The sequence below is a fragment of the Peromyscus leucopus genome, chromosome X (genome assembly GCF_004664715.2).
Source record: "Peromyscus leucopus breed LL Stock chromosome X, UCI_PerLeu_2.1, whole genome shotgun sequence".
Classification (NCBI taxonomy): domain Eukaryota; kingdom Metazoa; phylum Chordata; class Mammalia; order Rodentia; family Cricetidae; genus Peromyscus; species Peromyscus leucopus.
This window is the reverse complement of record NC_051083.1, coordinates 53851315-53995493: the sequence shown is the minus strand read 5'-3', so window position 1 is coordinate 53995493 and position 144179 is coordinate 53851315. Positions and strand designations below refer to the sequence as shown.

At 41.9% G+C, this 144179-nt stretch overlaps 2 protein-coding genes across 3 annotated transcripts; both read left to right on the top strand.

Moving 5' to 3' along the window:
- The first annotated feature begins 30171 nt into the window (after nt 1-30171).
- Nucleotides 30172-31080, top strand: LOC114701543 (mRNA turnover protein 4 homolog). Its single transcript, XM_028881651.2, has 2 exons — nt 30172-30467; nt 30660-31080. Exons 1-2 carry the CDS (start codon nt 30172-30174, stop codon nt 31078-31080), a joined length of 717 nt encoding a protein of 238 aa, XP_028737484.1.
- A 52664-nt stretch (nt 31081-83744) lies between these two features.
- Pdk3 (pyruvate dehydrogenase kinase 3) lies at nt 83745-143832 on the top strand. 2 transcript variants are annotated; one of them, XM_028881675.2, is made up of 13 exons: nt 83745-84077; nt 101609-101750; nt 105987-106058; nt 112156-112340; nt 113818-113907; nt 123668-123745; nt 128518-128594; nt 130051-130152; nt 130691-130801; nt 134856-134969; nt 137122-137261; nt 139280-139313; nt 143152-143832. In XM_028881675.2, the coding sequence occupies exons 1-13, from the start codon at nt 83972-83974 to the stop codon at nt 143167-143169; spliced, it is 1269 nt and encodes a 422-aa protein (XP_028737508.1). In that variant the 5' UTR covers nt 83745-83971; the 3' UTR covers nt 143170-143832. The 2 variants fall into 2 exon arrangements, with proteins under 2 accessions (XP_028737508.1, XP_028737509.1); XM_028881676.2 differs by lacking the exon at nt 139280-139313 and having other exon boundaries at nt 83746-84077.
- The last annotated feature ends 347 nt before the right edge of the window (nt 143833-144179 follow it).

The window sequence follows — 144179 nt, the reverse complement described above, 5'->3', positions numbered from 1 at the left end:
AAATGTCTTTTGGGTGTGGGTAATATTAAAATTGTTATATGTTGTTCTGCTATCTTGAAAAGCTGGCTCTGGAGTTGGGTTGTGGCTCTTCATTCTCTAGAGCCAAGCTTGCATATTTAAAAGTTTCCTCATTGCCCCATGCTAGGTGATCCACCTGATTTTGTGACAGAGAAAAAGATAGCAAAGCAAATCAGCAAAAAATAAAATTAGACTATTGGTTTCATTTAACTGCCCAAAACTGTTGCTAAGTTATAAATCTTATTAATCAAATTTTATTAGTCTGGTATGTGAGCTTTCTGTACCTCAATATTTGTAAGTTTAAGTAAAAATTTGTAAAACCTGTATCAAAACAGTTAACTGAAAACTTGTAACATGGAGTTGATAGTTAAAAATCTATACATAGGTATTCTTAAAGGAAGCATGCTACATGATGGCATCTTGGGATGTAAGCAACATGTGGCTTGCCACCATCTTAGCTGATGGAGGCAAACATTTAGCTGGCAGCCATCTTTACTAAGGTTAGAGAGGATAAATGCCATGGGACTTGACCACCATCTTGATTAAAGGTGACTATGTGGTATAAACCAACCAAAGATGTTGTTGGTTATTTTTTCTCTTTGGACTCTTTACTCTTTTAGGGGCCCACTCAAAATCACACATGGAGGCTTATTATTTCTTATAAATGCCTGGCCTTAGCTTGGCTTGTTTCTAGCCAGCTTTTCTTAAATTATCCTGTCTACCTTTTGCCTCTGTGCTTTTTCCTTCCTTTTCTTACTTCTGTAATCTTACTTTCACTCTTACTCCGTGGCTGGCTGTGTGGCTGTGTGGCTGGCCCCTTCTTTTCTCACTCCTTGATCTCTCTTGCTTCTTCTTGCCTCGAATGTTCTTCTCCTTCTATTTATTCTCTCTGCCTGCCAGCCCTGCCTATTTCTCTCTCCTGCCTTGAATTGGCCATTCAACTCTCCATTAGACAATCAGGTGTTTTAGACAGGCACAGTAATACAGCTTCACAGAGTTAAACAAATGCAACATAAAAGACTGCAACACATCTTTGCACATTAAACAAATATTCCACAGCACAAACAAATGTAACACATCTTAAAATAATATTGCACAACACAAGGAGGCAATAACAGGTCTCCAAGATATTTTGGGTAAGGATGGATTTTTATATGATAATTCTTTTCCTAAAAACAAAGTCCTAAAAACAAGGCTTGTTTAATAAGATATTAAAGCTGTACCTACATGCATTTATATACAAGGATGTACCTCATGCTGGCAGCCAAACTTGGTAATGTAAGAGTCACCCAGGTAGTATTGGTTTTAGAGTCATGAAGGGGTCATGGAGAGCAGCTGAGGCTTGGCGTTGTGTGGCAGGGCTAGAATTCCTAAAGAGAGCTCAGGAGAGGGACCTCAGCAGTTTTTTTTTTTTTTTTTTTTTTTTTTTAAGATTCCAGTGCCATGAATAGCCACCAGAAATAACAGCCACAATGAAATGGAGCCAGCTGGAGCCTAGAAAACAGGTTATATGTGCTTTCGAGGTTGGAGCTGGAGAGATGAACCAGGCCCCTTTGGGGAGACTAGAGGATGGTGAATGGAGTCCAGATGTTGAGCATCAAATTTGCACTGTTGGAGTTTGATTTTTGCCTTGTCTAGGTTGTCTTTCCTCCCTGTTTCTTCCCTCTTGAAATAAAAAACTGTACTCAATTTCTTTTTTGATATTGTAGAAGGCCACAATTAGGAGATTTTTAAACTTTTTTAAAAGAAAATTTTGGAAACCCAGCAATAAATATTTTTATTTTATAATTAACTTAATTTCACATATCTGCCATGGATTCCCCTGTCCTCCCTCCTTCCACCCACCAGCCTTCCCCCTCAATCCACCCCCCACTCCCACCTCCTCCAAGGCAAGGTCTCCCCTGGGGAGTCAGCCCAGCCTGGTAGACTCAGCCAAGGCAGGTCCAGTCCCCCCTCCCTACACCAAGGCTGAGCAAAGTGTCCCAGCATAGGCCCCAGCTTCCAAAAAGCCAGCCCATGCATCAAGGACAGGTCCCGGTTCCACTGCCTGGGGGCCTCCTAAACAGTTCAAGCTAATCAATTGTCTCAGTTATCCAGAGGGCCTGATCCAGTTCCAAGGGGGCTCCTCAGCCATTGGTTCACAGTTCATGTGTTTCCACTAGTTTGGCTATTTGTCCCTGCATACTTTTTAAGAAACAACTTAAAAATATTTGAATTTATAAGGCTATGGGACATTTTAAGTTTATAAAATGCCTTATATTATGATGTCTTTGTTAATATGTAATCTTAGAAAGTCAATAAATAAAAGCCTAAAGAGTTAGGGCCACAGCTATGAGCACCAAACACTAAACACTAGAAACTGGAATATTCCTATCTTATGATGCAGCAGGACAATAACATAAGCAGTCTGGAAAAGAGCCTATAGGATATCTCTCCTTACCAAAGGACTGACTTAAGAATATATATCTAGCCTCCTTGTCTTTGCTAACTTTGTTAGGCTTTAGCTACTTTGATAACTAAGTCATACAGGAAACTGATATTTTTTAATGGTGCACTAAGTAAGTACTAGGAAAGTAAGGTTTCTAGTCTCTCTATGGATGGTATTGTTTAAAGTTTTATTTTGGTGATAAAAGAGCTTCACCAATTGTCTTTTTTTAAGGCTAAACCTAGCAGGGATAAAAATCTAAATCTTATAAAAGCTACTATCTTGTTATAAACTGTTAGTTATTAAGACATGCAAGTTAATAGTCCCCTTACAAACAATTAAATTCTTTAATGTGATCTCATGCTAAGTACTAATGAAATTTATTTACAGGAATTAGCTTTATTGAGCCTCTTGTATATGTTTTCAAGGTTAAGCCTAAAGCAGATAGCTAAAAGCAAATAAAGTTTATTTAAAAATCAAGTATACTTAATAGGTGGTCTTCAAAACTTTTTAGAGATCTGCTGAGTATGGTATTTAAAATGTTTAATGGAAGAAGCTTCCTGTGGTAGACAGACATGACAGCTCCTGAAGGCGACCCTAAGGTCTTCAAAGAAGAGAAGTGGGGCAGGCACAGACCTGGATTGTGGTGGTGCTAACTAACAACTTGGAAAACCTGTTCCATGCCTCCCCTGCTGTCAGGGCCTGAACAAACTGTGGACACGGTTGCGTTGACTACCCTATTCTGCCTCTTCAGAGTAAGGTCAGTTTTTCCATGTTTCTCATCCACAGGAAAATCTCTCAGACCTTCTAGGTCTGGTAGCCAAAGGCCTATGCTGTCTTATGTAACAACTGAAGATATAATGTTGTCCTGTACAATAGTCAAAGACCTATGACCTCTGCCCCCCCAAAGAAGCCATCAAGACCACAGGAGCCTACAAGGTAACTGCCCTGGTAGCTGGTAAGTCTCTATCATTTTAATCAATACAGAGGCCATTTGGTTTATACTTCCTGCTATAATTGATCTTTCTCAGGTCTCTGATGATGTTGATGGCTAACTGTAGCTTGTCAGGTTGGCAGCAGCAGGCACCTAACTCCTTCCCCAAGGCTGCTGCTACCTTAGTAGTCCGTTTCATCTGTAAAAACCAGGCCTTTCTTCTTCTAGAGCTACTAGGTCTCCTGCAGGGTTTAGATGTAACATTTTACTATTCCTTTAGTTTAAAGAACGTGCTTTGCAATGACTGCTCTCAGTAATAGCTATTTCTGTCTAGTGGTAAATAATTGGATTTAAAATGTTTAAATTTTATATAAATTGTAAAAGTCTAAAAAGGTTAAGGTATATAAATGCAAATTGTAAACATCTGAGGATGTGAAAGCTTAAGAAAATGATTTAAGACATGTAAATACAAGTTATAAAGGTATAAGAAAATCATCTAGAATGAAAAATGTTTCAGATTTCTTTTCCTCTCTATGCTATTGTTATACTAAGATTTCAAAAATTCAGAGTTTTAACATTGATCAATAGAGTTCTGATAAGCTTGTAAAGCACTGTCTATTATCAATCACAAGCTCAAGATTTTAAATTTCCTTTGGTTGTCATCTAAGTATAGACTTAAAGGTGCTTCTCTTAGAGCTAAAAACATTTTTTGTCCAATATATATTATATATATCCCACCTTCTTGTTGCCAGAGTCTTCCTGCCTTGTCCACAGTCAGGACAAATCCTTGTCACCCGCCAGTCCCACAGCTGCTCAGACCCAACCAAGCAAACACAGAGACTTATATTGCATACAAACTGTATGGCCGTGGCAGGCTTCTTACTAACTTTTCTTATATCTTAAAGTAACCCATTTCTATAAATCTATACCTTGCCACGTGGCTCGTGGCTTACCAGCATCTTCACATGCTTCTTATGCTGGTGGCATCTGGCCGTCAGTCCTTCTGCCTTCCTGTCCTTTTATTTCTCCTCTCTGTTAGTCCCGCCTATCCTTCCTGCCTAGCCACAGCTGATCAGGTTTTATTTATTGATCAATCAGAACAACTTGACATACAGACCATCCCCCAGCACAGCCAAGTGCAGACCATCTCAAACACCTGCACTCAGGCCCATGGTCTAATCATCCTCTATGCGGACCTGCTGGGTAACGCCACAAAGAACCCAAGAAGGGCTCCCACAGGACATACAGAACATCCCACAGCACTTCCCCTTTTCTTTTTTTCTTTTTTCTTTTTTTTATTTTTATTTTTATTTTTTTTTGGTTTTTCGAGACAGGGTTTCTCTGTGTAGCTTTGCGCCTTTCCTGGAACTCACTTGGTAGCCCAGGCTGGCCTCGAACTCACAGAGATCCGCCCGGCTCTGCCTCCCGAGTGCTGGGATTAAAGGCGTGCGCCACCACCGCCCGGCCCCTTTTCTTTTTTTAAAAAGGAAGGTTTTAACTTTTACACATCTTTAAAGTCAGCTTAGTATATTTGGGAATTTGGGCGTAGCTTCTCTTACTACTTCCTGCTGGAGGGGAGCGCAGCATCTCATGGGGACACAAAGAAAATTTCAGGTTCATGGAGTAGTCCGTGAGACTGTATTGTCTGAGCCAGTTGCCTTGAAACGATTCTGGATGTTGGATCATCTGGGCCATGGTGTCATCGGAGACCTTTCAGGGGGTCTTGGCTGCTCAAACCTGATGTATCTTAATCTGGAACAAATCCATAGCCTCTGACTTTCTGTGAAAACAAAATTAGAGTCTCCTTTCCAAAGCAACACATCCTTAGACATAAATTTCAAAATTGAAATACCTTTGAAATATACACATTGATTTAACTGAGCAGTCTTTACAATCACATGTCTTTCTGCAGTTAAAAATCCCAAAGACAATATAATCCAGACTCTCTGTGTGATATCCATCTTTACATGGCTTATTTTTTATATTACTTTTACTTTCTCTTTAAAGACTTTATTTTTTAAACTTTCTATTTCTTTATATAACTGTCTATGTTCCTTTTCCTCTCTCTTCCAAGCCTATGTACATTTTTACACACATTGTAAAGCATTTAAAGTCTTGTTCCATGTGAATCTGTCTTATTGTGAATCTATTGCTTTAAACTGCAGCATTTGTAAGCTGAAACGGTGCTATGGCTGCTGACTCCGCCCACCTCAGCTTCCCAACATGGCGGTGGTCCGTTTACCACCAGCTCTGGGAGCCATCGTGGGTCTGTGCTTTTATCCAAGCACCGTGTAGCCCAGAAACCCTTTTTGCCTTGTACTAGCAAAGGCCAAATCCACCATGCAACTTAATGTGCCATTTGCAGAGGCCTCATTCCCGCCATACAGCACACTAGGAACACACCAGTAGTTCAAACCGGCAAGCTGCCGCCCATTTGAGAGAGATAATTAGGAAGCTGTTTTTAGCTCCGTTTCAGAATCTTTTTTTCAGGTTTTAGGTGGAAACTCTTGCCAACACGTTGGGCGCCATTTGTTGCCAGAGTCTTCCTGCCTTGTCCACAGTCAGGACAAATCCTTGTCACCTGCCAGTCCCACAGCCGCTCAGACCCAACCAAGCAAACACAGAGACTTATATTGCATACAAACTGTATGGCTGTGGCAGGCTTCTTACTAACTTTTCTTATATCTTAAAGTAACCCATTTCTATAAATCTATACCTTGCCATGTGGCTCGTGGCTTACCAGCATCTTCACATGCTTCTTATGCTGGCAGCATCTGGCCGTCAGTCCTTCTGCCTTCCTTTTTTTTTTTTTTAATGCAAAAGAGAAAGCCGAGAGGTCAGAGCTCAGAGCTAAAATCTCACCCTTCCGCCTGCGGTGTCCCAGCTTCCCGAATGAGAGCTCTATCTCCTGTCTGTTCGTCTATTTAAAGTATTTTGTTCTGCCTTCTCATTGGTTGTAAACCCAAACACGTGACTGCCTCATCACTGTCTGAATGTACAGCCCCCTAGGTCTTAAAGGCATATGTCTCCAATGCTGGCTATATCCCTGAACACACAGATATCTATGGGATTAAAGGCATGTGCCACCACCGCCACACTCTTGCTATGGCTCTAATAGCTCTGACCCCCGGGCAACTTTATTTATTAACATACAATCAAAATCACATTTCAGTTCAATTAGATTACCATCACACCTTCTGGACAGAGAAAAGTATGTTCATGCTGTAAAACCCAAAATCATAGCTTGTGCTATGACTCAAAGGTGTGAGTCTACTCCAGCTGTTTTACAGATATTTGTTAGATGCTGTTTCTACAATGTAGATTTCAGTACAGATTATAGTGGTAATGCTAAATTTCTAAAAAATTTTATCTTTTTGTAAACTTAAAAATTCATGTAAGCTTCAGGGAGTCAAGGGAGTTGTAAGATTTGGCTCCACCTCTCATAGGTCAAACAGACTCCTGTAAAGTTTCCCTACCTGCCTATTCCTGAGGGTAGGATCTCTCTCTCTCTCTCTCTCTCTCTCTCTCTCTCTCTCTCTCTCTCTCTCTCTCTCTCTCTCTCCCCTGGTCTTGGGAATCCCCTCCCTCAACTGCTAGAACCATTGGCCTGGAAGTTCCAAATGTAAGATTTTCCTCTAAGTTCCTAAACTTTAACTTTTGTCCCTACTCTATATCTGTCCTGGTAGATTTCCTTTTAGCTGGTAGATAGCATCCAGAAATCAGTTGTCGGCTATAAAGTACTCCAAAGGTGATCTACATCATGCCAGTCCCAGGTAGTCCTACAAAACCAGAGAGCCCTGGAAAACTGATGTGAACCAGTCCAGCCAGTGTGATTGCTCCCTGTCTCTTCATCTGGTTCAATGACCATGTGGTTCTGATAAATGCCCCATTGCTTGAATCCCCTCTCGGCCTTTGACTGACATTCCAGTCTTCCTAGGCCCTGACAACAATGTTCTAGTTTCAGCAGGAAGTAGTTACAGAAGAGAATACATCATCCCTTATTCTCAATAAAAGTCTGCAATGTTAGATCAGAAGGAAGCTCCCTCACAAAGGGAACAAAATGGTGACCTATAGTGCCTATTGGCATACTAGGAAAGGTACCTGTTAAAACCAAATAGATCCAGATCTATCAACAGGTAGATTCCCTAGCTGAAATAGTTCTACAATATGATGGGGCAGTCGACCTACTCTATGTAAAATAATGAGGTTATTTTGTGGCTTTAAGAGAAAATTGTTTTTATGCAAACTGCTCAGGAACCATTAGAGATAGTTTGGCCATACTAAAAAAGGCGCGGGGGGGGGGGGGGGGGAGGGGGGCGGGGGGACGGGACCTGAGATGAAATAATTGACTGGTTCCCTATTCATTTTGAGTCTCTTCCTAGATAGTAACTCTGATGCTAATTACTGTTGGCCCTTGCATCATGAATACCTTAACTAGATACATAAATTTCTGTCTGTGTGCCATTAGGCTGGTGGTCATTAGATCCCAGTATAAACAGGTACCCACCATAGAGTCAAGGATTTGACTCAGGATACAACTCAAAGGGGGTATGTGATGGTTAACATTGTTTTAAGTTTAGATTACTGTGCTTAAGAGATCTATAAAACAAAAATACTAACCTGTAAGTTCTGCTTTCCCAAGAACAGGAACTTCTTGGAATGTTGGGGGCTATTGTTCATGTAAGATTAACAAGCCATGTGTTTTTACTTTTGCAAACAAGCTTGGTTGCCCCAGTGTCACAAGATGTGTGCTTGATCACACCTAGGCAGGAGGTATGTAGGCTAGAAGTACGTCAGTATGGATGCTTGCCTCTGATTGGACACTGGTGAGAAATATGTAGCATTATGGGTTTTGTCTTTATAAGCCTCGGACTAATGTAATTTTGGGTCATATTCTGAGCATGGGTTTTGGGTATGGACCTGGCCAGTATCCATGGTCCTGGCCAGTATTTAATAAAGCTTTCTTCAAATTTGGTTCAAAAATTGTGGTAGTGATCTTATTCTCACCCAGTGGGATTAACAGTTAGATATTATATGAGACTTTAGTCTGCCTCCCAGGTCCCACCACCTAAGAGCAGTAAACAACCAATAAGATAAAAAAAAGAAAAAGCCCAAACAATACAAAGTGAGACAAAAATCTACAAAAATACCATTGTGTTCATTTTGTGTTGGTCATCTACAGCTGGGCATGGGATCTGGTCTTATGTGTGGTTAATGTAGTCAATAAGATGCCACTGGGAAAAAAAACCTATTTTTCCTTTTCAAATGGGTGTCACTTGCAGATAGCTTCATGGTTAGGAGTGGAAACCTGTGGGCACTTCCGCCTCTCAGCACTGGGACCTCATCTGGCTTGAACCTGTAAAGGCCCTGTGTGTGCTGCCACATTTTCCATGAGTTCATATGTGCCTCAGTTCTGTTGTGTCTGGAAGACACTGTTTCCTTGGTGTTTTAAAGGATAGTATCATTGTGGGGGAACAAAGGAGTTTTTTAGGTGGACTTTAGAAGGGGAGTTTTTTTCTTTTTCCTCAAAGGATGGAATATTCAGGTAGCAGAAGTCATCCAGGTAGATTTGAAAATTAGCATCTCCATCAAGTCTCAGATGTTGGTTTTGCTCTGATGCTGTTACTGGATGAGAGAACACCCATACACAGGCTGGGTGCCAGGCACAGGGGAGCCCCTTCCAGGGGAAGTGTTGTGTTTCTAAGTTAAACAAATTATTCTAGGAGTCCATTCACATGCATGCGTGCGTGCGTGCGTGCGTGCGTGCGTGCGTGCGTGTGTGCAGCATTCTCAGTTGTCTTCCAGACCCAATTTTGCTTCTCCTTAGCAAAGTGGTAGAAAAGAGAGGGGGAGCAGGAGTGACAATAAACTCTTGCTGCAGACCCATTGGTTGCTAAGTCATCCGCTCTCCAAAGCTAAATATATATATTTGTGAGTATTTTAGGAAATTGAGAAAATGGGAAATTTTCAAAGGTGATGGTCTAGACACAATGTTATTAAGATTTATTTTAAAAATCTGCTGGCTGTTTGTTTTACTGCAACTTTTCTTTGAAAAAAAAAACCCACAAACTATTATTCCAAAATGTAACAATTCTCAGGAACAAGAGGGTCTAGAACCATCTGCCTCCTAGTACATTATTTGTTTTTTTTTTAAACATGCTTGTTTTTCTCTGCTGTTCCTGGGGAGGGCCAATTTCAAAATACCTTTCTCTAGTTAAAAATGGTCTTGTTACGGCTGAAGAGATGGCTCAGCTGTTAAGAGCACTATTTACTCTTCCAGAGGATCCAGGTTCAGTTCCCAGCACCCACATGGCAGCTCACAACCATGTGTAACTCCAGTTCTAGGGAATCTGACACTGTCTTCTGGCATCTACAGGCACCAGACATGCACATGGGATACAACTATACATGCAGGCAAAACACCCATACACATAAAATCAAAACGAGTAAGTCTTTTTAAAAATGGTGGTTTCAAAGGTGAATGTGGTGGTGGCACGTGCTTGTAAACCCAGCCTGAGAAGGCTGAGGCAGGAGAAACTTGAATCTGAGCAACATATTGAGTTCCAGGCCAGCCTGGGATATATAATGAGACATTGTCTAAAAATAAAATAAAAAGAAAGAAAAGCAAAACCACACATGCACATGAGCACAAAACAATGTTATTAGGTATCCACTTAATATGCAGTTGTAAAATAATACCTTCTTTATTATATCAATGATGAGTTCGGAGGCACCAAGAACTGGTTTCTTTTCTGTCCTCAAAGAAGAGAGAGTTATGGCACCTCTATTTGATCACAGCTGGAAATTATAGGGTTGTCAAAAACCATTATTAAGCCTTCTGGAGAACTAGCAATATTCTTCTAGTTGCCATATGTTTTTGGTTTTGTTTTTGAAGCAAAGCAAAAGCCATAAGTACAGTCATAATAAATGAATCTGGGTCTTTTTTTTTTAAGTCTCACAATGACTTTACTATGGTAATCAGCCATCGAGGTGACTATGGGATTGAGCGGGGCAGGAGGGAAGGTCTGCCTGACAATCAGTAGTATGCATGGCCCACAGATAGCATGCACAGTACCTAGGAATATACTCCAAGCCCAGAATCATCTTGGATGCAATTAGCTTCTTAGGCACTGCCTCCCATTTTCTGTCACAATGTGTCTGCAGAGGATGGAGTCAGTGGTTGAGAAATAAGTATAACTACACGATGCCACATGAATACCTTTTTTAGATATGCCCTCTATCCTTGGATCACATCTCCAATCAAATTTGTCTTTTTGCTCATTGCTTATATTAATTTTCTCAGCCATTATTCCTCTAAAAATTGTCTTCCAGCCGGTTGTGGTGGCACACGCCGGTAGGATTTGCTGAAGGAGGCGGAGGCAGGAGGATCACGAGTTCGAGGCCAGCCTGGGCTACACATTAAAAAAAAATGTCTTCCAAAGAGAACAACCAGTCTCATACCTTTATCTGGCCAAAATGAACTCAGATCTGTTTTCTTTGGTTATGTACACAGAGCCTTCTTTCTTTTGAGATGGGGATGAAAGGGAAAATTGTGGGGATATGGAGAAGGAAGCTGTTGCCCAGGAGTCTGGTTGAAGCCTCTCATCACCTGAGAATCAAGAATTTTGACACAGTTAACATTTCCTTAAGGCCTCTCTCCCTTCCCAGTTATAAAGCTACAATTTTTTAGTCATCTCTCCAGAAGCCCCCTACACATTAAGAGACATGTCCTAAATGCCCTGTGCAACCATAACGGCTCCTGGCTTTCCCTTATTAGATTACAGTTTCATCCAAGGCACCGCTGCAACTGTCCTATAATCACACGTACCCAGAGCAGAGAGAAAAGGCAGAAAGTTCTTTAACAACTCTTTGAGATATAACTCGATAACTACCAACATGATACATATAACTCATGCTAAGACGTTTAATTGCATTCGCCATTGAGAAGCGCACACTCGTAGTTAGGTACATTGTAATCTTTCTCTAAGCATCTCTCTCTTAACTGCCATGCTTCATTCAGCTCTAATTTTTGACATGGACTGGGAAGATGGCTCAGTCAGTAAACTGCTTCTCATGAATACATGAAGAGCTGAGTTCAGTCCCCTAGAACTCATAACCCCCCCCCCCCGCAGGCATGAAGCTAGCCACCCAGTCTACCTCAATCAGCAAGCTCTAGGCTCAGTGAGAGATCCTATCTCAAATAATAAAGTGGAAAGTGACTGAAGAAGACAGCTAACATCAGCTTCTGGCCTCTACACGCACATGCACACGTGCATACACATGCATACTTGTGCATACATATGCACACATGCATGTAGGTGCGCACAGAATATCTTTAAATAAAGCAAACTCTTCCTTGAGAAACCCACACCCATGCTTTCACTTGCACTCTGTTCTTTCCCCCAAATCATGTCTATTTGAATAAACTCCAGCTCTGTTTCACACTAACTTGTCTGAAAATTCTTTTCTGTCCCAAAGCCAAGGATCCAGTCTCACCTGAGTAGAAGTCCCTAAAAAACTAAGGGGACTCCTCAGGCTGCTGAGAGTAACAGTGTGGAGCTGTGCCTCTTGTCCTTGTGGCTGATGACAAGCCCTCTTTTCTCCCTTTCTCCGTGCCCCTCCTCTCTTCCTCTTCCTCCTCCTTGTTGACTTCTAGCCTCACTGTGTGGATTGTATTGGCCTCAGACTCAGAGTGATACTTGTGCTTCTGCTGGGATTACAGGTATGCACCACCATACCGAACCAGAGAACCTTTCAATCAAACTTCCCTCCCAGGAGACAGGCCAGGGTTACTCATTCTCTCTAACTAGGGCAGCCAGATTTAGTAAATAACAATCGAAGTTGCTCAATACATTTGAATGTTGGACAGTTTTTCTTAGCATATAGTAAGTATATAAAGTAATGGTCTTCATTATGACCTTGTCATACATGTATATAGCATTCTTTGATGCAAACAGTAACTTTCAGTGTAACTGACCTGTGTGGCTATCAAATTTAAATTAGTTAAGATTATGAGATTTTAAACCCATCTCTTCAGTTTAGATAGTCATACTATTAAGTGCTTCTTGTGATGATTGGCTCACATATTGAGTGGCATGGATTGATGTGCAGGTTATAAAATATTTTCATCATTATAGAATGTTCCACTGGACAGGGCTGCTTAGAACATACTAGGAAGGTGTTCCTAGAGCCAGAGCCCCAGGCACACAGTCAAAGCCACCAGGCTTTTAAGAAGCCATCCCTTCGCCCTTCACAAAGAATGTATGAGATCCCAAGAGCCTACAAGTAGATAGATAGATAGATAGATAGATAGATAGATAGATAGATAGATAGATAGATAGATAGATGGATGGATAGATGGATAGATTGATTCATGGAATTCACAAAGACCACAAGAAAAGTCCAACCCTGTACTGATTCATAAGGCAGATTGATCAGTGTCATGCAGAAACATCTGTTAAATTCATCAGCGTTTCTCTTGAGAAAAATCCTTCAGGTTTGCATGTGGCTTTGCCCATAACAGACCATTTCTAAGTGCACACAGGATTTTACCCTCACAATAACCCTGGGTCTCCACAAGCCTATGAAAAAAAGGAGAACAAGGGTGTGAAATTTATTCCAAAAATAATTCCTCACGCCATGGTGCCAGTTCTGGCACTCAAGTGTGCATCAGAATTTGCTGGGGGTCTGTGGGTTTTTAAATTAAGATCTCTATGTCTGAAAAGATTTTTCTTTTGCTTTCATATTTGATGAATGTCTTAGGCTTAGAATTTTAGGTTCTAGCTGAGTGTGGTGGGGGTGTGTCTGTAATCCCAGTACTCAGTAGACAGAGAAAGTAGGATTAGGAGTTCAAGGCTGGCCTGAGCTATATAACAAGAACCCCCCCCCACAGAGAGAGAGAGAGAGAGAGAGAGAGAGAGAGAGAGAGAGAAGAAGAAGAAGAAGAAGAAGAAGAAGAAGAAGAAGAGAAGAGAAGAGAATTTTAAGTTCTAACAATTTTCTCCACCATCTTTGAAGATATTGCTTCAATATCATTTAGCACTTGGTGATGGAAAAAAATCAGAATCAATTAGATTCTGGATACTCTGGGAATGCCATAGATTTTCATGAACCTCATCAGGGTTTCTTAAAATGCAAATTGCTGCACCACAGTCCCAAAGTTTTTGATTCCTCAGGCCTGAGCTGAGGTTCAATAATTCATATTTCTAGAAATATTCACGTCATAATATGGGTCTGGGGAACCACACTTGGAAATCTCTAGTATACCTGCCTCAGCCTAATGATGTTATGAAAATGAGGCTTTTGTTTCTGACAGGTGAACCCTCCTTCTGTTAGGGCCGCTTTGATGAGCTGCATCTGTTCCCTCATTTGGATCATTATCACTTTTTATCCTTCGCACAGCTTTCACCCATCTGCTGGTTTGATAATACACTGAAGTGAAAATAACCAAAGCCAAGTCCAAGGTGACATTCTCTCCATTTTGCGTCTGATGGTGATGTGCCCACACTTTGGCCTGGCCAAGCTCACCGGGTAAATCACTTTAATTCCTCATTCATATATAAACAAACAGTGTTAGCAAAAGAGAAGGGAAATAAGAGGTTGCTGACAGTCACAGAGCCAGGAGCCAGGATATGAGCTCAAAATGTTCAACTTCAGTTTTAGTATGAAGAGTATCTAGTTCATTAAAGTGTAAAATTCGTGATTTTTACAAAATAATTGTAGAACATCATCTAATTCCAACTGTTGTGATGGTTAAAATGGACTGTAAACTTGTCAGACTCTCCCAGGAGATAAACCTCTAGCCATGTCCTTGAGGAAGTTCCTTGACTGGGTTGAGGTAGGAAGACGCTCCCTAGATGTGGGCAACGGCACTCCATGAGCTGCCGTCCCGGCTGGACGGAGGAACGTTTATGTCTTTCCGTTTGTTGGGTGTGGATGTAATGCAGCCAGCTGCCTCAGCCTCTGGCCACCCCAGCTTCCCCACCATCGCGATGACAGTACCCTCAAAGGATGAGCCCAGGTAAACTGTTCCTTAAATTACTTTGGCCAAGTATTTTGCCACAGCAATGAGGAAAGTAACTACAACAACCATAAATGTCTCCAGATGTTGATGAGGTTTGGGGGGGCATTCTCTCTTCCACTCGCTTGCTAGCTCACTGGGCGGTTGTGCCTGTGGTGGGGGTCATGACCCTTTTATAGCTTTCAATTATTTTTATTCAGTTGTCTGATTTATTCTCAAGTGGATAACTTGGGAAAGAGAGACAGCATCAATGATACTGACTTAAAATAGAACGAGTTACTGAATTGTTCCTTTAAGATGATTCAGATGGATACAAAACCGAGAGTTTCAGGTTTTTGACCTCAGACTTATAAGCACCTCTTAGTACATCATGAGAGCTCGAGTTCTTCAAAACACATGTTAAAAGGGGAAAATTTTATTCAATTTGGTGTTTCCTTTATTGGAAATAAAATGATCCAACCCCACAGTGTGTTATTTCTGGAGAGTACTTGCAAATAGCAGCCAGAAAGTGCTCACGTCTCCTTTTTTAGAAACAAAACATGAAAATTATAATAATAAAGTAATTGATTTTTTTAAAGAGAGAAATTCAAGAATTCCAAATATCAGGTCATGGAAGCAGTTTGGAGGGCTCCAACTCATAGTTAAATTTCAATCTACATATTAATACACATTTGGTCCCCAAACACAAAATTAAAATGTCATTTTGAATTTGTAGATAAGCCATACTCTTTCGTGCATACTTAATTTGAAATAAATTAAGCAGCATGCATCACTTGTTAAATGGAAGAAAGTCAAACCTTGTCCTTATATATTATGAATATTATTAAAGAATAGATTAAAGTGAAAATTATAACATGATCTTTAATAATATACTGATCTAAATTCATTTTTTTAAACATAAAGTTTCTTGGTGTCATATACCACACTAAAATAGCACACTGACTTATTTCTATGGGAGTTGGGGAGATGACAGCTTTCCACGAATGACCTTCGTGAGAGTGGAGAGCAGAAAAGAGTGGGGGCGGGAAGAGAGGGGTGTGCGATTGCAGTAGGAAGGGGGGGTAGGCTGGGTTAGCCAAAGCTTTTGTGCTATACCGTTTCTGGAGCGGTTAGCAGAAATCCGCATCGATGGAGTTTAAGGAAGTGGGGATTTATTGACTCAGGAAATCGGCAAGATCAGAGACAGAACTTATTTCGGGGATTCTATCAAATGACACCATAAAGGCTCTCTGTCACAGATCTGTCTTCTTGGCACTGCTTCTCTTAACATGTTGGTCTCTTTGTCACCGGGCTATTCTGCCACATGGTGGGGGCAGAGGGCAACGTTTATGGCATTCCAGCTTAGTTGATCTTGGAGAAAAGAAAATGGAAGCAAAACAAGCAAGGACAGGAAAAAAAAAATTCCAGGGGCAGATCTATTTATCTCCACTTTGCTTTAGAACTCCAGTGACTGGGGAAATGGCGTGTTATGGTGGGCCAGGCTTTAATGTCACGCCACCCTCGCCACTGGGGTCTAAAGAACTACACACAGGAGGAACAGGCTGGCAAAGCACGACAAAGAGCTTCTGTTAGCAAAAGAAGGTAGGTTGAGGTGTCACAATGGCCCTGTTGAGTGTACATGTCTTCGGGGAATCCAGAAACCTCCAGTGCCCAGTGAAAGATAGTTTGAGCCTCTCAGCTGGCTATTTTCTATTTGCCTTTCAGGGTCCAGTCTGGGAAGTGGGTGATCATGTCTGGGTCCAGCCAAAGAGGGACACTAACAGAGCTCTGAGTCAGGAACACAGAGAGCTGGAGATTATTATTCCTCCAGCCCCTCCCTTCCAAGCTGGGTGGGACAGTGACTGTTTTCCCAGAAGAGCATAGCTACCAGGCAGCCCTGGCCCCGAGCTGCAGTGCCCACCAGTTTGGGCACTCCATCCTCCACTTGCCCTTCAGATGATTTCCGTGTTGCTCCCTCTGGGGTGTTTCACCATTTCTCAGAGATTTCCATGAGTTCTTTAATCATTTATGTGTGGCTTTTTTTTTTTGTGGTGGTGGTGGTGGTATATGTGGAGAGAGACACACAGAGAGAGACAGAGAGAGAGTCAGTCCATGCTTACCTCAAATTCACTATGTAATTGGGCATGACCTTGATCTCTCATATCTCTGTCTCTGTCTTTGTCTCTGTCTCCCTGTGTGTGTTTGTGGTATAGACATGTATATATATATATATATATATATATATATATATATATGGCGAGGCTAGAAGTTCATTCTGGGTGTCTTCCTCTATTGTCCTCCACTTTATTCTTTGACACAGGGTCTCTCACTGAACCTGAAACTCACTGATTTAGCTAGACTGGCTGAGCAGCGAGCCGCCAGGATCTGTCCCTGCGGTGTCTCCAAGGCTAGGGTTACAGACATGTGCTGCTGCACCTGGCTTTTCCGCGAGTGCTTGGCATCTGCAAGCACATCCTCATGCTTGCACAGCAAGCGTTTCCCCTTGAGCCGTCTCCTCAGCACCAACCTCGAACTCTTGATCCTCCTGCCTCCACCTCCAAGGGCCAGGATTACAGGCATGCACTTTTGATCATGCTCAGATTTGTATATGGTCTATTTATTGAATTCTTCCAAGTTTCTCTTTTAGTGTGCCGTCTGTTTCCTGCAAGGCCCTCCCTGATAACACCGCCTCATTCTGTCCACCACTGCTATTATGGTCCTCTTGGATTCCCCCTCTATATTCTACTGTCCTGTTTTTCAGTGTCCAGTCTAGACTATAAAGTATAGTCTATGGTTATGAGACACCTTCAGGACGCGTTTCCAGAGTTCTTCAGAACATTGTCATCATGCAAAACTGAAAACTATTTAAGCCAACTTAGCACTTCCCATTTCTCTCTTCCCTCTGGCAGCCACTCTTCTACTTTCTGTCTCTAGGAATCTGAACACTTTAGCTACTCAGTGTTGTCACAGGCCCCAGCCCTTACGCCCTGAGACAACTGACTCCATGATGAAAGGACCATTCAGGCTGTAAAACTCAGCACGTAGACAGTACCACTTGCCCAAACTAAAACAAAGAGCTAACCCGCCAAAGTCCATAGTTCTGGGAAAGTCTCTAAATGTACTAACTTTGTTTTTTGGCTTCTGTAGTTCCACTTCTGGCTAACTTTTCTTGTTAGCTGAAGTATGTCAACCCAGGACATGGTTTAAAAGCTCAAAAAAGCTCACCCCGAGAAAGACCTGGGGCTACACTGAGATCCTAAACTCCCAATGTAGTTGCCAGCCGGCTGATAAAGACTTCCCATTGACTTAACACCATGTCCAAGAGCAGTTTTCTCTGGTGGATTTCTCATGACACTGTAAGTGGAATTGTGTAGCATCTGTCTTTTTGTAGCTGGCTTGTCTCACTTAGCATTGTTCATCAATGCTGTAACAAATGCCAGCCTCCTGTTCTTTGTAAAGGATGCTTACCATTTCTTTGTAGACACACACTGTCAAGATCAGGCTAGGCTCTACTCCAGGCTACCCCATGTTTTTTCTTTTTCTTTTTTTTTAACTTTTATTTTATAAAACAGTTTCAGGCTGTGAATTGACCTGGTTTACAAGCAGCTTTTGACTTTATTTTGAGGGAGGAAGAAGGATGACGTTGACCCTTGGACGGACCCATAAAAGGCATCGTCTGTCAAGCTGCACCTATCCAGCACAGATTGATAAAATTCCTGGGAATAGAAAGGGAGCCACCCTATACCTTTATTAGGGAGAACTGAAACTGGGGGAGTATGTGGGCATATTAAAATCATATCAGAAAAGCTAGGCCCAAGGACTTGTCAGACATGTCACATGAAGGAAAAGAGGGATGACTCTCTTGCCTGGACCCTGGAGTCATGGACACAAAACACTGCCAGGCCACAGCCCCAAGCCATTCTATTATCTGATACGTGCTGTGTGCATCAAGGAGCGAGGACTCCCCGGCTTGCCTCCACCCATACACCTACCTTGATGGAGCCTACTGGACTGCCTGCCTGTCCATCTGTTTCTAGTCTGGACCTGGACCTGACCTACTGATTCCGGCTTCTGACACAGTTTGGTCTTTTTTCTTTCCTTGAAGAGTAATTGTGCAGCTTCATGTGCAAACCCGACTACAGCAGCTCCCTCCCAGCATTGATCTGGTTTATTGTCTATACAGACTCTTTCTCAGCAGGCTTCTGAAACCTCTTCAACTCTATTGCAGCCTCTTCACCTTGTATTCATTCTGTAACACACACACACACACACACACACACACACGCACACGCACACGCACACGCACACGCACCCACGCACGCGCGCGCACACACGTGCTCAGATGCACACACAGATTTACTATGTGTGGTGTGGTGTGTGATATAAGAAATAACATTAGTGCTGGGTGATGATGGTGCACACCTTTAATCCCAGCACTTGGGAGGCAGAGGCAAGTGGATCTCTGTCAGTTTGAGGCCAGCCTGATCTATGGAACAAGCTACAGGACAGCTAGAGCTACACAAAAGATACCTTGTCTCAAAAAAAAAAAAAAAAAAGAAAGAACATTAGTAATTAAGATTGGAATAAAGTACTTGCATTCACCAAACTACCAAAGTAGGCAGGCTTTGTGACAAATTATTGTCTTTAAAGCCAATAAACCTTGTGACTATTCTCATTCAATACATTTTGACATTGTGGAAAGACATAGCATGTTTGTCTGTGTGTCAGGAATAGTGTGCTCATGACACACACTGCATGCTGTTTATTCACAGTCATGTACTGGAGGGTATTTATGCTGCTCTTGGCTATTGTGAACAATACTAGTATAAAAACAAAATCTGCTTCCAGCTCTTTGTGATGTTCTCTCTCTCTCTCTCTCTCTCTCTCTCTCTCTCTCTCTCTCTCTCTCTCTCTCTCTCTCTTCCTTTCTCTTCCTTCCTCTTCCTATCCCCTTCTCCCTCCTTCCTCTCCAAAGTGAAATTGCTAATAGCTTCATTTTAATTTCCGAAGAAAACTCATGCTGCTTTTTATAATGGGGCTCTATTTTGCATTTATTTTTTGAGACAAGGTCTTACTATGTAGCCTAGGCTGACTTTTTTTTTTTTATTTTACAATACTATTCAGTTCTACATAATAGCCAGATTCCCTTGTTCTCTCCCTTCCTGTCCACCTCCCCTTCCCCCCAGCCCACCCCCATTCCCACCTCCTCCAGATCAAGGTCTCCACCCAGGACTGGGATCGACCTGATAGACTCAGTCCAGGCAGGTCCAGTCCCCTCCTCCCAGATTGAGCCAAGCGTCCCTGCATAAGTCCCAGGTTTCAAACAGCTAACTCATGCAACGAGCCCAGGACCTGGTACCACTGCCTAGATGCCTCCCAAACAGATCAAGCCAATCGACTGTCTCACCTATTCAGAGGGCCTGATCCAGTTGGGGGCCCCTCAGCCTTTGGTTCATAGTTCACGTGTTTCCATTCGCTTGATTATCTGACTTCTAACTTGCAATCCTCCTGTCTCAGTCTTCTGAATGCGTGATTATAGGTGTGTGCCACCATATCTGGCTGGCCTCATTTTTCTTTTCAACCAACACTATATAAGGGTTTCAATTTCTTTACATTTTTGCCAATGTGGTTGTTTTCTGTTTTGTTCTTTCTTTTATATTGGCTACCCTACTACTAGATGTGAGGGTGGTTTGTTTTGTTTTGGTTAGGTGTGTGTGTGTGTGTGTGTGTGTGTGTGTGTGTGTGTGTGTGTGTGTGTTGGAAAGTTTTACATCAACTTGACACAACATTAAGTCATCTGAGAGGAGGGAACCTCATTTAAGAAAATGTCTCCATGATACTGGGCTGTAGTCAAGCCCATAAGGCATTTTCTTTTAGCAACTGATGTGGCAGGGCCCAGCCCATTGTGGGTGGTGCCATCCCTGCGCTGGTGGTCCTGGGTTCTATAAGAAAGCAGGCTGAGCAAGCCATGGAGAGCAGGCCAGTAAGCAGCACTCCTCCATAGCCTCTGCATCAGCTCCTGTCTCCAGGATCCTGCCCTGCTTGAGTTCCTGTCCTGACTTCCCTCAGTGAACCCTTTCCTCCACAACTTGCTTTTCAGTCATAGTGTTTGATCACAGCAATAAAAACCCTAAGACTGTATGTATGTATGCATATATGTATGTATGCATGCATGTATGTATGTATGTATGTATGTAGGTAGGTAGGTAGATATTATAGTCTTACTATGCACCCCAGGCCAGGAAATGAGAAATCTGCTTGCCTCTGTTTCCCAAGTGCTGGGACTAAGAGAAAATGCCATTGTGTTCAACCTTGTTATGGTTTTGGTTTTCATTTTTCTGATAATTCATGATTTGGGAAATGTCTTTTTAAGTCCTTTGGATATTTTTTTGATTAGCTTGTTTGATTTTTTTTAATGGTTGAGCTGCTTTATTTTGATTTTAACTAGTGAGAGCAACACCAAGAGAGAAAACCTCCATCATTTAGTTTTGTAGCAAAATCTAGCATAATTCCCATGTCCTTTAAGGACTGGGGACTCTGGGAGAGCATGTGTGCTAGTAAATGAGGGAGCATGTTTAATGTTCTAGAACAGTGACCCTCAACCTGTATGTTAAGACCCCTCTGGAGCCTACCTAAGACCATCAGAAAACACAGATATTTATATTATGATTCATAACAGTAGCAAATTTACAGTTATGACGTAGCAATGAAAATAATTTTATGGTTGTGGATCACAACATGAAGAACTGTATTAAAGGGTCGCAGCATTAGGAAGGTTGAGAACCAATGCTCTAGAAAGTTTCCAAAAATGAAGAAACAGGGCTGCAGCTGACAGAACTCCAACATCCTCTGGGACTGCTGGGGTGGGGAAAGGGATTACCTTCAATCATCCCCCATCTACATCCCAAGTCACATATTAGCATCCTTGTATAGGAAGGAGGACAGGAATGAGACCCTTATCTAGGAGGGAGGACATGGATGTGACTTTAGTGGTAATGGGTAGAAGTCCATGGAAACTGGAAAGAAATAATTTCATCCAGTCTTCAAGAGAAAAATAGGCTGTGGCTGGCCCCTGAAATAGCACTAAGAGGACTCTGCATGGTGGAAGTGTTCTATTCTGTTTTCTGCAGTATCTATTAGCCATGTGTAGCTACTGTGTACTTGAAATACGGTCAGTGTGGCTGAAGGACTGAATTTTAAGTTAACGGAAACATTAAATAGCCACATGTTGTTGGTAGCTACCAAACTGGAAAACACAGTAAAGTATGCAAAACATGTATTGACTTGGGTCTGAAGATTAGAGGATTTATATAGGCTTAATTTTTACTACTATTCGTGAATTTTGCTACCCATGTGTCTTAGTTTGTGTTTTATTACTGTGAAGAGATACAATGACCATGGCAACTCATATAAAGGAAGACATTTAATTGGGGCTGGCTTACAGTTCAGAGGTTTAGTCCATTATCATGGTGGGAAGCATGGTGGCATGCAGGCAGACACGGTGCTGAAGAAGGAGCTAAGGGTTCTACATCCAGATCGGCAGGCAGGAAGAGAGAATGACACACTGGGCCTGGCTTGAACATCTGAGACCTCAAAGCTGCCCCCCAGTGACACACTTCCCCAACAAAGCCACACCTACTCCAACAAAGTCACATCTCGTATTAGTGCCACTCCCTATGGGCCTATGTGGGCACATATTTTCTTTCAAATGTACCATGTACAACTTGGCTGTATAGTATCTAAAATTTTACCCAATCTATGGTCATGGCATGGGATAGTGATGAACAAGAAGGAATAGGAGGATGTCTGGACCTGTAACTAGAGGAGGTTATTGAAGGAAGAGCAACAAAGGCCAGTAGGAGGAAATTGAAGGGGAATCGATAAATAGGCATTCAAGTACATTAAAGGATACATCTTGCCCCCAGAGAAGCTATAGATAGAGTGGGATCTGCCATCGAAGGTCTTACTGTCTTTGGGGTGAGACAAAAGAACCATATAAAATGCATGGTACACAAGACAGGGCACAATGTCAAAGTTATGCCAAGTAAGTAAATGCACTGTGGCTCCCAGAAGGGAGTGATCCATGTCAACCTCAACTATAAGAACCAAATCACCTATCTTAACTGCCGATTCTATCAAACACTAGTTATATGAACTTGAACAAGTCTATTTCTGTGTATTCAGCTTTCTTATCACAAAAGGACACAATAAAAGTGCCATTGCTAAGCCAGGCAGTGGTGGCACATGTCTTTAATCCCAGCACTTGGGAGGCAGAGGCAGGCAGATCTCTGTGAGTTCGAGGCCAGCTTGGTCTACAGAGAGAGTTCCAGGAGAGCCAGGGCTACACAGAGAAACCCTGTGTCAAAAGAAAGAAAGAAAAAGAAAGAAAGAAAGAAAGAAAGAAAGAAAGAAAGAAAGAAAGAAAGAAAGAAAGAGAAAGGTGTCAATGCCATAGAGTTTTAAAGTTTAAAAGACACACATAGGACCTAGGATACTAAATGCTAAATATCAGTGCTTACTAAATATTAGCTATTATGGAAAGAAAGGAGGAATGATAGAGTATGGAAAAGAATGTGAGCTCTGATGACCTATATATTCCTTCAACATGACGGCCGCTCCTCCTCCTCTTCTCTGTACTGGGGACTGAATCAGAGCCTCTGTAGATGGTAGGCAAGCACTGAGCTACATCACCAGCTCTCGCTCTTTGTGAACAATTTGATACTGAATTGTTATTTCAGTGTAACGAACTACTTTCAAGTTAGCAAACGTCAAGAAAAATGAAACAAAATAGATGGTTGGATGAATGTTCCCAGAAGCAGACCCTGAGATGAGGACCACCATGCAAATGGTTTATTAAGGATGTGTTCTCAGAAGAGGCAAGAGAGGGAATGGAGATCCAGGACAGAGAAGGAGAGGAAGCCAGGAAGCCAGGCAAACTCCCTTCCTCAGGTTGATCCTGCAGGGGCCTTTGTTCGTTTGTGAGACCAGATCTCATATAACCCAAGGTGACCTAGAACTCACTATGGAGTCCAGGCTGGCCTTGAACTCCTGATCTTACTGCTTACATCTCCCAAGTGCTAGGAGCTCCTCTTGAGGGTCAGTCCCATTCCAGACAAGGAAGCTGTACCTTTAGATGCTCATACCTGTCTCTCATGGGCTAAATTCCATTCCTAATCCATTGGAGCTCTCTGTACAGTTAAAGATATCAGTGTCCGAAGTTGGAGAGGACAGGAGAATCCCCCAAACTAAAGGAGGACAACATAGAAACAAGAAAAGGGAGCCACTGGAAAAACACCCACAACACTGAATTCTGTGAATCTGACTGAATATATCTGGGCAGATAGCTAATGGGCTGAAATGATGCTGCTGGTTGCCGACTGTCCAAATTTCTGACCAGTGCATCGCAAATGTCAGGCTGAGTAAGATCCCCTGAAAAATTGTTTAAAATATCTATTCTCATGTCCAGCATGCCCAGGGTTTGACTCCCAGCATCGACAGTAAAATAAAATAAAAATTTGCATCCCATGGCTTCTTTTCTGGAACTTCAGGTCCAGTTGGCAAGACTGAAGTGATCTTATTTTCAACACACACCACAGGTAACTTGGAATGTCATGACCCTTAGATCATATCCTGAGAACCAATGCTTGGGGAGCTCGTGGAAGCTGGCAGGGAGGTGATGGGAATGAGAAGTCAGGGTGCCTTGTAGGTAGGGTCCTACAAATGCTTTGTGCAGTCAGGAGTTTATTCCTGAGCCAATGGAGAAAAATGGAAAGTCTTCATGCTTGCCCTCCTGGGGAGGTACAAAATGAGCCAGCTAGTCAGTTTGGGGTAGAGTACAGAGTGACAGCTTCCCTGGAGTGGTCACTGTACCCATCTTCCAGGGAAGAACGATCAAGGAATGAAATCTGAAGAGTTAGAGTCACAAGAGTGTTTTCCACGGAGCTGCCTTCGGCATCTACCCACAGCCCTGAGAGTAGCCTGGAGTGCAAGCAGATTATCAGTGGTCATGCACAGAGCAAGCACGGGTGCAGGGGAGGCAGGATCGGGCCAGGCTGTCAACCAATGCACAGTGCTGCTGGCATCTGTGAACGGTGCTGTTGGCAGCTGTGAGTGGCTTAGCACAGGAGGCAACAGGGGCCCAGTCCTGATGAGCTCCTTTGGGAGAATACAGAGCACATATCTCCAAGTTGTTCCACTTGGGGCTATTTTGACATCAAATCACTTTCCCTTACGGCCTCGGGCTGCTTTTCTACCCTGGGCACACAGCAAGTCCTAGGCAGAGCTGCAGTTGTTTGCAATCAACAGCGGTCAGCGCTGTGGGGCTGGTAAAGTGCTGAGCACCTGCGGCCAGGACATCAGCGGTGCTTGCCAGGTGAGTGGAAATTGTTCATTTGGCAAACAAGGACAGTGGCTGATGACTACAGGGCTTATGTTAGGTGAGGCTTGTTGGCTGCGGCTCTGCTCAGGCCTTCAGCTGATGCCTTCAGTTTATATGTTCAGCCTGCTCCATTTCCTGAATAGTCATGGCCAAGGAATTGTACGAAGTCCAGTCTATGAAGTCCCAGAAGACACGTGCTGGCCCAGGAATGAGTATACACAAGGAAAGAACCAGACAAGACTTTCCGCCCATTGTTACCTCATAGGTTTCTGTTCACTCTATTGGACTTGGCCTGAGCCCAAGACAAAAATTATGAACCCCAGTCAGACCTCCTGGGGTTCTTTCTGCATCTGCTTCCCGACTTTCTCTCTAGCTTTCATCTCTGGCTTTACACTTGTCGCTGTGTCTTTTGTTTATCTCTCATTACCTCACGATGTTGTTAAAACCCAGAGGACAGCTGATAGACCAAGCCTAATTATCATCCACGAGGTGACAGGCAGGGGTGGTGAGAAATGACAAGCATGATTGGACATGACTGAGAAAAGGATCCCCAGGAATGTGTGTCGGGTTTAGGAAAGACGATTTCAAAACATGCGCACACACACACACACACACACACACACACACACACACACACACACACACACAAATACCGGCAAGACCCATGGAATCCAAAAGGTAGATATGAGCAAAAGAAAATGGTGGCTTTGAGAGGAAGCTGGAGAAGAGAGGAGACGGGGGGGGGGGGGGGGCTAAAGCGCCACAAAGCTCTTCACTAGCTCGGCTTTCAAAGGGCTGCATGCAAAAACCAGAAACCCGGCTTTGTCAGTAGAGGCTAGACACAAAGCGTGCCCCACACTTACCAGAATGGAAGGCAAAAGGCTAGAAAAGGCTTGGGTTGGAGGCAAACTCAATTTAGCAACCCGAAATGAAGGAGGAATAGGTGTGCTGGAGATAAGCAAAGTGACGTGGACAGAGGGGAACAAAACCTATACAGCTCCGATTTTGCTTGCTCCCTTATCTTATTGTTGTTGGTTGTTGCTCTTTAAACTGGAAACATTGAGAGGCTGAGTTAAACTGGAGGGAGAGGCAGACATGTGTCTGTGTGTTTTGAACAAGTTCAAGTGAGGCAATCTGTAGGTGGAAGGGGCTGTCATTGGGGAAAGTGTATTTGGTTTTGTATGTCAGGTTTTCAAAGAAGCATTGTCTCAAAGGGGTGTGTGTGTGAGAGAGAGAGAGGGGAACCGGGAACCAAGGCTCTAAACACTATGGCAAATGAAAGCTGGAGGAGCCAGATAAGCGCGTGCTGGCCAAGGGGTGGTGTGGAAGAAGGGCCTGGGGGCTAGTGTGGAACACATGCAAGGGAGCCCCGTGGAAGGAGACAAGTCATGGCGTGCTGGGGGAAGGTAGACATTCTGGAGAAGTGCAGTCCAATTCAGCCTGAACTTCTGGATGCTTAGAAACAATTATACTGAAAAACTGCTTCAGTGTAGTGGGCGCCCTCACTAAATTTAGAAAAGGCAAACTCAGAGTAACTGAATCTGCCAAGGCTATTGGAGACAGAATTTTTGTACGGGAAATGAAGTTAGGCTAGGATTTTCTGCATAGGAAATACCTGTATTGGTATGTAAAATAGTGTTGGCACACTATTGTATTTTTATTACTGTGTATGTGTGTGTGTGTGGCACGAGCGCGCATGCAGATTCTAAGTCTGTTCTCTAGAAGTTGTACTTTCGGGATTCTTTTCTTGTAGTCCTTTGTAAATCTTTTCATGGCTTGATACAGGAAAAAAATGAATAAAAAGAAAAAGACCTGGATATGTTACTTCATAAAACCAGCCAAGTGTTCAAGCCAACCTAAAAAGACTGGTTTCCCAATGTGTGATTTCTGCCTTGCAGATTCATCTTAACATTTTAACCATCTCTTGATAGCTGTGTGTTTGACACTCAGCATACACCATTCCAACGCTAAGTCCCAAAGGTTCATGAAGACACTTGACCCCAGACTTGCTTTTGTTTTGTTTTGAAATCTTCAGCAGGTTCAAGCTACAATGTAATACACAAAAGTACCACAAGGTGACACCCTTGGGAAAGTCTTGCTTCTGAGAGTTGGTTTCCGAGCTCTGACGTCTTTTCTAAACATAGCCTTGTAAACTGCTTGTGGAAGAGAGAAGAGGATCTATTATGGGGGAGGAGAAACGGCAGTAACAATACAACCCTGGCTCTTTCCTGTGCTTTGGTACACAGAGTGAGGCCTTGATTGCTTTCTTCCACTTCTTAATTATCGGCTTTTGGAGGCAGACGCATAGCTTTGCATAATACGTCAGCACATTTTTCATATACGCACATCCATTTTTTGCCTTTGCTGATGCTCCGTGTGATTTCGAAGCTGCTCCTGATTTGGAGGAGGAGCCTGTTCTTTTGGGCTGTGAACCTGCACACTCATTCTTGCATTGCTTTGGTCCCTTCACTTCATACTGGGTTTGTAGGGACACACACACACACACACACACACCACACACACACGCACACGCACACGCACACGCACACGCACATACAACTGGACACATATCGCAAAACGCCTTTCTAGAAAGGGAAGAGTTTGACTGGCCCAGCGCTCCTGCCGTGAACCTCAGGCCAACTGGAAAGAAGATCAAAGGGAAACGGGGGACGGTAGAGTAGCTAGGCTGAAAGCCGGGTTAGCCACCAAAATGGATATGTCTGGTCAATCTTCTCTCTTGCTCCCTCCACTTTTCGTTTTCCTTAAAAACACGCTTTAGAAATGGGCATTCCATGTGACAATAAGCTCCACGTTTCCATTTTTCACTGTACTTCACTTGGCTATCACTTGGTATGCTTCCTTGAGAGAGAGAGAGGAACTTGTGTCAATTAGAGTACTGTTATGTGTGTTGAGAAAGAATCCTCCATTGGCTTGTGGTTTTTGGCAGGCAGCTAGCAAAAATAATAAGCTGCGAACAGATGCCACATTTCCATGGGGCGCAGCTCTGGCCAGCCCTCTTCATTTTTGTACCTGTGAGTGGAAAAATCACTGCTTTAATGAGCCATGTACCCCGTGGTAAAAAAAAAATGTTTGAAGTTGCTGAATGGATGAAAGCAGCCATTAAAACAACAACAAAAACCAAAATAACAAAAACCTGAGAAGAGTCTCACCAAACTCCACTGAGCAGTTCTTGTCTCCTTGTGTTTAGTTCAAGGGTGGTTCTGCTAGAAACGGGCATTTGTGAGCAGAGAGCTTTGAAGTGGAGTCACAAACCGCTTACAACTGCTGCAAGCGAGGCCCATAGGCGCCCAGAGCATCCGGCGTGGGCTGGCTTAGTGCTGTTGCTTCCTGACGATGCCCAAATAGGAACGAAGGTTTCTCTCCTCGGCGAACTTGCAATGTAGTGGGAAAGACATACCGCAGAGAGCGGAGACCTAGTGCCGTGCCTGGAATTACGGTTGAGTACTAAGCACACAATGAAAATCCAAGTCTAACCCTGCTCAGCTGCTCATGGCCGCAATAATCCAAAATGTGTTCAAATGCTGCTTTGAGCAAAGTCAAATTATCTTTTGTACTGGAAATGAAGTAACTGGCTGGATGTCGGTTTTTTTTTTTTTTTAATAGACTCTTTTTTTTTTTTGTAAAAATTTTGTAAAATTTCTAAAATAAGCATGTTTAGGGTTGTTTTTTTTTTTTTTTTGGCCTCATTATAAAAGCAAGTGGGAGTCTGAAGAGAAAAATGTATACTTTTTTTGGCAACAAAAACAAACATTTCTGTAGTGGTTACTATGGTGCCAGGTACTGCTCTAAGGGTGTTTTTAAAGACAGGGTAGACCAGGCTGGCCTCGAAGTCACAGAGATCCACCTGCCTCTGCCTCCCGAGTGCTGGGATTAAAGTCATGTGCCACCATGTCCAGCACGGCCATTGCTATTGTAGTATGTAACCGCACTGAAGACACAGATCCTTGAGCCTCGTGTCTCAGAGCGAGCTTTCCCAGAAGGCTATGCTGTGCCTGGTGATGTGTCAGAGCAGTTTCTTCTTTATTTCATTGTTGTTCAGCTAGTTTCTTGTTTGGCCATTTTTTTCTGCCCATTTTCTCTGCCACACACACCTGGCATCCATTTTTCTCCTGCTATGGATGCCACCATGTCCACTCTGAGGGACAAAGGAGAAAGCAGAAAGTTCCAGGCATTGGATGATCAGGGTACAGTGAGGACAAATTTAGCAGCTAATCTGATCTGGACTGAAAATCCCAACTTCTTATGAACCATGTGCGTTTGCAGAAAATCCTCTAATGATATTCCCTCATTCACAATGTGTCGATCACTCACCATATTTCAAACAGTACCGTGTGGCTTAATTGACCAAGGTTTGTGATAGCTAGTTTTTTTTTTTTTGTGTGTGTGTGTGGCTTTTTTTTTTTTTTTATCAACTTGACACAAACCTGGAGTCATTCAGGAGGAAGGGCCCTTAGTTGAAAAAAATCTCACCACAAAAATGGCCTGTGGGAAAACCTGTAGGGCATTTTCTTTTCTTTCTTTCTTTCTTTTTTTTTTTTTTTTTTTTTTTTTTTTGAGCTGAGGATCAAACCCAGGGCTTGTGCTTGCTAGGCAAGCGCTCTACCACTGAGCTAAATCCCCAACCCTTGATTTACTCTTTTTTTTTTTTTTTTTTTGGTTTTTCGAGACAAGGTTTCTCTGTGTAGCTTTGCACCTTTCCTGGAACTCACTCTGTAGTCCACGCTGGCCTCGAACTCACAGAGATCTGCCTGGCTCTGCCTCCCAAGTGCTGGGATTAAAGGCATGCACCACCACCGCCCGGCTTGGACATTTTCTTAATTAGAGATTGATATGGGAGGGCCCAGCCTATTGTGGGTGGTACCATCCCTGGACTTGTGGTCCTGGGTTCTATAAGAAAGCAGGCTGACAATTATTGGGCCTGAGAAATCCTGAAGAGAGAGAGAGAAAGGATTGTACCAGCCAGGGGGGTCAAGGTCATCACAGGGGAACCCACAGAAACAACTAACCTGGGCTCATAGGAGCTCACAGACTCTGGACCAACAGCCAGGGAGCCCTTGTGGGACCAACCTAGGCCCTCTACATATATGTGACAGTTATGTAGCTTGGTCTATTTGTGTGACTTCTAGCAGAGGGAGCAAGGGATGTCCCTAATGCTTTGGCTGACTTTTGGGAACCTATTCTTCATACTGGGTTGCCTTGCCCAGACTTAATACAAGGGGAGGAGCTTAGTCCTACCTCAACTTGATATGCCATGCTTTGTTGATACCCATGGGAGGAAGAAAAGAGGGAGGGAAAACCAGTCAGGATGTAAAATAAATGAATAAATTTAATTAATTAAAAAAGAAAGCAGAAGGGCCGTCCGGTCTTGGTCTTCCACTGCACGTGTCTTTAGCGAGATGCCCAAATCCAAGCGAGACAAGAAAGTTTCCTTAAAAACTGCTAAGAAAGGCTTGGAACTGAAACAGAACCTGATAGGAGAGCTTCGGAAATGTGTGGACACCTATAAGTACCTCTTCATCTTCTCTGTGGCCAACATGAGGAACAGCAAGCTGAAGGACATCCGGAATGCCTGGAAGCACAGCCAGATGTTCTTTGGCAAAAACAAGGTGATGATGGTGGCCTTGGGTCGAAGCCCATCTGATGAATACAAAGACAACCTGCATCAGGTCAGCAAGAAGTTGCGAGGTGAAGTCGGCCTCCTCTTTTTTTTTTTTTTTTTTTTTTTTTTTTTTTTTTTTTTTTTTGAGACACAGGGTTTCTCTGTGTAGCTTTGCGCCTTTCCTGGAACTCACTCTGTAGACTAGGCTGGCCTCAAACTCACAGAGATCCGCCTGGCTCTGCCTCCCAAGTGCTGGGATTAAAGGCGTGCGCCACCACCGCTCGGTGGCCTCCTCTTTACCAACTGCACCAAGGAAAAGGTGAACGAGTGGTTCACAAAGTATACAGAAATGGATTTTGCTCGAGCTGGGAACAAAGCAACTTTAACAGTGAGCCCGGATCCAGGGCCCCTGCAGCAGTTCCCTCATTCCCTGGAGCCCCAGCTGAGGCAGCTGGGCCTGCCCACTGCACTCAAGAAAGGTGTGGTGACCCTGCTATCTGACTATGAAGTATGCAAGGAGGGCGATGTGCTGACTCCAGAGCAGGCCCGTGTCTTGAAGCTTTTTGGGTCTGAGATGGCTGAATTCAAAGTGACCACCAAATACATGTGGGATGCCCATTCGGGAAGATTCCAGCAGATGGACGATGACCTGCCTGAGAGCGCATCTGAGTCTGAGGGAGAGTCAGAGGAAGAGGATGACAGCTGATTCTAGGATGCGGGACTAAGGCCTTCTAGCAAGTTCTTCATATCTATTGGACCACCAGGACTGCTGTCGCCCCTCTGCGGGGAGCAGCTATCTATTTTGCTGTGGATAAAGACAAGGGAGGGTGCTGGGGCAGGACTTTGTTTCTACAAAGAATAAAATTTTGTCCACGGGGTTTTCCCTGTGGACAGCAAGAGACTTTTCCTAGGGGAAAAAAAAGAAAGCAGGCTGAGCATGCCATGAAGTGCAAGTCAGCAAGCAGCAAGGTCTCTGCATCAGCTCCTGCCTCCAGGTTTCGGCCATGTTTGAGTTCCTGTCCTGACTTCCTTCAAAAGTGATGTGGAGCAGTGACTCAAATAAACCCTTTCCACTCCAAGTTGCTTTGGTCATGCTATGGTCGAGTTTCATCTCAGCAATAGAACCCTAGCTAAGACAAGGTTGTTAAAGCTTGATGTCATGCTGAACGCGTAGAATATATTCAATAGATATTTTTAGTTGGAAGGCAGTGTAATGACATAATATCTTACCTTGGATGGGATTTAGACTATTACTTTGAAATCAGAAAAGATGTGTTCAATTTTAAGCTGGTTGAAGGTAATTATTTTTTTTCCAGGAAGGTACAAGGCACTCGTCAACATCAGTTGAATCACCCTGTAGAAATATCCAAACTAGGTCCTCTGCATCTGGAGCTACCTGTATCACTCCACAGCTAACCTGGCTCTCAGCTTCTGCTAGGTGTTTTGTTTTTTTTTTTTAATTGTTTTTGAGACATGGTCTCGTGAAGCCCAGGCTGGCCTCAAACTTGATATGTTGATGAGGATGACCTTGAACTCCTTTTTCTTCTTTGCCTACCTCCTGAGATCTGGGATTATATAGACACATGGCACCACACTTTGTTTATGTGATGCTGGGGATCAAACCCAGGGCTTTGTGTACCCTCAGCTCAAACTTCTGTATCTTTCTTCCTGCCCATTATTATGTCATTATGTACACACACACACACACACACACACACACACACACACACACACACACACACGCATTCTAGATGACCACATCTCCAAAATGGAGCACATACCCTACCAAAGCCCAGTCAAGGAGTTAATAGTTTTTGTGTGTGTGGTGTGTGTGTGTGTTTAGAGACTTTTAAGGCTTAGAGTGACTACTTACTAGTGAATCTGTAGTAAACCCACCTTTCACTGTCTGAAAGAGTTAATTGTGTCTTATTAAAAGGTGTTGCTAGTTGGTCTGAAGCCCAGAGAGTGGGCATGTTTGAAATAACCCTTGTCTCTACTTTCCTGCAGTACAAGTCAATGAACACTTAACAGGAAGTCTTCATAGACCAAGTTGGGGATCCAAGGAGAAAGAGCAGGGATGAGACGGGTCAGAGCGCTGAAGCAAGGTCCTGGGTTTGCAGAGGCAGTAACCCACTGGCTCTAAGGTGAAAAACTGCAGTGCAGAATGTTCTTTGCGTCTTCCGACCTTGAGTCTTCTACCTCCATCCCACTCATCCACTAAATAAAGAGAGAAAGGTTGAAACCGGGAATTTTTCCTTCTTATTCTTTTTCTAGAAATTTTGTGACATGCACGATTTAAATATTGCTGGTGGGGATGGGGTGGGAAAAACGTGCCGAAGAAGGCCAAGGGCCTTCTGGAAGGAAACGCCCTGCCCGTATCAAACCTTCTCTCTGAGATTCAGAAATTTAGCCTGTGGCTGTACTCTGGGGTGACAGAGCACAAGTGCCGGGGGGTATCGAATAGCTCTAAGGTCCTGCAGTGCCATCCCTACGGCGATGAGGGCTGCAGCTGTAGCTTTGAATGAGGAGCAGTGTTCCTAGTCTGAAGTGTGGGGCACCAATCACCTTGTCCCAGTACAGCTCGCCCGAGGACGAGCTCAGCCTGGTGAAGTAGCCATGTGGCTAGACCCAAAGAACCTTAGCCACTGGATTTGTTCTTACATCCCATGGCTTCTTAATATTTATCTGCACTTTGGTTCCCTTAATGGGGCTGGGTGGCTTATCAGCTATCCCACTGTTCCTCTGGCCTAGTGATCTGGTACACAACTAGATCATAGGATGTTCCAAAACTCCTCCAAGAAGAGTTCCGATTCCCTCAAAGAGAAGCAAGAATATTTGGTCTTGGAATGGTAAAACTCCCAAGGGATTCTTAGCGTATAAAACAATACTGAGAGGGAACAGATGGACTTGTGGGAGAGCCGGACACCGAAGTCCAACACCCCAGTTGTGCGGTCATATGAGGCAAGGAAAACTCAATATAGAATGTATTTGTTATATTCTCAAATGCTTTTGTCTCTGGGTTTGGTATGTACCTTCAGGTTTTCCTTCCCCGCTCTCGCTTGTCTGTCTTTCCCACTATATTCTAAGCTGGTCTGGGACTCACTATGTAACCGAGGCTGGCTTTGAGCCTGTGACAATTGTTCGACCTCTGCTTCCCACGTGTTGGGGTTATAGGTATGAGCCACCAGGTCTGGCTTATTATTGCCATTTGAAGTACAGGAGTTTTTGCTCCTTTTATTGTGGTAGGAAACACTGATAAGTTTTACCATCTTCGGTGTGTGGGAAGATGGCTCAGCAGTTAAGAGCACTTAGTGCTCTTGCAGATGACTTGGGTTCTGTTCCAAGTACCCACATTGGGTGCTCACTAGCACTTATAGCTTTAGTTCCAGGGGATCTGATGTCTTCTTTTGGTCCCCATGGATATCTGCATACATGTGGTACACATAAATTCATGTAGGCACACGAACATATACATTAAATAAGTAAATGATTCTTTAAAAAGTGCCATCCTATTAGTGATTTGTAAGTGTTCCAGACTGCTAAAATATTTACATTATTGTGAAATAGAGCTTTGGAGCTTTTTCAGCTTGCAAAATTGAAATTCTATATCAATTAAAGAACCCCATCCCCAGCCTCTGAAATGACCATTTTACTCTTTGTCTCTATGAATTTGACTGCTTTAGATATTACATGTAAGAGGAACCATATGGTATTTGCCTTTTTCTGGCTGGATTATTTTACTTAGCACAATGTCCTTAAGGTTAATCCACATTATGCTATGCGATGGGATTTCTCTCCTTTTTAAGGCTGAATAATATTCCATTGTATGTTTATATCATATATCATTTATCCAATGGCTCATTGGTGGATATTTGTGTTGCTTTAACTTTTTAACTATTGTAAATAATACTGCCTTGAAGATGGATGTATAAACATTTCTTTGAGACCCTACTTTCGGTTCTTCTGCATCTATCCAGAAATGAGATTGTTAGATAATATGGGAGTTGTATTTTTGATTTTGAGAGAAACCTACGTGCTATTTTCCATGGTGTCGGCAGTCAGTAGTGCACAAAGGACCCAATTTGTCCACATAATCAGCATTCTTTTCTGGGTTTTGCATTGTTGTTCGTTGATAAAGGCCACCCCAGTGGGAAAGGGGGTATGTTGCTGTGCTTTTGGTTTTCATTTCTCTGATCATGAACATCTTGTCACCTACCTGCTGGACCTTTGCTTACCATCTGTAGAAAAATGCTTAAGTCCTTTCCCCACATTTTAGTTGGGTTATTTGCTATTTTGTTGTTGAGTTGTAAGAGTTCTTAATCATGTTTACCATATTAACCCCTTCTCAGATGTATGATTTGCAGATACTCCCATTCTTTACATTGTCTTTTCATTATGTTTATCTTTCCTTTATAATTTAAAAATATGTTGCCCCAGCCAGGTAGTGGTGGCGCACGCCTTTAATCCCAGCACTCAGGAGGCAGAGGCAGGTGGATCTCTGTGAGTTCGAGGCCAGCCTGGCCTACAATGAGTTCCAGGACAGACAGGGATACAGAGAGAAACCCTGTCTCAGAAAACAAACAACAAAAGAAGATGCCCCTTCATTTATTTTGGTGTTATTGCCTGTATTCTTGGTATCATAGAATGAAGCCTATCCACTCTTTTCTAGGAGTTTTACAGGCTGGGGCCTTTTTGAGTTCTTTTTGCTTTAGTTTCATATATTTTATTCTTAACGGTATCTGAGGAGTTTTTGGTGTTATTTCAGTCCCCAATTCACCATCAGTGCTTCCATTGCAGCAGCTAGAGATGGGGGGTGGGGGGACTGAATGAGCCACATGCACGGAGGAGGGGCTTTTCAACTGAAGCACTGTCAGGCCTTGTGGCGGCTCTAAGAGACCTTCCCATGGGCATTTGTGAGGGTGAAATGAAGGAAGATGTAGAACATGCTGAGCACAGGGCTAGTGTATTGGAAGTCCTCAGTGCCTGATGGCTCTTGTTTCCTACAAGATGCTAATGGCTCCAAGCTGCTAAGAAGGAGCAGGCCCCTGGCTAGTCCTAAATATTGTGCTCATTCTTAATGACATAAAATAATGTTCCAACTTTCTTCCTTTGCATGTGGACGCCTATCTTCCCAGCACTGTTTATTGATTTGTATATCTTTGCCAGTTGAGTTTGTCTTGACGTTCTTTCCAGAAGTCATTAGACTATATATGTATGGGTTTACTTCTAGGCTCTCTATTTTATTTGTCCATATGTCTATCTGTATGCTAGTACCATTGTCTGGATTGTAGCTGTGTAATGTTTTGAAATCACGAAGGGGGAATCATACAAAATTGTTATTTCAAATTTGTCTTGGCTACCTGAGGTTCTCTGAGATTTCATACAAATTTTAGGTTTTTTTTCTATATCTGCAAAAGATGCCATTGGGGTTTTGTTAAGGATTGCATTGAATTGAGCAACACTGACACTGTACAAGCATTAAATGTTTTAATCCACGACAGAAGAATAAGATGTCTTTCCATTTACGTATGTCTTCTTGAATTTCTTTCTTCAGTCACTTGTATTTTCTGTGTAAAAGCCTTTCATCTCTTTGATTGGGTTGATGCCCAAGTATTCTTTCATACTTCCATTATAAATAGAATTGTTCTCTTAATTTTCTTTTCAGATATTTAATTGTTAGTGTATATAAACTCAACAAAATTTGTATGTTTACTTTGTATCCTACAAACTTGCTGAATTAATATTTTATAAGGGTTTTTTGGTATGTTACACTTAGAGTTGGGAGGCACAGAATTATTAAAAGACAGCTTCAAGAGAAGAGCAAGGCAATGTTGACTGGAATTAGAAGTCTCTTAGGAATGCTTGTAAAAGTAAGCTGAAACTTAATTAGGAGGGGATTTGTATAAATTCCAGGAACCCTGAAATTCGTGGTATTATCTCTTTTCCCCCTTTAAATTAAAAAAGGAGGGGGATAATGTATAAAAGCTTTTATTCAGCCGGGCGGTGATGGCACATGCCTTTAATCCCAGCACTCAGGAGGCAAAGGCAGGCGGATCTCTGTGAGTTCAAGGCCAGCCTGGTCTACAGAGTGAGTACCAGGACAGCCAGGACTGGTTTTTTTGTTTTGTTTTGTTTTGTTTTTTGTTTGTTTGTTTTTACCAAGAAACCCTGTCTTCAAAAACCAAAAACCAAAAAAAAAAAAAAAAAAAAAAAAAAAACTCTCATTGTTTATAACGGAAGTGGGCAGACCTTGTCAGTCAATTTTGTTGTCATACTCATCATGAGACATTTTTGTTTTCAACGACATTTCTATGCCTTTCCCCTTCTAGGAGGATTTCTGATGGCCATGCTAGTAGAGGATGTGATATACCATGTCAGGCTTTCTGAGTGCAGTGAGCAGAATGAACACGGTGTCAAGAGACGATGACACAGACCAGAAAGGAGCCAACTTTAAGGTTCCTCTCATAGCCCAATGCCAGACATCTAATGAGCTTCTGAAACACACGGTAGAAGAAACAGCTGGACATGGCTTTGCAAAATAGCACTGCGTACTAGGACTCCTCTATTTCAGGCATTTCTTGCCTCTGTATACTCTCCAGCTTGGAGACTGCTGGAATTTTCGGAGGTAAGTGTGCGTGTGGAAGAACCAGTGGCATTCTTATTTTTCTACAAATTGAGTTAAACTTTAAAAAAATATGCTGAGATTGATTCGTGCGCAGTCTTTGGGGAATTGTGGCAACATTATTGGATTACTTTAAAATGTATCCTCTTCTGAACCCATTAGAGTTGCTTAAGTTTTTGTTGTGGTTTGAATGCACAGTGTGTCCCTGTAGGCCCCTGTGTTTGAAAAGGTGGTCCTCAGCTGACAGCTGTTTGGGAATAATATGGGAACTTTAGGATGTGGAGCCTTGCTGAAGGGAGTTCGTCTGTGGCAGTAGAGACATCCATAGCTAACACAGAGTTCCTGTCTTGGGCAATCCTTGCTCCGGGGCTCCTGGGAATCTGCCTGTAACTTTGATGGAGAAGCATCACAGTTTGAGGCTTGCCTCGTCCTGCTTCTCACACCCATGCCCACATTTCCTTTGACAGATGACAGAGCTGCATGGTGCTCTGAAAGTTCTCTCCTCATGGTTCAGCTTCTTCTCCTTTTTTTCTTTGATTTTACAGTCACAGAATTTCACAACCACTGAGACCTGAGAGGTTTTATTATTTTTAGTAATTTTTGACTTTCTTGAGGTTTTAGAGCACATAGTGAAAGCCAGACTCCACACTTGACAGGCCACATTCTAGCCAAGCCAAGCTGTTCATTGCCGAGAGGAAGAGTCAAGGCCTCATAGGATGGGATGACTGAGTCGATGGCTTTGAACTTCCAGCTCAGTGTGGAGGAGTGTGGGAGAGCAGGGATGCTCCAGTGGACCAAGGCGAGTGGAAGGAGAAAGGGATTGTTGGATGACATGTAGAGCATTATTGAGCTCTCTTTGCTAATGTGTCACTGGGAGGATGAGGTTTTACATTGTCTCCCCTACCTCACTAACTTGGGAACCCTGGGAAAATGGCATAAGTCTAACAGCAAATGCACAGAGTGTCCTGTGTATCTGCATATGTAGATTCAACCAAGTGGGTTGAAGTAAGTTTTTAAAAATATGCCTTCTGTGAACACATACAGTCCCCCTTTTCTTGTCCTCATGCTCTATAATACAGCACATTATTCACATAGCATTTATAATTGTTTTAGGTGTTCTAAGTCATCTAAAGATTTAAAATATACAAGAGGATGTATATAGGTTCAATGGAAACTCTATGCCACCTCATTTAGTCTAATTATTTTAATTACACTTATGTGTGTGTGTGTGTGTGTGTGTGTGTGTGTGTGTGTGTGTGTGTACTTGCAGGTCAAGGAACAGCTTGTGGAGGTCAGTTCTCTCCTTTCACTAAGTGGGTTTTGGGATTGAAGCAGGTCCCCTTACCTGCTGAGCCTTCTCACCATTTTATATGAGGTACTTGAGAAACCTCAGATGTTGGTACCCCAGGGGGTGCTGGATTCAGTCTCCTGCAGGTATTGAAGGCCAGCTGTATTCAGTATCCCTTTAAGGGCTTCTTGTGAACTAGCTCTAGCAGATAGATACCTTCATTATCTCTGTTTTATAGCTGAGGAAACTAGGCGGAAGGACTTGAGATCCTTGCCCTAGGGGATACAAATCACGCCTCATGTCTGAGCAGAGCCCTGGCCAACTCTGCAGCACTTGCTCTGAAAGCCTGCCTTGACAGAACGTTCTAGTGTGAATACAATATTAGTCCGTGATCCAACCTTGATACTTGAGTGGGAACTGAGTGCCCCATGTGCTCCGGCGAGACCTCTAATTGCCCACTGAACTGCATTCTTTTTGGTCGGCCCAGTGTGGTGGAATGACACTCGGCCCTGTTTAACAGAGTGTGAGAATGAATGAGGGGATGATTGGTAAGTGTTTTGAGTCTGGTTAATAAAAGCTTTGTCTCATACGCTTCCCCACGGGAAAGAATGACTTTTAATAGGAGCGAGAGACTGATGAGCACTCGGGAAGCAAGAAGCGTTTTGTTTTTAGGCGGTGATCTCTTCAACTAAGGGCTATCATTTTGTTTAATGATTTCCAACCTGAATAAGCAGTTTAACAAGTGAGCCTCAAAATCAGTTAGTCAACCAAAAGGCAAACATTTTGTAACTAGGAGCTAGGGGAGCTTTATAGCCTTTAAACAGTATAATCTTAGCACACCCCCTGCCATCTTCCCCCACTGGCAGCATAAACACATAGGTTTTAATCATTGTTCTGCAATAGTTGCAACAGCCTGCTGATAGGAAGCTTAAACCTAGTTTACTCCTGGGGGAGAAAGTAACCTTAGAACCATGTGGTGTGGTTACTTTATTTGTGTGTTTTCAAACCTACTGCACAGGATTAAGAATGCAAACACTATAAACATGGCAGTCGATATACCTTCTACTTAAAATGATATACTAAGCCCACTGGAGTACACACATGGCCCTTAGAAGTCCAGTGAGGGGGCCCTGGTTCTCAACAGCGCCATGAATTTGGTCTACTAACACTAAGTTGCCCCTCCATGGGATATTCGTTGCTTTGGAGATTTTGATACTTTTCCTTACACACTTCTCCATAATTTCTCATGATTGTTCTTAACTTGGGCTTCTCCTAGCAAGCTATTAACTCCATGTGGTAGATCTAGTACCTAATGCAGAGTCGACGTCCTAAATAATACTTATGGATTTGTAATGGTTTGTGTGAACTGGGTGATGATAGGAAAAAAATGAATGGGGTTTAAATTATTCTTTAACCTTTCGGGCCTCTGAAAGGACCAAGCAGACGCCATGACAGGCTGCTCAGTCTTCTCTCAGAGATCAGGCCTCAATTTCAGTTTCCTGAGACTGAGCAAGCAGTCTTTGGGAGGGCCATGACAAAAGACATGGTCCCTGCAGTAGCTCCCTTTCTGCACGTACTCTGACTGCTCAAAGTTCAGCCAGATGTTTACTGTCTGGGACCTCTCACCAACTTAGAGTTATGTGCATGAGTCAAGGACAGAGCCTAGAGCCAGCCTCCACAGTCAGTACGTGCTAGGCTAGCCAGCTCCCATGGCAGCTCAAGGACAGAGCCTGGACCACTGAGTCAGCCCCCACAGTCAGTATGTGCTAGGCCAGCCAGCCCCCATGGCAGCTCAAGGACAAAGCCTGAGACTTGTGCCAGACTGCCTCCAAAATGATAATTGTAAACCCCCAACCAGTAAATTCAAAGGTTACATACCCTCATCCAATTAAAAGGGAACAGAAATAAAAATAAACCAATCCGAGTTGCACCCATGCAAAACCCCCAAACCCCCACCAACCGCCCTGAAGGGCTTGCAGTTTTTGCCTTTAAAAAGCTAGCCTCACAAAGAAAGAGCAGCTCCTCCCTGCCTCACTCCATTGGGTGTAGGAATGAGTTCCCTGTCTAGACTTGTATCTACAGAATAAACCTTGCTGTTGCATTCTGGACATCCACGGTCTTCAGTGGTCTCTTTGGGGTCATGATCTGGGCATAACAGCCTCTTCATAAAATTGCCCATTATCTAGTCAGATTTTGGTTTTATCTATCTATCTATCTATCTATCTATCTATCTATCTATCTATCTATCTATCTATCTATCGTGTGTGTGTGTCTGTCTGTGCACATGTGCATACTATGGTGACATATGGAGCTTAAAGGAATTTGTTCTCTTCTTTTGCCACGTGGACCACAGGACTCAAACTCAGGTCTTCAGGGTTGGCAGCAGGTGCTCTTACCTGTGGAGCCATCTTGCCAGGCTAATTTTGACTTTTGATTTTAGAAATCCATGCTGTGGGAGTCTGCACAGTCTGTAGAGAAAGTTCAAAACTTTTCTCCACACTGTACTCCTTGGCAAGAGGCCTTTGGTGTGACTGGGAAATCTTCAAAGTTTGTGTTCTCCAAACCATGGATCCATAGCTCACTAACAACCTGGGATTTAGTCAGGCAGAGCCCAGTTCAAATCCTACTCCAACTTCATTTACCAGCCTTGTGATTTCAGTCACTTGTGACAGCCTTGATAGCATGTCACTCTGACCTCTTGCTTAGGAATACTCCTGAGAGCTCATTTTGGTTGAGGATAGTTCAGATGTTGCTAGTCACACCCTGAGGTGCTCCCTTCCTAACCCCATTTCCTTCCTTGTCTTCTTCACAGGGGTTATTGGCATTTAACATCAGATGGCATCACTATCTGCGAGCTTGCCCTGCATTCCCCTGCCCTCTCTGGAGACTCTGAGCCCTCCAAGGACCCCCTTATATCCGTCCAGTCTTTACTTCATGGAGGGCCTGATGAATTAGCATGGCTAGCCACTTACCTTCTGTGTGACTCAGTATCCTCATCTGTAAAATGGGGCTATGATAATCTGTCTTGATTGCAGTGGAAATCAATGTAAATAACTTCAGAAAACATGTCTGGCCCCTGTCACACATAAGCTGCCATTAATTTACAGCCTTTTGCCTCCACATTGCCTACTCTTGCCCCTTCCCACTGGTACCATCTCTTCTGAAATATTCTGTATCTGCTCTCTTCAAGCCCCAAGTTTGACGCCCCTCCCTCAATCTTGCCTATCATCCAGTGTTAATATACTAATGCCAGCAGAGTTTTGATGTAGGTCCTCTGAGAAATAACCCACAAGCCATTCAAACAATGGTAGAACTCAAGCAAATCAGGAAACGGTGCTGCCTTGTGGCACCCTCCTAGAGTAGTCCACACCATTTTTTAGTTATCCCAGTAGCCCACAGTGGCAACCTGCCGAATAACATGCCTTATACTGGGTTCCTTTCCTGTTTCCTTTCCCATCTCCCCTTATCTTCTAGGACCTCCTTGCCCAGCTCTCAAACTACTTGTACTCAACTCTACCTGATTAAGCTTGCCAGGCCACCCTGCTGGACGCAGTCCTGCCCTTTGTTCCCATTCCTGATATATGTCCCCATGTCACTTTCATCCATATTTTGTTCAGACCCTTTCTCAGGGGCCACTTCTAGGCTATTCTATTCCTAAACGAGCTTACCCTTCACCAGGTCCCTAGCGCATGTCTAGCCTTTGTACAACCAGCTAGATAAATTGAATTTCATTAAACTTGAAAACTTAGGGCCGGGGCATAGCTCAGTTGAAGAACACTTGCCCAGCATGCACAATACTCTGAGTTCAGTTTAGAGTACTATACACAAAAAGTTTTTTTTAAGTCCCCCTTTAAAGAACCTTATCAAGAATATGAAGGATGACATCCAGAGTTAGGAGAACATAATTACAAGTCATATAAGAGATTTATATCTAGCATATATAAAGAATTTTATAACAATAATAACAAGATGAATAACCCAACTAAAATGGATAATGGATCTACATAGGTTATTTCTAAAAAAAATACAGAAATAGCCAATAAGACCATGAAAATATACTAACATCATTAGTCACCAGGAAAATGCAAATCAAAACATGAGGACTTGAAGATAATAAGATTGTATTGTGTATTGAATTTGCCAAGATTTTAAGTATTCTTACCACACATACAATAAATATGATGATGTGATGGATATGTTGATTTCATTGATTAAACTAATTTCATGTAATATGCATGCCCCAGTTAAAACATTATTGTAGGTCTGACGTAGTAACACACCTTTAATACTAGTTCTCAGGAGGCAGAGGCAGGCCTAGTCTACATAGTGTGTTCCAGACCAGCCTACGCTACCTAATGAGACCCTGTCTCAAAAAAGGGGGAAGCAGAGGGGCTACCCACCACCCCCACATTTCCCCAGAGTGCTCTTGAGTAGGAGCAGCAGGAAATATTAGTCAGAAGGATAGAGGGAAGATAAAGATAGGAAATACAGAATAGCCTCAAGAGGGCCTGGAACCTATTCCAATGGGCCCAGACTGTCTCTGCCCTAGGGTATTTATAGAAATGCCAAGGGGTGGAGCAAAAGACCTCCCCACAACATAGCCAATGCAGACCATCCCAGACACCTTCACTCAGGCTTGTGGTCCAATCATTCTTTCTATGCAGACCTGCTGGGTAAAGCCACTAGGAAACCTGAAAATGGGTTCCCACAATGATGAAACATCATAACCAAAAGCAAGTTGGGGGAGGAAAGGGTTTATTTGGCTTACACTTCATCACTGAAGGAAGTCAGGACAGGAACTCAAACAGGGCAGGAACCTAGAGGCAGGAGCTGATGCAGAGGCTATGGAGGAGTGCTGCTTACTGACTTGCTCTCCATGGCTTGCTCAGCCTGCTTTCTTATAGAACCCAGGACCACCAGCCCATGGGTGGCCCCACCCATAATGGGCTGGACCCTCCTGAATTGATCACTAATTAAGAAATGCCGTGCAGCAGATCTTATGGAGGCATTTTCTCAATTGAGGCTCCCTCCTCTCTCATGATTCTAGCTTGTGTCAAGTTGACATAAAACTAGCCAGAAGTGTGCTCTTCCAGAAGACTCAAGTTCAATTCCCAGCTTTCACATCATATGGTTCATAAGCACTTGTAATTCCAGTTCCAGGGGATCTGACACCTCTGGCCTCTGGGGGTATCTGCACTTCTGTGCACATGCCCCACTCCAATTAAAAACCATAGAAAGAAATCCGAAAAGAAATACCATGTGGGCCAAAGAACAGTTCAAATTAAATTGTGTCATAATCACTTAAAAATCAACATATTGTTGCATACCTTAAATATAGACAATAAATAAAATCATGTATAGAAAAGAGAAATTTCAAAGTAAAACCTACAGTGAGGCATTTCACATCAATTAGAATAACTATAATAAAAATATAAAGAGTAGCATGTACTGGTGAGGATGGGGAGAAAGTGGGACTCTCATATACTCAAGGAGAATGGATGTAAAAATAGTGCAGGTGCTTTGGGAAACAGTCTGACCATTCCTCAAAAGGTTAAACATACTTATTACATGATCCAGCAGTTCTACTCTTCGGTATATGCCAAAGATGCACAAAACAGGCATCTGTACAAAAATTCACACATGAATGTTGATACTAGCATTATTCATAATAGCCCCGAAGTGGAAGCAACCCAAATGTCCATTAACTGGTGCCTGGATAAGCAACGTGTTCTGCATGCACACAAGCAGATATTACTTGATTACAGATATACATGCTACAGTGTGAATGACTTTGAAAACTTTATGCTAAGGAACAGACTCCAGACACATGAAACAACATTATATCTGTAAGAAATATCTAGATGACATTGCCATTGTTCTCATGAACTCACTGCCACTGTGGTTACCTGCTTAAGACTTGGACAACATTGGGCCTATCAACTTTCTGTCTTGGAAGAAGAAGGGGGAGGGGCTCTTGAGGCCACACCCCTCCCTGTGGAACAACTGTCTGTTAATGGTTGGTAGGGGAGAGTGTGTTATTTTCTTTTCCTTTAAAAAAAATCGATTCATGAGCTCATCTTTTTCTTAAAGATTTGTTTCTATGTGTATGGGTGTTTTGTTTGCATGGATGTCCATATACTGTGTATATGTAGTCCTCTTAGAGGTCAGAAGAGGGGGTCAGATCCCCTGGAACTGGAGTTATAGACAGTTATGAGCTATCATGTGGATGCTGGTGCTTGAATGTGGGTCCTTTAGAAGAATATTCAGTGCTCTTAACTGCTGAGCTTTCTCTGCATCCCCACAACTTACTGTAATACCCAAATAGGTAATTACACCATTTCCCTTTCCCCCTTCTACCTCCCATCTCTCCCATGTCCTTCCTTCCATTTCAATTTCAATACCTCTTTTTAAAAACTTATTGATTTTATATGTATGCATACATGTCCATTTAGCATTGCTTGCTTTCATGGCTGACATCTTGGAACTGGATAACCAATTAGGGGGTCTCACAGCAGACTTCTGCCTCATAATCCTTTTGTCTCCTCTTCTACAATGTTCTGTGAGCCTTAGGTGTAGGACTTGTGTTGTAGATGTATCAACTGGGGCATGAGCATCTCATGTTTCAGTCAATAGTCCCTCACTCATGCTCATGTGAGCAGCCCTAATTAAATTCAGTGGGCCACAAGGATGTCAAACTAGGAGGGAAAATTCTTTGAAGGGATTTCAGTGGGGGAGGGAGTAGAATAAGAGGATACTGGGAGTGAATAAGATCACAATAGGTAGCCAGACTTTGGTGGTGCATGCCTTTAATGCCAGCACTTGAGAGGCAAAGGCAGGAGGATCTCTGTGAGTTCAACACCAGCCTGGTCTACTGAGTGAGTTCCAGGACAGTCAGAGCTGCATAGAGAAACCCTGTCTCGAAAAAAAAAAAAAAAAAAAAAAAGTACAATAGGTTATGTACGTGAATTAAATTGTCAAAGAATGTTTTTAAAAGGAATGTCCAGATTAGACAGAGATGGAAAGTATATTAGTGGCCACCAGGGGCTGGAGTGTTGGGAGAATGGGGTGACCAATAAACATATAGATTGTCTTTACAGTGATGAAAATCTTCTAAAATTGGATTGTGGTGATGGTTGCTTAACTCTATGATGACACTTAAAAAAAAGAGCAAGTTGTGTACTTTAAGTAGGTGAATGATGTAAAACTTTTTTTTTACTGTGTTCAGCCTATTGGACATGGGCAAACAAGTATTAGTTGTAGATGTAACCAACCGTCTTATTAAATAAGAAACACAAAACCAATGTAAAAGAGAAAGCCGAGAGGTCAGAGCTCAGAGCTAAAATCTCACCCTTCCTCCTGCGGTGTCACAGCTTCCCGAAAGAAAGCTGTTTCCCTGTGTGTAAGTCGTTTCATAGTCATTCTGCCTTCTCATTGGTTGTAAACCCAAACACATGACTGCCTCATCACTGTATGTACAGCCCTCCAGGTCTTAAAGGCATATGTCTCTAATGCTGGCTGTATCCCTGAACACACAGAGATCTATGGGGTTAAAGGCGTGCGCCACCACTGCCACACTCTGTCTATGGCTCTAATAGCTCTGACCCCTGGGCAACTTTATTTATTAACATACAATCAAAATCACATTTCAGTACAATTGGAATACCACCACAGCCGGGGCGGTGGTGGCACACGCCTTTAATCCCAGCACTTGGGAGGCAGAGGCAGGCGGATCTCTGTGAGTTCGAGGCCACCCTGGGCTACCAAGTGAGTTCCAAGAAAGGCGCAAAGCTACACAGAGAAACCCTGTCTCGAAAAACCAAAAAAAAAAAAAAAAAAAAAAAAAAAAAAAAAAAAAAAAAAAAAAGAATACCACCACAATTAGTAAATACCTGAGGTCCAATTTGCCACTCTGTTTATCTTCCACCTAAAATGATTATTATATTTATTTCAATAAACAATGTATTTTGGGATATTAACACATGACAATGTGCTATACTATTTTAAAATTTGAAACTAAATTGTGAGCAACCTTCCACATTATAGCACAGTCTTCAACAACATAAAAAGATACTTTGCATTCCATTGCATGTCTGAACCTGTATTTATTTAACTAAGCCGTTTTCATTTGGATGGTCTAACATGGAGTTATTATCAAACTCATTGTTAAGTAGGCCAGTGAGTTTACTGTTTTTAACAGCAACTGCATTCTGTGGTCCTTTTATAGTTGACAATTGTAGTTTTTGTTTTTGCTCTTTGGAGGCCCACCACCCAGCTTCCAAATAAATACACAGAGACTTATTTTTACTTATAAATGCCTGACCTTAGCTTGGCTTGTTTCTAGCCAGCTTTTCTTAAATTATCCTATCTACCTATTGCCTCTGGGCTTTTTACCTTTCTTTATTCTATATACCTTTCTTTTCTTCTTATCCTGTGGCTGGTTGTGTGGCCGGGTGGCTGGCCCCTGGCACCCTCTTCTCCTTCCACTTTTCTCACTCCCTTCTCTTCTCATTCTTCTATTTATTCTCTCTGTCTGCCAGTCTTGCCTGTCCCTTCTCCTGCCTTGCTATTGGCCATTCAGCTCTTTATTAGACCATCAGGTGTTTTAGACAGGCACAGTAACACAGCTTCACAGAGTTAAACAAATGCAACATAAAAGAATGTGACACGCCTTTGCATCATTAAACAAATGTTCCACAGCATGAACAAATGTAACACATCTTCAACTAATATTCCACAACAGTCAATGTGAAGTCTCTTTAAAACTTTACCTTGGGGCTAGAGATGGTTCAGTGGTTAATAGTATTGGCTGCTCTTTCAGAGATTTTTTTTTTACTTAAAAGATTATACTTTACATCCTGACCACACTTACCCTCTTTCAGATATTCTATTCTCAGCACCCATAGAGAAGTTCACAACCATCTGTGACTTCAGTTCGTGGAGATCCAATGCCCTTTTCTGGCCTCTATGAGCACTATATGCATGTGAAACACAGATACACATGCAGACAAAATACTCATACATAAAATAAAAGGAAAAAATCTTTTTACTAAAACATGTGGGAAAGTGCATCTTCCTAAATGTGTGGGTAGACATACCTCATAAAGTGGACATACTATGTAAGCAGCACCCAGATCCAGGAACAACATGCCTGGCAGTTCAGATGCCCTGTTCACATCCCCTGCTTACCAGAATTTTTTCTTTTCTTTTTTGATTATCAGTTGACAGTGTATCTGACTGGTGAATTTACCATCTAATATCTTCAGAGCAGGACCCGAGGAGATGACACAGCTTACCATTTAATGCGAATTGGGCTCTCTCTGTTCTCTGTGCCTTGACTCTCCCACTTTCAGTGCTCTGGTACGTGGTAATTTTAACCTTCACCTGAGTGTCAAGCTTCTCTTGTATGTAGTTTCAATAACTGAAAGGCAGTGGAAAGGTGAGATTGGATTGGGCTGGTTGAGGGGTAGATTGTGGCATGTGGTGGTCTTCCCTGGTCCCACACATCTGACAGAGGTTGTGATGGAGGGCTCTTTTGGGGGGGGGCCTGCCACCCAGCTCCCAAATGTATTCACGCAAGAAGACTTATTCTTAATTATAAACACCTGGCCTTAGCTTGGCTTGTTTCTTGCCAGCTTTCCTTAACTTTAAATTAGCCCATTGATATTGGTGTTATATCGCTAGCAATCCATGGAGTCTATTTAATGAGCAAAGGAATTTATTTGGGGGTTAATTGACAAGACAGAATAAAGGAATTTGTCACAGGATCTTGGAAGGGTGAGGCACAGTCCAATGCTGTTCTCTGGCGAGCTCTGCCTTGGTCTGTTCCAGGATCCAAAAATGCAAGGTAGAGGAGACAGCATGTACGTGCATCCCAGGTCTTAAGGGTCCCCTAGCAGCCATGTCCCAGGGACATATACCTCAAGGTCATAGGCAGATGTAACAGCTACAGCTGCCTCACTAGGGGCGGTGCCTCAGGACATGGCTCAAACAGCTGCCCACTGCATCTCCCCCTTTAGTCTAAATAAGAGAGTTCTAACCTAACACAGAACTATATACAATAGGAATGATTCTCTGATGACATAAACAAATGGAACTACAACCAACAAGAGCAACATCAAACAAGAGACACATACTAAAATCCAGAGTTGTCCAGAACATATAGGTAAATGGTATATCGAGAGAGTCTACACGTCTACCTTTTGCCTCTGGGCTTTTCCCGTTCTCTTCTGTGACTCTTACTCTTATTCCGTGGCTTGCTGTGTAGCTGGGTAGTTGGCCCCTGGAGTCCTCCTCCTTCTCTGGCTACTTCTTTTTCCTCTTTCCTCCCAGATTTCTCCTTCTATTTATTCTTTCTGCCTGCCAGCCCCACCTTCCTTTCTCCTGTCTTGCTATTGGCCATTCAGTTCTTTATTAGACCATCAGGTGTTTTAGAGAGGAAAATAACACATCTTCACAGAGTTAAACAAATGCAACACAAACAAAAGTAACACACCTTAAAATAATATTCTACAACAACTTGTTAATCATATTTGAGGTACTTTCCTATCTCTCCTGCAGGTAGTGTGCCTTGGCCAAATGTTGTGCATAAGGATGATTTGAAATTTATAAATTACATGAGAGATTTGTAGAGCCACCATGCCTGACCTGTTTGGATTGGTCCCTGAATTTCCTCCAGAGATCACAAGCCTTTGGAAGGTGTCAAGGATGTGAGGGTAACACCTTATAGAGGGAATAGTCAGCTGCTATAACTGTGGGGCAGTTAGCACATATAAGTAGAGCCCCTTTGGGCACCAAGACACAGGAAATATGGGCAAATATGTGTTAGATAGAATAATAAACAATGAATACAGAGACATGGTGTGGTGGATATATTGTGTACCCTATCTTATCTGGGGGTCAGAGAATAGAAAAGTCACTAAATTAGACATAGAGGCCAGAAAATAGTGGCACCCATGCCTTTCATCCTATCACTTGGGAGGCAGAGATCCCTGTGGATCTCTGAGTTCAAGGCCACACTGGGAACAGAGCCTAGTGTGGTGGCACGAACCTTTAATCCCAGCACTTGAGATCTCATGTCTTTGCTTGGGAAGGACACATACCTCTAATCCCAGGAAGTGATGGCAGGAAGCAGAAAGGTATATAAGGCATGAGGACCAGGAACTAGAGGCTTTTAAGCAGTTCAACTGAGACCCTCAGGGGTGAGGACTCAGAGGCTTTCAGTCTAAGGATTTGTGGAAACAGGATTGGCTGAGGAATTGGCGAGGTGAGGTTGGCTGTAGCTTGTTCTGCTCCTCTCATCTTTCAGAATTCACCCCAATATCTAGCTCTGTTTTTTTTTTTTATTAATAAGACCTTTTAAGATTCATGTTACAACATGGGGCATTACATCCTGAATATCAGGAAATTATCAAGTACCCCCCAATGTTGTTCTCCTATACATTCTCATGGGAATTCTGAAGCATGGGCTGGGTTTCCAGAAACCCCATTTTCTCCTAAAGCATGCCAGTGGATCCTGGCCAGCAGGTCTGCTCCAGCAGAGCTCAAAGCTGATGATACATTTTCCCATGTGATAGCAAAGCAGTGGTGGGTTCTGGCTTATATTTATATAACCAACAGAAAGAACCTATTTTAGAGAAAACAGGCAAAGAAGGGAGCTGAGGGTAGCAATTTCTTAGCCTGCTCTGTAATTTAGTCTGGTATTCTCTGTTGAAGGAGAAAAAATCATTCCCATGTTAACAGACAGTCGAGGATGAAAGAAGAAAAGATCAAATAGTTTGGGCCCTGGTCCCAGAATTCTCGATGTATTGGGTAGGAAAAAAAAAAAAAAAACTTTTGACTTTTTTTTCATTTTAGCATCATACAAAGATATTGGTTATTAATGGAAAAAACAGATGCACAATTAACAGGTGGATAGATGGCTGGATGGATAGAATGGTGAGCAGTGTGGTGACAAGGTGACAAGAAGTGAGAGACCACAGTTTGGAAAGCATATTGATCTGTTTTCTGTTGGTATAACAAAATATCGGAGACTGGATAATTTATAAAGAAAAGAAGTTGCTATAGCTCACACTTTTAGAGGTCTAAGAAATCTGGTTGGCTCTAGGACTGCCCCACACCCGGCTGTATCATAGCATAGTGGATAGCATCATGGTGGTAACACATATGAAGGGAGGGATCTCAGGAAGCCAGAGAGCGATTCAGGGTCCAGGCTGCCCTTCTTTATATTTAAAGTAAAACTAACTTTCCCCAAACTAACTTACTCCATAAGAAGACCAGCATTAGTTCCTTCTAGGAGCAGTGCCCCCAATGACCTCATCACTTTCAGCAGCCCTTATCTCTAAATGTTCCACCACTTCAACACTACCACTTTAAGGAACAAGCTTCCAGAACATGAACGTTTGGGTGTTACCAGGAAACTGGTGGAGCCCCACATTGGGTGCAATATATGAACAGGAAAGTTGGAGTTCTCTTTTTCGAATCTCAGTCTCATGAATAAAAGAATGTAAAAGCAGACTCAGAAGGAAGGTCGGGGACATTTTTGTTAGTTTAATAGAAAAACAACAGGATAGGCAAGCTGTATGTCTTGGAAGAGAGGAACCAAGCCCCTTTGTAAGCAGACACACGGTAGACAAGCAGTCACAGGGTCAGAAGGAGGGGCAGCTTCAGAGGAAAAGTGAGGACACTAAGAGTTAGTTAAACATATGATTAAGAAAGAAATAGATCTCTGCATCTGTCTCCATCAGTTGCTGAGTGAAGCCTCTCTGATGACAGTTGGGCTAGGCAATGGTTTATGAGTACAGAAGAATATCATTAGGAATCATTTCATTGACTTTTTGCTAGTCATGTTTGGGTCTATCCTAGGTCTCTGGGTCCTGGCCCTCAGGGGTGGGCTCCCTCTCGTGGTATGGGTCTCGAACTGGGCCAGTCATTGGTTGGTCACTCTCACAATTTCTACACCATCCTTACCCCAGCACATCTTGTAGGCAGGACAAGTTGTAGGTCAAAGGGTTTGTGGCTGGGTTGGTGGAGCTTGGGAAATCCTGTGGAAGAGGGGGAGAAAAGACTGTAGGAGCCAGTAGGGTCAAGGACATCACAAGAAAACCCACAGAATCAACTAATCTGGGCTCAACTGACAACCAGGGAGCCTGCATGGGACTGACCTCTCTGCATATGTTACAGTTGTGTAGCTTGGTCCTCTTGTGGGACTCCTAACAGTGGGAACAGGCTGTCTCTAACCCTGTTACCTGCATTTGGGACCCTGTTCCTCCTACTGGGTCACCTTGTCTACCCTTAATATGAGAGCAGGTGCCTAGTCTTACTGCAATTTGATATAGCATGCTTTGTCGATAACAATGGGAGGCCTGCTCTTTTCTGAAGAGAAACAGGAGAAGTGGATGAGGGGAGGGAAAGGGGAGGTTTGGGGAGGGACTGGGAGGAGAAGAAGGAGAGGAAACTTTGGTCAGGGTGTAAAAACAACAAATAAAATAAGACAAGAACTGAATATAAAGTAAAGCAAAGGAAACGCTCTAGTCTTCTGAGTAAAGCAGACAGGCTCCTCACTGCTATGTGAAGGAAAGTCTAAGCCACCGCACCAACAGTGGGGTTTCCTTAAAGAGGTAATTAATCCCCCCATCTCCTTAGCATGGCAGCCTTCCTGAAGTACTCTAGTGGCCAGATGATTGACAGTCTCAGAGGGATTAACACGTGAGGGAAAAGGCAACAGTATGTAATGTTTTAATCTTTGCAGCCAATCGAAACGTCATGTATCTCTATACCCAATCAGGGGTAGATTCCATTAGGGAGTGAGTTATCACGCATAGTCTTTAAGGCTCCTATAACGTTCCCCACTTAAGAGTGGGAACCCTAAAATTATTTAGGAGATGTGCTGAAATTGGGGACAAGCCACATTTAAATCATAGCAAAAATCGTTGCTGCTGTCTCCTGTATCTTAGTTTCAGATCTCTTCCTTCAGCAGTGCTATCCAGATGGACAGTCACCTTCAGATTTCTAACCAGCACCCTGATAGAAATGACTGTTCAGCATCTATTCCCACCCCTTTTACAGTGTGTTTTGATGTGTTAGCAGAGTCCAGAAACAGAAAAACTACGTTTCCCAGACTCCCTTGCAGCTGTGTAATTTAAGTTTCACCAATTAGATGTGATCATGTGAGGCAAAGTCAGAACCTGTTTATTGATGTGGGCAAAGCGTCGTGGAAGAGGTCCATTTGTAGGTACAGGTTGCAACAGGTCCTGAGTAATTCCAGTCTTCCCTGTCCCCAGATTCCATCTGCTGGCAGCAATGCTGGCTCCAGATGTTGACAGGGCACCTTCCTGATTTGCTTACACAACTCCTACCTGAGGGAGGAGACTTGCTATTAGAACTGAGTTAGCATATGCACGGTGTCTATGTAGGCCCAGGTGAGCTGGCTTTTTCTCAACAGCCCTACCCAGTGCAGGGGTCATCCTCACTTTCCTTGAGGCTTTTCTCCATGTTTATTGCCCTCTATTAGTTAGCTGAATCCTTGGGCTGAATTGCAGAATAGACTTCTGTCTTACCTTCTTCCCAGAAGGCACCTGGGCTTTCCAGGCAATCCCTGTAGCCCGTCTGTACTTGTGCAAATCTGAGCAGCCTTCTGCCGTTCAGCTTTATTTTTAGTTATGTGCATGTATGTAGTAGGGTGGGGGCTGTTTTTGTGCTTGTGAGTCCATTTTGTCTGCAGAAGGCAGAGGTGTGCGATCCCCCAAGAGCTGGGGTTACAGGTGGTTGTGAGCCACCTGATGTGGGTGCTGGGCATTGAACTCAGGTCCTCAGGAAGAAGAGTATATGTGCTTAGCGCTGAGCCTTTTTTTTTCCAGCCCTCTCCTTTGTTTAGCTCGAGAATTTACCTCCCCAGATTCCTCTGTGTGCAGTATGTAGCTGTGATCTGCACAGAAACCCTTGAAATCCATCTCCCGTCTACTTGCCAATCTGGGTGCCCAGGCACTGGGCTATATGTGTATGTTCCTGGAGGAAGGAGTGCCTTTGAAAATCCCCTGGAAGCCAAGCGCAGTGGTGTATGCCTGTAATGTCAGCGCCGGAAAAATTGAAACAGGATGATCACAGAGTTGAGGCCAACCTGGACTGCCCAGTGAGCTTTTACAAAACCGCTGTTTTATTTTATTTATTTATTTATTTATTTATTTATTTATTTATTTATTTATTTATTTATTTATTTTACAAAAAGGAAGAGTCCTCATTAAGGAGTCACAGGAAAGCCCTAGTTCTAGGTGATGGGACAGAGAGGAGAGGCTGGAAGGCAGCCAATGTCAAAGTCTCCTGGCACCCAGAAGGGTGTGCCTTCCAACTCCCTCCAAGCCACCGAGGGCACAGATGTGTGTAGAGCTGTTGGCCCGAGCTCTCCCAGCTCTGCATGAGACAGCAGTTTGACTTCTTATTACCAAACCGCACAGAAAGGCTAAGGCGGCATCAGCTCTCTTAGTGCTTCCTCTGCCGAGCATTTGCATGAGGGAAACTGCGAGACGAGTCAGCAATTCTCTGTTGGCCTTTGGAAACTGCTTAGGAGAGAATACCTCATCTCAACAGAGGATGGGGGGTGAGAAGAGGCAGGGGACACAGAAGGAGACCACGTCCTCTGGGAACACAAACCACGAGTGAGTTTCCCGTCCAGAGTGACTAACAGCACTTAACCATTCGTCCCTTGCCCGAGGAACATGTTGAACAAGTCTGAAACTGGACCAGGTTGTTTATCGAAATGTCTTAAAGGCACCAGGCCCTCCTGCTGTATTAGCAGCCCAGGCCATGTTTTCTGTTTTCCTGATCCCCATCCACAAAGAACAGCTACCATGAAAACAAGAGGTAGGGATACAGGCCAGCATCCCAGCATTCAGGAGGTGGAAGCAGGACCAAAAATTTAAGATCATCTTCTGTTATGTATCGAGGTCAGGTTCAAAGATACTTTAAGCCGCATGAGACCCTGCCTTGACAAACGCACAAACAGAACCACAAACAACAGCTAACAAGTCCGAAGAAGCTTCATGGGCACCAAGGGCCTCACCCCGATACTCACTGTGCATACCCTCCAGGACAGAGATGAAGAGAAGACCACGCTGCCGATAGCAGAGGCCTAGCCTCTGTGCACACTGAGGCAAGAACGGTGAATATACACATAAGAAGAGACGTAGGTGAAAAGGCAGCTTTTGCTTTAGTTTGCTTTTTTGAGACAGGGTCTCGCTATGAAGTCCAGACTGATCCTGTATTCCCAATCTTCCAGCCCTGGTCTCCTGAGTGCTAGGATTACAGACATGGATGGGCCACTCACAGTCCCCTTGAGGGAAGTTCAATCTCAAATATGAGTCAAGAAAACCAGGTTTTAAAAAGCACCAGGGCTCAGTTTGTAAAGTGCTTGCGATGCCAACACAAGGACTTGAGTTCAAACCCCAGAACCTCCGTGAAAAAGGTAGGTATAGTGGTGGTGCATGTGATCCCAGCACAGGACAAGCAGAGTCAAGAGGATCTCTGTGGCTCACTGGCCAGCTGCCTAGCCTAACTAGTGAGCCCCGGGTCCTAATGAGAGACCCTATCTCAAAGAACAAGATGGATGGCTCCTCAAGAGTGATACCCAAGGTTGGCTACTTCTATCCATAGGCAAGCATGTACACATACAGAGAGAGAGACAGAGACAGAGACAGAGACAGAGACACAGAGACAGAGAGAGGTGGGGAGAAAGGGAGGGAAGGGTGAAGGGAAGGAAGGGAAAAAAGAAAGAGAAAAGCAAGGCACCAAAAGAAACTCAAGCCTGCACCCTCAAACTAAAACCCTTAGGACCGTGCTGGTGCAGCCTAGCTCGTACTCCAACAGTGAAGGAGCCACCTTTCTCGGCCTGAGGGACGTAGACACCAGACAGCAGGCCCCAGACAGTACCTGTCTTCATGTGTAGAGTTCTAACTTGTCACCTGGAGCTTCCCAGCAGGAGGGAGCTACACTTGACCACAGTGATAACTTGCAGGACACCTCACCCCTACGTGCCTTCTTTCTCATCCTCTTCCTTGCCTCACTGCCCTGCCAGTATTTCCAAAAATCTCCCAAATAAACTACTCAACCTTGGATGTTCGTATCAGCTCCTACTTCCAGGAGAACTCAAGCTAACACATCCTCCAATACTGATCCATTTTATTAAACCTCGTTCTCTTCCCTTGCTGAATGGATCTAACTTTCCAGCCACGTGTGTCTAGCCTGCCGTTCTTGGGGCACATGCTACCAAGGATAGCCCAGCACAAAGTTGCACAAATGTATTTAAACATTGTAAGATTTTTTTTTGGGGGGGGGCAATTCGATTGTATGGTTCTTCAGCATAAACTTTGTAGATGGTCAACATTACATCACATTAACAAAAATATTGGACATGCCTGTTAGGCCCTTCCATATAACCAAGGCATTTGGTACAAAGTGTATTTAAGTTTTAAAAATCCTTTTGGACCTTAAGGACCCTTCTCAGATCTTTGAATTTATCATACTAGATATTTGCTCCGGTACTGGAATCATCCCTGAGTCATGGCAAGTGTATTAGTCATTTTTCTGTTGTTATGATAAAACATCATGACCAAGGCAACTTAGAGAAGGAAGGATTTATTTGGGCTTGAGGTTCCAGAGGGATAAAGTCTATCAGGGTGTGGAAGTGTGGTTGCAGGTAACAATCATAGTGGTCAGAGCAGGAAACTGAGAGCTCAAACACTCAACTACGAGCACAAAGCAGAGAGAATGAGATGTAAGTGGAATGAGGCTTTTGACATCAAAGCTTGCCCCTTCCTCTAGCAAGGCTGTCCCCTCCCCCCAAGACAGCGCTACCAACTGAGGACCAAGCATTCAAATGCCCAAGACTACGGACACATTTCTCATCAAAACCACCACAGCAGGCTTTTGCTTAGTAAATGTATTTTCTGGTAAGTTAAATATCAGTAGGGAGATATTTCAAATATATTAGGAGAGATCCTAACTTGGATTCTTGTTGCTCTTACAGAGGACCCAGGTTCAATGCCCAGCAGCCACATGGTGACTCACAACCATTTGTGACTCCAGTTTCAGGGGATCCGATGCCCTCTTTTGGCCTCTGCAGGCATCAGGCAGTCACATGGTGCACAGATATACATGCAGGCAAAATGCCCATAGATATAAAACAAAAAGTTTAAAATGCAAAGGAATGTGAATCACAAATAGGGATTCTTTTATCAATGATATGTTTTAAAATTTTATGAAAATTATCTGTAATATGGTGTTGGAAAGATAGCTCACAGTACTTCTAGAGGACTGAAATCCTTTTCCCAGCATGCCCACAGGAAGGCCTAACAACTTCCTGTAACTCCTGCTCCAAGGAGATCTGACCCCTCTGACCTCTGCCACCATTCACTCCCGTGGATATGCCTCCCCCACATACACATAGTTAAAAAATAAAATCTTGAAAAAATTTGCTGCAGCCGGGTGGTGGTGGACATACCTTTAATCCCAGCAGAAGCAGGTGGAAGTAGGTGAATTTCTGAGTTCAAGGACAGCCTGGTCTATAGTGTAAGTTCCAGAACAGCCAGGGCTACACAGAGAAATCCTGTCTCGAAAAAAAGCAAAAACAAAAACATGAAAGAAAACAGCTTTCAAGTTTTACTTTTGCTACTGGGTTACATAGCGCCATTTTCATGCAAGTAGTATATTTTGAACATCCCCCCACCCACGCCCTGCTATTATTCCTTTTGTTGCCCCCCACACACACTTGCACTTCTACGTTCATGTGTCTGTACACGATTTTATGTATCCATATAAAATCTCAAACCCACAAATAGGAGACAAGGACTCCCTATGTAGCCCAGGCTAGCTTCTATCTCCCAAATGCTGGACTTACAGACCTGGGTCAGCCCGTCTGACTGCAATCTCTTTTTTAACTTTAAATCATAGATTTGAAATGAGAGCTGATGCCCTTCAAGGTTGAGAGGATTTTAGAAATCTATGGAGGCATTAAAAATAATTGAAAGATTTGGGCATTTAAAGTGTGAGGTCTAGAATTGGACAGCATCCGGTGTTCTGAATGATCTCTGAACAGCCTGCTAAACTTTCACAAGGTGTCGATAAGCACATAGCATTCCACCAACACAAGTACCATATAAATTGGGGGGATGCTTGTATTTCCTTTTGGTTAGAATTTTTCAAGAGTTGTTCAGCATGTCAAGAAATCTCTATAGCATGGGCAGTAGTACTTTTGTGATCAGAATTGCCACTGAGGCCCACCTGTATCAGCCTGCATCTTTAGCTGTCACTTACAGTGACGCTATGATAAAACATCAGAATACTTTATTATGTCTCCTGGTGTTGCTGTGCCTGAAGGTTTGCACTGTGAAAATGCATGGTATTTTATTAACATTTATTTCTCCTTTCTACTAAGCATTATACCATTTATTACAACTGTGTGCAGAGGTATACGGTATCACCTGTACATTTCATTTTAAGCTAGTAGAGGAGGCTCCTAACTGCATTGTGAAGAGATTGTCAGATCTGAGACTGCTGTTCTAAATAACTAATCGTTAGCATATGATAATACCTTTTCCTGTCCCAAAGCACTTAGTCTGTCTGCCTACTATGTGACACGAGAGTGATTATCATATTCACGACTAAGAAGATTGTTCAACCCTGCCTTAGTCTCAACCATCTGTGGTCTACAATAACAATTTCATCCATTTTCTTGATAACAATGCTGACAGCTTGGTCATTTGTTCTCTGGAATATTTGATGCCCTCTTAGAAAAGAACATAATCAAAAAGGCCAGTGAATCAAATCTTGAAGGGAGTTTCACAATGAAGTGAAGCCAAGTTGCCTGGAGTTTAGAATTTTCCCTGGAGGAACTTGGAAGCATTAACAAGCACACCTATTTACTGTTATGCTATATACAACACACTGGCAATAAACACCTCAGTAGGAAAATAAGCAGTTAGTGTGATGCATACGGTAACAAAAAATAAATACATAGTTTGGGCTGGGTTCAAATATGAACCTACAGATCATGTTGTCAACACAGTCAAAAAGAAAAAAAAAGTATCATCGGTAAGAAAACCTGTAATAGACGTGCAGCAAGGCTGACCTTTGGCAAGATTGCGAAGTAGCTGGGGTTTGTTTCCAGCACTTCCGTCTTTCTCTGGTGGCCTTTTTACCCCTCGCAACTGCAAGCCAGGGGCCCTCAGTCAACATGGAATTAGCAGGCGGGTTCGAGAGGAGAGGCAGAGATAGGAGAATGGCCTAGAAACTTGCAGGACAGCAAGCCTGTAATACACAGCTTCAGAAATAAGAGAGAGCCTCCCTCCAAAACAAGACAGGAAATAACTGACTCCTGAATAGTCATCACACAAACATCATAGACAGACAGACAGACACAGACAAACAGACACACACACACACACACACACACACACACACACACACACACACACACACACACTAAAACAAACAAAAACTCCAACATGAGTTCTTGTTTGGGGAGCAAATTTCTAAACCACTTGCCTTTCTCATTAATCAAAGCAAAACCACCGAAGATTCATCAGAGGCAATTGAGGGCAGTTGCTCCAGCAGTCAGCCTCATCATACAATTTCTGACTATTTTTGGGAGCCCTCCAGTTAATTCCGAGTTACTAAAAGGCATGATCAGGCCAGAACAATGAGAAGTCTGAGGTTATTTTTTAAATAACAAATTGAACTGAAAGTATATAATGAAGATTAAGTAATTAACAAGACGATTCTAGAATAAGCTTTATACTGTCTGTTTTAGGAGTTTATTTTAAAACAGAAGAAGAATGCCAGATGTGGTAGTGCATGCCTATAATCTCGGTCATCACAGGGTGAGGCCGGAGGATTGCTGAGTGTTTGTGGTGGGTGAGTGTGGGCTACATAGGGATCACAGGCCACCCTAGGCTACATAGCAAGATACTACCTCAAAAAAAAAATCAGAATGGTTGCATTTAAAGGCAAATGCCTTTTAAACATTGCTTTTGGAACAGACTTAAACCATCAAGAGACTGTATTGGTGATTTGTCTCTGTGCTGTGGCAAAATACCTGAGAAACACAACTGAAGGAAAGAAAGGTTCATTTTGGTTCACAGTACCAGGGATCCGGTTTATCGTGGAAGGGACAGGCAATGCCTGCTCACAACTGCATCTCCAGTCAGGAAGCAGAGAGCAATGGATGCTAATGCTCATCTAGCTTTCTCTTTTGTATGCAGCTCAGAACCCATCCCATGGAACACTGCCACCTACAGTTAAGGTGGGATGCCCTACCTCAACTGGCATAAACTAGAGAATCCTCCATAAGCCTGCCCAAAGATTTGTCTCCTACATAATTCTGGATTGTGTCAACTTGGCAGCTAAGATGAACTATCATAGAAATTGTATTTATTTATTTATTTATTTATTTATTTATTTATTTATTTATTTATTTATTTATTTATATAAAGATGCTTGATGTCTATCTTTTGTAGCTAGAGTTTTCCTGCCTTGCCCACAGTCAGGACAAATCTTTGTCACCTGCCAGTCCCACAGCCGCTCAGACCCAACTAAGTAAACACAGAGACTTATATTGCTTACAAACTGTATGGCCATGGCAGGCTTCTTGCTAACTGTTCTTATAGCTTAAATTAGTCCATTTCCATAAATCTATACCTTGCCACGTGGCTCATGGCTTACCAGCATCGTCACATGCTGCTTGTCAGGGTGGCAGCTGACAGTGAGTCCTTCTGCCTTCCTGTTCTTTCATTTCTCCTCTCTGTTAGTCCCGCCTATACTTCCTGCCTAGCCACGGCCAATCAGGTTTTATTTATTGACCAATCAGAGCAACTTGACATACAGACCATCCCCAGTACAGCCAAGTGCAGACCATCTCAGACACCTGCACTTAGGCCTGTGGTCCTAATCATCCTCTATGTGGACCTGCTGGGTAAAGCCACGAGGAACCCAAGAACGGGTTCCCACAGGACATACAGAACATCCCACAGCAGTCTTTTGCTGTTTTGTTTCAAGACAAGGTTTCTCTGTGTAGTCCTGGCTGTCCTGGAACTCACTCTGTAGACCAGGCTGGCCTTGAACTCAGAGATCCTCCTGCCTCTGCCTCTTGAGTGCTAGGATTAAAGGCATGTGCCACCATGCCCAGCTTATTTTTTTATCTTTATTTTTATTGGGGTAGAGGAGATGGAGTCTCTCTATGTAGCCCTGGCTGACCTAGAACTCACCCTTTGGGCCAGGCTGGTTTTGAACTCCTAGAGATTCCCTTCCTTTGTCTATAGAGCTCTAGGATTAAAGACAGGCATCACCACACCTGGCCTCTGATTTTATTTTTAACATTTTATTTATTTTATTTTTGTGTATGGGTGTTTTGCCTGCATGCAGATATGTGTACAATGTGTGTGCAGTGCCCCCGGAGGCTGAAAGAGGGCAGCAGAATCCCTGGGAGTGGAGTTACAGTGCTTCCATATGGGTGCTGGGAATCAAACCTGGGTCCCATGGAAGAGCTCTTAACCACCAAACCATCTTTCTAGTCCCTTATTTTACTTTTTGTAATTCAATTGTGTGGTCCCTGAGCATAAGCTTTCTTTTTACAACAGTATTTGACAAACTTTTCTTTCATGGAGGATTTCAAATAAACTTTAGTTAGTTCAGGCCAAATAGTCAGAAAAACGTAAACCAGAGAAGAGTAAGGGTTATTCTGTGTAAGCAGGTTGTTACCGGCTAGATAGGCAGACTCTCGATTAACACTTTTTGTGATCTTCCTAGGCTGGTCGCAGCCCTAAGCTGTGCACAGGTTAGGAGCAGCACAGGATTCTGCTTCATCATCTGCACAGTACAAAGGCAGACCAGCTGATCTCCAGCTTCCTTCCCAGCCCTAAAATGCCAAAAGTCGATTGTATTGCAGGTCCACCCTTCTCTGTATTAGAAGATTCAAAATAACCTGCCTAGAGTTTTCCTTGAGAGTAATGGTTTTTTTACTTTAATGATTATAGATAGGAATAGTGTAGAAAATGTTTCAGTTTTTTTCCCCCCTTAGGAAACATTTTGTGAGTAAATATTCACCAGGTAGATAAAGCCCAGAATACCCATAAGCTGACAACCTCTTGGGGGAATACAAGGGTTAAGGAATGGAGAGTTGGTTCCTGAAAGGAGAGAATATTCAGTGGAAGCTGCATTTGTCTCTGCCTCCCCAGATATCTAGAATGTGTCTGTTGGGAACAAGAGTCATTTCCAGTTACTATGTTCAGTGCTATCAGAAGTGATAACTCTTAGGCAATTTGTGACATGAAATGAGAGTGTTCCTAGGGCTGACTGTTCCCATTCATGCTAATTTGAGGTGGATGCACATTGTGGTCCATAGGTAGAACTTTGAGGATCAGAGTACTTTAATAGTCGTGCTGATGAAATGATGTTTTTAAAATGCAAATTATTTGCACAGTGAACTCCCTTTTGGCTAAAGAGGTAGTGCACTTTCTAAACATTGTCCAACAAATTATAAATGTATCATTAAAAATGGTTCAACTACACTTTCTTGATTAAAAACTCTCTAGCCTAAGACACTTTGTGACCACTCCCCTAGCAGTTTCTCAAGAGAGTGACAGCTCTGACAGGGGACTTGGGCTATAAAGGTACACAGGGAGGTCACTTCAGCTGCTTGATGATCTCATTCCCTTTCTGTGACTCTGCTTTCCTGTCTTAGTGCATTTTCTGTTGCTATGACAAAATACCCAAATCTAGGTAAATTAGAAAGAATGGAAGTTTAATCTAGTTCTGGAGGCTGGAAAGTCCAAGCACATGGTGCTGGCATCGATTCAGCATCTGGTGTGCTGTCAGAAGACTGTGGAAGGTGAAAGAATAGTGGAGATGTGTGCCTGAGGAAGAGGCAAAACATGGACCATAACAGCTCACTCTCCAGGTAACTAATGCAGTTCTTCCAAAATGAGATCTCACTCTCATCAGAATCAACCCAGAGGACTGAACGGCAGATATGGACTCACACACACCACTTGGCTAGGTAGTTTGCCCTGGGTGGGTGGGAAGAAGCTAAGGACCAGCATCGGCACTTTGTGGCACCTGGCATTCAGGCGCCATTATGTGAGCATATGAAGGGGAGGGAGAAAGAGAGGCAGAGAGGTTCATGTTTTGTGGAGAGAGGCGAATCTGAGGAACAGGCTGATGTGGGAGGCCCAGTTGCCATCTGGGGCCCTATCTGGGTCCGTGGCCCTGCTGCAGCTGTGGTCTGTGTTGTGTTGATGTCCATGGCTCCTGTTACCACTGAAGGTTGTGAAGATGCCCGTTGCTTGGGCCTCCACATGTGGGCACATTGGTGCCCAAGGGCCATGCCACAGCAGAGGCCATCCTGATCTGAGTGGCCTGGGCTGCCACTCGGGGCCATGGAGATGTCCAGGTTTGAGCTGTGGCCAAGGGCCATGTGTGGGTCCATGACCCTACTGTAGCCAGGATTTGTGTTGATATCCAAGGTACCTGTTGCCATTGAGGATTAGCTGGGTGCCCAGGGTCTGGGTCACCACCTGAGGCCATTTTGGTGTCCAAGGGCCATCCTGCAACTAGGGTGATGTCGATCTGAGTGGCCTGTGCTGCCAACTGGGCCCATGGTGGCATCTGGACCCAGGCTGCTGCCGAGGACCATGTCTGGGTCTATGTTGATGTCCATGACCTGTGTTACCACCAAAGGCTGCATGGATGTCCCTGCTCTGGGCTACCACCTGTGGCCATGTTGGTGACCAAGGGATATGTCATAACCGGGGCCATGCCAATCTGAGTGGACTGCACTGCCACCTGTGGCCAGGGTGTCAACCAGGCCTGAGCTGCTGCTAGGGGCCATGTCTGGGTCTGTGGTCCTGCTGCAGCCAGGGTCTGTGTTGATGTCAATGGTTCTTGTTGCCACTGAAGACTGTGCAGATTCCCAGGATATGGGCCAACACTGGAGGCCATATTGGCACTTGAGGGTCATCCTGCCACTGAGGTCATACAGATTGGGGTTGACAGCACTGTCACTTAGGACCATGGTGGTGTCTGGGCCCAGGCTATAGCCAGGGGCCATGTCTGGGTCCTTGGGCCCTACTGAAGCCAGCATCTGTGCTAATATCTATGGCTTCTGGTGCCATTAGAGGCCAAGCAGATGCATGAGGTCTGGGATGCCACCTGGGGCCATGTTGTTGTTCTAGGGCCATCTTGCAGTGCAAATCTGAGAGGCCTGACCAGTCACCTGAGGCCATGGTGACATCAGAGCCAGGCTGCTGCCAAGAACCATGTCTGGGTCCATGATCCTACCACAGTTGATATGTTGATGTCCATGGCCTGTGTTCCCACAAAAGGCCACAAAGATGCATGACTTCCAGTCACCACCTGTGACCATGTTGGGGTCCAAGAGACATGCAGGTGCCGGGACCATGCCAAGCTCATGGGTGTGAGAGAGCTGGCACCACCCTTCATCTGAGGGGAGTGGTCCCAGTGGCTCCAACTGAAACCCAGCAGCCACCCAGGTACATACCCAGGGCTTTGAGCTGGCACACCCTAACACCTACTCCATCTATGACCTGCTGGAGTATGTGAAGGGACTGGTCCTGAAGAGCCATGGTCACATGGTCTACACAACTCAGGGCAACAGTGGAATGTCCAGAGAGTTTCTGTGGGGGTCCAGGGTTGATGCTGTCTGTGCTGGAGGTCAGAGGCCTTGAACCTGACCAACAACACATTATACAATGAACATTAGCAAGAAAAGCTGTGTGGACAAAAGGATGTACTGCATGATACACAGCAGTTCCCAATGCCACTAAGACGAATGAAGATGGAGAGACAAAGATGGAGGAGCAAAGCATTTGCTTCTTCTTTTTTCTCTTTGGTTTGATTTGCTTGCTCGTTTTTTTTTAATTGAAATTGATATTATTTGTATTTTCTTTTATGCTATTATTTTCTTCTTTTTTAATCTTATTCTTATTTTTATTGTTTATCTGTTAGTTTTCTTTGGGGCGAACACTACAAGGGTGAGGGGTGGATTTGGAGGAACTGGAAGGTGGATGGGATTGGGGTGAGTGATGTAAAATTCCCAAAGAATCCATAAAATGAATCAACCTATTACCTCTCAGCACTTGTAACACTGGGGACTACATTTCAGCATGAGTTTTGAAGGGGACAGGCTCCAGCAAATCTATAGCACTCCCTTGGCAAGACGGCAGGAGTCTGGAAGGATATTCTAAATATATCTAAAGGCTGTATTTATGTGGTCACTGTGGACTATATGTATATTTTCAAGGAAGGACTAATGAAAATAACATACCAGAGAGCCTAAGATACAGTTATAAATTAGTACCATCATGCATATGAAGTATGCATGGTAGCTAAGTTCAGAATTTATTCCAGAAAATGGAAAGAATTTATCCTCTGGAATATGGGGGATGTCATAGGCAAAATAATGTCCCTCCTCCATCTTAATCTATTTTGTGTTGTTGTAATAAAATACATGACGATGGTGTCTTAGGGTTTCTATTGCTGTGAAGAGACACCATGAACACAGCAACTCTTATAAAGGAAAACATTTAGTTGGGGCTGGCTTATAGTTCAGAGGTTTAGTCCATTATCATCATCATGGTGGGAAGCATGGCAGCATGCAGGCAGACTGTAGTGGAATATTGGTTGAAGATGTGTTATATTTGTTTATGCTCTGGAACATTTGTTTAATGATGCAAAGATGTGTTGCATTCTTTTATGTTGCATTTGTTTAACTCTGTGAAGCTGTGTTGCTTTGCCTGATAGATCTAACAAAGAGCTGAACGGTCAATAGCTAGGCAGGGAAAGGATGTTCAGGGCTGCCAGACATAGAGAATAAATAGAAGGAGAAATCTGGGAGGAAAGGAAGAAAGAGCAAGAGAACAAGGAGAGGAGGACATTAGGGGCCAGCCACCCAGCCACCACAGCCAGCCATGGAGTAAGAGAGAAAGGAAGTTATATAGAATAGAGAAAGATAAAAGCCCAGAGGCAAAAGGTAGATGGGATAATTTAAGTTAAGAAAAGCTGGCTAGAAATAAGCCAAGCTAAGGTGGACATTCATAAGTAAGAATAAGACTCTGTGTATTTATTTGGGAGCTGGGTGGTAGGCCCCCCAAAGACCAAAGAGCCAAAAGAGTAAAATAAACACCAACTACACCAGACACGGTGCTGGAGAAGAAGCTGAGAGTTCTATATCTGGATAGGCAGGCAGCAGGACGAGAACTGGCTTGAGCTTATGTGAGACCTCAAATTCTGCCCACCCCTATGGTGACACACTTCCTCCAACAAGGCCACACCTATTCAAACACATGAGTCTATGGGGGCCATACCTATTCAAATCACTACAGGTGGATAATGTATAAAGAATGGAAATTTATTCCTTATAGTTCCCCAGAGACTGAAAAGTCCAAGATTAAAGCCCTGGCATCTGGTTACTGGTGAAAGCCTTTACATCAATCCTCCATTACTGTGGACCTGAGGCAAGGCTGAAATGTCATGACAGAGAATAACAGCTCACATCACGGCATCTTGGAAGCAGAGAGTCTGAACGAGGTACCCAAGATGAGCTATAGCACCTAAGACACACCTCTAATGATCTGTATCTTCCATCCAGGGCTCACCTCCTGGTTACCATGCTTTCCCAATAATGCCACCAAGTTATTAATGCATCTATTAATTGATCCAGTGATGAAGGCAGAGTTTATAGCTCTGTCAGTGATTGGACTTACCAACCTAGGGACCAAATCTTCAACATTTGAGGCTTTGGGGAGACAGTTCTTAGGCAAACTATGTCTTGCTGCATCCTCACACGCTAGAAGGTGGAAGGGTTTGAAGAGAGACAGTGTACCGATGTGGAGGAAGAGCAGAAGAAAAGACACTCACTTCCCCTTTCATGACGATATATTAGTCCATTCACAAGACTGGAGTAAAACCCCCGGGGAGCCCATACTTTGCAATATCATTGTTAATTAAATTTCTAACCCATGAACTGGCATGTGGGGTGTGGGGGGACATTCAGACCATAGAAATTATCCCAGACATCCATCTTCTAATGTCACAAACCTGTAAATGTATTCTCTTAAAATGGTAGGAACCGGCCCTGGTGGCACATGCCTTTAATCCCAGCACTCGGGAGGCAGAAGCAAGTGGATCTCTGTGAGTTTGAGGCCAGCCTGGTAACACATAATGAGTTCCAGGACAGTCAGGACTACACAGAGAAATCCTGTCTTCAACCCCCCCCCCCCAAAAAAAAAAAAGATGTTAAGAGACCTTGCAGACATTAGTAAGCTGATGGGAAGATTTTCCTGGGTTTAGGATGGACTCAAATTCCTTACAAACAGGGAGACAGACAGGATGGTGAGGATGAGAGGACATGTGACAATGGGGATAGATGTTGGAGTGACGCAGGGCTTAAAGGCAAGAAGTCTGCAGTCTTAAGTTCTGTTGCCTTCTTCAGCAGCATTTGATGGAGGAGCTTTTAGACATTTTCAATAGATAAAAAGTAAACCAGGAACTACCAGATAGCTTTCTTTTTTTCTTCCCTGAAACAGGGTTTCTCTGTGTAACAGTTCTAGTTGTCCTGGAACTTGTCTGCAGACCAGGCTGACCTCGAACTCACAACCTGACTGCCTCTGTCTCCCGAGTGCTGGGATTAAAGACATGTGCCACCACCACCTGGCTCAGCTTGCTTTATATTTTATTTTTTATATTGTAAACCACTTACCAAGTTTCTGGCCAAAATTGTGTAGAATAAGTTAAATATAATTTCATTCTATTAACCAATATGATTGTATTTCTTATGCATAGTTATATAGAAATAAAGTTTAAAAGTAGAAACAAAAACAAATAAACAAAGAGAAGAAAAAAAAGCCTGAAGTCATAAAGGTGAACTCTCCCTGTGTTGGTTAGTTTTTTGTCAACTTGACACAAGCTAGAACCATCTGAGAGGAGACAATCTCAGCTGAGAAAATGCCTCCATCAGATTGGCCTATAGGCAAGCCTGTGAGGCATTTTCTTGATTGAATATTGATATAGAAGTGCCCAGCCCATTGTGGGTGGTACCATCCTTGGGCAGGTGGTCCTGGGGTCTATTAAGAAAGCAGGCTGAGCAAGCCATAGGGAGCAGGTCAGTAAGCAGCACTCCTCCATGACCTCTGCATCAGCTTGTGCTTCCAGGTTCCTGCCTTGAGTTCATGCCCTGACTTCCCACAGTGATGTAGTGTGACTTGAGAGTTATAAGCTGAAATAAACCCCTCTCTTCCCATTTGCTTTTGGTCATGGTATTTTATCACAGCAATAGAAACCCTGACTAAGACATTCCCCTAGAGCTTCTAGAATGAATACCATCCTTCCTGTTCCTTGATCTATTTTTAAGGTTTATTTTAGTTTTACTTAACAGTAATTGTGTGCATTGTAGGTACAGTGTGATGTTTTGATATATGTATGCATCATGAAATGATCAAATCAGAAATTTAACATTTTTTTCTAGTTAAAACATTCAAAAGCTTCTCTTTTCGTCTATTTTGACCTCCATTTCTGACCTGGGCTAGTTCACAACCTCTTTAGGAAACCTGGTGGTCCCCCACTCCCAGGAGGTCACTATAGGGATGCTAAACACTGGATCAGCATAATGTACTGCAGCCTAGAACTTCTTGACTCAAGTGATCTTCTTGCCTCCCAAGTAGCTGGGATTCCAGGCATGTGCCACCATGCCTGGCCCCTTTAGCTCCTTTGAAATGTAAAATGCATTATTATTAGCTATACCCTCTGTGGTATGTAGTAGAACATCAGAAGATAGCTCCATTATGGTAATTGACACTTTGTATCAACTGACCATTTTCCCTTTGCCTGCTCATGGACTTTGAATTTAAGTATTCTGACTTTGAAACTGTGAGATAATAAATGTCTTGCTTTAAGCCACAAAGTTTGTGGTAATGTGTTATAACAGCTGTCAGAAGCCAACACAGAAGGAGTAAGCAGTGATTCCAACTCAATAGGCATGACTTGGTGAACCATTGTGGGTAATGACTGCTCGAAGTGTTCAAAAAGTGTCAGCCACCTTAAAGACTTTCCTGCTGTTGCCGGAAGTGATCCTAGGAATGGGGTCATCACTCAGTGGTGAGCAAATGGTCATGGGCTCTTCCAATATGGAGCTTATGGGCAGGAGAGGAAGACCGGCATTAAGCCAAAAATATCTTCCCTTAAAGGGGTCGATGTGCCAGAGAGGAGGAATGTACAGTGCGATGGAAGGAATTAGGAGACTCAATTCAAGTAGACGGTTGAGAGAGGTCCCTGAGGATGTGGTGGTGAATTCTAAGGATGAGTAGGGCTTAGCTATTTCATGATTGAAGGTGGAAAGAGTATTTCTGACAGAAGAAAGACCATGGCCAAAGGCTGCAGGTGGGAAAAACATTGCATTTCATTCACACTTAATATGAATCCAGTATTGTTAGAGCAGACAAAAAAAGAGCTAGAGTTGTACAAATAGGGAGTGGGACACAGTGACGCGACCAAACAAGGTCTTACGGTCTACCAAAAGAGAGTGACATGATGAGATGCAGAAACTTATATAAAAATCACTCAGGCCACAGTGGATGAAAGAGTAGGTTGGAAGCAAGAAGGGATGTAGGGGGAGCCAAGTATAATTGAAGTAGCCAGATGAGAAGTAATTGTAGCCATGAGTAGGATAAAGACATTAGTGAGAAGCAGAGGATTCAAGAGATGGAGAAGATGTAGAATTGGCATGTACAGCTTGAGGGAATCAGTGAGACATTGGCATGGAAGTGGACAGAAATGTTTGGAAGTATAGGAATCAGCACTGAAATGGTCAAATGAAGTCAGAGGGATAGTGGGGATTTTTTATTAGAGAGAAACAAGAAAGAAAGGGGCCATGGATCGCGCTCCAAGGCACTTCGAGAAGCAGCAGAAGAGCAGTAGTCACCCAAAGAAACCCAGCTGTGGCCAGAAGACAGTAGGAGAAAAAAAAGGGTGGCACTGAACTCAGAAGAGAGAAAGGCTTTTAATGTGGAAGGAGTAACGATGAGGGCAAATGTAATATGACTCAAAAGTATCTCTTGAACATACAAGTGGCAGTTGAGTAGAAATCTGTCATGTTGGATAATAGGGGCTGTGAGGGTTCATTTTCATTGTCAAGTTAACCAAGTTTGGAATCACCTAGGAGATACAGTTTGGGGCATATCTGTAAGGACATTTCCAGAGAAGTTGAACTGAGACCAGCTCTGAAATTGGGTGGCACCATCCTATGGCCTAAGGTCCAAGGATAAATAAAAAGGAAAAAAGGAGAAAGCAGCTGGGTGTTAGCATTCATCTACCCTTGCTTCTTGACTGTGGGAGCAATATGACCAACTTTGTTAAATTCCTGCCATATTGGGTTGATTATATGCCCTCAGACCAATGATTCTCTGTTGGGAGCCCTGCGGTCTATTTTTGGACCAGTATATGAGTGCTTGTCCAACAGGTCCAGATGAGGTAAAAACCCACAGGGACAGTCTTACTCGGCAAGGACCAGTGGACTTCAGGATACTGCAGGATACTGCTGGGACCACGCGGCCTGCATTCTCTCTTCTCTCTCGTGATATTGATGATTCTCTTGGTGGATTTAGTGTCATTTTGTCAATCTTACATGGAACAGATGTGATCATTCCTGAAAACCCAATTTTTCTCCAATATTTTCCCCTAAAATTCTTTGGGAGCTGATGCTTCTCAGGTTTCTTGTCTGGGGAAGCCAGCTGTCTGAAAGAGCCTGGGAGCTGTTCTGATTCAGAGCTGACAGGATCGGAGGCAGATCACCCCTATTTCTGTAAATATGTTTTGAATGATATTGTTGTTCTTGAAAATGTGTGCCTATGTCAATTACCTTTTAGTTTTGTAAAGACAGGATGTACCCAACTCGATATTTGGCCAAGCCAGCAAAATGATAACTGTTGTTTTGGGTTTAAAGATGTTTTGATGTTAAAGTTGGGAAAAACACATTTGGCATATTTGTTTTTGCTGGGGGTTAATGGAGGATGGAAAAAACATGTTTGTTATTATGGAAAAGCATGCTTGTTTTTGATGTATAAATAAAGATGGTTGGAGCTATTGCAGGCCGGCCACTTGTGTGAAACTCATCTGGTGGTCGGACACTTCATTTCTTTACACAGATGCCCTTCCCCACCTCAGGACCTGAACCCAGGCTTCAGCTGGACTGTGGCATTTCCCAACCTTCCTAATGCTTTGACCTCCAACCATAAAATTACTTTCATTGATACTTCTTAACTGTAATTTTGCTCCTGTTATGAATTGTAATGCAAATATCTATGTTTTACAATGTTCTTAGTTGACCCCTGTGAAAGGGCTGTTTGACCCTCAGGTTGAGAACCACTGCCTCAGACTGTGATTTAAAATAAACCTCTTCCCTCTATGTTGACTTTGTCAGGCAGTGTCACAGCAGAGGGAAAGGTAAGTACAATAGGAGCAAAATTACCATCTTCAGCACATCTGGCAGACATTAGTGAGAGTGGCCTCTTCAGGAAAAGCAGCACAGCTGGGAAAGTGTGCACATGTGCACTAACCCCATCAAGAACATGTACACGTGTGCACGAGCGTGCACACACACACACACACACACACACACACACACACACACACACACACTCCATTTGGGCTACTATGACAGAATACCATTGACCACATGGATTATCAACAACAGAAATTCACTTCTCATAGTTGAGGAGGTTACGAGGCCAAGATCAAGGTGCCAGCAGATCCGCTGTTTTGGGAGGCCTTGCTTTTTCACAGACAGAACCTTCTTGCAGGGTCCACTCATGGTGAAAGGAAGATAGTAGCTGTCTAGAGTCTCTTTTACATGAGCACTAACCCCAGTCATGAGAATCCAGACTCTGCATCGCAGGGCAGGTGGAGGTTTCAGCATATGAACTGGGGGCAGGGCACCAACATTCAGATGATAGCAGCTTGTGTCCCTGTATACCTGTCTTTTGCAGACCACCCCGTCACTGATTTTTCTGAGCTCTCTCCTTGCTTCTCCCGTGTCCACCAGGTCCTGGCTATTCTACCTTGAACTGTGAGTTCACTTGTTCTTTTGCTGTCCTCTTCTCATTTTCTTTGTATTGGGGGAGAGACTTTTTTTTATTACTAAGAAATTTTCTGTTCATTTTACATACCAATCACAGATGCCCCCTGTCTTCCCTCCTCCCGCCCCCCCAGCCTCCCCCCTACCTACCCCCCATTACCACCTCCTCCAAGGCAAGGTCTCCCCTGGGGAGTCAGCAGAGCCGGGTACATTCAGTTGAGGCAGGTCCAAGCCCCTCCTTCCTGTACCAAGGCTGTGTAAGGTGTTCCACCATAGGCACTGGGCTCAAAAAAAGCTGGCTTATGCACCAGGGATGGATCCTGATCCCACTGCCAGGGCCCCCTTAAGTAGGTCAAGCTAAACAACTGTCTCACCTGTCCAGAGGGCCTAGTCCAGTCTCATGGGGGCTCCACAGCTATTGGTTCACACTTCATGAGTTCGATGGAGAGATTTTGTATCTCCAGGGAGTCTGAGTTAATCAAAAATTCACTGCAATTGTTTCTTGCACAGTGAAAACACAGCAGCTATTCACTGGGTTCATGGCCATACCTGCTGGGAGACTAACTTTTAGTTCCCAGTGGGTCCAATGACCTGGGATGGATGTGTGAAGTTGGCATGACGAAGAAACTCTGACCACCTGTTTCAAACAAGTGGCCTGGGAAAGCCTGGGCCATTTTTATTTATACAATTTCAATGGTTTGCATGAACAGTTTTACAATCAATTTTATTTAAGTTTCTAATAATGGTTACAGTAATTGCCAGTGTGTTCCTTTACCTCATTCCCCTCCTGTCCCCCACTTTCCCATGGGTAACCATTACCTACTTGATTCATAGCTCTAATGTCAGGAACATAAGCAGAGTTGCAAGTGACAAAGTTTTTCTACCTAGGCACACCTACAGGTACAACAGTGTGCCCAGTTGGCAGCAGTTACGGTTACAGCATCATGCAAAGTGAGAGAGAGCTTTGCCTGTAGTGGTTAATGTTTGCCTCCAGTCAAATCTAAGTTCTCACAACTAACTCATCAGCCAAGGCTGAAGCAATTCACTCTTCATTCTGTAGCACTCTGTCTGCTGTGGGGACATACCGGGTTCTCTCCTATCCTCCTGTACACTACATAACTTAAAAGCTTCCTCTTAATAGTTGCCACTGCTTATCTCCTGTTCTCATATCCCCTTCCTCTCGACTTCTTACAGTATTGGCACAGCTATTAGAAAGGAGGGCATTGTGGGTTTCTATAATTCTGCTTCATTCCCGGTTCCTAGACCATCCCCATTAACTCTTGATATCCTATTTATTTGCATTTCTCCTATATTCTCTTTTTTTCCCCGGAGCTGAGGACTGAACCCAGGGCCTTGCACTTGCTGGGCAAGCACTCTACCACTGAGCTAAATCCCCAACCCCATCTCCTATATTCTCATTTCTTGTGGTTAAAATCATTCTCTCTAGAACAGTTATGCAGATTTGTAATGTCATGAACTACTGTGACTCTTTCAGACAAGGTGAGTTGGAAAGGCAACATCCTGTTCTTGGAGAACCCTGAATTCATGGTCACACTTGAAACATCAAGGCTTTAGGATCAGGTCCACTGTACATTTTTAACAACATCCCTCTGGCTCACCCAGAAGAGCGTCATCGGGAAAAATTTTCCTAATGTAACAGCCATTTCATCTGTAGCTCTAAAAAGTGGAACTAGAGGCAGCCAGCAATATGGTTTGTATGAGGAAAGCAAGGAGAGTGAGTAGCACATATGTTCCTGGGGTCGTGCCCAGAACCGTGCAGTGAACTATCCATCGGCCTTGCCACAAGGAGAACTTGTCCCCCCCCCCCCCCGAAGAAGACACATGGCTCCTGGCACACACTTGTGCAGACAAAGGACAATAGGATGGTAGGCAGGCAGGCACTTTCACAGAGAAGTGTAAGAAAGGTAACAGGTAAGTCTCCTACCTGTGAGACGCCAGGACGGCTGCCAGAAAAGCCCTGGGTTAAAGGTTAAGGGAAATAGACAGTGTTGCTTTATTTTCCTGCTGAAATTCAGCTTGTGCGTGATCCAAATGGAGTTTCTTGACCATGTCCATGAAATGCACACAGGAGTGAAGCTTTTCTATCCTAGAGGTGGCATAACATCAGAATGGGAGCAGGTATAGCTTGCGTTATGCTGCCAAACAAAACTTACCCGAGACTGAAGTGACTCTCTCCCTGGGACCAGTGACAACAGAAGAGCTTATAGAAGAAAACCAAACCAAACCAAACCAAACCAAACCAAACACAACAACAACAACAAAAACCACAGTGAAAGAATGAAGCCATTCTGAGGGAAAGGAAGAACGGGTCTATACAATGAGCTATGCAAGGAGAGACAGAATACAAGGCTGACTTGTACCCCAAGACTGCCTTGTGTTGTTGAAAAAGAACTGGAGCCATTGCAGAGTAATAGCAAAGTTCCAAACTCAGCTTTGAATCATGTCTTCACTACAAACAGAGCTTTTACCCGTACATTTTGCAGCAGATATTTCACCCTCTTCTCACTATTTTTTTTCTCCTTTGTGTCTGGAAATTAGTGCCTCAAATAAAATAAAATGACTTCTTAATCCCTGGGACAATCCTTGTCCTAACTCTTCCTTTAGGATCTGTTGAATAAGTTAGTGGGTGCCTAAGGAACAATAGCCTCAGGCAGCGATCCTGGCATCAGTCAATAATTTATTATTGCAGTCAGTGCTTCTCTAGTAGACCCACAATCTCCTTATCAGAGGTCAGCTCAAGTCCACCCTTCTTACTTTACAGGTGAGGAAAGGTGGAGGAACTGTCCCAAACTCAGAGCCAGTGGGGCAGACTCGAAAGGGATACTTCAAGGTCAGATGTTCGGATGTGAAAAGAAGCAGTCCCCCCCCCACACACACACAACTGAAATATGACTGACAGCTGGAGAGGACTTTCTTCAGTCCTTACACTATACTCATAATAATGGCTTCATTACTTCAATATCCCATTTCCAGATGAGAAAGTCGAAGCTCAGAGAAGGTACCTAACCCGTCTATTACCACAGCATCAGTAAATGATAGAACTATCTAACCTTGTAGGATGACTGTGTAGGGATTATGGGTATCTAGGGCTGATCCTACTCCCCAGTTTGGACAGGTGATGGCTTACTGGTGGCCTATGGCACGGCCAAAGGTCCATCCAACCAAAATTCTCAACCTGACTGCATTGTTGCCATGGTTAACAGTTGCACGCGGACTCACTGCTAGAAAAGAACGAAGCCTTGTGGCCATGGGGCACTGAAAAGTTGTCTCTTTTTGAAAAGTGGGAAGGGAAATTACCAGAAGCAATAGGATGGCTCAATAAAATGATACTAATCAGGTGGAGAAAGTGGGGTGGGATCTCTGGAGAAAGAAAGGCTACAATGAAAACACATACTGTTCAGCTCAGACTTGTCTGTAGAATGAAGGCTAGAGAGATAGCTCGGTCGTAAAGAGCTTGCCTTGCAGGCACGAGGGTCTGCGCTTGATCCCCCAGGACCCACAGGAAAGAGCCTGGTGTGGTGATGCACACTTGGAATCCCAGCACTGGGGAGGTGGAAACAGGTGGGTCTCTAGAGATTGCTGACCAGTAAGCTTGGCCTATTTGGTGAGTTTTAGGCACGTGAGAGATTGTGTGTGTGTGTGTGTGTGTGTGTGTGTGTGTGTGTGTACAACAATACCTGAAATTTACCTCTGCATGTACGCGTGCGCGCACGCGCGCACGCACACACACACACACACACACACACACACACACAAGCATACACAAATTGTAGAATGGCTGGGTCTGTATCTTTCATATGATGTGTATAAAACTAGATCAGCATGCATTTATAGACCTGGATCAGTTTGCCATGACTGTATTAATTGGGAAATGAGGCCATAGCTGCATAGAATTGATTCAGAAATCATCTTGGGCTTGGCATACACAGGTCCATGCCTGGCCTGCTTTAAAAAATTGTGTGGTATGGTGTGTGTGTGTGTGTGTGTGTGTGTGTACAGTATGAGGGCAGAAGAAGGTGCTGGGTCCCAGGAACTGGAGTTATAGGAGGTTGTGAGATACCTAATGTGGTACTAGGAACCAAACTCTGATCCTCTGGAAGAGCAGCAAGTGCTCTTAACTGCTGAGCCAGCTCTCCAGTGCCTGGCCTGCTTTTAAAATAAATGAATGCAGCCAAGTGTGGTGGCATGTGTCTTTAATCTTAGCACTGTGGAGGCAGAGGCAGACAAATTCCTATGAGATCCAGCCTGGTCTATATAGTGAGTTCTAGGCCAGCCAGGGCTACAAAGTGAGACCCCCATCCCAAAAGAACATAAAACATGAATAAATATGAACACCCATGAAACCAACAGCCAAACCAAGAAATAAAAGCATTTGGGGAAGCTGCCCGACAACATAAAGTCTTGACGAACAGAATATAAACAGATTAATGAAATCTCATATTGATCTATCTGAAAAGAATGTAGTTTGGTTAATTTGTAGATGTAAACATTCTCATATATTTTGATCCAACCATTCCATTTCTGACCTGTCCCAAAACAATGTTCTTGGCTCCACTGTCTACTGATTGTAGTAGTAAAAGGATAGAAGGTGGATAGATGATAGATAGAAAAAGGATGGAAGAAAGAGAGAAGAAAGAAATAAAGAAAGAAGGAAGGAAGGAAGGAAAGCAAGCCAGGTGGTGGTGGTGCAAGCCTTTAATCCCAGCACTCAGGAGGCAGAGGCAGGTGGATCTCTGTGAGTTCGAGGCCAGCCTGGTCTACAGAGCAAGATCCAGGACAGGCTCCAAAGCTACACAGAGAAACCCTGTCTCAAAAAAAAAAAAACAAAAAACAAAAAAAAAATAAATAAAAAGAAAGATAAGAGGTACAAACTAAATGGCCCTATATCTAGACATGTAATGTGACATGACCCTTTGTAATGCTGAGAGTAAAAACTAGTTCCAGAAGTCTCCTACAGCACTTTTGTGTGTGCAGTACTAGAGATTAGACCTGGGGCCTTGTGTATGCTAGGCAAGAGCTCTGCTACAGAGCCACGGCCCTACCCCCTTTGTTTCTTTGGTTTGTTCTTTGAGACAGGGTCTCACTATGTAGCCCTGGCTGGCCTTGGACTTGCTTGGTCCACCAAACTGACCTTGAATTCACAGAAATTGGCCTGCCTCTGCCTCTCTAGTGCTGGGATTAAAGGTGAGCACTACCACCCCACCCCATGACCCACAGCCCTTTTAAAATGTATTATTTTGTGACAAGGTTTCACTAAGTTGCCCAGGCTGGCATCAAACTCATTGTGTAGGTTGAACAGGTCTCAACCTTGCAATTTTCCTGCCACAGCCTCCCGGAGTAGCAATAATTGCAGGCCTGTGCCACAGTCTTCATTTTTCAAGTCCAATTAATGGAAGCAAAACCTACATAATCATGTATATGTGTTTCACAAAATTGTATTGCATAAAATCTGAAGAAAGGTAAAATTCAGGGCAATGATACAATAGGCCAGAAATGTTAAGGAATTAACTTCCTTTTTAAGGAATAGCCCTCAGTCACTACTGACAGGAATTAGCTTACAAATATCCTGGCTTCCTGGCCTCTCAGGTGGGATATGATATTCCAAGTTACCCAAAAGGATGAAGTTACAGCTACCTATGGAAACTTACATGGTTATAAGTCATTGATTGGGCTGCCCTCCTACTCCTCTGGAAGTGGGTTTTGGCATCATCTCTTAAGCAAATCACATAGGGGGTTTGTGTCACTCAAATATCTCTCACTACAGCAAAATAGCCGAACTAATCAACTTAAAAGAGAAAGGTTTCAAGCTGGGCAGTGGTGGCGCATGCCTTTAATCCCAGCACTTGGGAGTCAGAGGCAGGTGGGTCTCCGTGAGTTAGAGGCCAATCTGGTCTACAGAGCAAGTTCCAGAACAGGCTCCAAAGCTACAAAGAAACTCTGTCTCAGAAAAAAAAAAGTTTCTGGGGATGTAGCTCAGTGATAGAGCACAAGGTTCTGGGTTCAATTTGTATACCATAAAACAGTAAAAGAATAAATGAAGGAAGGTTTATAGCAGTGGGGGAGGAGATTTAAAGCCAGGGCATTGTGTATGCCAAGCAGCCATGTACCATTGAGCTATACCCCTAGCTCAGGAAAAGTTGATTTAGACTCACAATTATGAAGTGTTCAATCTATGCTCAGTTGGCCTGTTGATTTTGGGCTTGTGGTGAGGCAGTACATCATGGTGGGAGGGTGTGGTGAAGGATACCTAACCCATAGCTAAAGAAAGGAAAAGACTACGATCCTCTAATTGCCAGTTGGGGTCCACCCATTTGTTACCTAAAATGTTCCCCTAGACCTTACATCTGAAAGATTTCATCACGTCCCAATAATGTTACAGAACGAGGATGGGCTTTACTATGTGGGCTTATGGAAAACACTTAGCCAAACCTATAACAATCTGTTTCAGGAAAAAACCCAAGGTACTCTTCTATCTCAGGTCCCAGTGATGACACTTTCCACCTTGACACATGGAACTCCAGACAAACTAAAGAGCCAGTATTAAGTATTTAAAATAGAAGCTCAGGGCTGGGCATAATGTTTGCCATGCAAGCATGAGGTCCATAGTTCAGATCATTAGCACCCATATAAATGTTGGGTGGATGTAGTGGCCTGCCTGTAATCTTAGAGCTTGGGGGATGGAGACAGGGCTAGCTAGCTAGACTAGTTATACCAAATTGCTGAGTTCTGGGTTCAAGCCAGAGACTCTACCTTATTATATAACATAGACACTGATCATAGAAGACTCTTGATGACAATCTCTGGTCTCCACATGTGCACACACACATGTACACACAAAAAAAAGAAAACTAATAGCTTTCATCAATTTCAGGGCAGCTACCCACCAACCCCACAGTTCCCCAGAGTGTTCTTGAGTGAGAATAGCAGGAAATATTATATAGAAGTATTTAGAGTGTGGAGATAAACAGAAAATACAGGATAACCTTGAGAGGGCCTGGAACCTATTCCAACAGGCCCTGACTGTCTCTGTCCTAGAGTATTTATAGAAACGCCAAGGGGTGGAACAAAAAGACCTCCCCCCAGCACAGCCAAGTGCAGACCATCTCAGACACCTGCACTCAGGCCTGTGGTCCAATCATCCTCTCTATGCAGACCTGCTGGGTAAAGCCACAAGAAACCTTAAAATGGGCTCCACAATCAACAATTCAGTATTATTTATCATTGAAATGTTAACTATGGGTCCTTGATATCCTTGATGGACTAAGGTGAAAGTATCCTGTCCCAATTCCACACCTTTGCCTATTCCACTCTTTCCCCAAACCCCAAAGCTCATCATATTTCTCAGTATGATATGCTCTTAGGTTCCTCTATTGCCTGGCTCTTTGTCTTCTACTGAACCATCCTCAAAGCACCCATCCCAGGCCCGATTTCTTCTACCTTCCCCATTCTATGATCACTCTGAGAGGCTCTGAATTCTGTCCATAATTCCAAGCCCTGACTTGTATAACTAAACCTATCAAGTTACTCCTTGAGAAAAAGGGAAATTAAAGGGCAAATGAGTCAACATTTCTTCCTGCCACACTCAAAACTAAGACAAATAACTATGTTTAGCCAGACAGTGGTGGCACACTCCTTTAATCCCAACCCTTGAGAGTCAGAGGCAGGTGGATCTCTGAGTTTGAGGCTAGTCTGGTCTACAGAGCAAGTTCCAGGACAGTCAGGGATACACAGACAAACCCTGTCTCAAAAAACAAACAAACAAACAAAAACAACAAAAAAACCCCAAAACTAGAGCCAAACCAAAATTAAGACCAGAAACTATATTTGTCTCCCCCTCTTCCTATGCCTCCTCCTCCTTGTTTTTTAAAGATAGGTTTTTATAGCCTAGGCTATCAGGTGTTGTGACAGGACAAGAGAGTACAGAGTTTCCTACATCTTCTGTTTTTGCTAAGGGCATTTTAGATTTGACTAGAATTTGATCTCCTTGATTTGGAAGCCCTAAGGAAAATTATCCAACCTGAAGTCAAGATGCCCCAGTTAACTTTTTTTTAGCTTCTGTTAAACCATTTGTTTGTGCAGAAATCCCACCCTTCCCGCTAACTGCTCATCTTAGCTTCTGTTAATCTGCTTGCTTGCACAAAACCTCCCCTGCAGCTGCCAAGGAAGATACTAGTATGTGATTTTTGCCTTTAAAAATCCCTTTCTCTATCCAGGTGTGGTGGCACATGCCTTTAGTCCCAGCACTCAAGAGGCAGAGGCAGAGGCAGAGGCAGAGGCAGAGGCAGAGGCAGAGGCAGAGGCAGAGGCAGAGGCAGAGGCAGAGGCAGGTAGGTCTTTGAGTTGAAGGCCAGCTTGATCTACACAGTGAGTTCCAAGATAACCAGTGCTACACAGAGAAACCTGGTCTTGAAAAGTAAACAAACAAGACAAAACCCACAAACAAAACAAAACCCACAAACAAAACAAGACAAAACAAAAATCCAATTGGCAAAAGATTGTGTCTGTGTGGTCTTCTCTGGTGGGCACCCCATAACAATGTCTTGTCTTGAACCAGTCAGAATTTAAGCTCATTAGTTTTCAAGTTGGCCCCTATTTCTCATTATTGAGACTAACATGGGCTATTTTTTTCTCCAAAGCATAAATACAGTTCATGGAGAAATGAGCAAGAGTGAGAGTAGTTACTGATGGAAGAGACAATGATTTTATAGAGATTATTAAAATGTGTGTACAGGTACCCACAGAGGCCAGAAGAGGGCATCTCTTCCTCTGGAGCTGGAGTTCCAGGTGGGCCATCTGATGTGGGTACTGGGAACAGAACTTGGGTCCTCTAGAAGATCGGGAAGTGCTCTTAACCACCGAGCCACCTCTCCAGCTCCAGTTTTGTTCATTTTTTTTGTTTGTTTTTGAGACAGAGTTTTGCTATGTAGCTTTGGAGCCTGTCCTGGAACTCGCTCGGTAGACCAGGCTGGTCTCAAACTCACAGAGATCCACCTGCCTCTGCCTCCCGAGTGCTATGATTAAAGGCATGCACCACCACCATCTGGCAGTTTTGTTCACTTTTATTTGATGAATATTTTTGTGACTTTAAATAATGACAGGTACTTATGCAGAACACTGTCTAGTATGGAAGGGAGCATTAATAATGGTATAGCACAGTGTTGGGAAGGTTAGAATGGGTAGTATTGTTTGTTAGGAAACCATGTAGCAGGAGAGACAGGATGGACTTTCTCAGACAGGGAAGGCCTCCCTTCATGTTTAAGTGAGTAACTGCAATCTGAGGCATTTGGTAGGAGAGAGGTGAGTTAATAGAGAGTGGTTCACACATCAAAATCCTGGGAGGCTTGCATATGAGTTAAGTCTTTTGCATCACAAAACATCACAGCTTAGTGGCTGGCAACAAACTCTGAGAATTTGGGTGTTAAGAGTCCAAGGATATCTATCTCCCTTTGATAAGGGCTTTTAGCACAGAATCTTTCAAAGATTGCAGTGGGGCGTGAATCAAGGTCTCAGGCCAGAGCTATGCCACCTCCAGGTCATACAGTGGGAGCATCTGCTTCCAAACTGTGAGGGAGAGGAGAAAGAAGGGGAGTGGGAGCAGGAAAAATGAGGGAGGGAGGAGAGGGAGGGAAGGGAGGGGATGGGAGAAGAAAAAGAGGGGAGGGAAGAGGATGCTAGGCATGCTGGTACATTTATTACAACTCATGAACCAATATATATGATTATTAAACACATTTAGTCTAGAGAGGATACCTTAGTTTTTAAACCTAACATTTCCTTTTGTACTCCAGAATTCCATCCAGGATAGTACATTATATTTAGTTGTCATAATTTCCTTGGGTTCCTTCTGCCATGCCACCTTCTCCAATTTTCCTTACTTTTAATGACCTTGATAGTTTTGAGGCATGCTGGTCAGGTATTTTGTAGGTTTTTAACCTAACCACTGAGTGTAATTTCATCACTTTGGACCATAATCTATTGGTTAGAGGCTACTGCAAGCCTAGCCCACATTTAGGGGAGGAGGATTAAGCTGTAGCTCTTGAAGGCAGGCGTATCAAAGAATTTGTGGTCAAGTCCTTGGGCCTCCCCTCCAAAGTGTTGGTTTCAGTAGGACTGTGATGGAGGCCAAGGATGTGCATTTCTAACAAACTTCCAGGTGTGGCTGCTGTGAATGGGCTAGAGATTTCATGAAGAACCTTCTGTGCAAGACCTTATTGTGCACAACAAGCTGGAAAAATAGAGATGATTCAAACTCAGGAGATAATTACCACTGAAATCAATGCGCTTTAGTTTCGAGATTAACCCTTATGCACAAAAGAAGACCCAAAGTGCCTTATATTTGTATTAGATATGATTTATTTTATTAAATTGTCACAAATGTAAGGGAGAGAAGTCATGCATCTCCATCTGACATTAAAATAATTGAGACACAGAAAGGCTAAGAGACTAGTCTTAGGTCACACAGCATGCTAATGATAGGCTCAAGTTCCGGGCTGCGTCATGTGAGCCATGGACCAGCACAAGTTTGCATTATGCAGGCCTCTTTCACATTTTCCCAACTTTTAGGACTGTGACACTTTTTAGAGAAGTGTAAAATTAGGCACACTCATTTAAAGTAATTAAAAACATCAGAATAAATAGCTTTAAAGTAGCAGTTTGTGCAGCAGAAAAAGAAATTACGAAAAAGTTGATGAGTAAGTTCAGAAAGATGTCACATAGGTGGAAAACCTCTGTCCCCACCAACACCCAGCTTTTCCCTTCTTGGTGATCTCCATCCATAACTGCTACCAGTAAAACTCCATCAGTAGGCAGCACCCAAGAAAAGTGAGTAGACAGCCACAGGCCGTACCTTCTTTTTGTCTGCCCATACACTCCAACTGCAGTCAGTGCTGTGCTCTGTTGGTAAAACTGCCTTTTAGAAAGATTACTAAGTCTCTTTAGGCTTTTCCTTGAATGGAAAAGACAGACTAGTCCAGGTACCAATCATAGTTGTACTTGGACATCTGGAAATATGGGAAGACCACAGGATATCTCTGAATGCATGTGCTATTTTTCTTTAAATTCAGATAGACTTGCAATAATTTTATAAAGCAAAGAAATGGGTACATAAAACACCCAAATGAAGGCATAAAACCTTTACACTAATAATCGGATTAAGAAGGTTTTTTTTTTAACCTTTCTTTGTAGTTGATGTTTATACATTATCAAACATTAAGTCAATGTTTGAAGGTAATGGTTAAAGCAAGCAGTATTTCATATAGCCACATCAGGAAATACCAATTTCATATACTGAGCCATGAATCAAGTTCACTATCATGCAAAGAAAATCCAGCACAGTGTAAACATAGATACCTGCTCCCAAATAGTGGTGAAACTGAGTCAGGGTTCTATGGTGGTTAAGGGGTTATGAAAGAATGTTCAGTGGCTGTAATTTGAGCCTTTCCAGTGGATTTGCATGTGGGGGCAGAAGGGGGGCAATAAAAATAACTATGATGAATTCCATCCAACTGTTTTGGGGAGAGGGAAGCTAGGAAGCATGGAAATCAAGTGTTAATGACTTTTATTTGTAATGCATTCCTCCAATGGTGGTAGAAGTGAGAGGGGAATGAAATAGAGTTAGTGACCTAAGGATCTTGTGCAGTTATTAGCTCAGGTGGTTACTGAAGGTATAGAGCCAGGAACCGCAGCCAGTGACGTAACAATCCTTTTTGTAACAATTGGCCCAAATGAATTCACCAGAGTGAAGGTGGGCCGAAAGGGAGCACATCTCCTGAGGCCAGGTTAACTGATATTACAATGAATTCTGCCCAGTGGCCAGGGGTGGGGGCGAAGCAGGAGCTTCCATTTAATTCTGTGCTTTACCAGTATTGTTGGAGGGGATAAAAGAAACCATGTAGTTAAGGGGTAAAGAATTTGAAAAAGCATAGGACTGCAAGCAACAACTTAAAGCGGAGCAGTCAGCTGATCTAAGGAGGGCCTTCCGGAAGAGGGGCCTGGGGTTGGAAAGGTCTAGGGCAGCGCTAAAGATCCGTGTTTCAGGGTGTGGGCCCCTGGCGTCCTCCAGGCTTCCATGCACCTTTAGGTCTTTGGAAGACCTGATCCGGGAAGCGACTGGCCGCAGCCAGGCTCGCGAGGACCAGGATAAGCCTCACAGGCGAGGGCGGGAGGTTTGTGCGTGTTACCCGGACTACCGGGGCTCTAAGAATGCTTTGGCGGCGGCGGCAGCCAATCAGCGGCGCGCGCGTGCAGCCGCGTGCCCCTCGCGCCCCTCACATCCCACGCGCGCCGCGTACGTGCAGCGGCAGACCCCGCCTCTTCCAGGCGGGGCTTAAGAACCCGCGGGCAGCGGGCCACGGCCGCCTAACTGCCGCCGCCGGTGCTTGTTTAGGTGCTGCGGTGGCGACTGCTCTGGTGGCGCCAAGGCCGAGCTCCCAGGTGGAGGGAAAGCCCCGCCGGCGCCGCCTTCGTGGTGCGGCTCGGTGTCGGCGGCCCCTGCAGCGGTCCGGGACGTCTCGGTGGATGTGCGCATTACCGGGGTGAGGATGCGGCTCTTCTACCAGCTGCTCAAGCAGCCAGTGCCCAAGCAGATCGAGCGCTACTCCCGCTTCTCTCCGTCACCGCTCTCAATCAAACAGTTCCTGGACTTCGGTGAGTGCGACGCCGTGGGGCCACCGCCAAGGCCCCGAGGAAGTGAGGGAGCCGCCATCCCGGCCCGCCTTGCAGCCTCAAGGCAAAGTCCGTGGGAACCGCCGGGCGGGGTGATGGGGATACAAGCCTGGGGCTCTCCTGGGGCTGAGGTTTCGGGTTTCAGGAGGTGGAGGGGCAATGCCGGACACCCTCATGCCAGTCGGAACTCCTCAGTTATCCAACCCTTGCTTCAGATCTACTTGACTCAAACCTCACTGTCCTTAAAACTTGGGAAAGATCTCTTAAACGTTTTTATTTTTAGTTTTTAATGGTTAGGTAAGACATTTAGAAACACCTTGAGGCTGAGTAAATCCTGAAGTGGCGTTTTGTTCTTTTTCTGCTGTAAGGTGTTGGGTAGCCTGGAGTGGCAGGACCTGAACGTCTCCATTATGATACCTTAAAACAGTCATATTTGTGGGCTGCAAATACCTTACTTGTTGGGCAAGAGCTGACCTGTGGGCTCCTGGCTACAGAGCAGGGGTTCCAGGACAGCTCCAGCCTAAGTGTGACCACCTTGCACCCATTGGCAGCTGAGCAAGTACTTTGTGTACATGGATTGAGATGGGAAGGGAGAGGACCCCAATAAAGCCCGAGGCCTAACTTAGGTGGGAATAGATTCTACTACCTTCCATTAACTGATCAATCATGTTTCTCCAGAGGATGTCATTCCAACTCCAGCAGATCGAATGCAGTTGTGAAACACCTGAAAATAAAACAAAAATGGAACTCAGCATTGCCGAAGGAAAATCAAGATGAATTAGGCTCTCAAAGCCTAGATCTGTTTAATTCATTTGATTTAAAAATGTCATGGGATGGGTTGGGTATCAAAGTGCAAATTTGGTAGAACCTTCTGGGAAGACTAGATATGGAAAATGTAATGTTGTCTATACTTGGGGGCAAACTTACAGGATGGATAGAGAGGTATAGATTAAAGATTTAAGCTGATGCCAAATTAAGTTTTAGAAATCAAGCTGCCAAAGATAGATGATGAAAATCTAAGATGAGTGAGAAGTTGGCCTTTTTGTCTTAAATTTCATTTTCAAAAGCTTTTCAGTAGTTGGACCCTATTCTCTCTCTCTCTCTCTCTCTCTCTCTCTCTCTCTCTCTCTCTCTCTCTCTGGCTACTTGTAAAATTTATTCTTAAACATTTTATTTATGTATGTATTTGTGTGGGTACACTGTCATGGTGTGTCTGTAGAGGTCAGAGGACAACTTGTGGGAGTTAGTTCTCTCCTTCTCCCATGTGGGTCCCAGAGATCAAACTCTGGTGGTCAGGCTTGCAGAAGATGCCTTTACTCACTGCATTTTCTTATCCCACCCTGCTTGTAGAGTTTTAGAGGTTTGAGGCAGGGCCTGACTTCACAGCTTAGAAGGAATATGTTGCTATTTCTATAAATAGGCATGTTTCTCTAACTTAGGGTATAGAGTTTATTTGAACATGGAAACCTTTTGTTAGGGTAAACTGAGACAAATTAATTCTCAGTAAAAAGTACAAAAGGAATCTTGGTCACCCCCACATTAAAAGTTTGTGATAGTTCGAATAGTGTGCCTGAAATTGCAGTTAATTGATTTCTGTGGCAGTTAATATCTCCCGTGTTAATAGGCATCTTGGCAAGGATGTTACTTGAGTAGGCAAGTTACAGTAGTGGATAGTGTTGTGGATAATCTATGGGGCGAGTATCTAGAAATGAATTTTCTCTAAAAGCATTGAGGTCAGTGGTTTGGGGCCAGGGCCTCATGCTCTGAATTTCTGGTGTTAGTGTAGGGGTGGGATGTAGGGCACTGGTATTTTTAGAAGACCCAGGGTCATTCTAAAGTATCATTACGGTTAAAAATCATTAACTAGGTACACTTCTGGCTTATCTGCTGTCATCCTTTCTTCTGTGTGGAGTATTTGTTTAAGCCTTTAAAATAAGAGTTTCTTGAATTATATCTTTACTGGAAATTCAGTCTGCAAGAATAACAAGTATTCTAAATGGAGTATCATTTGCAAGGGCAAGATTTAAAGAAAAAAAAAACATCAAACATCATATGTTCTTTTTCTGCTCAAGGTGACAGTTACATGGTTTCTAATTCAAAAGATGCAAAAGGACCTAGGCAGAAAAGGCCTTTTTTCTGCTTCTGTTGACTAGTCTTGCAATTTTTGCCTAAGTTTCACCTTATAATTTTATTTGTATCTTGCTTTTTAAACTTAATACAAAAAAACTTACTTTATATGTACCTGTAAACTTCTTTTCTCTTTTTATGACTTTTGAGAATTCATATGGTGTAGTGTAATTAGACAGCTCACAATTGATGGCTATTGAGATGTTTCTAGTCTTTGCTATGACAACAAGTACTACAGTGGATTATTGTGTACATTGTAATTTCACGCATGTCTGGGTGTTAGATAGAAGACAAATTCCTAAAGGTGACCTTGTTATATCAGGAAGGATGCACATTTGTAATTTTGATAATTGTGAGCAAATTCCTTTCCATAGGAGTTGTCTGTCTACCTACTGGAAGTTTCTGAGACAGACTTTTCCTGTACATGGTTGTCATTCTTTTGATAGGTGAAAAGTCATGTTTACATAGAAATGTTTTTTTCTTCAAGTAGACTTTATCCTGGCTTTTCATTATGGAAGATTGTAAACATAGAAGTAGAAGGGATAGTTGGATGAACTCGGGTTGCTACACTGAAAGCCATGTGCTACTTGTATATGTTTGCATATGCAGGCTGGTAGGTTTTCTTATCAAAGTTAGGTGTGTTTCAGAAAGAAAATTTTTACTTTTTTTTTTTGGTTTTTTGAGACAGGGTTTCTCTTTGTAGCTTTGGAGCCTTTCCTGGAACTCACTCTGTAGCCCAGGCTGACCTCGAACTCACAGAGATCTGCCTGCCTCTGCAATTTTTACTTTTTATTCAGTAACACTAATTTATTCTTTTGAGTTAACTTTCTTTAAAGATTTGGTATATTCCCATGAAACCTTCCACAGGAATCTATGGTATTGGTCTGTGTAGGTTTTCTGTGTCATCTGGAATGCCTTTGGATAGATTTTGCTAGAAAGTAATTTTCATCAATATTTTTTGGCCAGTTTGGATAAATGTATAAACACAACCTGCTTTTTTTTTTTATCTTTCCATTTAGGAGCTCACTTTTTTTGTGCTTTTAAAAAGTTTGTTTGTTTTTTGACAAACTTATAAATGTATGTAATAAATACATTCTTACTAGTTTCTCCTATCACTATTAACTGCTACTCCACAGTCCCTTTCCTAGATTCATGAATTTTAGTTTGATTTTATGATCCATTTAATTGAACCAGAGCTGCCTGGGTGACCATTGGATTGGAGCTTGGTAGGGTCTTATTATTTTATTGAGACAGGGTCTGGAATCCCCCATGTAGACTAGGCTGGCCTCAAACTCAGATTTGCCTGCCTTTGCCTCCTTTGTGCTAGGATTAACAATATGTGCCACCATGCCCAGATTTATTTATTTATCTATCTATCTATCTATCTATCTATCTATCTATCTATTTATTTATTTAAAACACTCTTACTTTGTAGCCTAGGCTAGTCTTGAACTCACAGTCCTCCATGGTCTTCTGAGTGCTAGGAAACAGGTGTGCACCACTATATGCACCCTTTTTTTTTGATTTTTGAGACAGGGTTTCTCTGTGTAGTTTTGTTGCCTGTCCTGGAACTCACTCAGTAACCCAGGCTGGCCTCGAACTCACAGAGGTTTGCCTGCCTCTGCCTCCTGAGTGCTGAGATTAAAGATGTGTGCCACCACTGCCCGGCTATATGCACCTTTGATAGTAGTGTCTTAATGGTTTTCCTTTATTTCTTGATTTTCATGTTTATTTTCCACCCTTCTGCCAACCTTTATTTTAGTTTAATTTTGCTAGTACTCACCATGTAGACCAAACTGGCCTTGAACTCTTAGTGATACCTTTGTTTGAACTTTTTGAGTGCTGGCATTACAGGCATGAGGCACCAGACCTGGCTTTGACCCTCTTGATTGGGTTAGCAGATGGTTTATTTGATTAAACTTATTCCTTAGTTTTATGGCTTTGATCTTCCAGTTCATGCTTACCCTTGACCTTATTAAGTCTCTCTGATATCCTTCAATCAATTTTATTCTTTGTCTTTTCTTTTTTAAAACAAGTTGAAAATTAGTTTCTTTTTGGTCATTGCCTTTTATTTCAGGTCTTTTCTATTTTTAAAAATTTTCTGTATATAGATGTTTTGCCTGCATGTATGCTTGTTCACCCCTTGCTTGCCTGGTGTGCGCAGGGGCCAGAAGAGGAAGTCAGATTCCCAGGAACAGCAGTTACAGACTGTTGTGAGTCACCATGTAGGTACTGGGAATTGAACCCAGGTCCTCTGGGAGAGCAGCCAGTGCTTTTTTTTCCCCCTGAGACAGGGTTTCTCTGTGTAGCTTTGTGCCTTTCCTGGAACTCGCTTTGGAGACCAGGCTGGCCTAGAACTCACAGAGATCCACCTGCCTCTGCCTCCTGAGTGCTGGGATTAAAGGCTTGCGCCACCACTGCCCGGCTACAGCCAGTGCTCTTAACTGCTGAGCCATCTCTCCAGCTGCTCTATTTCTGTTCTTAAGGCTTAAGGCTGGCTGATTAGTGCTTTAGCTGCTGATACGTGTATTTGACCTTTACCTCCATCTTTCCTGGAAGATGTTTATTCTTTTATGGATTAAGGTTAGCTTGAGAATGTTGAAACTTCCATTGTAGGTTATTACGTATATTAGTTATCTTCAGTTTTGTTGAATGATTGCAGAATGTTCTCTAGGTTCTTTGAGTTACTGATGTTTGTTGTTGTGTGTGTGGTCATTTCTAGTGAGTGTTCCTTGAGTAGAAGAAAGAAGGCTAGTCTCTCTTCTCTAATTACAGAATTATATATGCCATATTGTTATTTAGGCTTTTTGTACCTTGTTAAAATTCACTTGATTTGTTGTTAATCAAACGAGAGAAGTTAAAGTCTTCTAACATGGTTCTATTTTTCCACATATCTTAGTTTTTGTCATATGGTTGTTAATGTGATCCTTGATGCTTACTAACTGTCATGTCCTCATGGAGAGTTGTAGCTTTTAGCATTGCTACTTATTGCTTTTTGGTCTGGATTCAGCCTTATTTGATCTTGAGATCCAGTTCCCTCTCTTTTTGTTTGCATTCTTATTTCCAGTTTCTCTGAATTACTTTGCTTTAAATATTTCTCTAAATGTAAAGTTGGTTTTGCTTTGTAACAATTGTTTTTATTTATATGGTGGTTTTAGCCTGAAGATACTTATTGGTATAAATGAATAGCTCTGTCATATAAAATGGTCAGCATGTGTAATTTTTTTCCCTTTTGTTTTTAATGCCTTAGTTTTTCTGTCACATAATTTATTACTTTATTTGACCATATTATTTTAATTAATACTTAAGTTTGAATTTTGATTTCATTTGTTATAATTATTATTTCATTTCTGTAATTTTTAAAGATTATTTTATGTATTTTGTTTATATGCAATGTGCTTGGTACCCTCAGAGGTCAGATGAGGGTGTCAGATCCTCTGAAACTGGAGTTAAGGGTGGTTGTGAGCCACTGTGTGGGTGCTGGAAATGGAACCTGAATTCTTTGCAAGAGCATCTAGCCCCCATTTCCTTTCTTTAGACTAAATCTTCCTTTGTCCAATTATGGTCACTGCCTGCTAGCCACATGGATGTCTTGAGCAGTTGAAATGTGGCTAGAGTGGCTAAGAAACTTAATTGACTTAATTGAAATTTAAAGCAGACTTGATACTTGATTTAGTTTTTTTTTTTTTATTGTGTTGTGTGTGGGCATTCACATGCATGTGGGTATATGGTGTGGAGGCCAAAGGAGCTCGCTTTCCTTCCTTATGAATTGTCTGCTTTGTTCTTGGAGACTTTTTTTTTTCAAGATAGGGTTTCTCCATGTAGTTTTGGTGCCTTTCCTGGATCTTGCTCTGTAGACCAGACTGGCCTCAAACTCACAGAGATCCACCTGGCTCTGCCTCCAGAGTGCTGGGGTTAAAGGTATGTGCCATCACACCTGGTTCAATATAGCTCTTAAATGTTTTGTTCTGTTTTCTTTTTCTGTAAAGTCTCTGTATTTTGGATTAATGTATTATCTGAATGGCTGTTAATATTATGGTGGTTCTTATACCATTTGTACAACCCTTCAGTTCTGTCCCTTAAATATTGTTTCTTTGAGTCAATAATTCTCTTAGTGATTTTGCCTAATGATTTTTTTGTCTTCTGATTAAGAAAAGGCCAACTTGGACTATTATGCAGTAATTAAAGGTACATTCTGAATGTTGAATGAGTTGGTAGGAAACAGTTTATATTTTCATTAGGACTTGTTTTTCATCTATAGCCTCACTCTATTTCTGGTCCTCTCATCAGCCACCTTTGTCCCCTTTCTGCACACTTACTTCCTATTTGTTTATTTCCCAGTTACATTTACACAGCCTTACTTATAATAAAGGTATTTTGGTTCTTTTTCTCTTTACTTACTCATCTTAACTCCTCCCTTTCCAGAGTGGATGCTTGCTCCTTTGTAACTTCCTGGCTTCCTCAGCTCAGTTTCCTCTGCACAGTGAGCGTGGGAGCTCCATAAATGGCATGGAGGTCATTACACATTACGTCACTTGTATATAACTTCTTCACATAAAAATACAGCGCCTCCCAAAGAAAACCACCAGAAAGCTTACTGTTGTGCAGACCTCCTGGCTTTTCACAGAACTGCATGCTTTGATATCCACCCTCAACACACTGGCTCTGTGGATAGCCAGCCAGCGGCTCTGTGGATAGCCAGCCAGCGGCAGCCAGTTCCCTTGTTCTTGCTGTTCTTGAGGTTTAAGGGCCTGGCTGCCTTGCGTTTTGCTTTTGAAAGTATTTTAAGACTCTGTTACCCACTGAGATGTTGACTTTAGTGCCAAATGCCTGCTCTCTGCAAACTCAGGTTTTTAAGTCATCTTGCTCTTGGCAGCTTGATTACCAGTGGACAGAACAGTGATTTCATTCCTGGAAAAGTTGAATGGGTTTATTCAAAGATTGTGTTAAGAAAGGGGGAAACAATCTCATCCTTCTTTTTGAGTATGTTTATTCTGCTCCTTTACGTGTGTGCAACAGATTTTTTCTGTAAGTAGAAAAGGTCCAATGCTGTGAATGATTGCCAAGAATTAGACCAACCTGTTTAGATTCAGAAGCCAACTTCTTCTTTGAAGAAGACATAGTTTCACTTGCTGACCTTGTTGATGTCTGGGTGGTTTCCTCCTATTAAGCTTTTGGGAAATTGATCAGACTGTTGGCAAGATTTGGGAAACATTACCTTTGTTGCTGGATGAAATTATAAAACATAACCACTTTCCTTTTTCTTTATATTGTATGTGCATTAAATTATTTTGCTTTAGTGATAATTCTGTTTCAGAATTGGGTAAATCTTTTTGTGAAATACATTTGTCTAATAATGTCTCTGATCAGAGCCTGTTTTTTTCTCATTGTTTTTTAATTAGTAGATGTTTAAGAGTATCTTTAGATTCACAGCAAATTCTGCAAATACAGCAAGTATGGGGAGTCCCCTTGTATCTCCCAAACACACAGCCTCTGCTGCCTTCAAAACCCTGAGGAGCTGCCTGTATCCAATGTTACAACTAATAGACCATCATCATCACCCAAAGCCCATTGTTTACACTAGAAATCGTTCTTTGTGTTTACTCTGAGTTGTGACAGCCCTTGGTTTTCCAAATAAAGCTTTTCTAGAGCATAGCTATGCTCATTTGTTACATGCAGTCTGTACCTTTGGTTTCCTCCACTATAGCAGAGTTGTTGCCAGAGACTGTATGTAAGGTCTTTAAAACAAGTTTGACAGTCCCTGGTCTAAGGCAGTTCAGTTCCCTCTTTAAGGAGTGAGCAGTATTGCTCTTCAGCTGCATTTAAGTGATAACACTGTTTGTCCTGTCTCCTGCTAACACTCAGCCTGCCTTATCTGGAATGTGACTTGTTGAGTGGCCCAGACTTTTCCAGATAATCTGGTAGTTTACTTATGGAGTGTCTTGTTTCTGAATAGGATTTCCATATGAATGGCTTTGAAAGATTTTATAGGTTTAATTTACAAAACTGTCAGTAAAATTTAAGTGTACTTGTTTCTCTGCAGGGTTGCCAAAATGAGGTTTTGTGATTTTAATTGTAACGCTTAACATAGGAACTACAAGGTTTTTTACCTGATTGGGTATATTGCCTGCATTTTTGTTCTGCATAAAGTGTCTTTCAACATTCAGTAACTGGAATCTGGGTTTTCAGTCATTTGCATGAATTCCTTATATGTTTTTGTGTTGGTAGTCAGTGAAGAATATGTTGACTAGCACAGTATCAAAAATATACCACTGAGACTATGGGTGGGCCGCCTGGTAGTCTCAGGCTTTCCATCTTTGCCATGTAAATTGGCATTGAAACTAGCATTGAAGTATCTTTTTATATGCTGGTAGGGCTAATTTTCTTTTATATTTCTTTTCCTGGCAGAACTGAGTTTGGTCATGGCCCGTGTTAGGTATCCTTTGTATCTCTTGTCTTTCCAAGGCAGGGTTTCTCTGTGTAGCCCTGGCTGTTCTGGAACTCACTCTGTAGACCATGCTGGCCCCCAACTCACAGAGATCTTCCTGCCCCTGCCTTCTGAGTTCTGGGATTAAAGGTGGGTGTGCCACCATGCCAAGCTCCTTCATAGCTCTTAATGAGAATCCTGGTCTTGATCATCGGTTCATCTTCTCTCTAAGGTTGTACCTTGTGCCATAATGAATGACATAAAATTGTAGTAAACAATTATGCCACGCAGGTGAATATTGATATATTCTTTCTAATTGAACACTTTGGATTCTAACCCAAAGGTGCTTTCTTTCTAGGAACGATGATTTTATTTTCATTCTTAGACTTGATCTGGGATTCTCCCTTAACGTTTGCTTTACACCTGTGATGTCTTGTTTCTTATTCCTGCTTGGAGGTCAGTATACAATAGCCTCACTGTTGGGAATAAATGACCAATTCTTCTACATTGTCCCACATCATGAAGTTTAATACTGTCTCATGTGGTGCTAGTCAGAAAACAATAGGGCCCTTTGAATTTGTGGCATACCTGTCTTTCTCCAACAACTGTTATGTTTTGATAGATACAAGCATACACAAGTTCCTGTGTGAGTGTAGGGATTACAGAGATGTGCCACCATACCCTCAGGCTTCTATCTGAATTTTTCTTGGATATGCTCTAGTAACAGAGAATGTTTCCTCAAGTTGGTAGCAGGTATTTCTTGATACCTGACTGGTTTTATACTGGTTGAGTTTATTTTTTTTCCTGATTCTGCCAGTTAAATAGAAAATGAAGTGGTCATTGTTCTGTTACTGTTCCTGTACTTGTCACATAATGTACTGAAAGGAGATAACTTTTTGGAGTAAGTTGCCTCACACTGAATCCCCTATCCCCTAGAAATTGTCCTGCCTGGATGCTCCCCGTCTTTGGTGCTGTTTACACATTGTAGCCATCTGGCCAGTGTACTCCATCTTTCTGTTTTAAGTCTGAGCTTGGCTTCACTGAAACAATTTCAGTAGGAAGTTAAAGTAGACTTCATATGGCAACTGAAAAAGATTCAATAGACGCCACTAGCATTGGTATAGACTACTTACCCAACCTTGGTGTAAAATGTGGCACCATTTGATTTGATTCTCACATCAGCTGTACCCACTTTACAAATTAGGAAACTGAAATTCTGAGCAGATAAGAATATCATTGCAGTAGGGGTAGAGCTGGGTTTCTGCTCACCTAGTCTTCCTACCACTTCTTTACAGCTTGGACTGGTGGTGCTGGATTGGGCATGAGGGAAAATGGGGGAACCTTCAACAAGTGCATGGTCATCACTTGTCACACATTAAGAAAATCAGCCGTGCTCATTGTAAATTATGGCTTGTTTTCTTAACGAATTTGTTCAGCTTTTAAACTCTCCATTTACAATCATCTAAAAGAGAAAGGGGAGAAAAGAGGCATGCAGACTGGAGGTTTCTGGGGTCAGTTTTCTATGAGGCTGGAAAAAAAAAGCTCAAACATGAAGATAAAGACTAAAATGTATAGGTAGCTAGAATGCTTTTGAATGCTTAATGGCTACCGTTTGAGCCTGAGGAGTTCTTTGATTTGCTTTTCCTTGTTTAGTTGTACATGATTAGATACTATTCTGTGGTTCATGGTTCCTAGTCACAGCTGCTCAGGAGAATCAACCTGGGGCACCTTTAAACTGATGAGCCTAAGCCACTTAGTCTCTGAGAGTAGTGTCTGTCTAGGAGCAGGTACTTTTGAGTTAAATGAGTGCTTACAGTGGGCTCCGGGAGGTAAAAACCACAGGGTCAGAGCTCGTTAAGTTCTTGCTCAAGCCCAGGAGTTTAAAAAATAACTTTAGGGGACAGAGCCCATGGGAGGCTGAAGGTTACTTAAGCCGCTGTGGAGTCTTGTCAGCAGAGTTGATTATTTGGAGTTTGGAATGAAACAGGAATTGAAAAGCATTAGAAAATTGCTAAGGATAGTCAACTTCCTTCGAGGTGCTCATATATAAATGAGAAGTTAGAACAAATACATTCTTAAATAAAAATTGTGAATCTATAAAATGTGTGACTTTATAATATTTTTCTGCTGCCCCTGCCTCTTTTTTAAAGGTTTTAAAATAAAGGTTCTTTTCTAGGAATGTGTGAGGTATTCATCCCATTGCCCGTTATTTAGAGTGTGATCAGAGATGTTCTGGATGTTGAAGACACACAGAAGAACACATATGGACGTGTGCACTTAAGTCACTTAGACCTTCTTTCTTTGACTGTTTCCTTTCTTCCCAGGTTTGTCTCAGAATTTCCATTAGTCGGCAAGCTGAGTGTGCGCTATAATTGGAAACTGTAAGGAAACAAGCTTAAATCTTCCTCTTTTAGATTCAGTGGAAACTTGAGCTTAAAGACCATTTATAGCAGTGGTTTTCAACCTTCCTAACTCTGTAACCCTTTAATGCAGTTCTCATGTTGTGGTGAACCCCAACCATGAAATGATTTTCATTGCTACTTCAAAACTGTGATTTTGCTACTGTTAATGAATCGTAATGTAAATATCTGTGTTTCCTTATGGTCTTAGGTGACCCCAGTGAAAGGGTTGTTTGACCCCAAAGGAGTTGTGACCCACAGGTTGAGAAACACTGATCTCTAGCCTCCCCTGTGCTATGAATGAGATGGTAGAAGCCCTTAGTAATGAAGGGATTGTCTTAATCTTCAGCCAGTCATTGACATAACATCTTGGCCACCTCTCTCAAAGGAAACCAGAAATTTTTTTTTTCCCTAGGAGGGCAAGTGAACTTACATTTTTGTACACTCCGTCAGACACAATAGTGGACAGGTTTAGCTATGATTTTCAACATCATATGAAGTAGATATTTCCATTTCTTATATGAAGCCTAGATGGTTTATATTTCTTACCTAAGCAAACTTAGGGGCAAAACTCATGGATAAAATGAAGGTAAATTGAACTTTTAAATTTTAAACCTTTGCTGTTTTTTAATGCTGGGTGGTGGTGGCACACCCCTTTAATCCCAGAGGCAGACGGATCTCTGAGGCCAGCCTGGTCTACAGAGTGAGTTCCAGAACAGCCAAGGCTACACAGAGAAACCTTGTCTCGAAAAATAAAATAACAACAGAACCCCCGCAAATCTCTGCTTTTTCAGTTGAACATAATATGCCATTTCTCCAGTGTAATTCTTTATAGCAAACGTTGTCTCTATAGACAATGTAGTTTTCTTTACATTTGTTCTGATAAACAATGAGAAAGTGGACTAATTCTAAGAGTGTCTTTGTTTTATCATTTCAGAACTGTCAGGTTAGTGCCTACTACATTTTCTTACATTGAAAGAGTTTATTGAATTGTCTATGGAAATAGGAGAAACAGTATGTAGATACACATTCAGGTCTTAATTTTGGGTATCTGCCAGAAGTATGGACTTGGGAGAACTGCTTAATCCTACCACACATAATGCCCTTTTCAACAAAATAGAAATGATAGCATTTAATTATTAGATTGCTTTATTGATGTGTGCCATACAAGGTATTGCATATAGTAGGTACTCAGTAAACATTGCTTATGGGTTTATCATAAATTGGTGGCACATTTTCTACATGAAACTACTTTCTAGCTAAGAATAAAAGGTATGTAGGAAACTCTTAACCTTGAATTTTTTTATTTCAAGTTTGTGGGCTAAAGGTCTGCTGTACCAACTGATCATTTCCCAAGCAACAGAGGTAGCACGTTAAGGTTATTTGTGCTATCAATTATGACTGGCTTTGAACTCCCTTTATTCACTGTGGTCATTCACTAAACATTTTGCCTCAGTGAACCTCAGAAATGGGTATCATGTGGCCTTTACCTAACTATTCCTGCCTCCTGTACTCACAATTTTTGCCTGTACTCAACAAGGCATCCTTGTACTCACCAATTTATTGTTAGGACTCTAGATCTATAGTCTTCGAGAATTATATTGATGTGGGTTTGTGGTGGCATTGGCTACCTAATGATTGTTACGTGACTCTAGCTCAATGTTTCTCAACCTATGGGTCACTATCCCTTTGAGGGGGTCCAACAACCCTTTTACAGGGGTCACGACCTATGTCCATCAGAAAACACAGACATTTACATTACGATTCATAACAGTAGCAGAATTACAGTTATGAAGTAGCAGTGAAATAATTTTATGGTTGGGAGTCACCACACCATGAAGAACTGTATTAAAGAGTCACAATGTTAAGAAGGTTGAGAATCACTAGCGTGCAGCGCATCACAGCTCTGTTAAGTTCTGTATACATCTGTACTTCTTGCTCTCTGATCTGATGCACCATGTTGCCTTATTGTCACTGTATTGTTCAGAAGTGTGGTTACTAAGTCATCTGATAGTTCTGTATTTGTGTGCGCATGTGTGTCCATGGGTGTGGAGACCAGAAGGCCAGAAGCCAACTTCGGGTGCCCCTGCCTCCCCATTGCTTGGATTTCAAGAGTGTGTTACTATGTTCCAGTTTAGATTAAAGTCTTACAAATGCAGCTAGAGAAAAGAAGTCAGAGAGCTACCATAAATTATGTTCTGCTCAAATGTATTCAATTTAACATGATTAACGGGAAAAACACATTCCAAACTCCAGCATGTACTTGAGAGTGTTATTAAAAAAGCAACCTATCGCTGGGCGGTGGTGGCGCACGCCTTTGATCCCAGCACTCGGGAGGCAGAGCCAGGTGGATCTCTGTGAGTTTGAGGCCAGCCTGGGCTACCAAGTGAGTCCCAGGAAAGGCGCAAAGCTACACAGAGAAACCCTGTCCCGAAAAACCAAAAAAAAAAAAAAAAAAAAAAAAGCAACCTATCTAGACGGGCAGGATCATTTGGTTGGATTTTCAGGCCTCGCTACTACTTTTCCCTTTTATTGTTCTCCTTTTCCACTCACTTCCCCACTCCTGCTCTTTTCTAATCAGCCACACCAAGTGTTATGGCTGAAAGCTGGCTGAAGATAGCTTTCAAGTAATCCACACAGGAAACTGTATTTTAGAGGGCACTGATTGCTGTTCGTGGTGAGACAGGTCATGGAAGATGTCCTCAACCCTCTTTTATTATAACAACTTATTAGGCCACTTCATTAACAGAAACAATAATCATTTTCTATCTCCTGTAAATTAATTGAAAAGAGAGTTAAAGACATCAGCCACCATGGAAAAATCTTGTCTGTGAACTCCTGCTCTCAGGTAGCTAGACAGATACTTCTGGTTAGCTCTTGAGTCCTCCACAAGGAGGACTCCCCAAAGGAAACTGAAAGGCATTGTAATTTCTGTGCCTCGTCTTCTCAGGTCTTCGTGACTATAGAGCTGTACGGAAGGAACCACGCAAACCATAGGGCTCTTCACATGAATAGTTCTCTCCAACTTTGCCGTGGAAGGACAGAATATAAAACACAAAGAGACAGGCTAGAGCTGAGTGGGAGAGTGTATGCAGAACCCTAGCTTTTAACCCCCGGGGCTGAAAGCAGACAGAAACAAGAGAATCCAAGGATCCTGAAACCAGGGGGAAACAAACACCCCTGGGAATGTATTACAGCTAGTGACTTACTTACACTTGCTCAGTCAGAATTTTCCAAGCTCCTCACTGCTTCCTCTTTGTCATCTTCTAAATAGATACTAAGAAAAATGTTAACTGGTAATAGCAAATGAGAGGAAGCATATAGAGAAATGTAGACTAAAACTAGAAAATAAAAATCAAGGAATGTAGAGAAGCCAAGTAAGTGGGAGAGGGAGGAATGTGGTCAGATAATGGGAACGAATAGCTGGAAATAACAAGTACAAACAACCCTTTTGAGAGGACAGTTATTAAAAACCGAGGTTTTTTTGATATGTTTATTATAAAAATGGTTGCAAGAACTCCTTGAGTTAAGCTAAGTATTCAACATCTAGGATAAGAAACCTTTAATGTATATGAGGAAAGCCACAGAAAAGTTGTAAAAATCAGGCATTTATTTTTAGGCTCACTAATTAGTGAACTAACTAAAAAGACTTATGCTTCTGTTTAAGCTGATGTATAATTAAGGTAGCTAAGTACAAAGAATTTGTTCTTGAAGCTAAATTAGAATGTAGGAGGAAAAACTTGGGATTTTTAAGCTATTCTGCATTTAAAAATACAAATTTCAAAGCACGATCACATCTTCCAAAACGTCATTGAGAAGCTATAATGGGCAAGGTGCTGTGATAGGTGATATGGGAATATCAAGACTATTTATCTCCACGGGTTTGTAACAGTCTGATAGTCCGGTTCCACCAGTCAAGTATTGTCTGAAAACAGATTCTCTTAGATCGTGCCTAAAGGTTGAGTTTTCTAGAGAGTACTGATTTAACTGGTATTCCATGTAGGACTTGGATATTAAAATAGTAAATGGTAGGAAGACTGAATGGAATGGTTTTTAAAGTGATGTAGAGTTGTCAGATAGGCTGAGGATCTCACCAGTCTAGAATACAGTCATGCTCTGAGAACTGACGGTGCATATAGCAGACAATTTGATGTTGCTGGCCATGGCTTGATCATCACCAAGCATTACTGGTTGCTATTTAATGAACTCTACTTCTAAGATTAAGGAATATGTCAGTGTTCAGTGGTGAACACTAAACCTCTGTGAAGAAGGTGCTATTATTTATGGGTGGTTAAAATGAGATATAGAGGGGTAGAAAAGTCTGAGTGCTTAAGATTCAGACCCAGATCTAGCTCCAGTACCAGATCTTATTACTGCTGTTCTGTAGAGCCACACAGTTTTATCTGAATCATGAGGTTCAAAACTTATGAAAGAAGAATTTCATCTGGCCTGTAAAAATCCAGATTTATAGTTTAACTTAGTAGCTCCAATGAGATTAACTATGGCAATACCAGCATTTTAGTGCATTTAAAATTAAATTATATGGATCAATAGGAATAATGTATATTTGAAGCAAAACTACCAGAATCTCCTCTAGAATGTAGTTGTTGGATGCTTATTTCTGGAGTATTGCATCCCTTCCCCGCTTACGTAGGATGGATATTTAAGGACTAATATATGCATCAGAGCACTAAGGGGCAAGTGAAAGAATCATCCATTAAAGATTTACCTTCAGTATACTCACTTAGAATGAAGGAAATGATTTCAGACCAATCTTGATTCTCACTTGTTTGAATATGGAAATGGGATCCAGGTTGATGAGAAAGAAAAGATCCATCACAGATGACTTTCAATAGCGGGTACTTTTGTTTCAAGCTTTCTTTTCTAGAAAGGAAAGGGAAAAAACAGAAAGCGAGTGAAAGCATTAGAAAATATTGTGTGGCTGGGCAGTGGTGGTTCATACCTTTAATCCCAGCACTGGGGAGGCAGAGGCAGGCAGATCTCTGTGAGTTCAAGGCCAGCCTGGTCTACAGAACGAGTTCCAGGACAGCCAGAGCTACACAGAGAAACCCTGTCTTGAAAAAACAAACACAGAAAAGAAAAGAAAATGTGTGTAAATCCCTCAGATGCTGCCTTTTTTATATAGGAAAAAATAGAGTTTGGAGGGGGCTGGTCTTGGCTCATTCCAGAGCAGCTTCCAGGGAGTGTGGAGCATCAAGGAGGCCTAGCATTAGCAGGGAGAGGGGATAGACTCATAATTATCAGAGAGTGGAGGACCAGGGTCATGTGTTGTTACATGGTCAAAGTCTGCCCCCTGCCTTACAGATTTGGGCAGCTAAAGTTCAGAAACATGGCAAAGCTTAGCAAATGTTTCACAACTGGGGCCAGAGGGTATTTGTGTTCCCCAAACTTACATCCTTTATTTCACATCTGTCCCCAGCCATACGTTTGTAGGGCTAGGGAACTGCTGGGGCTACAGGACAGTTGGGAAGAGGGCCCAGGTTTCCTCTTGTAGGTGGCCAGGTGCCTTTTCTCTCACCCTACCCTGTTTATATGAATGCACAACCAGCTCCAGAAGATTCCCTGACCATGTCTTTTCTGTTACTTTTTTATTTTTATCTGATATGTAGTAATCTGTTTCTATTAATCATATTAATGGAGTAGCATATAATGTTAACATCAGGTTAAACATATTTGTCTCCTTCAACATTTGCTCCTTTCTCCTGACAGACTTTCAAAAGCCTTCTCATGTTTTGAAATGGATGGTGCATAGTTGTTAGACATACTGTACCGCATTACACTTGAGCTTAGCAGCCCCCGATAAAATCCCACTCCATCTCTACTGTCCCCAACCCTGGGAACTCTCATTCTAGTCTCAGTGTCTGCTGTCCACACTGGAGGGAGTTCACATGCTACTCGATCGCTGTGCCTGCCTTACCTCACTGACCTGTATGATAGGGTGTTTCCGTCTTGGACGTGTCATAGTGCATCATTCACCTGGGAGGACATTGTAAGCTATTTCTTTTCAGCCATAATACTGCGTGGCTTAGAGTCCCTCATTTGGAATCACAGAGCTTCTGCTTCCAGGGTGGCAGAGCTGTGTGTTTCCTAAAGAAACATTGGAAGCAAACTCTTAGCAAATGGTTGGCACACAATAGGAACATTTACAGAATGAATGGCTCATGGTGCCTCCCCGAAAACCCCTATGAGCAGGAGTACATTTATATGTGGGACTGTTTCTGTACTTGGCCATTTCCCCACAGTGTCTATTTGAAAACACTCAAATTCTATCCCAGGTCAGTTTTATATTGTGGCCAGTAACACTAAGTACATATTTGTGTTAAGAAAAAAAAAATTTTAAGTTGCCTCTTAGAATAAATGTTCCTTTTCTCTTCTAATTAAGTGGTTTTCTTAAACTTGCTATTTCACAGAATAAAAATTTAACTAGATACTGTTATATTACTTTATTTTCTTTTCCTTACCAGTAGTAATTCTGTTAACATGAGAGCATTTTATGTCTCTGGATGTTAATTTTATGGAATTTTTTCACCTCTTAATAGGTAGAGATAATGCATGTGAAAAAACTTCATACATGTTTCTGCGCAAGGAGCTTCCTGTTCGACTGGCTAACACAATGAGAGAAGTTAATCTTTTGCCGGATAATTTGTTGAACCGCCCTTCGGTTGGATTAGTTCAGAGTTGGTAAGTGAATGTTGTGATTGCTCTACAATGCGTGGAACATTTTGGCATTGGAACCACTTTCCACAGAAGTCTTTCTGGGAATGAGTCATTCAGGATACCTAAGTTTTCCTTGCATCTAAACACTTTTAACTATTCATTTAAAAACTGGCCTGGTGGTGGTGGCACACAACTGTAATCCCAGCACTTGGGAGGCAGAGACAGGTGGCCAGCCTGTGAGGCCAGCCTGGGCTACAAAGCAAGTTCCAGGACAGCTGGAGCTGTTATACAGAGAAACCCTGTTCCAAGAACAAAAATAGTTTCATTTTAAAACCGTTTAATGAAATTATCTTAAACCATAAGTTTAATGAAATTATCTTAAGCCATAAGATGATAAGATGCTTCCTTAACTTTTCACTTTTTCTCTTGTTATAAACATGGTTGCTTCATTGACAAAAATTAGGGAATAATATAAAAGAATGGCAATGCAGTGGCCAGGTATCAGTGAACCCACTTTCATTAAAAAAAATGAAGCAGTGTCTCATGTATCCCAGACTGGCCTTGAATTCAATTTGTAGCCTAGGTGACCTTGCATTTCTGATCCTCTTGCCTCCCGAGGCTTGGGATCACACACGTGTGTCACCATGTCCGGTTACTGGGGATTGAAGCACAGCTTTGGCCACAGAGCACCAGGCAAGCACTCCATCAGTTCAGCTCCATGACTAACCCATTTGCTGTCCTTTGGCTAGGGAGATGTTTTCTACTTTCAGTAAGTCTCAGCCTTGCCTCTTTTGTTTTTGTTTTAAAGATCTATGATGGAGATGAGTGAACAGTCAAATCATTTACAGGGGAACCTCACATGGAAATGGTATCAGTTCCATGCTTTGCTGCATCTGCTGTATGAATGATCTTAAAGTTAAAACAAAGTTAAATCAGTTCTAGCTCTGGTTATAAGGCATGTATTCTCGAACAGAAGGAGTAGAGTTTGTGATGACTTTCCTCCCTAGGTGAGATCACTGAGTGGGTAGGAGGCTGTAAGAAAAGATGTTGTGTTTTTAGACAGGGGTTTGCATGTTTGGTCTACTCTGCTATAAAAGCATCGTGGAAGTGTCTGGAGAAAGCTGGAGGACTGTAGGGACCAGGTGGTGTACACATTGCTAATCGGGAGCAGTGTTGTGAGGACAAAAAAGGGGCAGAAAATGCAGCCTCCGATCCTGTTCTGTTCCTTTATGGGTGGGTGGAACTGCCTGCTGGTGCAGAGGAGCAGGAGAGCATCATAAGAAAACGTCCTGAGCTGGAAAACTAGAGAGTGTGTGGGGCCTTGCTTCTGATAGAGAATGGCCATTCAGCGGCATTCCTCTAGAATATGAAGTTCTTCTGAGAAGCACTGTTTTTTGCTATGCACTTGCATGGCTTAGGGATTGACCTAACTCAGGTGATGGGGAGTGAAGAAAATGATAGACTGTACACATTCAGAAAAGCCAGACTCAAGTAAGCTGTGCATTCTGATGGAGTTGCATCGATGTCACTGAAGAGGTGGATTTGTTGTATACAGCTGAATAAGGAGTTTAGCTCAAGTTGAGCTGTTCTAGGTAGGGGATCTCTGTAGGGGAACAGTCTCAGGGTGTAAATATCTGGGAGGAAGAAACTTCAGTGGACATTTTCTGTACATACTGTCAACATCTACATGTTGACCAGGGGATGACTCTACCATTCCCATGAATCCAAGGCATTGGCATCCTTGACATGGCCATGCTCATGTCAACAACATGCATTCACTCAGGACTTCATCTGATACTTACACGTTCACTGGGGACTTCCTCCATTACTCACAATTTTAGATGGTCTTATAGGTTCACTGTCTAACCCCATTTCCAGAAAAGCAGCAAGAAGCTCTTGACTATGAGGTTTATAGTTCTCAGGAAAGATCAGAGAAACTATGACTATGGATTTGATACCATAGTTGCCTTCTGCTCTGGACTCTTGGCCTGTTTTAGAGAGGGAAGGAGCAACAAATGCTTGTTTGTGTGAGACTTCTTTATCGCTTCAAGACCATCATTGGAAATTTTGCTGTAGAAAGTGTAAGTCACTGTCAGGGACCACTATGTTGAAGATCCTAGGTATGCAAGGTCAAGTACTTTGATCTAGTAAGTGGTAGCAATTCATTGCTTATGTAGCAGTTACTTCAGGAACTTCAAAGTGAATTACTGTCTCTGAAATGTTTTCCAACATTAACCAATTTTCCAGACACCAGCTGAGTGTTCAGCAACTCTGTTCAATCCTGACACTGAGTATGTAAAGTCAGCATAGAGCCCACAGTTTAAGGGCTCAGTTCCCCAAGACTGACACCACACCTCAGATGCCATGTGCGTGCTTTTGACTGACTGACTGGACATTGAGTTTCCATGACCCCCTTGTGAGGTTTATAATTTGCTCAAGTGGATTATAGAACTCAGGAAGTCACTTTTTTATGTTTACAGGTAGACTGTAAAAGATACCATTCAGAAACAGCAAAGATGGTAGAAATATATTGGACAAGATGCAGGTGTAGCTTTGTAGCATCTGTACCCCCTTTGAGTGTGCTCTGTTAGCGCCTCCAGGTGTTCAACACAAGGACTTCAGAATCTTCTAATTCAGGCGTGTTTAGAGAGTTTCATTTTCAGGCCTCATGCCTCCACAGAGGTTGGGGATTGGATCAAAAGTTACAGCTCCCCAGTCACTTGCTCATTGTTTTGATCAGGATCATGTTGACACTCTCTAAAGGTCCCACCCTAACTGACATCATTAGAATAACTCAGTCGTGAACAATAGATGCTTCTTATGCATAGCAAAAAATACTCCTGTCATTCTGTAAGTTTGAAGGTTTAGGAACTGTACCAGAAACCAGGAGTAAATAGCAAATTTACTTTTTTTTATTACACACACACACACACACACACAGGCAAACTGACGTACAGACTTAGATTACTGTATTTGACCTTTGTATCTTCCCATTGTCCATGTCTACTTCAGACTATATGTATACCATTTCTTTTTGTCCTTATACGTACTGTTCTGAAAAATAATTTCCTACTTAAGAATTGCAAGAGTAGTAGAAAGAATTGCCATCCAGCTTCACCGGTAACGTTTGGTTATATTTGCTCTTTCATAATTCATGTTTATGTTCTCTTTCCCACCTTGACCCTTATTGAGAAATATGATCAATCCAGAATCTTTTTCTGAAGGCCTAACATGTATTTTTCTAATATATATTGGTGAAGTTAATTTTACTCTGAGAAAGAGCCTTCTTGTATTCTTGATGTACACTTCAGGATCAATCCAGGGCACTTCTTAAAATTGTATGTTCTTTTTGCCAGGTGTGGTGGTGCATGCCTTTAATCCCTGAATCCAGGAAGCAGTAGCAGGTCAATTTCTATGAGTTCAAGTTCATCCTGGCCTACATATTGATTTCTAGGCTAGCCAAGGCTACATAGTGAGACGCTGTTTCAAAAAAATTATAAGGGGCTGGAGAGATGTGTAGCTAGAGTTTTCCTGTCTGGCCCACAGTCAGGACAAATCTTTGTCACCCGCCAGTCCCACTGACTGTGGGCCAGGCAGGAAAACTCTAGCTACAGAGATGGCTCAGTGGTTAAGAGCACTGGCTGCTCTTCCAAGGACCCGGGGTCCATTCCCAGCACCCACATGGCAGCTCACAACTGTCTGTAACTCCAAGATCTGGGATGCATTTGTAATAGCAGACGATTCAGCTGAAGCTGGCTTGTAGAACTAAAAGGGCCAGTCATAGGATGAGCTTTTCCTGTTTGTGTCAGAGACCTGTGAAGCTAGCAAAGCTATGTTTTATAGTGTTGGCTTTGTTTTCAGGTGAGCTTCCTTCCAGGTGGCGCACTGCCTTTAGCAGTGGCAGATTTCCTGTTTGTACAGCACACTGTAGAAGAGCAAAGAAGTCCGTTTCTTTCTCAGAGACCTCCAGCAAGTCTTCTGTGTACTTCTTTCAGCCTGACTTGAAGCATTAGGCCTATTCCTGAATCAGTCCCTGTGTTCAGGGATGCACACCATTCATAGGACCATGGGACTGATGAGTAATAACTGACAAAAGAAAACGGATCTCCCAGAGAAAAATGGAGCTACCTACATGCTTTGGAGGAAGCAAATTTGCCTGAAGCACTTCAGGGGTAATACCCGAGTGAAAACTTGGGGTACTCTTATGAAAAGGGAAAGGATGTGAGACAGGCAGCTAATATGGTGACTTTTCTTTTTTAGGTACATGCAAAGCTTCCTTGAACTTTTAGAGTATGAAAACAAGAGCCCAGAAGACCCACGCGTTTTAGATAAGTAAGTATGGTGCAATTTACCTGAAAGTAAAACTATGTAGGCAAAAGAATATTTTGATAAATGGAACTCGTGCTATTGGGACTCAAGAATTGTAACTCAGGGCTGGGGAGATGGCTCGCTTGTTAAAGTGCTTAACATACCTGCACAGGTAAGGGCCTGAATTTGGATCTGCAGTAGTCAAATGACCACTGGGAAGGTTGAGCAACCTGCCTATTATCCTAGTACTTGGGAGTCTCCAGGGAAGCTGGGGCTAAACTACCCCAAAATGTGAGCTCTGAAGTTTCGCTGCCTAGCTAGACTATCCAAATAAGCGAGCTCTAGGTTCAAGTGAGAGACCCTGTTTTGACAAGTAAGGTAGAGACAACTGAACTAATCTGGCATCCACATGTATGTGTGTGAGAATTTGTATACTCACATTCTAACATGCATATACCTATATATACTACACCTACATCTGAGAACACAAGAAACTAGAATTCAGACAAAAGGTTTAATTTTCTTGTGGGTAATGACATTATTGAATTTTTTTAAATTTAAGAATTTAGCACAGTACACAAAGAATAATGAAACTTAAGTTAATACTTCATGGCATAATTCTTAATATATTTAGTCAGAGTGAGCTGGACACCAGTTTAATATAAGCATTGTGGTAAATGTTCCATCTAGTGGTAGTTTGAAGAATGCAGTAGCCTCCATATATGCATGAAATGCACATGAATTATCTACCTAAGCCATCGACTTAAAATATATTTTCCAATGAGATATTACAGTTGATCTCAGAAAACTGTAGTGTTTTGTTTTGGAGAAACATAAGTGTGTGTGTTCATACAACAGCCTGAATTCTGTTGCTGACACTATACACAGAGACTACTGGATTCTCATGTTACTAGAAAGTATTTGTTTTCCATTTTTGTTTCCAACAAAACATAACTCCAGAAAACCATAGCTGTTAATGGGCTTTTTTCCCCCAAGAGAAATTAAGTATCTCCACCCTAATTTCTTCCTGTTTTGGGAGTGATGAATGCTTGCTGAGAACTTTCTTTTAAGTATAGACATAATCCATATAATTGTGAGACAGATACTTGACTCGGATGTTCCATGAAAAGAACTAGGGAAACGCTATACTACACAAACAACCTTGGAGTGTTTTTTCACCCAGACGTGAATTCACAAACAAGGAAATATGGAGGTCAGAAGTGTAGAAGAATGTTCTCAAGGTTGTGACACCGCAGAGCAGAGCACCTATGAGTCATGGTTCCTTTTCCTTAGTGCAGTGGTTCTTTGCATTGTACCATGCTGCCGAAATGGCTAGTTCCAGTCAGGAGAAGGTAGCTCAGGGTTAGTTGTGTTTTCTCTAATGGATCTGTGAAATGTGAAAAGTGCAAGCATTGGGTTAGAGCTTCACTTGCTTCCTTGCTTCTAGTCACTGCTGTCATTTAAGGTGTTGACATCAATTGGATTGATTCCAGGAGCTTTGTTTCCTGAAATCATTAGTTGGGGACATTTTGAAATTCTCAAAACGAAGCTGGCCTCTAGTTCTACATTTGAGGATATAGATTTGGAGAAGTACACAACTATTAATTCATTGCTATGGTTTTTCTGGAGTCCTGTCTCTGTAACAAAATTTCCATCAAGGACAATATGTAAATAGGGAGTACCGAATCCAGTGTGTACTAGATCATGGCAGTAGGTCTCAGTTGGTGAGTTTTGATAACTTGCTGGCTTTATGCAGCTAGTTTGGAAAGTGGAGATTGGAGAAGCCCCTTGCTGTTAGTAAAGGAAGAAGTGAAAGGTGAGCTAGTGTCCTGAACATCCCTTTCTGTTCAGCTAGAGGTTATATGGGATCATTAACTGGGGTGTCATCTGTGTAAATCAAATTGATCATCATGATGGAGATAGAAAAGCCCAGGAGGGTAGGAAGGTATTCTGAGAATTAATCCATTAAAGTAAGCCTCTTCTCTTCAAGTAAAGATGTGTCTGCACTATAATGAATTATTTCATTTTACTGATATCTAGTTTATAAATACGTTGTTGAAAAGAGGTATATGAGGAAAAATTACCCATTGTAAAATTTCTTGTGAATAATTGTGAACTTGGGCATTTTTTGGTTTTGTTTTGTTTTTGAGACAGGTTCTTACTGTGTGGATTAGGCTGGTTTTGCACTCAGAGATCTAGCTGCCTTCTATGCCTCCCGAGTGCTGGGATTAAGATGTGTGCCACCAAGCCTGGCTAATTATGAACTTCTAGTTTCAGAGTTTACTCTTTGCTATCATTGTATGTATATATTTGTTATAGAAGTATTCCATTGAGAAAAATAAGACTTAAATAAAAGAAAACTTATCCTAAATTTCCATTAAATTACTAGGGGACAACCACAGCTAACATTTTCTTCTACCCTTATGTACCCTAAGCATTCATATTGCATGAGTGTCAAGTTTTTTGTTTTTGTTTGGGTTTTTGTTTGTTTTGGTTTTTCAAGATGGAATTTCTCTGTGTATCCCTGGCTGTCCTGGAACTCACTCTGTAGACCAGGGTGGCCTTGAGCTCACAGAGATCCTCCTGCCTCTGCCTCCCAAGTGCTAGGATAAAAGCGTGTACCACCACTGCCTAGCAATTTTTATAAAAATAATTGTCTACAATAGTTCTTGGACATTATTAATAGTTTCACAATGCAATCGTGCATCATTTAATGACCGATAATACCTTTAGAGAAATGCTTCATGAGGACAATTTGTTTGTGTGAACACTGTGGAGTATCCTCATACAAACTTAAGAGGATGACAGCCTTACTAGGGGACATAATCTTTTGGGGACACTGTTGTGTATAGAGTCTGTCATTGAAATGTTACTGTGGAGCACATAGCTGGTACACACACACACACACACACACACACACACACACACACATTTGGCTTTTTGAGACAGTTTTTTTCTGTGTAGCCTTGGCTGTCCTGGAATTCTTTCTGTAGACCAGGCTGGCCTCAGAGATCCGCCTGCCTCTGCCTCCATAGTGCTGGGATTAAAGGTGCCTTCCACCACTGCCCGGCACATATTATTAATTCTTCTACAGATAGGTCATGCAATTTGACCCATTAGTGTTGAATTTTAGACTGGTTTGTAGTTTTTAAAAATACTTATATGTATGTATGTATGTATGTATGTATGTATGTATGAGTATATGTGCATAGGTGTTTTTCATGTTGTGTGTGTAGAGGTTAGAGGATAGCCTTGGGTATTGGTCTTTGCCTTTGCTTTCTGTGGCTTCCAGAGATCCAAACTCAGGTCACCAGGCTTACACAGCAAGTGCATTTATCCACTGAGCCATCTTGCTAGCTCAAACAGTACTCCTAAAACATTTTTTATTTTCTTTCTCTCATGTCCACCCCTCCCCCTCCCCCCCATGTTCTGTGTGTATGATACATGCATGTATGTTTGTGAAAGCAGTTTTTAAAAACAGCTATTCACCTTGTTCAGTTGTCTCCCCAGCGTTGATCCTACAAGTGGAATTATCCTCTTTGGACTTAAGATATATTTGGTTAAGTTGCCCTTAGCAAATGTTCCATTTAGTGCCCACACACAACCTACACTGGCTATTATTTGCCATCCTAAGAAAGAAAGAACAGTTTCACATAGTTTACTTTGCCTTTGTGCTGGGTAATTGGTTGGCATTTGTGCTTGCTTTTTCATAGATTTCCCCACTAATATTAGACCCTTTTCCTAGTTTCTCAATAGGATGTTCATCTTCACTAAGTATAAGGACTTTTGGGCCTTCTTTTATTCATGTGTGTTTCTGAAATTCTGCAGTTATCTTTGTTTCTTTATGTTATGTGTTTCTGCCCTTGCTAATAAGCTTAGAACAGCCTTCTTTATTTTAAAGTTACATACTTAATTCAGCTGGTTTTCTTTTATTGTTTGTGATTTCATTTCACTCAACATTTTTATCTTTTTCAAAAGAAATGAACTTTTATGTATGGTTTATGTGTATACACGTGTATGTATGTATATGTGTGCATTTTCATGTGGAGACCAGAGGTTGGCTGTCTTCCTTGATCACTCACCTCATTTTTCCAGACAGGCTCTCTCACTGACAGGGAACTCGATGTTTTGACTAGAGTGGCTGGCCAGCGATCCCCTGGGATCCACCTGTGTCCACTCCCCTAGCTCTGGGTTTCTGAGATGTGCTGCCTGCCACACCTGGCTTTCATGTGGGTACAGAGCCTCCTCACTTTACCTCCAAGCCATCTCCCCAGTCTCACTCTTTCATTTTTCGTTTAATTGGGGCTTAAAGGCTTGAAATTGCTACATGATTAGACCTCTGGCCTAATCGGTTTAATCATTCCCTTACTGACTTACATTGTTACATTCTTTTCTAAATTTATTCTTATTCCATGTGCTTTGGTGTTTTTTCCTGCTTGTATGTCAGTGTGAGGGTGTCAGATCCCTGGAACTGGAACCACAGACAGTTGTGAGCTGCCATGTGGGTGCTGGGTATCGAACCTGAGTCCTCTGGAAGAGCCATCAGTACTCCTAACTGCTGAGCCATCTCTCCAGACCCCACATTGTTATACTCTTAATATGCTACATTTTGGTGCACAGCTACTTACTCAAACTTTGAGCCTGGCTCCATAATTTTTTTTTGTTTCATTACTTGACTTATTTTTCTGTTCTTAAAGTCACTGTATTTCATATATTTTTTCTATACATGTTTTTAAATTTATTATTTTTAATTTTATATGCATGGGTGTTTTGTCTACAAAACATGTGTACCACATGAGTATTTGGTGCCTATGGAGTCCAGAAGAGGGTGTCAGCTCCTCTGGGACTAGACTTAAAACTGGTTGTAAGCCACCATGTATGTCTTAGTTAATGTCCTATTGGTGTGAAGAGACACCATGACCACTGCAACTCTTACAAAGGAAAGCGTTTAATTGGGATTTGCTTAGAGTTCCAGAGGTTTAGTCCATTGTTGTTGTGGGAGGAAGCATGGCAGCATGCAGGCAGCTGGAGGAGGAACTGAAAGTTCCACATCTGGGTCCACAGGCAGCAGGAAGAGAGAGACACTGGGCCTGACTTGAGCATGTGGAATCCCAAAGCCCCCAGCAACACACTTCCTCCAACAAGGCCACACCTACTCCAACAAGGCCACGCTTCCTAATAGTGCCACCCCCTAAGCATTCTTTGGGGGCCATTTTTTTATTTTTCGAGACAGGGTTTCTCTGTGTAATAGTCCTAGCTGTCCCAAAACTCTCTTTGTAGACCAGGCTGTCCTCGAACTCACAGAGATCTGCCTGCCTCTGCCTCCTAAGTCCTGGGATTAAAGGTGCCTACCACCACCACCCAGCTGGGGACCATTTTTATTTAAGCTACCACAGTGCTCTTGACCACTGAGCCATCTCTCAGTCCCTTCTCTATACATCTTGACAGTAATGTGCCAGAATCCTTGAAAATGATTTGTGAGTTTGATTGGAGGTGGGCGTCTTCCTATATTGTGCAGGCTACTCTTAAACACCTTAGCTCAAGTACCCCCTGCTTCCGCCTCCCGAGTATCTGGAACTATGGGTATGTGCCACTGTTCTGGCAAATGAGTTTATTTCTGTTGAGTTTTTATATCTACATTGCCTCATGTTACACTGCAGGAAGGAGATGATTTCAAATTCTTGCTCATGAAAAGCGTGGCATTCTTTGTTCAGAGAAGAAGCTCTTGCTTTAAGACTCCATTTGTAAGTCCTTAGAGACTTTGGCAGGATTGTCCTCATGTTGTCAGGAGAAGCACTGATATGTTCTGTAATTCTTAGTAAAAAGAAAAAAAAACATTTATAGAACTCCAAAATGTAAGTTCATTCCTAACAAATTATTTGAACTTATTTTTAAGCTTTACAGAACCTTTTACTACTTTGGATAGCTCTGAAGGAATTTTGGTAGTAAGTTTCAAACCAAAGCTTGAATTAAGTTTTAATGTTTATGACTACTTCCTTTTACTATCTGGTAAAAGTAGTGTTTATTCTTATAAAGAGTACTAACAGGTAACTAGACAGCGGTGGAAGTGTGTTCCAGTCTATGAAATACAGACTTACCACTTTGTTTCCTTCCCGTGCAGCTTTCTCCATGTTCTGATTAATATCAGAAACAGACACAACGATGTTGTTCCTACAATGGCCCAAGGCGTGATAGAATACAAGGAAAAGTTCGGGTTTGATCCGTTTATTAGCAGTAACATCCAATATTTCCTGGACCGTTTTTATACCAACCGCATATCTTTCCGCATGCTCATTAACCAACACAGTAAGTGGGTTATGTTGGGTCCAGTTGTGAAAAGGTAACCACGTTGATTTTTCTGGAAAGTTTTCCTTGTGTTTCACTTTTAATTTACCGACTTAGACTTTTAGCTGTAGAAATTTCATTTCTAGTTCAGTTTTTCTTAAGTGAATCCTTCCTATTATAAATATCGCTTAATCAGTATTCTTGATTGCAAGCTGTCGGAAGAAGACATTTGTGGTGCTTACATTAGAGGCAGGACCACTGCTGTCTTTCAAGGGCTCTGCGCTACATTTCTGTGGAGACAAGGGACTGGTTTTAATGGCAGCCACATTGACTTCTCAGTAATTTCATGTACCTGGGAGTATTTTTCCTTAATCCATACATGTATTTTCTTTTTAGTTTTAAAAACATCAAAACTGGGAATATTGAATTGGCATGTTGGATATATAAGCAATTCCCTTTATTCCACAGTGATAGGAACAATCTGAGGAAGCAAGATTATCAGTCCAGGATGCGACTTTGAGAGTTTTTTTAGTCTGTTCCCCATGGTGATAGACAGGGGAAACATCTAGAATTCTTTTCAGCACAAAGAACTTCTTGGCTGATTTCTAGTGTTATCACCTTGCCTGATTTTTTTTAATTTTAAGGAAAAAGCATCCACGTATTTGGAGTCATTCTTGCTGATCAGAGAATGGACAAAGCATGTTTTGTTTGTCTTACTCATTTTTTGTTTTTTTTTTAATTCATTTAGATAAACAAATGTTATGGAACTCTTAAGTATGTATTTATGTATTTTTTAGAAACAAATGTATGACAATTTATAGAGAAAAGGGAACTATATGCTAGCCAGCTAATCTACTGAGATAGCAACAATTTCCAAGTGCTGATCGATTTAATATAAAATCTACCTATGAAAATTTGGCTTGAGTTGCTTTTTTTCTTTTCAGGTTCTTTAGATTTTTATTTAGGAATAAAAGTTGGCAGCTATTGTATAGAGTAAATGGAATATTTTTCTAAATTGTTTGAACAAATCTTGTTGGTGTACAAAGAATTGAAAAAGAACCTCCATGATGCAGGCATTGGTAGTGTTGCCAGTGAAGGTTCCTCACAACTGGCCTGGCTAGTGAACGTTGTGAATGTTTAGGGATTGGGATAAATGGCCGCAAGAGTCTTGAGCAGGGAGATAAGCTGCCACGCATGGAAGCGTCTTGATCTAGTTTCCATCAGCGGAAGGAGAAAGGATTGGGCACCTGCCGTGTGCCGCTGCTTTAGGATCGACTGACTGCAACTGAAGAGACCTGAAGTACATACATCCTTCCCCCTTTTTGACTGATGTATTTGCTCAGCCATCAGCTGGATTGCATTACTCTAAGTCATTGTGGATGCTGAAGTGATTCTTAAAATAAAGAGTCCTTTTTGACAATTAGAAATGTATTTCTGTGCTTGGCCATCTCAGCTTGCTGTGTTTCAACCCCTTTCCCTCTCTTTTGTGTTCATTTAGCACTTCTCTTTGGTGGGGACACCAATCCTGCGCATCCTAAGCACATAGGGAGTATCGATCCTACCTGTAATGTAGCTGATGTGGTGAAAGGTAAGGATACCAACCCACTGTCACTGACCATGGCAGAAATCGCATGGTGGTTTGTTTGAGGCAGCTCAGCTGTAGGGTTAGGTTGCTGTGTAGTCTGTGATTCATCAGGCCATGTTAGGTCTAAACCACTTAGTTCAAATATGAAATATTTCTAGATTGGGAAAGGATGAATAATTCTAATGCTCAAGTTTCAGTCTCTACTTCATTGGTCAGGGTTTAGTTCTTTCTTAAACAGTTAACATTTCAGGAAGTTCTAAATTTTGACTTGCTATCATTTTAAACTATTTCCTTGTTGTAAAATGGGGCTGAGTTCACATTTGCCAAATCTACATGTATTTCTGTTGCATACTCCTGGTGTTAGAAGCTATACAGCAAGTGAGCTTAGCTGGATGGACACTATGCCAATAGTCCCAGGGTAGAGCAGGCCTGGTACTCATAAATCCCTGGTTAACTGAGGACTTTGACTTTGAACAACAGGTGTCCCCATTATTCATTTAAACTAAATGCTCTATCAGGAAAGCTCAGCTGGCTGTAACCCAGCAGATTCCAGTACTACTTAAGTTTTTCCTTTGGGCAGATTCGTGTTCCCAACCTGTCTCCTTCCCCAGACTGCATTTCCTACTCTGCTTCTCACCCCTCTTGATATACTCAGGTGATGAGATGACATGACTCTACCTCTTCCTGGTTTTCAAGGACCTTGGTTGCACTTGAGCAACCATTGCTAAGGACAACCTGTGCACTCTGTTTTCCTGGAGCTGCCTAGGCCACTGTTTTCTCAGAAGACATTTACTCACATTATTTCAGTTCTAAGGTGACTACGTCTAGCTGATACATCACACTTGGGTCTTTTCTCTTGAACTGTAATTGATGTAAGGCCAGGGAATGCTTCTTTACTTGTTTGATAACATATATAAAACCTTGGAGTGCCTATAGAGATGATCTATAAATATTCTGTGGCTTGATAAATTTTAGACACTTAAAATTGTTTAATAATTTTGTTATTCAAAAATGTGGGCTGGAGAGGTGGCTCAGCTGTTAGGAGCACTTGCTGTTTTTGCAAAAGACCCAGATTCTCTTTCTAGCACGCACATAGTAGCTCACAACTGTCCATAACTCCAGTTTCAACATCCTCTTCTGACCTCCAGGGGTACCAGGTACACAGACATACATGCTTGCAAAACACTCATACACATGAAATAAAGTGAAAAATCTTTTTAAGAAATTACAAATAAAAAAATGCCATACACTGGAATTAACTAGTCCCAAAGTTTATAGTTTTTAGGTATGATATTGATATGGTGGTAATGTTTTTAGTCATAGCTTTAGAGATATATATAGCTTCAAGAGATATTAAATGTCTGTACATGGTATGAGGTAAGGGATTTGCTTCAAAATTAGAGGATGGGAAATGAAAAAAGACTGGACCCCTGGGAAGAGTAGTTGAGGCTTTGGTGAGTATATGGGGGTTCATTATACTGTGGTTTATACTTTGGCAAATGTTTGAAATTCTTGATGGTAAAATTTGGCAAACATTCATTTTAATTGTCTCATTGTTTCTTTACAAAATCAAGGCTGACTAATTTTTAGGGAGGTTATAACTGAGAACCTGTGGATTTGATAAGTATCGGGAGTTTTATGAAACTTACCAACTTCTGTAGTACAAAGAGATCAAGCGGTGCTGCAGTGCATCAAAGCCTTATACAGTTTAAGGAGGAATCCCCGTGACTTAACTGCTAAGACTGAAAGAACTTGTTTTCCGACTGGTGCTGTCAGCATTATTCTGTTAATTAGCAGGTAGTAACTACTGATGATGTTGTTATGTTGATATCTAATCTGTGCATACAAATTTCAGGATGTGCCAGAAACTTGTACATTGTTCTTAGTGTACAAATTTTGTGCAAAAACTAACCGCAGATTATTCAGAGTAGTTCAACAGATATTTGAAAGAAAATAATCCTGAAAGTTTATGCCTGAGTCTCTTAGTGCCCCTGTGTCAGTCAGCTCTCTGTTGATGTGACAAAATGCCTGAGGCAATCAACTTACAGGAGAAAATATTTATGTGGGTTCATTTAAAAAAGTTTCAGTGCACTGTTGCTTGGCCCCATCATTGTGAGCCTGTGACAATGTAGAATATTGTGACAGTGAATGTGTGCCAGAGCAAAGCTACTCATTTTATGGTAGCTGGGAAACAAAAAGAGAAAGGAGCCAGAGTCCCAATACCCCCTTCAAGATGAGTGACCTAACTTCCTTACCCTTATCCCCCGTCCTCAAGCACCACGTTCCCGTCCCCCATCTTCTCAAAGCACCACAAGCTAGAAGCCATTTAGCACAAGCATCAGTTTTCTTTGTTCATTTTACTCACAACTCCAGTCTCTTCCTTTCTCTTCATTCTTCCAGTACTCACAGCTTATTTTTTGCTGTGCTGGGGATTGAACCTTGGGCTTTAGACATGGTGGGCAAGCACTTTACCATTGAGCTTTATTCCTGTCCTCTTTACTTTTTATTTTGAGATCCAGTTTCACCATGTCTGCCAGGCTGGCCTTGAACTCACTCTGTAGCCCATGTAGGGTTTGAAATTATCCTTCTGTCACGGGCTTCTCAGTAGCTAGGATTATAGGTCTACATTGTCAGGTATAGCCCACTCACAGATTTATCCTTACTCTTTTGCCATTTTTTAAATCTTCTGCCTAGTGCATTGCAGAAGTTTACTATATTCTATTGTGTGATTTTGGGGGAGCACAACTAAAGCCTAGATTCCTGGCAAAGCTCTGAGTAGTGACTGTCACTCCTCATACTCCTCTGTCATTCCACTTCCCCCAACACATACAACACATACACCACGCCCATGTACACACACAGGTGCATACATACACATCCTGCCACCATACTTCTGAGGGGAGGAGGGAGGACTGAGACACTCTGTTCCTCTGTGAATCTTTGAATAGCGTTCATCTCTCAGTAGCAGATTTCCTAAAGTTAAAAAGCATTGGAGGGTGGTTTGAGATCTGAAAGTATACACTACTGCAAAGCCACATCCACATAATCAACTTTCCGACAACCTTCCTTCCCATCAAGGTGCTTTACACGTATCTACGTTTAGAAACCTTTATTTTTTATAACACTGGTGATTGAACCTAGGGTCTCTCACATGCTGAGGAAACACTGCACAACTGAACTATATTCTGATCTCCTCTTCATTTTTTATTTTGAGGTAGGATCTTGTTAAGTTTCCAGGCATTCTCTGAACTCAACTCTGTAGCCCAAACAGGCCTTGAACTTGTCCTTCTGCACGAGCCTCCAAAATATTATTACAGTCCACTAGAATAAGCACAGCTAAATGTCCATTCCAAATGGCCCTATATGTATGTGCATTCATGTGCTAGTGCTGTACACGTATGTTTTTGTAGCCTTCACAAGTTTTAATGAACTAAAACTGATCGCATGCTTAGGCCTTTTGAGACAGATTGCAGAAAACTTATGTAGAGGGTAAGAGTGCTATTTTTATTTTTGACTAGACAGTTGTATGAAGGTGTACAAGTAGGGGTGCATCCAGCGTAACAGTAACAGAACAGAACTCTCTTAAGCAAACCTCCCCTTGTGGCTTATTCAGCACATTAATTTCTACCTTTATACGTCTGTAAATTATAGACTCTGGAGTGAATGCCAGAATTAAGTGTTATAAAGCAAGTCCTATTATCCTTTGGGAGGAGCCTTCCGTGGTGACCCTTTTGCCTACTTTCTTTGTAAGAAACCAGAAAATCCAATGGAAAATCCTGTGATGACAGTGTTTTAAAGATACAGACTTAAATCTTTGCTTTGGTACAAAAGTTGACTTCCTCAGACATGCTAACTTTTCCATGTCGTTTTTATATGTTGTTATTGCTTAGCATGATAGCATACAAATGGCCTCCTGAGTGCATGACATTGTTTCAGCTCAGAAATAATATCTTATGTTCTCAATTTGGTCTCCTCAGGTTGCCATAACAGATTCACTCTAGCTCCAGAAATAGGTTTATTAAAATAATTGAGTAGGTGGTCAGGTCAAAAATGTGCAGAAGGTGAAGATGTGGATAACCCATCAGTCTCATCTCAGACACTTGCTAAGTAGGTCCCTGGCTCAGGTGTGGCTCAGTGAGCAAGGGCATGTGCAGCAAGCGGGCTAAGGAGTTTTTTTTTTTCTGTAAGTTTGTCAAGACAGGATCTCAGCTAGCCCAGGCTGGCCTCAAACCTGGCATAGCTAAGAATAATCTTGAGCTACTGATCCCCTTCACTTTCTAAGTGCTGGGACTCCAGATGTCTTCCACCACTGCCAGCTCTGACTGTTTGGCTCATATGGGATAATGCAGAGCAAATTCATTTTGAATTTGTAATTTATTATTATTATTATTATTATTATTATTATTATTATTATTATTATTTCATTCTATGTGTATGGGTGTTTTGTCTGCATATATGCCACATGAGTGCCTGGTGCCCCCAGAGGCCAGAAGACGGTGTTGGAACTCCTGGAACTGGAAGTACAGATAGTGATGAGCTGCTATGTGGGTATTGGGAACTGAACCTGGGTCCTCTGGAAGAGCAGCCAGATTTAAAACAGTTAAGAAAACAGCTACTTAGATTATGCTAACAGGAGAGAATGTTGCTCTGTTACCACGTATCTCCAACAGGAAACAACTGATAAAATGGTACATTGCTAAGAAGGCAATAATTGGGGGTTTTAGGTGTCTTTGGTTTGGCAAGATAGTTTGAAAACACCTGCTTGTGTTGCTTTGATTAACCTTATGTTATTACCACATGAAAATAGTGGTGTGGTGTCGTTTTCATTAAAAATAAAAGAATCTTGACTGGGGGAGATAGCTTGGCTCAGCAGTTTAAAGCACTGACTGCTCTTCCAGAGGACTTGGGTTCAATTCCCAGGACCTGCATGGCAGCTAGCGATTGTCTGTAGCTCCAGTTTCAGGGTATCTGATGCCCTCTTCTGGCCTCTCTGGCCACTGTAGACACACAGTATAGAAGACATCCATACAAAACACCTAGTCACATCAAGTAAAATAAAATAATAAGTAAGCAGAGCTAATGAGATTGCTCAGTGGGTAAAAGTGCTTTCCACACAAGTATGAAGACCTAAGTTCAGGTTCACAGAACCTACATAAAACATCTGTCTCAAACAAGCTAGAAGGCAAGGGCTGACCTTGAGATTGTCTTCACACTTTCTTGTGTGCTGACTCACATGTGTGCTTACATTCTCACACAGGAGCATGCACACATACACATAGACAAACACACATAAAAGACAAATAAAAATGGTCTTGCGACTTTGCAATATTTCATGGCTATTTATGTGTACTTTGTTCTGACAGGAATTTTAAACTTGAGTTTATAAGGTTTTTCTTTTTTCAGTTAGACTTAAAGTTATTGTGTATGACGTGTTCATTTAAAAATTTTCAGTACTCAAGTTCTAGCTCCTTATGTTGTAAATGAGTGATACAGTGGATTAACTATAAAATCTGATAGTTGATGGAAGAGTTATATGGAAGATTTGGAGTAGAGACTTATAATCAAATAAGCTCCATGATCTGTTAAAATTTCCTATGTGTTATTTCTGAAAAGTGATTCATGGCTAAAGATGGATCTGCTGGAAATACTCTATTACTACTGCAGACATTCTTAGCGCAGTGACTATCACTTACATTTACTGGCAATAATAATAATTTCCCATGTTCCCTTTTCAAGATTAGTAGTATATTCTGGCTGAAATATAGTACAGGTAAAAATAGTTTGTCTTCTTAAAACAATTTGATTTCTAATTTTAAAATAGTAAATTTTTATTTAGAGAACTTAATGTAAGGACAGCTTACAAAAACTCTAGGTGTAAAGGAAATTCCCATACCAGTAGCTGAATTTTGGTTGTTGGGATTTTTAAAACGGTTTTAATTTTGATGTTAAATTAACTTTACTTAAGCAAAGAATGCCGTTTTAGTGTTCCCAAACACCCAGTAGCCACATGATCACTTATGTCATGAGAGTGCAGAAACAGGTGACGTAGCCTTGACTTTTCAAGCAAGTGGTCACTTAATGTAGATTCTCTCCAGAATCACTTGGCTAGCCTGGAACTCTCTATGTACACCAGGCTGGCCTCAAACTCAGAGATCTACCCGCTTCTGCTTTTTAACCCTGAGTGCTAGGATTAAAGGCATGTGCCACCACACCTAGCCTACTTATGCTGATGTATTTTAAACGTCTGTCCCTAGGCCTCAAAACAGAGGTACTGCCTCAGAATTTCCAGGGGTTTATTTCACAATCTGAACTCTTTACACTCAACCTTACCCAAAAGGTGAACTAATAATAATCTATACTCTTTTAAAATTTCCTAATCCTTGCTTACCACTCTGGGACTCTAACGTCCAATCTAACTAAAAGGAACACTTGTTAGTGTAATTGCTTGAATGGTGAAAACTTTATCATTGGCCAAAGGATTATTATTTAGCAAATGCTTTATTTTTGCTTTTGTAGTGTTTGGGATTGAACCCAAGGCCTTTCATAAATTAGGCAAGTACTCTCCTACAGAGCTACACCCTCAGCCCTTAATCAGATGTCTATTATGTATGTATTTTATCCAAAGCACTTTGGTATCCTCTGAGAATTTGCCCATCATGGTATAAATTTTTATTAGTAATACTCTCAGCATTCTCTGGATGGTGTGTGAAAATCTACATTGCAATGTTTGAAGATTTTCAAGAATAATGAAGTAATTCTTAATTGTAACATTGATCCACTACAGTGTATAATGAAACTAAAATATTCTTGAAAAACCAAAAAAAATAAAATAAAATATTCTTATTCACATGTGATTTTAGGAGCCATACTAAGTTTGAAGTTGGCTGTTTTTATTTGGACTCCACTGTCCTCCACACATTGTATATGCCTAGCATGTTTTCAGTGTTATCGTGCTCATAGTAATGCCAAAGGTAATGCCGTGGATAATTAGAACATTTAGTAGGTTTGGATTCTGTCACGGTTTTATAGTGAAAGGAAGTTCAATGTTAAAAATTATTATATACCTGGAGGAGTTGAGGCATATTGACTTTGTATATAGATAGTGAAACATTGTAAATTTCAGCATTTGGGTCTTAAAAGTTCATGGTCAGCTTTTGTGCTATCGCGTCACTAGGTGGAGATGTAGCATTGTTTAGTAGACTAGCCAGAGCAAAAGAGCTGGTTCCTGATTTCTCTCTCTCCTTCCTGTCCTCCTCCTCCTCCTCGTCCTCCTCGTCCTCCTCCTCCTCCTCCTCCTCCTCCTCCTCTCTCTCTCTCTCTCTCTCTCTCTCTCTCTCAATATTTTATATATAATTGATGAGGTTTGTTATATTCTAGGGAAAAATTTGCAATTTTGATGTAGTTTAAAATTCTAACTTCTTTTTTTTTCAGGGTGAAAATTCAACCCTATTTTAATGTCTATTTTCAAACTTCTAATTTTTTAAAAATTATTTTCTGTTTTTGCTACTAATAGCCTTTTTGTTTTCTGTTTTTATTGTATCTTGTCATGATTTGTCTGATGTCTCTGTTTTGATGCTTAATTCTGAAAGTTTAATAAGATGTGAATTTTTAATGTGGGGACAAGTAATATTAGATAATTAGAATATACAATTCTAATTTGGTAGCAACACAAGGTACTTATAGTCTGAACATACCCTGTTCTTACCTTTGTATTATTTTAAGATGGTAATGTCAGATTTTAACATTGAAGTTCTCTAGAGTGTCTTTCTCTCCCTCCCTTTTCTTTCTTCCTTCTTTCACCTCTTGAATCTTAAGCAAGTATATTCTCTATGCACAGTGTTGATTGTCTCCAAGAAGTTGGTATGTTGCTGAGAACAGTGTGAGTGCACCCATCTGATTTTTGGAAATTGTAAAGGAAAAACTCAAGTCTTGTTCTGATAGTCTGGCAGTTCTCAAGTGTTTATTAGAGTTACCATCTAGTTCATCACTTTCCCGTTCCTAGGGTCATAAGAAACAAAAGGCATGTTCACACAAAAGCATAGACAGGAATATTCATAGCAGTATTCATAATAACAAAAGTGTAAACAACTCAAGTGTCTGTCATCTGATAAGTGGATGAAGAAAATGTAGTATATTTGTACAATGGCTATTACTTAAAATATTTTTATACCATGAAGTTTAAATATATGGAATGGACTACTGGTTCATGTTATAACATAGATGACCGTATGGAATGGTGCTATTCACGTTGGGCAGGTCTTCCAACCTCAGTTAATGCAATCAAAATAATCTCCCTAAGACATGCCTAGAGACCAGTGTCCCTCCTTGAGACTCCTTTTCCAGGTGATCCTAGATTATGTCAGGTTGACAGAAGTAACCATCACAAACACTAGGATGAGGAAAAGAAATCAGCCACAAAAGACCACATATTACAGGATTCAGTTTATTTTCATATGTCCAAAATGGTAGATTAGACGAAGTAGAAAGGTGGTTGCCAAGGGCTGGCCAGAGACGAATGACTGCTAATAGTGTGGGACTTCTTTTACAGTGATAAAAATGTTAATTGTGATAAGGGGTGCAAAACTTGGCAGATAATACTAAACACCACTGAGTCACATGTTCGCTGTAAATGGCAAATTGTATGAGACTTAGGTGTCAGTCAAGTTTTTAAAGTGAGTTATCAAAAGGGTTATGATACCAAGCCAAGAAATAGCAATTGGTCATCTAACAGGTGCTAGCCTAAGTTCTGTGTAACATTATAAAGCAAGTGAAGACCCAGATCCTCTCCTCAGATTGGTTTTTTGTTGTTTTTTTTTTAATGGTTTACAGTTCAAGATAAGTTAATAAATATGCCATAAGGCACTTTTACTTTCTTAATTTATTCCTTACCTTTTAAACTTTCTACAATCTGTCTTCTAGCTATTTTTGTAATGACATTGATTTTCTTCCCTTATGTCTATTTGCCCATGTTGAAAAGCAAACTCTTGCACCTTAGACTTTATATTAGCTCCAAGCTGTTATCCTTAACCAATTAAGGACATTTTAAAGACAGTGGGTGGTTCTAATAATTGAAATTATATGTTTCATGAAAACCTGTGCACTCAGTAAGTTCTCATTGATATTTCACTTGCCAGTAACTGGAAAATTATGGCTGTTGGCAGTTTTTTAAGATTTGTGTATATGAGTGTTTTGCCTCTATGAATGTGTGTGTGTATGTATGTATGTATGTATGTATGTATAACTTAAACATGCATGGTACCTACAGAGGCCATAGAAGGCATCAAATCCCCTAGAACTTGAGTCATGGATGACTATGAGCCACCATATGGGTGCTGGGATTTGCTCCAAGAGAGCAAAAAGTGCTCTAAACTGCTGAGCCAGGTCAGCAGCTGGCCACAGATCTCTCCAGGTCTGACTGTTGTCAGTTCTTTTTTTAATTACAGAAAGTATTGTTTTGCCACAATTTAATCCGATTCTGTGATGTTCAGAAGTATAGTCCTAGGTTTATAAATTTTCATGAAAAATATCTTTTAGCAGTATTTAAAAGTATTGTTACTAGTCTATGATTTTGATAAGGCTGTGGTCCTTAAAACTTAGGAAAGAAAAATGTTTTAGTCATAGTAATGTGTTGAAGCCAAATGGCTGCTTTAAAATATTTGATTCTTTTAAAGTCAGTTAGACAGATTGACTTTATTTCTGTATACACACCCATGTGCTTATATCTGTGTCATTAAGGCAACAATTAAATTTTTCTTTCTTGCAGATGCATATGAAACAGCCAAGCTGCTTTGTGAACAGTATTACCTGGTAGCTCCGGAGCTGGAAGTGGAAGAATTCAATGGTAAAAGACAAAGCATTTTAGATGAGATCAGACAGAGTCAGGGTGGTATGGCTAAGAAGAAATATTTTCACGTTAAGTCCATAGAAGGTGACTGAAATGCTGATTGCATCCGAGCTGTCTTTCCAAGAGCTCCTAAAATGGTGCGGCACTTCCATCTTTGTGTCCTTTCCGAATGGTTCCTGTACCATCAGGCAACTGGGAGTATCCTTAGAAGTCACTTTGGGATAGGAATGTGCAGTCCGTCCTGTGTTCAGAAGCCTTTTCCATTCACTTTGGGGCTTAATTGTGCTGCTACCTCTTCTTTTATATTCTTTTTTTTTTTTCTGCTTAGCCTCCAGTTCCCACTTTCCATACTTATAGGAAAGTCATCTCAAAGTCAAATTCCTTATGTCTGTATAGAGTTCTGTTGACATTTATTAAGTGCTGCTTCAACTAATGGTGTTTTGGGCAATGACTGTGCAAAACAGACTTTATTATTTCTTGAGTCTCAAGCATAAAAATCTCAGACCACTTTTTTCACTGACTTTTAAAAATGTACTATTAGAGGAAATATTCATATTCCGTTCATCTTATTTTAGAAAGCCAACAAACCTTCATTAATCATCCACTGCAGCCACTAGGCCCAGGATAAGGGAAGAATCATGGCCAAAAACATTTTACATGGTTTTAAAAGGAAGAAAAGAAATGTCAACTGTAATATTCCCAAAGAAAAGTACACATAATTGAGCAAACCTTTAGATGACTCCTAGAGATTGTTGTTTAAACTTAAAAGAAGAAAACAAACTGTAAAATGTTTTTCATTTCCTTGAGATTTGGACTGAAAAGGTTGAATTGAATTCTGAGGCTGTTTATATAATAATGATGCAGTTTGCCACAAGATAGACGAAGCACTCAGCTTGCTTCTCAGCCCCATTACAACCGCAATCAAAGAATCCCATAAAAACAGCAAAGGAAGCCAAGGAGGCTTATAAGTGGACTAGTGTATTAGTCTCTTCAGGCTACTAAACAAACCCATCAGAGACTGGGTGGATTAAATAACAGACATTTGTTTCTCATGGGTCTAGAACTTGGGAAGTACCAGATTGTGGTATGAATAGACTTGGTGTCTGGCAAGGGCCTGTTTTCTGACTTACAGATGACTTCTTGATGTGCCTTTACTTGTAGGAAGGGGCCAAAGAGCTCTCTGGGGTCTTTTTTAGAAGAACTCTAACCCCATTCATAAGGCTCCATTCTGGCAAGTAATCAACTCCTCAAGGGCCCACCTCTAGGTACCATCACTTTGGTAAATCAGTTTTGAGGTGTGAATTGAGAGAGACACAGACACTGAGTCCTGGAAACCCACTAGTGGCAACTCCTGGAAGAGTACAGCCGCATAGAAGTATGCTGACTGATAGGACAGGGCAGGACCAACCTAAAAGGAGCAGGCTGCTGCAGAGATGGCAACCATTTTTCCTGTTATCCCGGAGAGGGGCTGTGGGAGCTCTGTGGGTGACGCAAACAACTGGACAGAAGGGAAGCCGGAGGACAGAGATCAGCTGAAAGCTGATCTAAGAGAAGCCTGGAGAGATGACAGGGAAGAGCTTTACTCTGTCTAGGCTCTAACAGCACAGCAACAGAAATGGATGTTGTTCAAGAACAGCTTCCTGGGCCGGTTCTGGGAAGAATATTATTCCAAAGTAAAGCCTTCTTCATTTTAGCATTTGAAGGCCTCTCTGGTCATAGTCTACCTTACTAAGCTAAGGGCTTATTCTAAAGCCAGTGGAATCTTGATCAGGTTTTAAAAAGTCCAAGTCAGTCTTGTCACTGTGGGCAATCTCCAAAGGGACAGAACACTGGCTACCTCAAGTGATGAATTCAGTTCTAAACGGAATTCCTAAACAAAATCACAACCATGGTATGTCAGACTTTGGCAACACCCAACTGGCGTTGAATTTCTCTGCTATACTGTTACTGCCAGAATCTGCCTCTCTTTACCAGATTCTGAGGAAGAATGATTTTTAAACCCCAGATTCTTTATTTAGCTAAACCCTCAACTGAGACAGGGTTATCAGGACTGAGAGATGTGTTTCCTGTGCACACTTCAGTAAGGTAGGTTATATAACTGGCTCAATAGGCTGTGTAATATAGATGTAAAAAATACACAAGACATTTTAGAACCTCAGAGATGGCCATGTAGCATGTTTAAAAAGCACCTGAATCTGATTTGAAAATTCCTAAAGAATAGCATGGATACCATGCAAATGAAAAGGCTGTATCTTGGTAATACAGTGAGGATACCCAAGAGAAGAGTGATTGGGGACAACAGGAAAAATGTACGGCACAGAAGAGACACACGGACTGTGTAGTGTCACTTTTATGTTATGTTGTGATCAGATACCATGACCAAAAGCAACTTAAGGAAGAAAGAAAGAGTTCATTTCGGCTTATGGTTTTAGAATGATAGTGTCCTTCCTGGTGGGAAAAGCATGTCATGGAAGCAAGAGGAAGAAGCTAGCTGATCATATTTTCATTAGCACACAGGAAGGGGAGGGGAAAGGAGTGAGACGGATAAAAGCAAGCAGGAATTAAAACGCTTCCTCCAGCCAAGTTTTACCTCTTAAAGGTCCCATAATCTCCCTAAATAGCATTTCCAGTGGGGGTCCAAGTATCCAAATACATGAGCTTTTGGGGGACATTTCTCATTCACACTACCACAGACTGAATGTGATATGTTCTGAAAAGGGTAATGTGATGATGAGCAATTGGAAGAATATAGACAGAATCCATTTTACTGGAAGACTGAAAGTATTTCCTCCAAGTAACACATGAGTCATGTCACTGGACTCACAGGGAGGGAAAGAGCACTTTTGTGGCTGTTCTGCAGTGATTGGCCTATCAGGCCTGTTGGGGCGCCACCTGCTGGGAGTCTAACTCCATCAGGTTCGATGACCTGGGTGTGAAGTCAGCACAGCAAAGAAACTGACCACCTGTTTCAAACAAGTGGCCTGGGAAAGCCTGGGCCATTTTTATTTATACAATTTCAATGGTTTGCATGAACAGTATTACAATCAATTTTATTTAAGTTTCTAATAATGGTTACAGTAATTGTCAGTGTGTTCCTTTACCTCATTCCCCTCCTGTCCCCCACTTTCCCATGGGTAACCATTACCTACTTGATTCATAGCTCTAATGTCAGGAACATAAGCAGTGTTGCAAGTGACAAAGTTTTTCTACCTAGGCACACCTACAGGTACAACAGTGTGCCCAGTTGGCAGCATTTACGGTTACAGCATCATGCAAAGTGAGAGAGAGCTTTGCCTGTAGTGGTTAATGTTTGCCTCCAGTCAAATCTAAGTTCTCACAACTAACTCATCAGCCAAGGCTGAAGCAATTCACTCTTCATTCTGTAGCACTCTGTCTGCTGTGGGGACATACCGGGTTCTCTCCTATCCTCCTGTACACTACATAACTTAAAAGCTTCCTTTTAATAGTTGCCACTGCTTATCTCCTGTTCTCATATCCCCTTCCTCTCGACTTCTTACAGTATTGGCACAGCTATTAGAAAGGAGGGCATTGTGGGTTTCTATAATTCTGCTTCATTCCCGGTTCCTAGATCGTCCCCATTAACTCTTGATATCCTATTTATTTGCATTTCTCCTATATTCTCTTTTTTTCCCCGGAGCTGAGGACCGAACCCAGGGCCTTGCACTTGCTAGGCAAGTGCTCTACCACTGAGCTAAATCCCCAACCCCATCTCCTATATTCTCATTTCTTGTGGTTAAAATCGTTCTCTCTAGAACAGTTATGCAGATTTGTAATGTCATGAACTACTGTGACTCTTTCAGACAAGGTGAGTTGGAAAGGCAACATCCTGTTCTTGGAGAACCCTGAATTCATGGTCACACTTGAAACATCAAGGCTTTAGGATCAGGTCCACTGTACATTTTTAACAACATCCCTCTGGCTCACCCAGAAGAGCGTCATCGGGGGAAATTTTCCTAATGTAACAGCCATTTCATCTGTAGCTCTAAAAAGTGGAACTAGAGGCAGCCAGCAATATGGTTTGTATGAGGAAAGCAAGGAGAGTGAGTAGCACATATGTTCCTGGGGTCGTGCCCAGAACTGTGCAGTGAACTATCCATCGGCCTTGCCACAATGGGTCAGGTTCTCCAGGGCCTTGTCACAAGGAGAACTTGTTCGTGCTATTCTCAAGCCTTGTCCCCCGAAGAAGTCACATGGCTCCCGGCAATTGTGTCAGAGCCCTCTTGATACATTCATCCATTTCCCTAAGGCCTGTCATCTGGCAGCTAGCCAAGCTTTTATATGAGCCTTTCAATGAGTAGTTAAGATTGAAACCGTGGCAGCGCAGTTTAGTCTAGCTTACCACGCCTTCTTAGTTGGTTCATATTACCACAGATGACTCCTGGGATGGATGGCAGATCTGTCCTTCTGATTTGAAAAATTCCAGGAGATGTTTGTATGTTCTTGTGTGTTTCTCAGAATACCATGACACAAATGATACTATTTCAGTTTTGCTTAACAGCATTTGAAAGAGCTTAATTGATTTGCTCAAGGTCACGAAGCCACAGTGAATGAAGTGTAGTTCACTGTGTTTGCTTGATTCTGAAGCATGTGTTTTTTGCTCAGTTATGCCATTAAATGTGGGAATCTGTATTATTAGCCTTTTTTGGAGGTTTGTTTTATATACTTGGAAAATAGAATAATACAAGCATCCTTTTTTATGTTCTCCTACTTTGGGTCCTTATTCATTGACGGTTTGTCTCTGTTTTCAGCCAAAGCACCAAACAAACCTATTCAGGTAGTTTATGTGCCGTCACATCTGTTTCACATGCTATTTGAGCTGTTCAAGGTAAGTGGGATTTTAAAGCAGAGGAAGAAGTCTTCGTTTTAAGTGGCTTTGATTCTGGGCATAATGGATTCATTAGATTAGCATAAGAAAAAGATTTTGCATAACCATTTTAAAAGTCTATTTCTGATATCCTGTGGGCTTTATAATCTGTACACTGTGAGATGAAAAATTGCTGTGTACAGTATAGTTTTATGAATATTAGTACATATTGGTTTTGAAACTTAATTGTACTTTGGTAACTTCACATCAAATCCATACTGTTTTTCTTTCAGTTAGGAGATTAGAGATGCTTTTTTAGGTTTTCAAACCTGGCAGAGGTTTTATTGGTGATTACCAGACCCAAATAAAAACATGTTTCTGTCTGTCTATGATTCTGGAGCATTAACTGTGCTAATGTATAGTCATTCCAGTCCTGAGGTATCCTACAACCGTTTTATAATTTGAATAAGTTCAGAAGACCTGATAGAGGCAAGAGAGGAAGAGCGTGGAGGCTGGGCTAAAAAGGAAAGAAAACAAAACCCTTTTAAGTTTCTCTATGGCCTAAGCTGTTGCTTTTGTTACCAAGTGTCCAGTGATATGTATGGTAGCAGTGTTATGCATACAGGGTATTTGCGCTAACATTTTATCACGTTGAGTGTGTAAAACACTAAACTGAATTTTAATTAATTCAAGAATCAGTTGTGCTGTTTTGTTCCCAAGAGCAAGAATGCTACTGGTGGACACTAAGGTAGGCGTTCAGTTGTGAGCTTGCTCTTCGTCTGTGACCTTTCAGAACTTCTTTTTAATAGATATTTTAGCCTTTTTTCATCCAGTGTTGATTAATTTTTGTGGGAAATATGAACCCTTTCAGTTTTTCTGCTTTCATTAGAGGAAAGGTACTTTATAAATGCAACTAATGAATAGTATTTAAAGAGTAAAAATCAGCTTCTGTAGCCTCATTACACATGATACAAACAATCTTTTGGGTTGAGCTGAATAATTTAAAAACCCTACAGCTACCAGGCCTGGTGGCACATACCTTTAATCTCATTAGTGGACAAATAAAGAGAAGTGTATCTCTATGAATTCAAGGCCAGCCTAGTCTATATAGTGAGACACTGTCTCAAACACCCCCCTCCCCCTAAAAAATCCCTGGAGCCAAAAAAAGGAAAGAAATATGTTTAACAGTTAAATGCAAAATAGAACATCAGGAACATTTTCTTTGACAGAAAAAAAATCCCATAAATCTTAATAGTAGCTCCACAAAATAACTATACTTATAAGTAATCTTGTGCTTATTTCTTTTTTGAAATTGTGGTTTTTCGTGGTTAGGGCTAGCTCAGTGGCAGAGTACATGCTTAGCATGTACATGGCTCTCGGTTCTACTCAGCACCAAACATAATCAATACATGTAATGTAATTTAGTTGTACTTTGTGAGTCAGAAGCATGGCTTTTGAAAAGAGCTTATTGTTTTAGAACTCAATGAGAGCAACAGTTGAACTACACGAAAATAGAAAGGAGGGCTACCCAGCTGTCAAGACTCTCGTTACTCTCGGCAAAGAAGACTTGTCCATTAAGGTAAGCCTTTGTTTGCCTTTTTCCTTTAATCATCAGCTGATTTAATAGTGTGAGAGGGAAGGAAAGAACATTGACGTTTCTTGAGTGTGTTGTTTGTGCATAAAGTCATGTAGCAGTGCTTTCTCTGCAATGATCTGAACACATAGATAGTGGCAGTCCTGTAAGTTGCTGTTGTCTAGTGACATAGTAATTCTGGATGAGCACCTTCTAAGAGAGTTGCCTGATGACATTGACTAATGGCACATTTCTCACTGTATCCCTGTCCTTTATGGAAACATGACTATATTGTGCTGGATTCTTGGCTTAACTTACCTCCTTGAGTGTTCATGAGCAAGACTTCAATACCAAGTCTGTCAGATTTTGCTACACTACTCTGTGTCCTTTGTTTACATGACCCCAAAGGAACCATTCTTCACTGGCAGCTCAAAGCCCTTACTCATTTTAGAGCCTTCTGTCATATGCTTGATCTAATGAACTCTCCCCATCTCCTTAAGCACACATTGACTCCCTTTTATTTTTAACATTTTGTTCACTGCAGATAAGTGACCTAGGTGGTGGAGTCCCACTTCGAAAAATAGACCGACTTTTTAACTACATGTATTCAACTGCTCCTCGCCCCAGCCTGGAGCCTACAAGAGCTGCTCCCTTGGTAAGCATGGCAAACTGCTACAGAAGAAAAGGTCTTTGCCACAGGAATAGAGAGTTGCCCATTTCCTCAGGTGGTTATACTAGCTTTACCTGAACGAGGATGTTTCTGGTACGGGTGGGAGCAGAGGCACCTTTTTGCCTTAGCTATTTAGTTCGTGAGTTCTTTGGACTGAGAGTGCTTTTCTAATTTGTTCAAGAAACCCTCCAGCACTCGCAAATACAGTGTGAAAAAGCTTTTCTCTGTGATAAGACTGCTGCCGGAGGGCCACTTATCATTATGCACCCCCTGAGAGGTGTGGACATTACCCACGGGGGAGCAAAGGGACTGTAGAGTGTTTGGCGACAGATTTGGTGCTGCACACCTTACAGGCCCAAGTCACCCAGAGCCTTTGGGTCACCACTGTCCAAGTTGTTTATATAATTACAATATTTATGAATTATGAAAACATTGAAATTTCTGTAATCTAAGCAGAAAACATATAGGTGGTGTATGTATTTTCAGAGGTCTCTGTGTAGCACTCTAGAAATAACCTTCAGCCTTATTCAGTCAGTGAGAAAAGCCTCTGGTTACCATGGTAGCATTTATTCCTGGTAGGGCCACACTTTCTTCCCCCGCTGAGTGTTTCTAATTGACAAACAACAATTGAACCCTTTGTCATTAAACACAGCAATGTATCTATCAGTCTGCAAAATGGCTCAGGGTATAAATTAAGTTTCATTTTAAAGTCCTACCTGACTGATAAGCACATAAGATTATATTTTATTTGTATGAATAAAATCAAACACTTTGCATTGTTATTTGAGGCAGAGTTTGTTAACTCAGCATGTGGAAAACTGAGGAAGTCATTTATACAGGATTCAAGAAAATTCATAAAAGATCAATTTGGAATAGTATTACCTTGACCAGGGTCTGGTACAAATCTTGCATCTTCACCAGTTGTTTCAAAAGAATCTGGATTATCTATTCTAGGTCTTAAAATAGCATCCTAAGGGTAGCTCTTTATGCCATGTGTGTTTTGGGAAACAGAGGACTCCAGGAGACCATTATTCACCTTCCCATTATATAGACACGGGAAAGAGGGGCAAAGGAAATTAATGGTACCTGGTGCTGGCTGCCCTTGAAGAAATGCTTCCATCGACATCTCTCCCAATTAGTAAACTGTCCTCAGCTTTCAAATGGGACCATGGCTATGTAGTACTAGAAAAGAATTTCCTTTCCAAATGGCTTATTTTACATATCTCTGCTTTCCTTCATACATTATTTTTTAATTGAACAAATTTTAAACTGTTTTATGTGTATAAGTGTTTCCCTGCATATTTGTATATATGTGTACCACGTGCATGCCTAGTTCCAGAGAGATCAGAAGAGGACCTGGGGTCCTCTGGAACTGGAGTTACAGAAGATGGTGAGCAGCCACATGGGTGGTGGGAAGTAGCCCAGGTCCTCTGCAAGAACAACCAGTGCACATAACTGCTGAGCCATCGCTGTAGCCCTATAGACAGGCGGTTACAATTGTACTTATTAGACATGCGTGTGGGAGTCAGAGGATAGTTGTATGTATGTGTTGATTCCAGGGATTGAACTCGGGTTGTTAGGGTTGCGCAGCAAGTGCTTTGACCATCTTGTCAGCACAAGGTCTATCTTTTTTGTCATGGTGGTTTTGAGGCAGAGGCTATTGTCCTCCAGGTGGGCTGGGAGCTGGCTGAAGCTAGGATGACCCTGAACTCTTGATCTTCCTGCTTGGAGGACAGACGTGTGCCACCTCAGTTTAGGAGGTATTGGGGAATCGAACCTAAGGCCTTTGGTGTGCTAGGCTGATACTCTACCCACTGAGCTACAGCCCCAGCACCTGAAATGATTTTAATACACCACGTATTCATATGTTCCCTATTTACTTAGATAAATTTATAGGTGGCACCTTTTTACACTAGAAATATTACCGGTCTGTGTCCTGCTGATGGTGCAGGACAGTTGATGTCTATATGCACTGTGAGGTGTGGAGCCATCCTGTCTCTGCATGTATGCAGTGGAGCCAAATGCTGAATTGACCATGACAAGGCACAGCCGGAAAGCCACTGGTTTTCACAGTATGAAACAGGTTAGAGCATGGCACAGCGTGATCTCCACATGTCCTGGTCCCTCTTTGATACTTTGGGAGGTCAGAGGACAAGTCTGTGGAGTCAGTTCACTGCTTCTATCTCAAACAGATCCTGGGTATTGAACTCAGGTCCGCAGGTTTGTCAGCAAAACTGAACTGTCTTACTGAGTTTTAGTGTGTGATAGACTGCAGAGGCAGCATTTATTTATTATGCTGCCGTCCTTATCATCTCGGGGGTAAGCTTTTCCTTTCATGGTGAGAAAAGTCTTAAAGTTGAACAAACTGCTTAGTCACACAGAAAGGTAGATTTCAACTTCGAGTTTTCAGAGTCAGAAGCCTGTGTGGCCATAGCCCTGTTTCCTTAGTCCTTTTCCCATCCAGATTAATCCAAAGTGTTAAAGCTTACCTGAGTGCATCTCCCCACACCCGCCTGTGTGGCCATAGCCCTGTTTCCTTAGTCCTTTTCCCATCCAGATTAATCCAAAGTGTTAAAGCTTACCTGAGTGCATCTCCCCACACCCGCCTGTGGCCAGCCACAAAGTCACTTTAGTATCATTGTTCTTATTCTTGCCAATATCTGTGACCTTTAGTTTAAAAATTATATTGGCCGCAGTTTGATGACATTGAAATATAGAATGGTACTAAATTTTTTTATTTCTAAAACTACCCATTCATTGTATCAGCATACTGTAGCTTTTCTAGACCCTTAGGAAGGAACCTCTTTGGAGTTTTTTTCTGTGGGTTAGTCTTGTTATTAGTAAATTTCAACTCTTGCCAGGCAGTGGTGGTGTATGCCTTTAATCCCAGCACTCTGGGTGGCAGAGGCAGGAGGATTTCTGAGTTTGAGGCCAGCCTGGTCTACAGAGCAAGTTCCAGGACAGCCAGGGCTGTAGAGAGAAACCTTGTTTTTTCAAACCCACAAAGAAGAAAGGAAAACTTCAACTCTTGTGCTATTCATTCACTTCGGGCCACAGAGAAGTCTGATAATGCAACTTGGAAGTGAATGTGCTTTTGTGTTGTCATCCGAACAAACCCCACCTGACTAAGGAGTCACTTTTTCATCTAATGTTTTTATTCTTTGAGAATCTCAACAACATATTTTCTGTTTCCATCACATTCATTCCCCACTCCTCTTCCCACGTCCACCTCCTCTTCCCTCCTCCCTCTACTTCCAACTTGTATGTTGTTTTTAAGAAGGCACTACCTTGCAGCAGATACCCTGCTCATCTTAACAATCCTCTGCCCACCTTTCCAAGACGCCCCTGAGCCTTAAGTGTAGGAATTGTGTTACAGGTTTATTTCTCAGTCTTGGAGAGGCACCCTATGGTCAGTTGTCTGCAGTTTAACCACTTGTAACTTGCCATGTTGGTGTCTGTCTCCTGCAGAAAGAAGGAGCTTCTTTGTTGAGAGACAGAGCTACACTAAGCTGTGGGGATAATATGGATATACTTTTGAAAAGTAACCTTGGGAGCACAGGGTTGTTCAGATGCTGGAGTCCTTCCTTCATGCATGAAGCTCTGCGTTCTATCCCCAGCACTGTAGAAACCAGGCCTGGTGGTTCAGTGCCTATACTCCCAGTACTTAGGAGGCGGAGTCAAGAGGATCAGGAGCTCAAGGTCAACCTAAGATATATAATGATAGAGGAAACCCTAGTTCAAAAAAAGTTACCCTAATTTTATGCTCATACATAGGTACAAATTTCCTCAAAATGGTTTTTTAAAAGGCATTAATCAAAAGTGAATTTTTTTCTGTTCCCCAAACTTGATGGGTGTTTTTTTTTTTTTTAATAAAAATTGGGAATTTTTGGTCATAGATTATAGACACAGTGTTATAAAGATTGGGTTACTCATTCATTTGATTTAAATTCAGATCAGGGATTTGTTTTAATTTTCTATAAGTGGTCCCCTACGAAGCATTTGCACCAGTCTTATTCTATTAATTTTCTTTTCTTCATAGGCTGGATTTGGTTATGGCTTGCCAATTTCTCGACTGTATGCCAGATATTTTCAGGGAGATCTAAAACTGTACTCCATGGAAGGAGTGGGTACTGATGCTGTCATTTATCTGAAGGTAATGTGTTTTGTTTCTGTTGGTATAAAGGCCTCTTGACTCTTAAAAGCTGGAAGTACCCATAACTAGTTGAGAAGAGCACTGTATCATCTCTTACCTTGAGATCAGATTTATGAAACCATGCTATGCCTCATGCTTGATTTTTATGCCAAAACACAACAAAGAAGAAGCATAGAGGTATGAAACTTAAATTTTTGATTTTATAACCAGAGATCTAAATTGGAGTTTTTCAAAATTATATGTTCATTGAAAAACCTAGTTTAAAATGAGACCAATTAACAGTAATCTGAAGTCTTCTAGTCTTTTGCTTATTTCTCAAGTTGTAAGAATTCAGTAATGAAGCCAGGCGGTAGTGGTGCACACTTTTAATCCTAGCACTTAGGAGGCAGAGGCAAGTGCAAATGAATTTGTGAGTTCAAGGCCAGCCTGGTTTGAAGAACAATTTCCGAGATGGCCCAGGCTACTCAGTGGAGCCCTGCCTCAAAAAAAAAAAAAAAAAAAAATCTAAAAATAAAAAAATAAAAGAATTCAGTAACGATAGTATCTTTATATAAAAGGATCTGTAGATCTTTATGTCAAGTGAGATAACCCAGACTCAGGAAGACAAATACTGAATGCTTGCTCTCATGCAGACCATAGCTTTTAATTTGTGTATATGTGTATATATATGTACGTATGTGGAAATGAGCATCAGTATAGGTCACAAAACTGTAAAGAGGTCCATGAGAGAAAAGAGATTTTTGAGGATGGGTGGGAGGATAGTAGAACAGCACACAAAAGCAGAAAACCCCTGGAGTTGAGAGGGTGCACAGGGGGTAGACCTAGGGGTGCAAGAGAAAAGGGAGATGGGAGGAGACTCAGCAAAACAAATTCTATACCAAAGTGCCTTAGTGTACCCTTTTCACTGTACAGTATTTTTTAAGTCAAAAAATCATAATAATGGCCATTTAAAACAGTCATCTGATAACTAAGTTCTCTAACACACAGTTTTTCTCATTTATCAGTGGTGTTAGACTTCTATTTCTGAATTCTAGAATTTTGGTATATTATTTCAATAGGTAATAGAGGTGTATAGTAACATTTAAAAACTTCAGAGTGGGAAATGAAGCGTCTCACTGCTGGCACTAAGCCACACTTGTCTTCACTGGGTTTTTGTTCCTTATGGATCCTCCTAGAGTTGATTCTGTATTTATAGGGGCTGGGGATGTAGCTCAGTGGTGTAGATCTTTCCTAGCATGTACAAGGCTCTGGGTCCTTTATTACAAAAGTAAAACAAACAAAAATCTAATAGAGGAGCTGGGTGTGGTAGCACACAACTTTAAGCCCAGCACTTGGAAAGCATAGACAGGCTAGCCTGGTCTATGTAGAAAGTTCCAGGTCATCCAGGGGTACATAGTGAGACCCTGTCTCAAAAAATAGCAACATCAAAAAGCTATAATAGAGTTGGTTCTGCATTTATAAATAGATTTAAAAAAAACTAATCCAAAAGACATTTCAGCAGCTTGGTTTTGTTTCTTAACTTTGGAATGTATCTTACAGAACTTTCCACACTGATTCGTGTAGAACTGACTCATTCTTTTTAACCGTGACCAAGTATATTACTGGAAATGATATCACAATTGCACTCATTATTTGAATGTCTATATCTCAACATGGGGTTAGTTTGCTTGCTCTGGGGCTGGAGATGGAGCCCAGAGCCTCCTGCATGATACTATACCTGCTCTCTACTACTGAGCTACATTCCCAGCTCCTAAACGAGGTTATGTTTAATATCATTTGTTGGCAAATGTTTATGAAGCTTTATTTCTTCTGGGGCTTTTTTAGGGCAGCAGTTGCCTGTTGAATAAAAATACTTGATCTAAGCACATACTGTCAAAACTATTAAGTATCACAAAGCAGTAATAACTGAATTACAATGTGTTCCTGTCATATGTGTTTCAGTACTGATTTGGGGCGAGGGAGTGAGCAAATGATTTCACTCATTTAGAAAGGGTTCAGGATCTTTCTCCTGGCCAGCCTAAGTGAATTTGTAAACTAAATTTTAATTTCAAAAACAGAAATGGTTACTGGTGTTTAAAAGAGTAAAATGTGTGAATTTCATGTGAGAAAAATAGAATCCTAGATCTTTGGTGTATGTACTTTTTTCTAATAGGCCCTTTCTAGTGAATCATTTGAGAGGCTGCCCGTTTTCAATAAGTCTGCATGGCGCCATTACAAGACAACTCCTGAAGCTGATGACTGGAGCAATCCAAGTAGCGAACCCAGGGATGCATCAAAATACAAGGCTAAACAGTAAGAAACCACTTTGATTATCATTATAAAATATCTGACTTGTCTCTGGAAAGTACCAGGCACACAACTGAACAATATTTTTGTGCCACACATTCTCTGTGGTTTTAATCACTGGACAACCAAAGTGATCCTTAAAGAAAGGAAGATTGGAGAAAGTTTTTTATGCTGAGGAGAACAAGAATTGGGTAGCTACAATCATCATTTAAATGGAATTCCCACTGTCCTAGGAATCCTTGTACTTTAGAGGTATTGACAGTGAGTAGAAGTTTGTTCTACTGTGAAATTAATCAATCAAAATGGATTCTACCCACACAGTGAAGCATTAAAAAGAAGGGAATTCTGATACGTGCTTCAGTGTAGATGAATCTTGAAGTCATAATTTGATGTGGAATACGCCATACTCAAAAGTATAAATAGTGCTATTCCACTTTTATGAGATTTCAGAATCAGAAGGTAGCCGGGTGAATGCCAGCCTCTTGGGGAGGGAGGGAGAATGAGGAATCGTTAGGGAGTACCAATTTTCTCTTGTGAGGATGAAAAAGTACTTGGCATGGTGATGGTTGTACGAGAGTATGAATAGGCCCAAGCAACTAAGCTACTCACTTAAAAGTAAGTTCTAATTATGTATAGTTTATCACAATAAATTATCAAAAATGAAAAGTTGTTACACATAGAACAGCTATCATTTTTTTTTAGTAAAGTGTCACTATTTTATGTTTATAAAATAGTCTTTGGTTTCCAATTTTTCAATTTAAAGTAATCTTTTATTTATGTGTTGTAAAAAAACAAAAAAACAAAAAAAATCTAGGAAATTATAAGTGAAAAAAGAAAGGAAAAATTATTCTATTTCCACAACTCAGCCATTGCTATGGGTACAGTTTTGTTTATATTATTTTAGATAATTTGCTATTTACATATGTATGTATTTTCTCCAAGTGAGATCACTTTTCATACTGTTGAACAATATGCATTTGTTTCATTTAACCATCTCTACTTTTCCATGTCAGTAGCTTTCATCTCATTAAAAAATTCCTGAATTTTCCAAACTGGGATCCATTCCAGGACCACATGACATATCTGGATAGTCTCAAGTTGTTTTTAATATAGAAAGTGCTGTTGTTGAAAGACTATGTCAACAAAACATCCCTACCTTGATGTGTTTAGTTCTTCTCTGAAGTATCATTTAGGTTGTTTCTTATTCCCATATTTGATGGAAATCAAAGTTGTTATAAAGGCTCTTAGTGGAGCTTTTTTATTTTTTTCCCTGCTGGAATACTCCATCAGTACTGTTGCAGAATTATATGTTTAGACGTATGATTTCTGGTTGATCCATTATCTGTGATGCTAAGGGTAGACCATAATTTAGGTGATGGCTATCTGATTCCTCTATGGTCAACCTTCCTAATGCTGCAATCCTATAATACAGCTCCTCATGTTGTGGTGACCCCCAACCATAAAATTATTTTTGTTGCTACTTTATAACTGTAATTTTGCTACTGTTATGAGCTGTAATGTCTATTTTTTGGAGATAGAAGTTTTTTGAAGGGGTCACAATCCATAGGTTGAGAACCACTGCTCTGTAGTATAATTCAGCCTTTTTTCACTAGGAAGTAATCCATGTGGGGTCTTTTTTTGTTGTTGGTGGTGGTTGTTTTTGGAGGGAGGTGCTTTACAAAAGTATAATTACCCATCAGCCATTTACCTATTGGTTTTTATCCTAGTTGACCATTTTGGTCTGATAAGGACACCCACTTTTACCAGTTTAGTCCAGCGTAGTATAGAAAGCATTTAGGCAAGAGAAAGAAATAAAAGACCCTCAAATGGGAAAGGAAAAGAGGAAGTTAAATTGCTCCTACATCAGTATTTTATTAGTCTTTGTAAAATGATACAGTCTTTAAAAAAATCATTCTTTGGTAACTATTGACTTATGTTCCTCTATAATACAGCTCATTCTCATTAACAAAGGCCATACTATAATTCTTCTAATATGTGTTTAATTTCTTCCTTTAAACTTGAAGGGAAAATTCAATTCTCTTTTACCCATTTTTTAAGGTAAGCATTTGAATTAAAAGTCACCTTAAAGCAGTAGTTCTCAGCCTTCCTAATGCTGCAACCCTTTAAAACAGTTCCTCATGTTGTAGTGACCCCAACCACAAAATTATTTTCATTGCTCCTTTATAACTAATTTTGCTACTGTTGTGAATTGTCATGCAAATATCTGATATGCAGGATATCTGATATGTGACCCCTGTGAAAGGCTGGTTTGCCACCCAGGGATCACAACCCACAGGTTGAGAACCACTGCCCTGAAGGATGGAACATGAGTTTTCTGCCTTAAGGTTTTGTTGTTGTTGTTGTTTTCTGAGACAGGGTTTGTCTGTGTAGCCCTGGCTCTCCTGGAACTCACTCTATAGACCAGACTGACCTTGAACTCAGAGATCCAACTGCCTCTGCCAGCCGAGTGCTGGGATTAAAGATATCTGCCACGACTGCCCAGCTTTTGCCTGTCTTTTTGAGCATTGTAGATTTAATAGTGATTTACTGTTATATACATTATACTCAGCACTTCTTTTTTTTTGAAGTATAACATATAATAGAAAGTCTACAAATCTGAAGTCTATGGCTTGACACACAGTTACATCTCTCTTTCCAATACTCTGGAAGACTCCTTTCTAGCCAGATTGTTCTCTTCCTCTCTCTGAGCACCATTGGAGGTGGTTTTTTACAATACAGAACAAAAGACACATGTAAGCAGGCACCCTATCACCTTTGCTCCCTGGGAAAGCCATTCATAATATTGCTTGTCACAGTCAATGTTGCGTTTGCTGCCTAAGTTGGCACACTTTGGGATAATGGGAGTTATTTTGAGCTTGATTTTTCTGCCTTCGGTTGACAAAAGTGCATTAAATTTTCAAAGTTGTCCTACTTTCTTGTCTAACATGATATCCGAAGCTCAGCTTCCTATACCCTTGTACTGGACTCGGCCATTTTATAGTTCTTGTGAACAGATTCTGGAGGGCAATGGGTGCTCATCACACCTCTTCTAAGCCCTTTTTCTGGACAGAGCTTCTCAACACACCATACATGTATGTATGTATCTGCATACCCATATACCTCACTTCTTATGGATAGCTTCATTCTATTTTAACATCATTCTATTTTAACATTAAAACTGTGTTTTTCTTATATATACTTCTTACCATACAAACCTTGATTCTTTTTTTTTTTTTGGTTTTTTTTTCTTTTTTTTTTGGTTTTTTCGAGACAGGGTTTCTCTGTGTAGCTTTGCGCCTTTCCTGGAGCTCACTTGGTAGCCCAGGATGGCCTTGAACTCACAGAGATCCGCCTGGCTCTGCCTCCCGAGTGCTGGGATTAAAGGTTTGAGCCGTCATCGTCCAGCACAAACCTTGATTCTTAACATCTTTAACAGAACAGAACAGAAACATTTGTGGGCAAATACAATTTACATAGCTTTGCAATATTATACCATGCAGTAAATGCTGGTATTTTCTTTTTCTTTATTTTTTCCCAACATAATATCCCTATTGATTATTTGAACATTTCATACTATGCACCTTGATCACACTCAATTCCCACTCCTCTCATACCTTTCTACATTTGAGCCCTCCCCCCAAAGAAGAAAACAATACACCAAGTCCAATTTGGGTTTCCCATATACTCATTGGAACATGGTCAAACTCCCAGTGGCCAGCCCATTAAAGATAACTGAGTCCTTTCATCCCCCCACCCCCACCAGAAGCCATCAACTGCAAAGGGCTATGCTGGTGTTTCCTAATGAGTGGTATAAAGGGTAAAGCACATCTGTATGCTCTTTAATCTTCCTGCAGAAATACATAGTGGGTCTCCACCCAACTCATCTCAAAACATGAAATTTAAAAAAGATTAAATCATGCACCATTCGTCATGTAAGAGTAGCAAGAAATTTATCCCTGCTGCCCCCACAGTGGGCGATTTTTCCGAGGGAAGAGTTGTGCTCTGAGAAGCTACAGAAGGCTTGATTGTGTCTCTTTCTCTATCAGATCAGTTTACTACAATCTCATTGCAGTGTGTATGTAAGCCAAATATCTTGTTGGGCACCAATGTGGCCATTAATTCAAATTATTACTTCCAGAGCCATCTTTCATAAGAGTCATTTGGCGTGTGGAATGGTGGTATTAACTGGAAGGTATTTTAAAGGCCATGCTTAGGCTGGGCATGGTGGCTCATGCCTTTAATCCCAGCATATGAGAGGCAGAGGCAGATGGTCTTTTGTCACTTTGAGGCCAGCCTGGTCTACAGAGCAAAGTCCAGGCCAGATAGAGTTAACAGAGTGAGACCACAGTAAATAAATTAACATGTTGTATGCAAGTTAAGGATCAGTCCTTAATTCCAGCATGTTATTTTCAAACAAATTTAACAAAAGTGAAATATTAAAGTTGTTAGCTTGGCAGTTTAAAATTGTTAAGCTCTACAAATAGAATAATGGTTAACCATGTGGGAAAGATCTCAGGAGAGGAGGGAGGAACAGAAAAGTCAGTGCTTATATGGAAAGAGGACTAAAAAAGGTATTCTGAACCTGAGTAACTCTGGCTCTAACCACTAACCCTGAGTTAAATCTAACCCTAACCCTGAGTTAAATCTAACCCTAACCCTGAGTTAACTCTAACCCTAACCCTGAGTTAACTCTAACCCTAACCCTGAATTAATTCTAACCCTAACCCTGAGTTAATTCTAACCCTAACCCTAGCAGTCTTATTGAGATTTAATTCACATACCATACAGTTTGCTCTTTTAAAGTATACAGTTGAGTTGTTTGGGATATATTCAAAATTTTAACCCCCACTCCTGCTCTAAATGCAGACTTCCTCAGGCCATGTGCATTAGCACTCATTTTATAGTTTTGATCAAATTTTGTTGTTGTTTTATTTTGTTTATTTTTTTGAGACAGGGTCTCTACATAACTGTGGCTGTCCTGGAACTCACTATGTAGCCCAGGCTGCCCTCTAATTCACAGAGATCCACCTGCCTCTGCCTCCTGGATGCTGGGATTAAAGGCATGTGCCACCATGCCCAGCTTCTAATCAAACTTTTGTTAGTAAAGAATTCTTGTAAAATTTATATTGTTGTACCCAGAGTCCCCCAAAGACCACCAAGAGACCAAATCCAATGTAAAAGCAGAGTCTTTGTATTGTTACGAGTTAACTTGGGACTCTGTCTGATGCAGCAGCAGAGCAGGAGAGACCCCAAGTAGCAATGGGGCAGGGTTTTTGAAGCAAGGGGGGCTTGGGGTGTACAGACTAGATAGGAACAGACTCAGAATTGGTTTATGTGAGTGGCAATCATGTTAGTAATTTTTAATTGGCTAGGCTTAGTTGGGGGTTACAGTTACATTTTGGGAGGCAGGCCTGGACAAGTCCCAGGCTTTGTCCTTGAGCTGCCATGGAGGCTGGCTGGCCTAGCACATACTGACTGGGGCTGGCTCAGTGGCCCAGGCTCTGTCCTTGACCCATGCACATAGCTCTTAAGTTGGTGAGGGGTCCCAGACAGTAAACAACTGGCTGAACCTTGAGCAGTCAGAGTACATGCAGAAAGGGAGCTACTGTAAGGACTATGTCTTTTGTTCATGGCCCTCCCAGAGACTGCTTGCTCAAGTCTCAGGAAACTGAAATTGAGGCCTGATCTCTGAGAGAAGACTGACAGCCTGTTATAGAATCTGTTTGGTCCTTTCAATATAAGTAATGAAATGCCACTTTCTCTGTAGTAACTACAGAAGGTAATTCTGAGTTAAGGCAAAGGTTTTGGAACTATCACTATAAATGTTCTGAGTAAGTTTTGGTTAAAATAGAGGAGGTTATACTCATGACCTCTCTATGGATTCTTTTCTTCATAGGGACAAGATGAAGACTAATAGAACTTTCTAGAAAGCCGAGTGCTGTGGTCGTCTCTGAAGAAAGATTATCTTCTGCAAGTTAACCAGAGACCCTTATTCTACCAACTCTTAACCGTGGCACTATTGTTATCCCTAGTGCTTGAATTTGTTGCTTCCATTGTATTGGCTTAGTGTTTCCATGGAGTCCTTCCTGTAATCAACTTGTATCTTCCGCTAAAGTTGTAACCTGAGCAATTTTTCATGGTGACTTTCTGTGGCATCATTTACACCCATCACAAAAGAGTACAGAGCCTCCTAGCGCTCTTGTAGCCTAGACTCTGTATCTTGTCATGGAGTTTAGTGTCTGAAGTCTTCCCACGATTTTGAGCTCCTTCCTCATTCCAGATACAGCAATCCTACCTGTTACAGTTTATAACCTCCAGCTAGGGCCTGGGGAGTCTGGGAGTGGAAGGCGTCAGTGGAGTACATCTTGAAAATTCAGCCCCAGGGTTCTTCCTGTCCTGTATATACATTCCCTCTTCACTCTCTGATTTAGACTTTGCCTACTTCCATCTGACTGTGTTCTCAGTGTGAGGTGTGGTACTTTTGTGTTAGAACCTATTCGTCTGTGTTATTTTTACTTTGAAGTTCATTTGCATACTTCTGTTCATTGATTAAAGCACTCTAAAAGTTGTCTTAGAATTTCTCACTTAACACCTTGGTTTGAAAGATTTTAAGTGAAAAACTACCTTCTGGTCAACATCAGACTTTTAAAGAGTGGGAAGTGCAGTTGTGTGTCTCTGTGAAAGCTTCTCTAACCATTACTGTTTGGTTGCCATATGAAATTCCTCTTGTAGTCTTCTTAGGAACTAGAAGTTCCTGTGGGATGCCCTTGAATCACTGTACCACAGATTGTCAGAGGCAAACATTTTAGTTGAGTCTGAAAACTATTAGAGGTCTTGATAATTTTCATTGTCATTACTTTTTGCCAGTTTTAGAACTATCCACTCAATCTGATTTTTGTTTTTTGAGACACAGTTTCTCTGTGT

What these genes read in the sequence shown, in the direction of transcription:
- Pdk3 (XM_028881675.2), top strand. Translation starts at nt 83,972, where the DNA reads ATGCGGCTCTTCTACCAGCTGCTCAAGCAGCCAGTGCCCAAGCAGATC. An exon ending in GTTGGATTAGTTCAGAGTTG is followed by an intron (nt 101,751 to 105,986) that starts GTAAGTGAATGT and finishes TTTCTTTTTTAG; the next exon opens with GTACATGCAAAGCTTCCTTG. An exon ending in TGTAGCTGATGTGGTGAAAG is followed by an intron (nt 113,908 to 123,667) that starts GTAAGGATACCA and finishes TCTTTCTTGCAG; the next exon opens with ATGCATATGAAACAGCCAAG.
- LOC114701543 (XM_028881651.2), top strand. Translation starts at nt 30,172, where the DNA reads ATGCCCAAATCCAAGCGAGACAAGAAAGTTTCCTTAAAAACTGCTAAG. An exon ending in AAGAAGTTGCGAGGTGAAGT is followed by an intron (nt 30,468 to 30,659) that starts CGGCCTCCTCTT and finishes ACCACCGCTCGG; the next exon opens with TGGCCTCCTCTTTACCAACT.